This window comes from Pelophylax lessonae (assembly GCF_965119305.1).
Source record: "Pelophylax lessonae genome assembly, chromosome: 3".
Lineage (NCBI taxonomy): Eukaryota > Metazoa > Chordata > Amphibia > Anura > Ranidae > Pelophylax > Pelophylax lessonae.
Window position 1 is genome coordinate 670739486 of NC_138770.1, and position 144179 is coordinate 670883664.

Genomic DNA, 144179 nt, shown 5'->3' on the forward strand with positions numbered 1-144179 from the left:
AAGTGAGGTAATTCGAAAAAACTGTAGCCCATGGGCTGACTTGGCACGAGGATAATGGCCAGTCCAAGTTAGAGACCAAGACCGTGAAAAGACTGCCTTTATCATACCACTGAGACAGTTTGGGTCTAATTGCATGCCCTTTGGGCTGAGTAATGCCCCCAGTACATTCCAGTGCCTAATGGGGAGATGTCTGGGAGATTTCAACTTTGAGACTATGTTAGTCTACTTGGACGATATCATAATTTTCTCCAAGACCTTCAAGGACCATGCCCAACATCTGAACCAGGTGTTGGTAAAGAATATCAAGAGTGAAAGAGGCAGTCAATTGGATCCCAAGTTTGAATGCACCCCCTATAGGTAGAGGGGCGACCCTTTGCTCCAACTTCAGTTGCTGAACTTCAACTGTTTTATACATCTGGACTGTGTTCTCTGCCTCTGCACCCACCCACAAGCTTGTGATCTACTCGGACCTTCAGATTTTCCATCCTGTATTTCCCCAGAGGTTCTCTCCCTAGCGCCTATTTTGCGCTCATATTTTTATCTCCCGCATTCTTCTTACGGGTTTTGTGTTCTATTTTGCTTCTCTTGGTCTTCACACATTGTGGTTCTGGTTTGACTTTTCTTGTACTTTGTATCTCGTCATCGTCCTTTTCTCCTGGTGCCGCATTGCTGCATGGTACAGAACGGCTCCGGTGCTGTTAGCAGACAGGACTCTGGAGGGGAGGTGGGCGGCCAATGTGCCAGGTATAGAAATGTGAAGTGAGTCACCAGCTGTTCCTCCTGTCATCTGGTGTGACGTGAGAAAGGCGGTTGATGAATAACATGTGGGACTTGCTGGTCCCACAGCAGCTGGCCACCACGTGCCTTCCCCTTCCTGCAGCATTTAGACTCCGTCGGCCAAACTTCTCCTCCTTGCTTTCCAAGGTTGGCAGAATCTCACAATTATTTTTGGACGCAGCGCAAAGCCTCAGGCTAAAACCTTCTCATGTAAGAGCGCGGAGACTCTCCATCAAAGCGGAGGAAGGAGAGGATGGCCAACACTCCGTGTACAGTATGGCAGCTTACATATGGCAACGACCCACCTAGACGAGGGAGGACGCCAACCTTTGTGAACGCTCAGGGGATATATAACAGTAAATGTATAAAGTCATAACATAACTTGCCTGTCGTGAGGACCTGACATCAGATTTATTTTTTCAGGCTCAGTAATGTGTTTTCGTAATACTTCTCAGTATTTGTTACCTCTCACGGAGTTCACAATATTACCCCCGACTCTCCAGAGGGATGGCACCACCTTTGTTCATGGCTTCAACCAGGGTCACCATCTACTTCATGGACTAAGATGAGGTGACACAATCATGTAAATCCTGGTGCCCATACAGTTCTGGGCTGTGTTTACAAATGTCCTGGTGTAGATCAGCCCCTGCTGCTGGGATCTCCCTGCCCCACAGATGTGAAACAGGTTCTAACGCACATTATGTGTGGCAATTGTTAGAGGAGGATAGCCAGCCACATGTAACATGAGGGAAAGTAATGCTGGAAGTTAGTATGTCCTCAACGGAGTAGGGGCAGGGTTGGTTTAGCTTAAGACAGTGGAGAGGGAAAGAAAAATGTTAAAAGTGCTTTTTGAAAGTTTCCTTACACTTTAAAGTATAACTAAAAGCAATCTTTTTTTTTAGTTTTGGATAGAGGGGAGAAGGATTACAACATCTCTTAAGTTTTTATTGCTGTCTGTGCGCCCATTAGGGTGATTCGCCCTATTTGTCCTGTTTACCATTATCATTGAAAGTAAAGGAAAATCCAATACTTTGGGTCGTCTCCAAAAAAGTAATAGAGGGGTAATCTTCCAGCGGGGACACTAGGTCTGGTGAGCTGGGGGTCCCCAAGAAATTCCCTTAATTTGCAGGGAAATTAATAATTTTTTTTTTGCTAAAAATGCTCTAGAGCAGGGCTTCCCAAACATTTTTTGGGCCGAGGCACACTTCTGAATACAGTTATTTTTCAGGACCCACTTGCTTGTAATTGAATATTGTAAAGCGCTACAGACTTTGTTGGCGCTATATAAATGCAAATAATAATAATGCATATTTTAAAGGGAAGGTGATGTTAAATTAAAAATACCAATTTACTACTTTTCAATTATTGAATACACTTAATTAATATATAAATAAATATATCAAAAATCAGGTGCACTCTTTAAAAGTATTAAAATGATAATATAATATTAAAATAATAAACTCCTCTAGAGTCCACTAGCGGCGCTTGTCAGTCTATGTTCACCATATACTGTGTATAGGTAAATGCAAAAAAGAGAGTCCAACACCAGATGTGTAAAGGTAATCCAAATATTCACAGTCCAGCCGCCAGCCAGTTGCAATATGACTGAACTCCTGAGGGGGATAAGATGACCAGACCTCCACCTCACCACGGTGCACACCCTGAAGGAAATGCACTTACCAGACGGAACTGAACAGCAGGCTCGTAGTGATAAAACCCTGTCAGGTCCTCCTCAACCCGAGATCTCTCCGACTGATAAGTAGGCTGGTTCAACCACTCACAAGGTGTACATGCAAAAATAAAGCGTCTTAGGCACATAGCGTAACCCCGTTTTCACTTTATTGTAAAGGTATGCATGACATCAAACTCTTAAGACTTGCACTCACATGTTAAAAATTTAATCATACACATAGTCATCATAGATGTGTGTCCGTTACCGTGCAGTCGTTCGTCCAGCACCAATCGTGGAAAAGCCACCGGGTACCGAGGCGTGGAACTTCCGGGTGCGGCGTCTGACGTGAACCGGTAACTATGAAAACCGCGTGCTCACGCCCTAACGCGTTTCGTCATCACGGACTTCAACTGAGGGCGTCTAAATAAAGTGAAAACGGGGTTACGCTATGTGCCTATGACGCTTTATTTTTGCATGTACACCTTGTGAGTGGTTGAACCAGCCTACTTATCAGTCGGAGAGATCTCGGGTTGAGGAGGACCTGACAGGGTTTTATCACTACGAGCCTGCTGTTCAGTTCCGTCTGGTAAGTGCATTTCCTTCAGGGTGTGCACCGTGGTGAGGTGGAGGTCTGGTCATCTTATCCCCCTCAGGAGTTCAGTCATATTGCAACTGGCTGGCGGCTGGACTGTGAATATTTGGATTACCTTTACACATCTGGTGTTGGACTCTCTTTTTTGCATTTACCTATACACAGTATATGGTGAACATAGACTGACAAGCGCCGCTAGTGGACTCTAGAGGAGTTTATTATTTTAATATTATATTATCATTTTAATACTTTTAAAGAGTGCACCTGATTTTTGATGTCTATATATTTATAGTGGCAGCTATTTGACATTTATTGTCTCGGAGTATACTTGAGTGTGTATGTTAGGGTATATAGTATATACCCAGTGACAATTTATTTTATTTTGTTTTATCTTTTGTGCGCTGGGTGAGCAGAAAATTTTTTTTTCTTCTCCTAGTATAATATATAAATAAATATATGTTGTTAAGAAACAACATTCAGACAGGAGCTTACCTGTTTATATCTTGGTAGACGACTTGACTCAAAAAAAAAAAACCCTCACCCAGAGTCTCCATGATGAGGAGCTCTATGCTGGTCTTGGTGTCCTGGCTCTTCTCCTTCAGGTCCTCTAGGGTCACAGAAGCTGCCATGAACTCCTGACACCGCCGGGCCACCTGGTCCTCCTATGACACCGAGGCTGCCGTCTCTGCCCGCTATAGCTGAGAGAATCCCGCCCCCAGTCTAGCCACCACCGCTGCCACCAGCAGGACAGAGGAGCTGGCTCGGCACCCCATGAACATATCCTACATAACAGCCCACATACAAATTTACTGATGCAAGTATCCTCCTCCGGGGAAATGCAGACCAGCCTCCGTAAACTGCGTGGGCGGGGTCCTGAATTCATCACGATTTGACTGCTCTGGCTCTCTGTAATTTGCGAGGGGCTCGCACAGCACAATTTAAGCGGGCATTCTCTCAGTGATTTTCGGCTCAGCGCGACCCACTCAAACGCAACTCGCGACCCACCAGTGGCAGTAGCAGGTTTTCCAGGCCTGTGGCCTGATGTGGGTCTGCCATTATTACCGGTTACCTTTCCAGCCCGTGTGAGCTGCAGCCCCGGGTGTAGAGACTGAGACATGGACAACTCCGGCATCTTTGTTTTGTTGTTTTATTGTAGATAAAGTGGATGGGAGAAGGGAATGAGTGGGATACTCCTTAAGGCTTCAACTATGTACACCTGGGACTTCATTCCTGAAAAATACCTGTTGGCGCTTCCTTGACGCCAGCCTGCGCCAGCCAACGCTCACTAACTCTGAGAACTGTAACTCTGTAAGAAGTGCTGAATCCTCGACTCATAGTCCAGAAGATCCAGGACTGTGAAATTGTAGAACCACCGACACTGTTATACTGCAACAAGTCACTGAATACTTCCCTCCCGCATTGCTCTGGCTTGAGGTAGTATATTGTAGAATTCTGTAAAGTTGTAAATCCCAACTGGCACACTCTCTACAATTCAGGGCCCAATAGCAGGTGCCCTCTTTAACTTTTAACCTTGAACTCTTCGGGGTTCACTGTCTATGCACCCCCCTCTGTAACCTCAACCTAGGTACCCACTTTCAGCTATCTGACACTGGATCCCAGAACCTCTTCTGGAGTGGTCCCCTCTAACTCTTCAGGCAGACCCCCAGGGGCAATCCTCAGTACTCACGACCTGTGTAGGCTTTCCTGGGACTGGACCCCTCTCGCTCTCCTCAGGCTCTCGGCACACAGGATCCCCTCAGCTCAACTCAGCACGACACCCCGAGACATCCACTTTCCTCAGACAGGAGGAGAGACACTTCCCCCCAAACTTATACCCACTCCCAGAATCCTTAGCAGCATAATCTGCCTTCTGGGGTAGTTACAAGCTGGGATGTGTCCCCTGATTGGGCTTCCCACACTGCCCTATGAGAAGCCTCTCACAGGAGCCAGTGGGGATACTTCTCCCCTCAGCAGGCACATCTGGAAGCCCGACACCCTACCTAACAAATCACAGCCCTGCTGTTAGGCAGACAAGGCACAGCATACCTTTACCTAGCACCTACCTGTAGGGTGCTACATATAAAAATATATTTTAAGAAATACCTAAGTATAAAGAGTTTATTTTACAAAATGCTGTAGTATAAAAATGTATATAAAAATAAATGCCCTAGTATAAAGAACTTATTTTAAAAAATTGCCATTGCATAAAGAATGTATTTTTTTAAAAAAGCCCTAGTATAAAGAATTTATAATAAAAATACCCTAGTGTAAAAAAATATATTTTAAAAAATACCCAAGTATAAAGATTTATTTAAAAAATACCCTAGTATAAATATATTTTTTTTAAATGCCCTAGAATAACAGATTTACCAAAAAAAAAAAAAAAATGCCCTAGTACTATGAATTTATAATAAAAAAAATTCCATAGTATAAAAATATATTTTAAGAAATACCCAAGTATAATTCCAGATAGGATATGACAGTTAGTAATGTTATGTTTAATGTAATTGTTAGCCAGTGAATGCCCAAAGGCTATGTTTTGTACCTATACATTTTAATTCTTTAATAAAAAGAAATAAAAAAAAAAAAAGAATTACCTACGTATAAAGAATTTATTTTACAAAATGCTCTAGTATAAAGAACTTATTTAAAAAAAATGCCCTAGTATAAAATAATTTATTTTAAATAATTGCCCTAGTATAAAAAAAAGTATGTTAAAAAAATTGCCATAGCATAAAGAATGTACTTTAAAAAAGCCCTAGTATAAAGAATATATTTAAAGATATACCCAAGTATAGAGAATTATTTAAAAAATAACCTAGTATAAATATATATTTATTTTTTTTTTTTTAAAGAAATGCCCTAGAATAACATTTACAAAAAAATGCCCTAGTACTATGAATTTATAATAAAAAATGCCCTAGTATAAAAATATATTTTAAGAAATACCCAAGTATAATTCCAGATAGGATATGACAGGGACTTAGGCGCTAAGTTGAGGACTAGGACCTCCAAGGTAGTATTTTCCGAAATACTACCTGTACCTCGAGCCACACCAGAGAGGCAGCGGGAGATTAGGGAAGTTAACGAGTGGCTGAGGAGCTGGTGTAGTAAGGAGGGTTTCGGGTTCCTGGAGAACTGGGCCGACTTCTCAGTCGGTCACCGGCTCTTTGGTAGGGACGGATTGCACCTAAATGGGGTGGGTGCAGCCGTACTGGGTGCGAGGATGGCCAAAAAGTTAGAGGGGCTTTTAAACTAGCGAATGGGGGGGAGGGTACAGATGTAGAATTAGCCAGTGGAAAGCAAGTTTCAGAGGGCAGAAATGGGGGCATTAGCGGTAGGGTGTTCGGAGCCCCTATACCCAGGGTGGGTACGGGGAAAAATCAAGAGAGCAGCCTAAAAACATCAAAATTACGAGGCTTATATACCAATGCCAGAAGCCTGGCCAACAAGATGGGAGAGCTGGAGCTGCTGATGTTTGAGGAGGACTTAGATTTTGTGGGGATAACTGAGACTTGGTTTGACAGCTCTCATGACTGCATGGCGACCATTCAGGGGTATTCCCTTTATCGCAGAGATAGAGAGGGTAAAAAAGGGGGAGGGGTATGTTTGTATATTAAGAATAGTATACAGGTAAATATGAGGGATGATATTAATAATGGAGCTATGGACGAGGCAGAATCCCTATGGGTAGAGCTTCAAAGGAAAGGCACGGTGGGGAAGGTAATATTGGGCGTATGCTATAAGCCCCCAAACCAGAGGGAGGAGGGTGAGGTGGACCTCATGTTACAGATAGGATTGGCAGCAAGGATGGGAAATGTCATTATAATGGGGGACTTTAATTATCCTGATATAGACTGGGCAGAAGGAACCGCGCATTCAGCCAAGGCTCGGCAGTTCCTAAATGTTTTGCAGGACAATTTCATGGGTCAGATGGTGAATGCACCGACAAGAAACAATGCGGTACTTGACCTACTGATTACCAACAATACAGACCTGCTCACGGATATAGAAATATGGGACAACTTAGGGAACAGTGACCATAGGTCAATTGGTTTCAGTATTAATTACAGTAATAGGAAACACAAGGGTAATATAAGGACACTGAATTTCAAAAGAGCCAATTTCCCTAAACTGCGCTCGCTGCTAGAAAATATCAAATGGGATAGAACCCTGGGAACAAAGAACACGGAGGAAAAATGGGAGTGCTTCAAGAGCATACTTAACAAGGGGGTGGGCCAGTGCATTCCACAGGGAAATAAATTTAAAAGAGCAAAACTAAACCCTGGGTGGCTAAACTCCAACATAAAAATGTATATTAGAGCTAAAGAAAAGGCCTTCAAAAAATACAAGACTGAGGGGTCATTGGCAGCATTTAAGCACTACAAAGAGTGTAATAAGAAATGTAAAGATGAAATCAGGGCGGCTAAAATAGAACACGAGAGACATATAGCGGAGGAGAGTAAAAAGAACCCCAAGAAATTCTTTAAGTATATAAACAGTAAGAAAGCGAGGCCAGAACACATTGGCCCCATAAAAGATGATAAAGGAAAAATGGCCACAGAGGACAGAGAAAAGGCGGAAGTGTTAAATAATTTCTTTTCTTCAGTCTTCACAAAGGAATCGGGGGGCTACACGAACCCCGCTTGTAAGGCCGAACTAAATAATACACCTCAGGAAGTGCCGCCATGGCTAACAGAGGATAGACTTAGAGCTAAACTAGAGAAACTTAACATAAATAAATCCCCGGGACCGGATGGCTTGCACCCAAGGGTTCTAAATGAGCTCAGTCAGGTGATTGCCAGACCATTATTCTTGATCTTTAAGGATAGTTTACAGACAGGTATGGTGCCAGCTGATTGGAAAAAAGCCAACGTGGTACCAATATTTAAAAAGGGGCCGAGATATATCCCGGGTAACTATAGGCCGGTCAGCCTAACATCAGTAGTCTGCAAAATTTTGGAGGGGATGATAAGGGACCACATACAAGACTTTAGTAATGAAAACGGTATTATAAGTAGTAATCAGCATGGATTCATGAAAAATCGTTCATGCCAAACCAATCTATTAACCTTCTACGATGAAGTGAGCTGCCACTTAGATAAAGGTAAGCCTGTGGATGTGGTGTATCTGGACTTTGCAAAGGCCTTTGACACCGTTCCCCACAAACGCTTACTGTACAAACTAAGGAAGGTAGGTATGGACCATAAGGTGAGTACCTGGATAGAGAACTGGCTCCAGGGGAGAGTACAGAGGGTGGTGATTAATGGGGAGTACTCGGATTGGGCGGGTGTGGAAAGTGGGGTCCCCCAGGGTTCTGTCCTGGGACCAATCCTGTTTATTTATTCATAAATGATCTAGAGGAGGGGATATCTAGTACAATCTCAGTATTTGCAGATGATACTAAATTAGGCATGCCAATATCTTCTATGCAGGATGTGGAAATCTTGCAAGCAGACCTGAACATAATAATGGGGTGGGCAACTACATGGCAGATGAGATTTAATGTAGAAAAATGTAAAGTAATGCACTTGGGGGCCAGAAACCAGAAAGCAAGCTACTCACTAGGGGGGGAACCTCTGGGTGAGTCTAGGATGGAAAAAGACTTGGGGGTACTGGTAGACAACAGGCTTGGCAGTGGCATGCAATGCCAAGCCGCTGCAAGCAAAGCCAACAGAATACTGGGTTGTATAAAAAAAGGGATTCACTCCAGAAATAAAGAGATTATTCTTCCACTCTACAAGACTCTGGTCCGGCCACATCTGGAGTATGCTGTCCAGTTCTGGGCACCGGTCCTCAGGAAGGATGTGCTGGAACTGGAGAAAGTCCAGAGAAGGGCAACAAAAATAATTAGGGGAATGGAGGACATCGGCTATGAGGAAAGACTACAAGCACTGAACCTATTCTCTCTGGAGAAGAGACGCTTGAGGGGGGATATGATATCAATGTACAAATACTGTACTGGCGACCCTAGCATAAGGAACAAACTATTTAGAGTAAGGGAATACAATAAGACACGTGGCCACTCACTAAAACTAGAGGAAAGGCGGTTTAACCTTAAAGTGCGTAAGGGGTTCTTCACTGTAAGAGCGGTAAGGATGTGGAATTCTCTTCCGCAAGCAGTCGTATCAGCGGGGAGCATTGATAGTTTCAAAAAACTATTGGATGGACACCTTAAAGACCACAACATACAGGGGTATACAATGTACGGTTAAAAGCAAACACACACACATAGGTTGAACTGGATGGACTTGTGTCTTTTTTCAGCCTCACTAACTATGTAACTATGTAAACTTTAAAAAAGCCCTAGTATAAAGAATTTATAATAAAAATGCCCTAGTATGAAAAAAATAAAAAATATTTTTAAAAATATACCCATGTATAAAAAATTATTTAAAAAATATCCTAGTATAAATAATTTATTTAAAAAAAAAAATGCCCTAGAATAACAGATTTACAAAAAAAAATGCCCTAGTACTATGAATTTACATATAAAAATATATTTTAAGAAATACCCAAGTATGTTTCCAGAGAGGATATGACACTACAGTTAGTAATGTTGTGCTTAATGTAATTGTTAGCTGGGGAATGCCCAAAGGCTATGTTTTGTACCTATATATTTTATCGGGGAATGCCCATAGGCTATGTTTTGTACTTATACATTTTAATTCTTTATTAAAAAGAAATAAAAAAAAAGAAATACCTAAGTATAAAGAATTTATTTTACAAAATGCTCTAGTATAAAGAACTTATTAAAAAAAAATGCCCTAGTATAAAGAGTTTATTTTAAAAAATTGCCCTAGTATAAATAACTTATTTTAAAACAATGTACTAGTATAAAGTGGTGGCTATAATAAATGAATATTTGCAGCCACTAGAAAAATGAACATGTCTATGTTCCTAAACCCTGTACATGCATAAACTCCCTATTAGACGCGTATTTTATTTTGCTCGATCTTTCTTTTCGCTTCTGGCGGTGGTATCCAGCGTTGACAGCCATAATTTATTTGATGGTCCCTAAAATTGTTGGCGTAACACACATTTTTAGTACATGGTGTCCATTGATGGTGGATGTATGAACGATACGTCATTTGAAGTTACAAACTGTTACAAAGTCCTGTAACATCCTTCGGAGAATTATGATGAAGTTCTACAGGTGTGAATGTGTGCGCAGAGTGGGACAGACGGAGGAAGCGGCGTCGAGCGAACGATCCTGGCTCGGTGACAGCCCGCTATTGGCCCGCTTTTACCAATTAACGTAATACATCTCATAAACATCTGTGCACCGATTTTATGAGCCCGAATATGGCTAAAAATATAATTCCGGAAACAGATGGCGCAGTGAGAAAAAAAGTGTCAGGTGCGGCTCCGCGCTCTAAGATCTTCGTAATGAATTCATTTTACGAGGGAACACGTCAGATGCCTTGTATGCCATTAATATTCCAATTCACTCCTAATGAATAGTCATTACACCTCCTGCACCGCATTAGAGATTTTAAACTGGAACAAGACACATAGAAATAACAAGGAACAGAAGACCAAAAAAAATATCCACTTGGGAACTAAAAACACGAAAGCATCATTTATTCTAGAGTAACTTATCTCAACCTTTTTTTAACATGGGGGGAACCTTGAAATGACTTTCAGGTCTCAGGGAACCTCTGATATTAATTACATGGAAACACTGATGGTCAGCGAGGGGCCCCGTTACAGTCAATCAAATGCTCCTTTCCACTGGTGGTAAGTGGGAAAAGAATCTCCTTAAACTGTTGGTCAGTAGGAAAGATGCTTGTTATATTGGTGGTCAGTGAGAAGAATGTTTCCGACATTTTTGTTCAGTGGGAGGAACGCTCCTCACGTTGGTAGCCAATGGGAAGAATGCTCCTTACACTGGTGGTCATTGGGAAGAATGCTCCTTACTTTGGTAGCCAATGCAAGAAATACTCCTTATATTAGTGGTCAGTTGGAGGAATGCCCCTCACATTGATGGTCAGTGGGAAGAATGCTCTTTACATTGGTGGTCAGTGGGAAAAATGCTTCTTACATTGGTGGTCAGTGGGAGGAATGCTCCTCACATTGGTAGCCAATGGAAATAATGCTCCTTACTTTGGTGATCAATGGGAAGAATGTCCCTTACATTGGTGGTCAGTGGGAAGAATGCTCCTTACATTGGTGATCAGTGGGAAGAATGCTTTGTTCATTGATGATCAATGGGAAGAATTTATCTTACATTGGTGGTCAGTGGGATGAATGTTCCTTACTTTGGGGGTCAGTGGGAAGAATGTCCCTTACAATGGTGGTCAGTGGGAAGAATGTCTCTTAGATTGGTGGTAAGTGGGAAGAATGCTCCTCACATTGGTAGCCAATGGAAATAATGCTCCTTACTTTGGTGATCAATGGGAAGAATGTCCCTTACATTGGTGGTCAGTGGGAAGAATGTCTCTTACATTGGTGGTAAGTGGGAAGAATGTCTCTTACATTGGTGGTCAATGGGAAGAATGTTCCTTACATTGGCGGTCAGTAGAAAGAATGTTCCTTACATTGGCGGTCAGTAGAAAGAATGTCCCTTACATTGGCGGTCAGTGGGAAGAATGCTCCTTACATTGGTGGTCAGTGGGAAGAATGTCCCTTACACATACCTAAAAAGGTATGTAGCACCCTACAAGTTAGGTGCTAGGTAAAATATAGTGGGCCTTGTCTGCTTATCAGCAGGGCCATGATTTTCAGCTGGGCTATCATGTCTCCCAGGTGTAGCTGTTGCGATTGGGGAGTCTCCCCACTGTGCTCCATGAGAGGGTTCTCATTGGGCAGTGGAGGAAACCCAGCCAATGGCACACTCAGGCCTGTATCTACCCCAGAAAGGCAGATTCTGCCACACAGAATTCTGGGAGTGAGTATAAGTTTGAGGGGAGCACATGACACAGCATCTTTGGCAGGAAGCAGAGTCCCAGGAGGGAGAGTAAGGCTGTCTCTCCTCCTGTCAGAGGAATCGGGTGTCCAAGGCGGCTTGCCTAGTGAGAGGGGACAGAAGGCTGAGCTGAGCTGCAGAGAGGATCCGGTGTGCCGAGGACCAGCAGAGCAAAGAGGGGTCCAGTTTCAGGAAAGCATTCCCAGTTCGTGAGTACTCCAAACTGCCCCTGGGGGTCTGCCTAGAGAGAGGGGACCACTCTGGTGAAGGTCATAGGGATCCAGGAGCTAGCTAGCCGGTGCAGGACAAGTGTAAAGGGGGTGCCAGTGTTGACCCTGAAGAGCAAAGAGGGTGCCAGTGTGTGGACCCTGAAGTGTAGAGGGGGTGCATAGTGAGAAGACCTTGAAGTGTAGAGGGGTTGCCTAGTGAGAGGACCCTGAAGTGTAGAGGGGGTTCCTAGTGAGAGGACCCTGAAGTACAAAGGGGGTGCCAGCGGTTGGGCCCTGAAGTGTTAAAGTGTACAGCGTGCATTGTACAGTGTTGAGAGTTGCAGCAGCAGAAGCAGTATGCAGAGGATACCTCAGTCAGCAAGGACTGGAGGGAGCAGTGTTCAGGACCTTTCAGCTAACCAGAGCGTCAAGAGTCAGTTCTCAGTACAGTCCAGGACTTTTGAGCTAACCAGAGTGTCAGAAGTCAAGTTCAAATACAGTTCAAGCGCCAGTACAGTCTTTCAAGCGCCAGCAAGCGTTGGTCGGCATCCAGCCGGCGTCAAGACTGAAAGGCATTTTTTCTTCAAAATATCCCATTTGTACCTAGTTGAGCCAGAGGAGTATCCCACTCATTCCCTTCTCCCATCCCCAATATAAAATAAACAAAACAAACCAAAGATGCCGGACTGGTCTTTGACTCAAATCTCACACTTGGGTATTCAGCTTAAAGGGGCTGCTGGCGTTTCCGGTAACCATGGCAGACCCACATCAGGCCCTGGAAATCCTGCTACAGGTAACTGATCTCAGTTCTTACTTATCTGAGCATCAGAAATTGCTGATTGCTCAAAGAAACTCAACCAACCTCTGGAGGTAAAAAAAAAAATAAAAGATGAACTAAATTGAATTTATTCTCTCTTGAGAAGAGGAGTTTAAAGCGGAGTTCCACCCAAAAGTGGAACTTCCGCTTTAGGTAGTTCTAACCCCCTGACATGCCACATTTCGCATGTCATTTTTTTGGGGGGGGAAGCGGGTACCTAGTTTTGACAGGTACCCGCTCCCACTTCCGCTTGGAGCGCCGCGGCGCCCTGAGCGTAAGTTCTCCTCTCCCCCTCCCTCCCTGCAATCTTCTGGGACATGTCAGACAACTGACATCTTCTGGGACAAGCCGACAACTGTCACAGCCGGGTGCCCACACCAGTGATGCCGGTGCCGCAGAGCAGAGAGGGAGAAGAGTGAGGCTTCGGGTGGCCGCATCGCTGGACCGTTGGACAGGTGAGTGTGTGAGGCTGGAACTCTGCTTTAAGGGAATAAATGATCCCCTCAATGTTCAGTAGGGATGAGGTCAGGGCTCTATGCAGGACACTCGGGTTCCTCCACATCAAACTGGTCACGCCATGTCTTTATGCAGCTGGCTTTGTACACAGAGGCGCAGTCATGGTGGAACAGAAAAGAGTCTTCACCAAACTGGTACCACAAGGTATGAAGAGCACAATTGTCTACAATGTCTTTGTATAATGCAATATTAACAGGACACTTCACTGGAGAAACCTGAACTCCATCATTTGGACGGGGGTCCTCATAATGTTGGCCATGTTTTCCCCAGTGGCACCAGGCTTTGTGTTGAACCCTGTAGCTGGTTCTTCATTTTTTGGTAACATTGAGGATTATTTACATATTCATTTAACTGAATTTATCTGATCTGCCTTTTTTTAATGGCTTTCATCAATCTTTTGATTATTCACCAGCGTGTTAATCACAGCTATGTAAAAAGCTTCGAAATAGTTCGATATTTACCTTCTTTTTAAAAAATAATCAGCCTTTCTGAATGTTATATACATAAAGTTTGGAATTTTAGTGATTTTCAGGATTGTATAATGCCCGAGGAAGGAACCTAACAGTTCCCGGATATCTGCATCTTTAAAAACTTGAGTTAGCCAATAAAAGCTGAAACTTTTCTGCATATTAATAAAGGAAAGGGCTGAAATCAAAATATAACATGTAAAATGAAGCTTCCTATATTTCTGGTGGGGGTTACACTGGGTGGTCGTTTTACATGAGAATTTCCAGCAGAAGAGACATCATTGTCCCCCGTACATTAGGGGTGAAGCCCTGGGAGGGCCACCATTCATTATGATGCAGGGTATGATGTGTGGCGCCGGGAGGTGTTGAGTGGTTCCTTGCTGAGATTGAAATAAATTTGGATCGGAACTGGCAGCGTTAGGATCAGCTCTGAGTCTCACAGGTCATTTTTCATTTCTCACTGACAAGCCAGCAAAAGAGTTTAGGAGTTCTTCTGTTCATTTACTGTGAAGGGAAACATAAAAATGTGTTTTGAGTAAGATGTTCACGTTAAACTTTTTTGATGTGACTTTCCCATTTTTACTTGTTTGCTGTTCCATATTTTCATTTACAGATTTCCATGTTCTTCCTCTAGACTAGAGTCTAGACCAGAGGTCTTCAAACTATGGCCCTCCAGTTATTCAGGAACTACAATTCCCATCATGCCTGATCATGTCTGGGCATGTCAGAGTTTTACAATGCCTCATGGGATGTGTAGTTCTGCAACAGCTGGAGGGCCACAGTTTCAGGATCCCTGGTCTAGAGGCTGTCCCTTTGTCAGGTAGACAGGTAATCACCCATAATAAACAGCTGCTGATATAAAAGGTAATGGCAAAAAAGCACACTAGACAGATTTGTAGATTCTCCCTTAAGTATTATAACGTTGCCTACAGTTCATTCATTAGACAGCTGCTGACTCAGGCTCTGGAAGGGGTTAATGTTGTACACTGCTGTTCCTGGGCTTTTTGGACCCAGCCTATCTACCTGTAATATAAAAAGGAGGAAAGACCAGTTCCGGGGGCTGTTGTGAGTCATCCCCCCCCCCCCCCAAGGAGAAATACCATAATCGCCGCATAGACCAGAGTAAGGCTGTTGCGCCTTGCAGTCCATCAGATGGCACCAGGAGGCCAGAAATCCCCTTTGGGCCAAACATCTCCTGGTTCAGTGCGTGTAAGAACTCTTGAACATCGTGAAAGTTCAGAACGGAATAACAAACCCCACTGAAGTCTATAGGACCCAAACTGTAAAAATCAAAAGTGCCCATTTTGAGGGCTTAGTCCATAGGCGTGCGCAGGGGTTGTGCTGGGTGTCCCTAATCACCCTGTTCGCATTAGCATTATCGCTCTGTGTGCTGGTGGGGAGGTGGTAAATATCCAGTGGTGCCATTAATTGAGTCCTACCATACATCTCTTTCACTGCACTGGCTCTGCCATTAGAGTGTGTAAATATATATATACATACTGTGTGTGTGTGTATGCATATATATATATATATATATACACGCGCGCACATGCACGCGCGCACACATGTGTGTTTGAGCTTTGCGGTGCACACCCTAATGCAGCAGGCTGTGCACACCTATGGCTTAGTCATTTGTAATTGGGCATACAATGGTTATGGGGGTCCACCAGGTACAGCCCTGGGGGACATGTATCAATGAAAAAAAAAAGTTTGTAAAAAACATAATTTTTAAATGAGTAGTGATTTACTGATGCTTACAGCAAAACAATAAAAATGAAAAATTCCTTTAAACAAAGTGCCTGGGGGTCCCCTTAGTCTGCCTGTAAAGTGGCGCATCTGTACCGTGTATAGAAGCTGCTGCAGAAAAAAAAAAAACATTTATAAAGGCAAAAAAATGATATTTTTCCTGCAATCTTTCTTTATTTTATAAACAACAGCTTGGGGAGCCAGTGTGTATGGTGAGGCCACAATGTAGTGCACTGGGAACAAGATTAGAGAATTTTTTGGATAAATTCTGGTGTCTGTTTTGCAAACTTTGGATAGAAGCAACATGTGCAGAAAAATTGGGTTTCGGGGGGTTGATGGTGCCTTCACACCATAATCCTATAGAGCAGGGCAAGTGATTTAAAATTTAAAAAAGAAACAAATACAGAGGTGCCTCTAAATGGAGACTGTAAAATGTACTTTAATAGTGAATGACAAGCTGATTGAAAACTCACATTTCTCATGTGTGTAAAGAGCCTTTAAAAATGGGGGTAATTGGTCCCTCTAGTCTATGTCGTCTTGGACAGTGGTGGCCTGTCGATAGGGGGCGCAGGGGCGCTGCCCCCCCCCCCCCAAAAAAAAGAAGGAAAAAAAGATTAAATTAAAAAAAAAGTATATTTTTCGCCCACTAGGGGCGCCGGACATAGTGCTGGGTATGGGGGTGTGGGGTTTTTGACCTCACCCTCGGCTGGCAGAGGCGCCGATTGGCGCTCTTCTGGGGGTCATCGGGGCGCAGAGCAATGCGCCCCGACACTCCCCACTTTCAGGATGTCCTGGCTGTGATTGGTCCAGTCTCCAGCCTTGACCAATAGTAGCGGACACCCCGGGTGACGTCGCGTGGGAGGCGGTTCGTGCGTTAGTCACGCACCGTCCCCACGTCACCTTCCCGTCCGCCGTCAGAGAAGAGGCAGCGGGCGGCGCGCATCACGGAGGATTCGGAGGAAGAAGAGTCCGGTGTCCGGTCGGAGGACACCAGTCCGACCGAGTCGCGGTGCCATGGAGGAGGAAGAAGTCGACTCAACTCCCGAGCAGCACGGTCGCCAGGGAGACCGAGTCCCGAGCAGCACGCCAGGCACCAGAGGTAAGAGGTAAGTGAAGTCTCGGGGGGGGGGGCACGCATTGAATGGGGACATGCTGGTCAGGTGGTCACTGTGCATTGAATGGGGACATGCTGGTCAGGTCACTGTGCATTGAATGGGGACATGCAGGTCAGGTCACTGTGCATTAATGGGGACATGTGCTGGTCAGGTCACTGTGCATTGATGGGGGACATGCTGGTCGGGTCACTGTGCATTGATGGGGACATGCTGGTCAGGTCACTGTGCATTAATGGGGACATGCTGGTCAGGTCACTGTGCATTGAATGGGGACACGCTGGTCAATCTTGAACCAACCTAATGATTGTTTTTTGCCGCAAAGCAATACCTATTACATTTTTTTTTTGCGCCCCCCCCCCCAAAAAAAAATTTGAGCACCAGCCGCCTCTGGTCTTGGACGATAGGATTTGGAAGCTTCCAGCCGTCTTTCCTCTAACCCTTCTGTAGGTGTCCAGCCGGCATCCGAGGAGGAAAGGTAGAGACTGACGGAAGTGATATTGCTGGAAGTGACGTTGGATACTGTGTTTGTCTTTGTCTTTACCACCCTCTATTAATCTTCGATGTTCACCTAAGCACTGTCTGAGTGGGCGTATAGTTCTGCCCACATACAGAAGTTTGCATGGACACGTAATATAATATATAACGTGATCAGAGGAACAATTGTAAAATTCCTCAAGCTGAATTGTTTTACCTTTAGTGGTGAATTGTTTCTTACCATGTGTAACAAAGGCACATGTTTTACAAAGAACCTTTTTACACTGGTACATTCCCACTAATGGAAAAAGACAGAGTCGGGGGGAACCAATGGTGGATTTAGACTTTAATTTACTGGGAGCTGTTTTACTTTTCAAATTGGGTGCCTTTTTATATGTTCTCCAAATCGTTATTTCCTTGTTTATCCATTGCAATCTATTAGAGAATGTTCATCATATATACATCCATTTCAGCCACTAGGTGCCCCTTAACATAAAATATGCCCATTAGAGTGAACCTTAACATAAAATGTGCCCATTAGAATGCCTCTTCTTTTATGTTAAGGGGTACGCTGATGGGCACATTTTGTTGTGTCCATTAAAGTTAACCTTACATAAAATGTTTCCATCATTGTGCCTCTTAGGAGAAAATCGTGCCCCTGTACACACCCCACTTACCTTGAGGCAGGCAGGGAGCGGGAGCCAGCAGAAGTAACAAGCTGCTGGAGGGGGAGAGCTGCGCTGGGAGTCTTGCTGAAGGGAGGCGCGCATAGCACTTCATATCTTGCGGCCAGTCGAGTGAGAGCCACGAGATAACAAGCAGAAGGGGGCGGCGGGGAGTGCACGCAGCATCATTAGTTGCAGGGACACCCACGGTCCGAGCAACCAATGACTGCAGAGTGGCAGAGTGAGGATGTGGCACTGTACAATTGCCGGCCTGAAGGTCCAGACAGGAGCGTTGCTCTGTCCGTGTTCAGGCCGTTGGCCGCCATTTAATGACAGCTGCTATAGAGGTACTCTTGATGAAAGCAAAAATTGGCCTTGCTGTCAAAAATGTAAATGATTTGCACCTGTCAAACAGGTGTGGAAAAATTGGTTTATTGAGCCCATGAAACCTACACCAAAAAAATTCTTCCAGATAAATCAACACCTACAAAGCTAGGAAGCGTAGACAGTCTAGCAGAAATTCCAGATGCAGAAAACACTTAATCGGCGCCATTGGCAGCAGGGGTTTAATAGCTGCTGCTAATCCAGGACTGATTCATTTTGATAAACGTCAGCCGGTCAATGGAGGCTGTGGACAGACACGCTCTTTTATCTGTCAGAAAACCTCTGGGAGCACTGAATGCCCGTTCAGTGTATGCAATTGAGCCCAGCAGCTCAATTGCATACTGGAAAAGTTCTGACCAGTGGTCTATTCTCATGACCTAGTAACCCAGTGAATTGTCAACTGGAAAACTCCATGACTGTTTTTGCCCCTAATAATAATCTCCCACCATATGATTCAGATGCTGCCGATGGGATGTGGAAGCTGACAGCACATGCATTTCAAATTTCAAAATTTCGAAATTTAAAATGCATCACTGAGGTAATATTTCATCCTCTGCTCCCTCTGTGGGGACAGGATGAGTTCCGAGACTTTCCCCTTGTAACAGTCGTCAAGGAGGGTTGCCTACCTGGGTCATTTCGAAGGCTTTGAAGAATGAAGGAGCCCATGCACCGCAAGTTTGCGGAGGCATAAGAAGCAGACTCCTCGGAGTCACCGAGGATTACAGTATCTGGAACTGCCTCCTCCCAGCCATGTACTACTCTCATTGGTTCTGGGGACAGAAAACCATTGCTTAAGGTTTGACATATGTCTTCTTCTGCTTTATTGCCTCCAAAACTGCCAGAATCCTCCTCCTCCCACTCCTCTTTGTGTGTTCTTTGGCGTTGCAAGAATGGTGTCTGCATTAAGCGGGCCTTGAGAGGAAAGGAAGTCCTCCTCTTCCTCTCGCTGCTCTGTCCATAATGCCACGCAGAGTCTGCTCCAGCAGAAACACAACAGGGATTGTGTTACTGATGCATGCATTGTCACGGCTCATCATCCTTGTCGCCTCCTTAAATGGTGACAGTATAGTGCATGCATCCTTTATCAACAGCCATTGGCGTGGGGAAAAAAAGCCGAGCCGGCCTGTGCCATACTCACACAGGTACTCATTGATCGCCCTGTCACAAATCAATCAGTTTAAGTTGAATTTCAGCCAACCAAGCACTGGCTGTGTATGACCGCCTGAAATAGCTACAGACTCTTCTGGCCTGCTTTAGCAGATCTTCCAACCCTGGGTACCTATTTTAACACTGCACCACAAAACTGAGGACATGTGCCAGGCATGGCACATGTGTCAACTTTTCCTGTCTAAGGGTGGACAGGCGGTAAGTGCCAGTATTCCTGGCTCCAGTTGGAGTGGCGTGAACAAACTCTGAGCCTGCCCCTGCAGAGCTGAAATAATCTCTGCTCCTGTGTGGCTTCTGTCCCCTAGACAGACCAGCTGAAGCACTGCATGGTAACTTTAAGCCTGACTTATTGAATAGCCCCTTGAACGCTTAGTTGGTTTGTAGGACAATTCAGCAGAGGAGGACATGGAGGAGGAGGTGGAGCTGACAAAGCTTGCATCATCACCACCAAGCTGCAGTGCTAAGCCCTGTCCTACATCCTTCCGAGTTACAAGCAGAGTTACCCAGTGTGCTGTGATTGAAATATATGGTCCCAAACCATGCTTGCTGGATCATGTGTCAGCAGTAACGTGGACTTTACCGCTGACTGCCTTGCCCAACGATGCCACAACATTGCCTTCAATGTACAGAGCTGGAATGGCATTATGTGCAAAGAAATAGCGACTGGGAACCTGCCATTGTGGTACAGCCCATTCTGCAAATTCACGGAATGGGGCAGAATCCACCAGATGGAAAGGCAGGAGTTGTAAAGCCAGCACATTTGACAAAGGTTGGATTTAGACACTGGGCATGTGGGTGGCAGTGACTGTATTTTTTTTTTCGCTGCAGCAGCTAGGGCAGAGAAATTTGTCGGCTATAGTCTACAGCTGGTGGTGTGCTGCTGGCAGACATGCTACAAGGACCTGTGACACCCTTCGCTATACTGACATCCCTGTCAGTGGAGGCTACTGAGAGGTCATGAGATATAGTGGGGGTAGACCTGAAAGGTGAGGAGTGAGGAGGAACAGCATTGCATCCCTTTGTGACTTTGAGGTGCTGTTGACAATGGGCTGATTGGTGGGAGGTTAAATGTCTTGTCAACCACGTGGTACCCAAATGGTTGGTGTTTTTGCCACACTTGATCTGCTTGAGGCAAAGTTTGCAAATTGCAACATTGCAATATGCTGCACATGTGCTAAAAAAGGCCCAAACAGCTGAGCTCTGGGAAGCGGGAATGGGATAACAGCTCCACAATATGATGGAATAGGGTGGCTGTTCTCTACTCTTCCATGATGGCTGCCTCGTTGGGGTTGTTCCCCACCAGGGCTGTGGAGTCGGTAGATAAATGTTCCGACTCTGACTCCTCAGTTTTTTGTACTTCCGACTCCCCGACTCTGACTCCTCTGTATTAATATACAAATGTATTTTATACATTCCTTGAAGGAAAGAAAGGCAACATACATGTCATTACCACAGGACTACTGGCTAGGAAGCCATCAGTCTACTGTATCGAACAGTTTAAGCAAAAGACAAACACAATGAAAACAACAAAGTTTTATTAATTTTTTTTTTATTAATTAATCAAGTGGCTGGATAGTAGCAGCAGGCATAAACATCAGGAACAGGAACTTCCATTTTGTCTAAGAAGGAATCAAAGTCTAATTCTTCATTTGAAGAAGATGATCCTGAGTTACCACTATTGCTTAAAAGAACTTCATCCTGTGGAGATATTTCAGGTCGTAATCCCTTCATGCGAACTGCTACATCATAGAGGGCCTTTTTCTCAGTAGCAGTCTGTTCACTGTTCAACAAAAGTCGGCTCATTGGGTCGACATAAATAGCCGCTAACAAGATTTCATTTTCCAGCAAAAGACTCTCTCTTTTCATCATTGAAGATGCAATGCCCTCAGCTTTTAACCCTCCATTTTTGTTCAGGCGATATAACAGGCTCTTCCATTCCAGAATTTACCCAGGGTTAGATTGTCACATTGCAACCTCTTGGTGACAGTGAAGGGGTGAGAAAGAAGGTTTTCCAGCTCTTTTGTTTGTGTCCACTGGCTTTCAGTTAATGCAAGATTTTCATTGTCCATTTCTTCTAAGAAGTCTAAGTACAAGAAAACGCTTCACCATTAAATAAGTGCTTCCCCAGCGGGTTGTTTGATCCAAAATGGCTCCTTTTCCTGCACGTCTTTTCAAAACTGCATCTGTTTTCGGGGCCCTGGCTGCAACAGTTACTTGCCGTAATTTGCCAATTAGTGTAGCTGCATGGCGATCTTTTAATCCATCTCTTATGGCAGGTTGCAGTGTAAGAACAGCACATCGCATATGATGAATAGTAGCAAGCTTCAATGCTTCTTCAACAAAGTTGTCTAAAAAAATGTCAGCATTCTCTTCAGTTTCTAAACTTTCTCCAATACTTGCAGAGCTGTCTTCCTCTAACTCTAATATCTGTTTGTTACCTTCTTCATCTGCGTTCATCTTCTCAATTGTGCTCAACATGTTAGAAGCGTTATCTGTCACAACACATAAAATCGGTTCCTTTGTAATTTCAAAATCTTCTAGAACACCCTCCACTAACTTCTGAAGGTAATCACTGGTGTGATGTGCCTGAGTGTCCTTTAATCCGAGGGTCTGTGTTATTGTTTTGTTATTTTCATCCACAAATCTAACATTAATAGCAAAATAATTGACTCTGTGACGTGTGCATGCATCCATTTTAAGGAAGACAAAACGTCCTTTCAGAACTTTCTGTAGTTCTTCCTTTTTACATTTGGCCTCCTTAATTATGTTTCCTTACACTAAGTCATTAATTATAACTTTTTGTGAATTGGGACATTTAAACTTGCTTTTTTTTAATTCCAATCTAAATTTAGTAGGAGTCGGAGTCGGAGTCGGTGCATTGTTTGCCAACTCCGACTCCAGGTACCCAAAATTTCCTCCGACTCTGACTCCTCGACTCCGACTCCACAGCCCTGTTCCCCACCCTCACTTTCCTCCTCTGCTCTATCCGGCACCCAAGTCACGTCAGTGACCTCATCATCATCATTTCCTCCGTCCTCATCATTAGGGATGGGCTGAACACCCCCCTGTTCGGTTCGCATCAGAACATCTCCAACAGGGAAAAAGTTCAGCGAACATGCAAACTCTATTAAAGTCTATGGGACACGAACATGAAAAAGCAAAAGTCCTAATTTTAAAGGCTTAAATGCAAGTTATTGCCATAAAAAGTGTCATTTAAACTTACTGGCTCCCGGCAACACAGATAAAAAAAAAATTAAAGAAATGGCATAGGGTCCCGCGCCCCTTCGGGTCTGGTATGGATTTTAAAAGGAACCCAACACCAAAATTAAAAAAAAAGCGTGGGGTCCCCCCCAAAACCCATACCGGATCGTTATCCGAGCATGCAGCCTGGCAGGTCAGGAAAGGAGGGGGGGACCAGCGAGTGACCCCCCTCCTGAACCATACAAGGCCACATGTCCCCAACATGGGGGGGTAGATGCCCCCACCACCCCAAAGCACCTTTTTTTCCCCATGTTGATGGGGACAAGGGCCTCTTCCCAACAATCCTGGTCTGTGGTTGTCCAGGTCTGCGGGTGGGAGGCTTTAACATCACTGGAGCCAACTTGGCAATAAGCTGCGGCTGGGGGAACATGACTGCCAACTGGTTGTTTACCAGTGTTCTCCCCTCTCTGTAGGCTCACGTTTCTACCTTCCTCAACCTCAGAACATCTGAATCAAGTAATGGCTGTGCATGGACAAGGAGGCAGAATAAGGCACTCTGGCAGCTGTGGTGGACTGCACACTAGTCTCTGCTTGGGTGACAGAGGATGAGGATGGTTTAGTAAGCCATTCCACCACCTCTTCAAAATGCTGTGCCTGGATAGCATGGGCAACATCACTAAACAGCTGGAGGACTGACCACGTCCACCTTTCCCTGTGGACACATATGCTGCTGGCCCTCTCACAGTGCCATGGGAACGTCTGCCTCTCCTTGTTGGCCTCCTGGACATGATGGGGGGCTTATTACCAAAATGTAATAGAGACGGGGAAATGTGTACTTGGATGCACTTTAACCACTTCAATACAGGGCACTTTCACCCCCTTCCTGCCCAGGCCAATTTTCCCCTTTTAGCGCTGTTGCATTTTGAATGACAATTGCGCGGTCATGCAACACTGTACCCTAAACCAAATTTATGTCATTTTCCCCCCAAAAATAGAGCTTTCTTTTGGTGGTATTTGATCACCTCTGGGTTTTTTCCTTTTTGCTAAACAAATAAAAAAAGACCGAAAAGTTTGAAGAAAAAAAAAAGTTTTTTTGTTTATGTTATAAAATTTTGTAAATAAAATATGTTTTTTCCTGCACTGATGAGCACTGATGAGACTGCACTGACAGGTACTGATGAGGAGGCACTGATGGGGTAGCACTGATAGGCGGCACTGATAGGCACTGATATGTGGCACTGATAGGTAGCACTGATATGCAGAATTGGTGGGCACTGATAGGCGGCACTGCTGGGCACTGATAGGCGGCATTGATGGGCACTGATAGGTGGCACTGATGGGCACTGATAGGTGGTACTAATAGGCACTAATGGGCACTGATAGGCGGCACTGATGGGCACTGATCGGCACTGACGGGAGGCACTGATGGGCACTGATAGGCGGCACTGGTGGGCAATAATGGGCACTGGTGGGCGACACTGATAGATGGCAATGATGGGCACTGGCGGGCAGCACTGATGGGGAGGGCAATGAGGGGCTCCCTGAGCCCTGATTGCCATACCTGGTGGCCATAGTGGGCATCCCTGGGGTCATGGGTGGGCATCCCTGGTGGTTCTATTGCCCCCCCCGAGGGTCTGCACTGGTAATCAATAATCTGATTACCAGTGCCGACCTCCCCCCCCCCGTCAGGGGAGCCGCCGATGGGCACTAATGGGCACTGATAGGCAGCACTGGTGGGCACTGATAGGCGGCACTGGTGGGCAATAATGGGCACTGGTGGGCGACACTGATAGATGGCAATGATGGGCACTGGCGGGCAGCACTGATGGGGAGGGCAATGAGGGGCTCCCTGAGCCCTGATTGCCATACCTGGTGGCCATAGTGGGCATCCCTGGGGTCATGGGTGGGCATCCCTGGTGGTTCTATTGCCCCCCCCCCGAGGGTCTGCACTGGTAATCAATAATCTGATTACCAGTGCCGACCTCCCCCCCCGTCAGGGGAGCCGCCGATGGGCACTAATGGGCACTGATAGGCAGCACTGGTGGGCACTGATAGGCGGCACTGGTGGGCAATAATGGGCACCGGTGGGCGGCACTGATAGATGGCAATGATGGGCACTGATGGGGAGGGCATTGGCGGGCAGCACTGATGGGGAGGGTACTGGGGGGCTCCCTGAGCCCTGATTGCCATCCCTGGTGGCCATAGTGGGCATCCCTGAGGTCATGGGTGGGCATCCCTGGGGTCATGGGTGGGCATCCCTGGTGGTCTAGTGGCACCCCCCCCCCCCCCCCCGAGGGTCTGCACTGGTAATCAATGCTCTGATTACCAGTGCAGACCCCCCCTGTCAGGGGAGCCGCAGATCGGCTTTCCTTTACTCGTGCTTGTCAGGCACGTACTGAGGAAGGCCAATCAATGGCTCTTCCTGTGTACTATGTGACCAGCCGTGATTGGACACAGCTGGTCACATGGTAAAGAGCCTACATCAGTAGGCTCTTTACCGAGATCAGAGATGCGGTGTGTCAGTGTGAAATGCCACATCACCGATCATCGCTCTGCGCGCCCATTATCCTGCCGCCGTCATATGACGTCCGGTCAGGATAATGCAAACACATTCCCGCCATCAATCGCCTATAGGGCGGGCGGGAAGTGGTTAATTTGAGTACTCACTACCCAGACACACTCCACCGACATACTACAATATACTGCAGTAAAACTGCACTAACGCACTTCAATATACTGCCGTAAAACTGCACTAACAAACTTCAATATACTGCCGTAAAAGTGCACTAACACACTTCAATATGCTGCCTTAAAAGTACCCTGATGCACTTCAATATACTGCAGTAAACGTGCACTAACATACTTTAATATACTGCAGTAAAGGTTAACTAACCCACTTCAATATACTGCACTTATCGTGCACTAAGGCACTTCAATAAACTGCAGTAAAAGTGCACTGTTGCTTTTCAATATACTACAGTAAACATGCACTAACACACTTTAGTATACTGCAGTAAAAGTGCACTAATGCACTTCAATATACTGCAGTAAAAGTGCACTAACACAATTCAATATACTGCAGTAAAAGTGCACTAACGCACTTCAGTATACTGCAGTAAAAGAGAACTAACACAATGCAATTTACTGCAGTAAAAGTGCACTAACTCACTTCAAAATAATGCAGTAAAAGTGCACTAATGCACTTCAATATACTGCAGTTAAAGGACCCTGATGCACTACTATACAGCAGTAAAACTGCCCTCACACTCTACACTGACACACTTCAATATACTGCAGTAAACCTGGCCTGACACACTAAACTGACACTACAGTAAAAATGAACGCACTACACTAACGCTGCACTATCACTATACACTAAACTGATACTTTACACTCACAATAGATTCACAATAGCACACTAACTCGCTAGTATCACTGAACAGAGCACTGTTCTATCTCTCTCCACTCCAATATCACACTGTAAATGGCTGCTCTGGGAAGGAACCTTTTAAAGTGTTGGGTGAGTCTTTGAGCAATGAGCCCTTATTGGGCACCATCATTATTTTCTCCAATCATGGCTCTGACAGTGTTCTGTGCCCTGATTGGGCAAATCCTTCACTGCTTCAGCCAATCAGGGCTTTCAATGTACTGTGCGGCGCACAGTGCATTGTGGGGCATTTGAAAGGCCACACAAACGGCCAAACGCCCTGACAATTCGGGTTTCGCCGAACCAGCAAACAGCCAATGTTCGGCCCGCAGAACCATTCGCCCAAAAAAATGTACCAGCCCCTGGAGAACACCAATCATGGACTATCACCCTGTGGAGGTATGCCTGGGCAGCCTAATAGAGATAGTTAGGCATGTTCTATTGCAAATCTTCATGTTGAACTGTATTGCCAAATGTTCGAGTAAAGTTGCATCAACTGTCTGGAGCCTGGTCTGAAGTAATTTAAAGGGGTGTATGATGGTTCATGGTGTAGGAAAGAACCAGGATCGGTAAAGCACATATGGGGTATGAAACAAAGCCACTACAAAAGGTCTACTCAGCAGGCAGGGAGAGCGAGTTTCTGTGGTTAACCAAAAATTAGTGCAGGGTACATTGCAGCCAGTCGTTAGGCGTGGTACCTGGTGACGGTGACAGGTCCTCCGGTAGTGAAAGGGGGTGAGGATCTGGCTCCCTCCCCAGCGGTCAGTTTCCCAAAGCAATCAGGGCTGAACCCACATCACAGAGGCCCATAGCCTGGCCAAATGGTATGGAGGAGCAGGAGTTGAGTGCACGCATGAGGTCCTCGCTATGTGCAGAGCGGGACCCCATTTTGTCACTTGAATTGAGGTGACAGAGGTACGCTGGACTGGAGTAGACGGGCACGGGCTCAGCGGTGTCCCTCCAAAACATAATCTCTACCAAGCTAAATCACGTAGTGACACAGGACAGCATTTTTACAGAGGGACTCTGTGTAACACAATGACTGTACAAGGCTCAACTCTAAGCCAGTGAGCTGCCATGTTTGCTGTTCACATGACTGGTCCTGGGTATTAATGAGTATGCTGCGCTCCATGGGTACACCAATGTGTAGGGCAAGTGAATGGGGCTGCTCCGCTGCCACCCTGCAACCGCATGCAGCAAAGCGGGGTGGCATTTTAAAGATTAAAACAGGAAGTCAAGAGGTGACATATCGCCTCCTTACTGCCTGTCAAACGCCCTCTGAAAAGATCTGTGTTTAAACTCCCCTAACTCAAAAAAGCATAACGCTGTGATCCCGAGACAGAGGTTTGAGGTGCGGGACTGTCTTATAACATCTCGGACAGTTGGCAATGATGTTGTAAAAAATGGTGAAAAGGCAAAATATATAGTCAAAACAAAAACAGAAGAAATGATAACTTCCACTTAACTGAAACTCAGTTTCCAACTCCTAAAGCCAAGGTGGCAAACCATTTAAAGCGGAGTTCCGGCCACGAAAATGTTTTTTCAATAAAAATCCCCCCGGGACAGTCAGGGCTAGTACATTCCACAATGGATAGCCTCTGAACTGTCCCAGGTTGCACTTACCTTTTAGAAGAAATACTTACCTTGAAATTTCTTCTCCAGCGTTGCCATCTCGGATGTGGGCAGCTGAAGCCAGCGCGTCCTCTTCTGCGACCTCTTCCGTGCCCTCTTCTCCGAGAATGCGCCTGCACCGGCCCCGCTCGTCACTTCCTGTGCGGGCGCGTCATCCCTCCACAGCTTCTGGGCATGCCCAGAAGATGTTTAGCAGGGAATGAGGCACCGCACCGGAACTGACGTCGGGGCCGGTGCAGGCGCATTGATTCCTGGGAGCAATGACGTTCAGCTCCCAGGAATCAATGCAAGGAGGAAGTGACAGCGCGGGCCGCGGCCGCAGAGGGAGGAAGTGGAAGAAAGGTGAGTATATTTTCTTCAATAACAAGGTAAGTAAACAAAAAAAAACCTAACTATCCATTTATTTTTCAGGTGACCAAAAGCAAGCGGATGGCCCAAAATCGACTATGTCGATTTTGTGGCCGGAACTCCGCTTTAAATTTAAAAAAAGTAGAACGTTTTTACAAGATGGCAAAATCATTTCAGTTTTAACTTTTTTATTTATTTTTCCAGTTTAAGCAGGGAATAGTTAGAACCCATGTCAGGATACACAAAAGGAAGTGATAGGAAATCTCTCCAAAGGGAGGGAAAATACCAGTTTGGTGCGGAGGAACTCGAGTGTCCTGCACAGATCCCTGATCTCAACTCTACTGAACAGGTTTGGAATGAATAGAAACATTGATAACGAGCCAGATCTTCTCATCCAACATCAGTATCTGACCTCGCAAATGCAGCCAAATTCCCGGACACCCTCCAAAATCTGGGGGAAGGGATAATGCTCTGAGTCACTGTGTGGGTTCCTACATCTCTTAGGGTAACCTTTTTCCTGCAGTAGATTCTATTGATTTTGGAGTGTTTCCATATATACTGCATTCTCCAAAATATAAAAGAAAAAAAATCCAACAGGGATGGTGGGATCCCCTCATAATGGGCACAGCAGGTGTACAGACCCAAGAACTCAGCACATGGTGGGAACCCCATATAATGGGCACAGCAGGTGTACAGACCCGAAAACTCAGCACATGGATGGTGAGAACCCCTCATAATGGGCACAGCAGGTGTACAGACCTAGGAACTCAGTACATGGTGGGAAGTTTTATAATGGGCACAGCAGGTGTACAGACTCGGGAACCCAGCACATGGTGGGAACCCCTTATAATGGGCACAGCAGGTGTACAGACCCAAAAACTCGGCACATGGCGGGAGCCCCTTATAATGGGCACAGCAGGTGTACAAACCCAGGAACTCAGCACAGGGATGGTGGGAACCCCTCATAATGGGCACAGCAGGTGTACAGACCCAGGAACTCAGCACAGGGATGGTGGGAACCCCTCATAATGGGCACAGCAGGTGTACAGACCCAGGAACTCAGCACAGGGATGGTGGGAACCCCTCATAATGGGCACAGCAGGTGTACAGACCCAGGAACTCAGCACAGGGATGGTGGGAACCCCTCATAATGGGCACAGTAGGTGTACAGACCTATGAACTCAGCACAGGGATGGTGGGAACCCCTCATAATGGGCACAGCAAGTGTAGAGACCCAGGAACTCAGCACCGGGATGGTGGGAACCTCTGTTAATGGGCACAGTAGGTGTACAGACTCTGGAACTCACCAGAGATCTCACAGTAGAGTCCCAGAGAATAAAAAAGATTGCCAGGTGGTTTCTCCAACATTCACTAAACACCTAAATATCAGTTCTAGGTGGAATGACTCTTTAAAAATAATTTTTTCAAAAGTTTTGAAATGGTGAACGCCTCAGGTACGAGAGAGACACATCCAACACAATGACCGGCTCACCACTCCTAATATTAGTGCGGTCTGACTCCGTGTATTGGACAACGCCTGGCATGATGTTACGCAATCTCTGACCTCTTCTCTGTACATTGCGTATCACCAATGACCCCACACACATTGTATCTTGGGATCCATTAATGGCCATTGTCAGGACAGGACGTCCTCGGGAAAGGCAGAGATGGGAGGCAGTCAGCTCCATGTCCCCGGTTTTATAGCTGGTGAGGGCCCAGAGGTCAGGGCGGAGCAGACTGGTGTAATCTCAGATTTAGTACATTTAGTAATGAAGCCAGATGCTGAATGTCAGTGTTACCACAACATAGAGAGCGACCCCACCCAGACCTAGTGATATGTGAAGTAGTTTTGTTATTCTAAAAAGATCAGACAAAAAGCACAAACAGTACTCCAGCGTCAATCATTTCCTTCCACCAGCCTTGTTACTGAATATGCTGAAAATATTCAGCCTTTCCTTTGTTATTTAGGTCACTGTAGCCACTTTTTCAGGGTCACCAGAACGTTAAAAACCATTAGATGTGCCTTGTGTCTCTCTCTATTACCTGCAGCGCCAGTATCTGTTTTATGTAGTGCCTCATCCCTATTACACATAGTGCACCTTACCCTTGTGCTATACTCAGTGCCCCATACCCCCCTACCATACTCAGTGTCCCACACCCCCCTACCATACTCAGTGTCTCATTCCCCTCTACCATACTCAGTGTCCCACACCCCTCTACCATACTCGGTGCCACAAACCCCTCTACTATACTCAGTGTCTCCTACCCCTCTACCGTACTCAGTGCCCCATACCCCTCTACTATACTCAGTGCCCCATACCCCTCTACCATACTCAGTGTCCTATACCCCTCTACTATACTCAGTGTCCCATACCCCTCTACTATACTCAGTGCCCCATACCTCTCTACAATACTCAGTGTCTCCTACCCCTCTACTATACTCAGTGTCTCCTACTCCTCTACCGTACTCAGTGCCCCATACCCGTCTACCATACTCAGTGTCCCATACCTCTCTACTATACTCAGTACCACATACCCCTCTACCATACTCAGTGTCCCATACCTCTCTACTATACTCAGTGTCTCCTACCCCTCTACTATACTCGGTGTCCCATACCCCTCTACTATACTCAGTGCCACATACTCCTCTACCATACTCAGTGCCCCATACCCCTCTACTATACTCAGTGTCCCATAACCCTCTAACATACTCAGTGCCACATACCCCTCTACTATACTCGGTGTCTCATTCCCCTCTACTATACTCAGTGCCGCAAACCCCTCTACTATACTCAGTGCCCCATACCCCTCTACTTTACTCAGTGTCCCATACCCCTCTACTATACTCAGTGCCGCATACTCCTCTACTATACTTAGCCTCCCATACCCCTCTACTATACTCAGTGTTCCATACCCCTCTACTATACTCAGTGTCCCATACCCCTCTACTATACTCAGTGTCCCATACCCCTCTTCTATACTCAGTGCCGCATACTTCTCTACTATACTTAGCCTCCCATACCCCTCTACTATACTCAGTGTCCCATAACCCTCTAACATACTCAGTGCCGCATACCCCTCTACTATACTCTGTGTCTCATTCCCCTCTACTATACTCAGTGCAACAAACCCCTCTACTATACTCAGTGCCCCATACCCCTCTACTATACTCAGTGCCCCATACCCCTCTACTTTACTCAGTGTCCCATACCCCTCTACTATACTCAGTGCCGCATACTCCTCTACTATACTTAGCCTCCCATACCCCTATACTATACTCAGTGTCCCATACCCCTCTACTATACTCAGTGTCCCATGCCCCTCTTCTATACTCAGTGCCGCATACTGCTCTACTATACTAAGCCTCCCATACCCCTCTACTATACTCAGTGTCCCATACCCCTTTACTATACTCAGTGCCCCATACCCCTCTACTATACTCAGTGCCGCATACTCCTCTACTATACTTAGTCTCCTATACCCCTCTACTATACTCAGTGCCACATAACCCTCTACTATACTCAGTGCCACATAACCCTCTACTATACTCAGTGCCACATACCCCTCTACTATACTCAGTGCCGCAAACCCCTCTACTATACTCAGTGCCCCATACCCCTCTACTATACTCATTGCCACATACCTCTCTATTATACTCAGTGCCGCATACCCCTCTACTATACTCAGTGCCACAAACCCCTCTACTATACTCATTGCCACATACCTCTCTACTATACTCAGTGTCCCATACCCCTCTACTATACTCAGTGCCCCATACCCCTCTACTATACTCAGTGCCCCATACCCCTCTACTATACTCATTGTCCCATACCCCTCTACTATACTCAGTGCCACATACCCCTCTACTATACTCAGTGCCACATAACCCTCTACTATACTCAGTGCCACATACCCCTCTACTATACTCAGTGCCGCATACCCCTCTACTATACTCAGTGCCACAAACCCCTCTACTATACTCAGTGTACTATACCCCTCTACTATACTCAGTGTCCCATACCCCTCTACTATACTCAGTGCCCCATACCCCTCTACTATACTCAGTGTCCCACACCCCTCTACTATACTCAGTGCCGCATACACCTCTACCATACTTAGTGCCGCATACTCCTCTCCTATACTCAGTGTCCCATACCCCTATACTAGACTCATTACTTCATACTTATTTTAAATCAGGATGGGAGAGTGGGATACTCCAGATTGAACTTTTCACAATAGATAAAGACTCCTGTCTGAAGATGTAGCCTGGCTGCAGATTCACCTTGCCACTAGATGAATTTAGGTTAAGTCTCTATACAGACGACTTAGTTGGGTATTTTATCTTCGGGATACCTGCCTAGAATCCCCTTTCACTCCACAGACTGACAACCGTCCTCTGACAATACTACACCGGGTTGGCCCCCTCAGGTCAGGCCCTTAGACACAATCCCCTTTACTCACGAAACTGTTTTTCGTGGGTCTCCAGTGTCTCTAACCCTCCAGTCAGTTCTCCTGGACCTCTGGGTTCAGTTTCTTTCCTCTGGTCCCCAGGCCGACTGCCTGTGACCGTGTGCCACTGCTACAGAGAAGGAGGCAGCTGCCACCCTCCCTCTGGGACTCTGCTCACCAGCCAAAGACCCCGCAGCACATGTGCTCCCGGCTTTTATACAGTATCCCATAATGCACTGAGACAGCCAGTCTCTACCAATCACTGGGACTGTATCAAGGCCTGTGTACTCATTGGTCAGCTTTCCTCCCACTGTCCAACATGCCTCCCTATTGGACCAGTGTGAAAACTCTATCTAAACCCAATGAATCACACACTGAGCAGACCTAACTCACAGATCCTGCTCTCTGGTAGGCAGAAAGCAATATAGATTTCCCTGCTGCTCCTCTGATGGGCAGACAGAGCCAAAAACTATACTCTCTCTCTAGCACCTACCTAGGAGGGTGCTACAATAATAATAATAATAATAATAATAATAATAATGTATTTCGCATATTTTTTTAAAGTAATTAAGTATTATTATTATTTTTTTGTTAGGGTAAGGGGTTAGAGTTAAGGTTAGGATGGGGGGTTGGGGTTAGAGTTAGGATTAGGGGTTAGGGTTATTTTTTTTTTCTTAGGGTAGGGTTCGGGTGTTAATAATACTATTTCTAATAATAATAATAATAATAAGAGTTGAATAAATGTAAAATAAATACATGAAAAATAAATCACAAATAAATAAGAAATAAATATAAAAAAATGAATACTATGTAAAAATAAATAAATAAATATATACTGCTCAAAAAAATTAAAGGAACACTTAGAAAACCCTATGCTGGATATCTATACTTGTATGGACTGGGTAATGTGTTAGGATCTATACTGGTATGGACTGGGTAATGTGTTAGGATCTATACTGGTATGGACTGGGTAATGTGTTAGGAAGGAAAGGACACCACATCGTTTGATGGAAATGAAAAGTATCACCCTACAGAGGGCTGAACTCAAAAATCAAAGTGAAAAAATGATGCAGCAGGCCAGTCCATTTTGCTGAAATTGTATTGCAGCAACTCAGAATGGTCCTCAGTAGTTTGTTTGGCCCCCACGTGCTTGTATGCATGCCTGACAATGTCGGGGGGGCATGCTCCTAATAAGACGACGGATGGTTTCCTGGGGTATTTCCTCCCAGATCTGGACCAGGGCATCACTGAGCTCCTGAAAAGACTGAGGAGCAACCTGGTGGCGTCGGATGGACTGAAACATAATGTCCCAGAGGTGTTCTATTGGATTTAGGTCAGGCGAGCGTGGGGGACATTCAATGGTATCAATTCCTCCATCCTCCAGGAACTGGCTGCATACTCTTGCCACATGAGGCCGGGCATTGTCTTGCACCAGGAGGAACCCAGGACTCACTGCACCAGTGTAAGGTCTGACAATGGGTCCAAGGATTTCATCCTGATACCTAATAGCAGTCAGGGTGCCATTGTCTACCCTGTAGAGGTCTGTGCGTCCCTCCATGGAGATGCCTCCCCAGACCATCACTGACCCACCACCAAACCGGTCATGCTGAACGATGTTACAGGCAGCATAACGTTCTCCACGGCTTCTCCAGACCCTTTCACGTCTGTCACATGTGCTCAGGGTGAACCTCCTCTCATCTGTGAAAAGCACAGGGTGCCAGTGGCGGACCTGCCAAGTCTGGTGTTCAATGGTAAATGCCAATCAAGCTCCACGGTGCCGGGTAGTGAGCACAGGGCCCACTAAAGGACGTTGGGCCCTCAGGGCACCCTCATGAAGTCTGTTTCTGATTGTTTGGTCAGAGACATTCACACCAGTGGCCTGCTGGAGGTCATTTTGTAGGGCTCTGGCAGTGCTCATCCTGTTCCTCCTTGCACAAAGGAGCAGATACCAGTCCTGCTGATGGGTTAAGGACCTTCTACGGCCCTGTCCAGCTCTCCTAGAGTAACTGCCTGTCTCCTGGACTCTCCTCCATGCTCCTGAGACTGTGCTGGGAGACACATTAAACCTTCTGCCAATGGCACACATTGATGGGCCACCCTGGAGGAGTTGGACTGCCTGTGCAACCTCTATAGGGTCCAGGTATGGCCTCATGCTACCAGTAGTGACACTGACCCTAGCCAAATGCAAAACTAGTGAAAAACAGTCAGAAAAGATGAGTAGGGAAAAAAATGTCAGTGGCTTCCACCTGTAAAACCATTCCTGCTTTGGAGGTCATCTCATTGTTGCCCATCTAGTGCAGCTGTTGTTCATTTCCTTACCACCAAAGCTGCTGAAACTGATTAACAACCCCCTCTGCTACCTAACTGACCAGATCAATATCCCAGGAGTTTAACTGACTTGATGCTATACTCTGATTAAAAAGTGTTCCTTACATTTTTTTGAGCAGTGTATATACCCCTAAAAATAATATTAGTAATAATAGAATAATGATAAATAACTAAACACCCTAACCCAAATTAAAATAATTGTTCCTATTATTATTATTAATAATAATCAATTATTACTTTTTTCAGGTTTTGGTGTTTATTAATAAAATAATAATAATAATAATAATAATAATAATAATGTATTTTGTATATTTTTTTAAGATAAGGAATGAATTATAATTTATTATTACATATTATTAACTTATTTTATTTCTAATGATTTATAGTTATTTGTGTATTTATTTAACATTTCTTTATTCACATACTGTTACTATTTTTAATTGACTTGATGCTATACTCTGATTAAAAATTGTTCCTTACATTTTTTTGAGCAGTGTATATACCCCTAAAAATAATATTAGTAATAATAGAATAATAATAAATAACTAAACACCCTAACCCAAATTAAATTAATTGTTCCTATTATTATTATTATTATTAATATTAATAATAATCAAGTATTACTTTTTTCAGGTTTGGGTGTTTATTATTATTAATAATAATAATAATAATAATAATAATAATAATGTATTTTGTATATTTTTTTAAGATAAGGAATGAATTATAATTTATTATTACATATTATTAATTTATTTTATTTCTAATGATTTATAGTTATTTCTGTATTTATTATACATTTCTTTATTCACATACTGTTACTATTTTTAATTGACTTGATGCTATACTCTGATTAAAAATTGTTCCTTACATTTTTTTGAGCAGTGTATATACCCCTAAAAATAATATTAGTAATAATAGAATAATAATAAATAACTAAACACCCTAACCCAAATTAAATTAATTGTTCCTATTATTATTATTATTATTATTATTAATAATATTAATCAATTATTACTTTTTTCAGGTTTGGGTGTTTATTATTATTAATAATAATAATAATAATAATAATAATAATAATAATGTATTTTGTATATTTTTCTAAGATAAGGAATGAATTATAATTTATTATTACATATTATTAATTTATTTTATTTCTAATGATTTATAGTTATTTGTGTATTTATTTTACATTTCTTTATTCACATACTGTTACTATTTTTTTTTTTATATATATTTTTTTATTTGAGCAGAAAATTGCACAAACAAAACACTGAGGCGGGAGGGGCATTGTAGTAACTCCAGCCAACCACAAATGTAAAATCTGTAAAATCTAATAGTAACAAATAATTGTAAATGTTACTGTTTAAATTGTTAATTTAAAATTCCAATAAAAATTAAAAAAAAAAAATAAAATCTAATTCGGCGTTCAGGAGTCTTCTCTGCTACAAACACACCTCACACAAACCAATGACAAGCAGGCAGAGTCCCGCCCCTTCTCCTCTCCACCCACCCAATTACTCACATCGACACGCTGCTGAAAGGTATAGAAGGCGGGGTCGGCTTGGAACATGGGAGGGGCAATAGCGGGAGTGTCATTGGCATAGGCGGTCCTAACGCACAGGGCACGCCTCCTTGGTGTTGCTAGGCCAGTGACGCCACTTCCTGGAGACGGGACGCGGTGCGGTGACGCCACTTCCTGGAGACCGGACGCGTCGCTATAGAGACAGAGCGGAGACGGGATTCGGGAGAGATGGAGGCGGACGGGTTGCTGCTGGGGATGGAGATGGTGTCGGGCTCCGGTGTGGGACTGAGCCCGGAACAGAGCGCCGCCCTGCGGACATCACTGCTTCTCCTCCGCAGGAACATGAAGTTGTCCGGGGTCCTGTTCTGGGGGAAGATCCTCGGGGTCCGGGGGGACTATTATATCTGCCGGGGGACCGAGGAGGAGGGCGAGGAGCTCCGGGGGAGGAAGACCTTCTACAGGTGAGGGGCCCCTAAACCTCCTTATGCACCACCTATATAATATATATATACTGGGGGAGAGTGCTTATAGATCCCTCTATATATTTTACTGGGAGAGGGTGCATATAGATGTCTATATATATATATATATATATATACCGTACTGGGGGAGGGTGCTCATGAATACCTATATATATATATATATATATATTATACTGGGGGAGGGGACCTTTACATTATATACATTTGGGGGAGGGGGTCTTGTAAAGATGAAGGGTCCCTATAGCTCCCTATACACCATATATTGCCCCCTGTATATGACATACTGGGTGGAGGGACCTAGAGATCCCTATATATGACATACTGGCAGTGTTACCAACCTCCCGGAGTAAAATTTACTGGCAGAATGCCAAAAATTTACGGACGGCACCAATTTTTTACTGACATTGCAAAAATGTACATAAAATAGCCGTTTTCAGTGCTAAACTGTGCAAATATGAATAATTAAACTATAAACATGTAGATACTGCTATTAGCAATGTGTTTAAGTTAAACAAAAGTTTAATGAAATTGTCTTGGTTTAGTCAGCAATAGAAGAGACTGGTGGGGGGCCCAAAAGGTGAATCTCCTCAGCCAGTCTGCTCTGCTGAGATGAGCTCTCTCCTCACAGGAGCTTTTAGGCTTCGTTTCCACTATTGCAACTTGCTGTGCGACTTGACACATGTCAAGTCGCACAGCAAGTCAAAAGCCATTGATTTCAAAATCGACCCGTTTTCACTGCCGCGACGACTTCAAAAGTAGTTTGTGCACTACTTTTGGGCCGACTTCAGTGCGACTTCCCTCTATAATGAGGGACAAGTGGCACTGAAAGCAGCAAACAACTTACACTACGAAGTCGCGCTAGAAGTAGCACGACTTCGTAGCCGCAGTAGTGGAAACGGAGGCTTAAGCTACAATGTAAAACAATTTTTCAGCAAGCATTAGGCTTTTAAATTAAAGTTCTTCTCTGGACACTCTTAAACCACTCTCCCAATTTAAAAGCCTAATGATTGCTGAAAAATGGTTTTACATTGTAGCTTAAAAGCTCCTTTCTAATACAATAAATTGTCTTCTTCAGCTCTGACATTTTGTCTTTGCCAGAGGCAGAGCAAACATTCTTTTTAGTAAAATGACTGAAATATAGATTAACCCAGGTCCATCTACACAAAATAAATCTATCTGCTGCATTAACTTAACAGGAAGCTCTGAACAGCAAAGACTGTCTTTATGCCTTTATCTGACCGACCTGTGCCTTCCTGAGCTGGTGTCTGTGACTCCCTCTGTGACTGTGGATGGATGCTGGCCGTGTCCGACTCCGTCCTGCAGCACAGTCACACAGTCTCCTCTCCAGACTCCACCACGGCTCCATATTCCGCCGCCGCGGCCGCCTGCTCAACTTTAAGCTCAGCTTTGCTCCACATTTTCAAATTCTGGCGCCTGGCGGTGGTGTGGCGGGAAATGCGCCATGACATCCAATCAGCAGCACTCAGCGGCGCCTTGTCACAAGTAGGCGTGCCGCACTCACATCTTCTGAGTCCTGACAGCAGCCAGACCCACCCCCCCTGGCCAGGGCTCCGCCCGCCTGCCCGAAAACAGGAAATGATCGGGTCATCTCGGGCATTTCCGGAACTGCACATGCGCAGTTCCGAACCGAGCCGATCGTTGCCGTTTTTCACGGGCACTTTTCTCCTGCTACGGGCATTTACGGGCAGGAGAAAAGTGCCCTGATTTTACGGACTGTCCGTAAATATACGGACGGTTGGCAACACTGCATACTGGTGGGCCTGTACTTTACCTTCACCCCTATATATATATACCATAGTGGGAGAGGGACCTATACATTGGGGGGAGAGGGGACTTTTACAAGTGAGGGGCCCTTATAGATCCCTATACACCATATACTGCACCTTGTATACAACATACTGGGGGAGGGGCCTATAGATCCCTATATATAACATATATTCCTATATATACCATAATAAGGGAGGGGCATATAGATCCCTATATTTATTATATTGGGGATAGGGCATATAGATCCTTTTATATAACATACTGGGGGAGGGGGACATATAGATCCCTATATATACCATATTTGAGGAGGGGGCATATCGATCCCTATGTATCATATTAGGAGAGGGGGCATATAGATCCCTATGTATAACATATTGGGAGAGGGGGCATATAGATCCCTATATATAACATACTGGGGGAGGGGGCATATCGATCCCTATATATCATATTGAGAGAGGGGGCATATAGATCCCTATATATAATATTGGGGGAGGGGGCATATAGATCCCTATATATAACATATTGGGGTAGAGGGCACATAGATAACTCTATATAACATACTTAGGGAAGGGGGGCCTATAGATTACTATATATGACATGCTGGGAGGGCTATAGATCCCATCATACTGTACATTACTGGAAAGAGGGAAACCTACTACAGATGAGGGGCCCCCATAGACCATATACTGTATACGCCATAAAGGGAGAGTGGATCTTCTACAAGGTGGGGGTCTTCTATACATCATATACGACCCCCTACACATACAATACTAGGAGGAAGGGGACCTTCTACAGCTGAGGGATTCCTATAGATTCCTGTAAACCATACACTACCCTATATATGCACACCACATTATACATTACTAGTGGGAGGGAGACCTTGTACTGTTGAGTCTCCTACAGAGCATATACTACCCCCTTTACATACCTTACTGTACCTTACCAGGGGGACCTTCGACAGGTGGGGGCCCCTATAAATCCCCTTTGGACTATATACAACCCCTATACACATGATGATGTACATTATGGGGGGGGGGGGGCTTCTATAAGTGAGGGGCCTCTATACACCATATACTAATATATATATATATATTTATTCTGTACATTGCTGAAGGGGTCTTCTACAGATGAGAGACGTGTGTGTGTGTGTGTATATATATATATATATATATATATATACACACACACCATACTGTACATTACTAGAGAAGAGAGTTGTATAAATCATATTACACCCTATATATATATATATATATATATATATATATATATATATATATATGCACACACACACCATACTGTACGTTACTAGAGAAGAGACCTCTGTAAATCATATTACACCCCTATATATATATATATATATATATATATATATATATATATATACACATACCATACTTTCCATTACTGGGAGGAGGACCTCCTACAGGCCAGGTTTTTTTTGGTTGAAAATGTAATCTTTATTTGCATAAAAGATATACAAAAAACAATACTTTGTCGGGGTACATTCTCCCCTGTACTGCGACGCAGCGCATAAATACACTACATTACAATACATTTCCGGTCATACAAATAAATACATTCAATCAAATACATTCATTCTGCGGTATGATGCCTGATGTGTTGTGCGGAGTAAGGATACCCCGTGCCATCACATCATGCATGACGCCGCAATACCCCTAAAGCATGAAACTGAAAAATACGTTATCTATACGTTGCATTCCTTAAACAATATCAAATAATAAACATTTCAAAAAAGCAACAGGTGTGATGGGGGGGGGGTGGGAGAGAGGGGGTAGGGGGAGGGGGAATGAAATCACAGGCCCGAAGCTTTATTGAATGGACAAAGACACACAAGGGAGAGTGGGGGAAGGGGAAATCTTCAGACCTCCTCTTCCTCCATGAGATCCATCAGGTTATAGTCTCTGAGCAGACTGTGAACCAGTCTGCAACAGTCCTCGATGGACATCCTCTCCCTCTGGTGAATAAGGCGCTTTCTGGCGCACCATAAAGCGTCCTTAAAGCAACACAACACCCGCCAGGCGTTGTCAATGTCCTCCTGTGTAAAAGTACCATGAAAAAGTCCATTCAGCACAGAAAAATGTGTGATGGCAGTCTGGGGAACAAAGTCTCTCAGTTCAGGTTCCAAGGCCCTCAACAGGCTCTGTGCAAATGAGCACTCCCAGAAAACGTGAAATTACGTTTCCTCATGGATGATACAAAAGGGGCAGTGCCTGTATCTGCACAAGTTTCTGGCATGCATAAATGTCCTGAGTGGCAAACCCCTCTGGACAGCCATCCACGCCAGATCTTTATGCCTGTTGGTGAGTCCCTTTGAAGAAACATTCCTCCAGACCACTTTGCAAGTGGCTGAAGGGAGGCCTGGAACAGTCTCAGCAATGTCCGATGCTCTGATCAACTTGTAGATAGTTTTTGGCTTCCACAAGTCGGGCTTAACTCCATGCAGCCCCAGCTCCTTGATGAACTTGAAAGTGTCCAAGTAGTACCAAGGAGTGTCCCAGTTGTAGGGGATGGAACTGTCCCATTTGTCCCATCCAAGGGACCTCCAGAGAGGCAGGAGGAAAAAACGGGACATGGAGTTGCCTCCAGAGTCCGAAGTTTTGTCAATCAAAGTTCTGCGGATGCAGTTGCAGGCAAAGAACACCCCCAGTAACGTTGCGATGTCGGGCACGCCCTTACCGCCCTTGAGGGGTTCCTTGAACATGACTGCTCGCTTCACTCTGTCCATCTTGGAGCCCCAGATGAAGTGGAACACCGCCCTGGTGATGGCCTTGCAGGTGTTGACCCGGGGGGGCCAGGCCTGGGCGAGGTACTGCAACACAGGGAGGATCTCGATGCGGAGTACCAGTGTTTTCCCTTCGATGGTGAGTTCTCTGAGGCTCCATAGTCCAAACTTTTGTCTCATCTTGGACAGTCTCTCCTCCCAAGACTTCAGGGCTGCGCCCGCAGCTCCAAACCAAACTCAGGTTGCCGTAGTCTCACTATGAGGACTGTATACCACCTATATATACATCACACTGTTTACAGAGGGTGGAGGACCTTGTATCATACTTTATAGAACTTGGGGAGAGAGGACTTTCTACAGGCGTGATCCCTATAGGTTCTGTATAGACTGTAATTTACATTATTTGGGGGAGGAGTTCTACAGAAGCCCCTATAGACCATATAACCCCTACATGTATCATACAGTATATTACCTCCTATAGGTATTACTATACACTGTCCAGTGCAAATAGAAGTCCCAGCAGAGCTCTTGTTTTGGGGAACTCAATGACTCTGCTGGAAAATAGATTTACAGACCCTTGATCTGGGTCGGTGGTTTTATTGTTGGATATTTGGGGGTCTCCTAATCTAGGTGGTAGTTGAGCTCACCAACATCAGTTTTCTGATCTTAGTAATAATATCCTCTGTAGACAATGTTGCTGGTGGAGTTGCCTCGTCGACTTCCTCCAAGGTCCATCTCCACTCCCCGTGTTCACCTTCTGTCCTCGTTTTTCTTCTTTTCCTGGCAGCCTGAACTGTATGGACTGGTGTCTCCTGCCACCACCCACTGAGGCCATCATTGCTGAAGGGAAGGTGATTAAAGGTCGATTCATAGGGGACCCATCTCATGAATATGAGCACACGGTGCGCAAGAAGGTGGGCGAAGGAAACGCGGCCTATGAGGAGGAAGTGACGGTAAGTTGGTGTCATCTCTGTGAGCTCAGATGCTACATAAGGGCGCATTCATACCCAATATGAGTAAAACTGTGAGCAGGATGACCTACAATTCAACATTCTGAGCTATATGTTTTCTGATACATTGAGGTTTTTCATTTCTTCATTCATTTAACTTGCATGGGAAACTCCAGGCAGATGTGACAAACCTTCTGTTGTGTTTCCCTCAATCAGAGTCACATCAAAGAGGAAACACGTCTGGTGGCCACCATCGCCATGATTGACAGAGAGGCAACTGTGGTACCACGAGGAGCCTTCATCAAGGATCCACTTGGAGTGGTCAAAAAGAATCCATGTTTCCGAGGTAAATACAGTGCGATTAGAGGAGAAGCATTTTAACTTCAGGCAACGAGGAGGGTTCTTTACTGTTAGGGCTACAAGATTGTGGAATTCTCTACCACAAGAGGTGGTTTCTGCGGGAAGTATGGTGGCTTTCAAAAGACTCTTAGACGTACATCTCAAGGATCAGAAAATTCAGGGCTATGTGAGATGATTACGGCCATACACACCTACACAGGTTGAACTGGATGGACTATTGTCTTTATTCAACCTCAACTACTATGTAACTATGAGAGAGAAGAGGAGGCCCAACAAATCCTCCACCATCCAAGCCACTAACTAAACTCAGGTCAGTTCCTGACTAACAGTGTGCTGCTAATGGGTTCCCCAAAACAAACAGGCAGCTCTTGTCCCTTCTAGTGTTCTGTGAGCACTCAGCCACTTCACCCAGCAGCAGGATCCCACAGCAGAGAGAAAAAGCATCAGTCACCTCACATATATGAAGGCTTGGCACAACTGAGACCTATAACAAGGTTTTACCAAGGCCCCTTTCACATGAGAGGTCCTATCGGGTCCAGCTGTTCGTTTTTCAGTTGGACCGATCAGACCCTTCATTCTCCTTAATGGAGCACTGGATGTAAATGGACTTGTGTCCGTTTACACCTAGCTACATCCGGGTCCAATACGATCTGGCAAATAAAACGGAAGGGGATTCGTTCCCCTCCATCTGGCTGGATCAGATTGGAGGGTAGTCGGGTGTAAACGGACAGGCAGTCCATTTACATTTGGCTGCCCATAGAGCAGAGTAGGCTTTGTCCATGTTCTGTCATCCGGCCGCTCCACTCAGGTCAGCGGATCCCCCTGCTGAGAAAACCAGATCCAGCCAATGTGAAAGGGGCCAAACAGGTATGATGTGGACTTAGGAGTGGAGACTTTATCCAACCCAGAGCTCTACAGGTCTCTGGGCTCCAGGACCCAGAACATGACCTTTTCACATACCTTGAAAGCAAAAAGTCTGTTTTCTCCTTTTACATCATAAACCCATGAGCCCCTCACCAGGTGTAGGTGGAAAACCAAGGTGATCCACACTCCTGCCAGCCAGTGCCTTAAAGTGCATAGATCTTTATACCCCAAAGTATGCGGATAATCCTCCTATTTACTGAGTGGACATCTGACCCTCACACTTACATTACATGGCCAAAAGTATATGAACCCCTCAGAATGAGTTCAAGTGTTTCCAGTGAAGGGTCCTGTTAATACTTCACAGGGCTTTTTTTCTCAGAGAATAGGTACAGGAGCCCCCCCCCCCCCTTCTGAGTCACTTCTGGTCTCTGTCCCCTACCCACCTCCAAGCACCGTCCATTGGTTCTACCCACCTCCGAGCACCGCCCTTGGTTCTACCCCCCTCGGGGCACCGTCCCTTGGTTCTACCCCCCTACCCACCTCGGAGCACCGTCCCTTGGTTCTACCCCCCTACCCACCCCCGAGCACCGCCCTTGGTTCTACCCCCCCCTACCCACCTCGGAGCACTGTCCCTTGGTTCTACCCCCCTACCCACCTCCGAACACTGTCCCTTGGTTCTAGCCCCCCTACCCACCTCCGAGCACTGTCCCTTGGTTCTACCCCCCCCTACCCACCTCGGAGCACCGTCCCTTGGTTCTACCCCCCCTACCCACCTCGGAGCACCGTCCTTGGTTCTACCCCCCTACCCACCTCCGAACACTGTCCCTTGGTTCTAGCCCCCCTACCCACCTCCAAGCACTGTCCCTTGGTTCTACCCCCCCTACCCACCTCCGAGCACTGTCCCTTGGTTCTACCCCCTACTCTTCTCCCAGTACCGCCCCTTTTAAAGAAGACAGAACCAAGTATAATTTTGTGGTGCAAAGTCATTTGTATGGAATTTGTTAATAACAATAAGAAAAGCAGTAAAGTAGTTCCCCCTGCAGCCAGCAGCAATAGACCCTTCCCAGCAACCCATAGTTTCCCCCAGCAACAATAGACCCCAACAGCATTAGACTCAGGCAGCAACAACAGATTTTTTAAGCAGCCAGCCCAGCATAAATAGACTCTCCAGCAGCCAACAACAAAAGACGGCTCCATCAACAGAAGATCCCTTACAGCAACAATTGACCCCCAGCAACATAGGCCCAACCAGCAACAATAGATCCATCCACAACAACAATAGACCTCCTCAGCAACAATAGACTGCCACGCAAAAATAGAAGCCCCCCAGCAACAATAGAACCCCCAGCATCCAGAATCAATAGACCCCGCCCTCAACAGTAGCTCTCTTCCAGCAATAATAGACCACAACAATAATAGACCCTGGGAGCGACAACAGATTTTCCAGCAGCCAGCCCAGCATCAAAAGGCTTTAAAGCATCCAGCAACAATAGACGGCTCTCTCAATAGTAGATCCCTTCCAGCAATAATTGACCCCCCAGCAACATAAACCCAACCAGCAACAATTAGATCCATCCACAACAACAATAGACCTCCTCAGCAACAATGGACTGTCACGCAAAAATAGATGACCCCCCAGCAACAATATATCCCCCAGCATTAATAGACTCCCTCAACAGTCGATCTCTTCCAGCAATAATTGATCCACCAGCCACATAAACACCCTCCCCTCAGCAATAATAGATCCCCCACCAGCAACAATAATAGACCTCCCCAGCCACAATAGAATGCCATGCAAAAATAGATCTCCTTCAGGAACAATGGATCCCCCAAGAGCCATGAACCCTCCACCACACCCCAGCACCCCTTGCCATTACATATATTCAGAGCTTTAGGTGCTGGAACTACGTTCCCACTGACAAAGAGCCCTGATACTACATCATAAAAAAACATTGTAGACAATTGTATTCTTCCAACCTTGCTGTAACAGTTTGGTGAAGACCCTTTTCTGTACCACCATGGCTGTCCCTGTGTATGAAGACAGCTCCATAAAGACATGACCAGTTTGGTGTGGAGGAACTCGAAAAGCCTGCACAGAGCCCTGACCTCAACCCTACTAAACACCTTTGGGATAAATTGGATTGTGAGCCAGGTCTTCTCATCCAACATCAGTGCCTGACCTCACAAATACCCACAGACACCCTCCAAAACCTTGTGAATCTCTTCCTAGGAGAGTGGATCCTGGTATATTCACAAACGGGGCAACTCCATATTAATGGTCATGGTTTTTGAATGGGTTGTCCAACAAGCTCGTATAGGTGTGATGGTCTGGTGTCCACAGATTTTTGGCCATGTAGTGTATATATACAAAACTTTCAGTTATATTTTTTTAGGTCTTACAGTAAGTGAAGCCAAGAAGCTGAGTTCATTCTTCCACTTTACCCCAACTGTAAACCCCAAGAAACGGTCACTGTTGGAAATGGCTGATCTGGATCCTTCAATAGACTTCCTGGACTCCTTGGAACATGATATCCCCAGAGGTGAGTGATATACTGTACATCGATATAATTGCACCCTCAGGTGGGGGAAGTGGGGTTCTGAATTCAGTAAAGTCCCCAAATTTCCTGTGCTTCAGGGAATAGACTCCCCAAAAAGGATTAAATACAGTTCACAGAGCAATGTGTCAGTAACGCTGGCTGGATGGCAGTAGCGCCCCCCCCCCCCCCCCCCCCCCCCTGATGCAGAGGTCCCATCTGGTGACTATCCACTCAAAACTGAAAAGTGGTTCTAAAGGCCCAAGTTTTTTTACCTTCATGCATTCTATGCCTGTGTGTAGCTCCCGCCCCAAAGTCCCTCCCCATACTCCGGAAGTTAGGTAACCAGTGAAGCGCTCAAAAAAAGATTGTTATGCAAATATAACAATGTACCATCAAATAAACAAAATAATAAAATACACAATGATGGTAAGTCCCAAGTGTTGAAAAGTAAAAACTTTCAAGGTGAGTGAAGGTAATCCAATTGAGTGAACAAATACAGGTGACCAGATCAGATGTACAATTAGCACCACCACCATAGATACAGGGATATGCTCACCAGACAGTATGGACCCAGATACCATATGGGTGTAAAAACGCTTGATATCATCCTTGGATCCCCAGCTGGGCTGTAGTCCCAGAAGATGAAGCTCATGGGATGAAGGTGAGCCCTAAATGTGGATGTCCAGAACTCCCCAGAGATGTTTATCTAGGATGGTCCCTAGAGGGCAGAGGCCCACTGGCTCAGTTAGAGGACTATGTTCACCATGTAGCTGGGGGCTGCTTAAATTAAACTTTCCCGCCCACACACCCCATACTTACCTAAGCCCAAATGCAATCCAGTGATGTGCACACGAGCACTCTCCTCTTTCTACCTCTCCACGGGGCAGATTGATAGCAGCAGGAGCCATTTGCTCCTGCTGCTGTCAATCAAATCTGACAAGGGGGCGGGGCTGAGTCCTGCTGTCTGTGTCTACGCATACAGACAGTGGGGCTCAGGAGTGAGTACCCTCGAGTGCCTCTATAGGAAGCAGCTTCTTACGGGGGCACTGAAGAGGAGGAGCCAGGAGCTCCAGTGGGGGACCCGAGAGGAGGAGGATCGGGCACAGACCAGGTAAGTAAAACACGTTTGTTTTTTTTGGTTTTTTATGTTTTTACCTTTTAGAATAATTTGAAGCTCTGTTGATATTGAGGGGGGTGGAATATACAATCACGGCCTGCAGTGTGTGTCTGCTGTCTCTGAGTGTTCCAGAACTTCAGCTCTGGTAGTTGTAGGGTTTCCATGCATCACATTCCAATGTAATTCTCCATTCTGCTGATTCACATGTTGAGCCACAAAACCAGCTACCCAGCTCCGTCATGTCTGGCTGCTTGTGTGCATACAGGTTTGGGTTGAGTTTGGCGCTTTGTACGGACAATCCAGGAGAAATGTGGTTACTGGAGGCTGCATGGAAAGCTCAGGTCTCCTAGGTGTTCAGATCACTCTGGAGATGACAAAGGATGCTCAGAGTACTCTGATGTGCCAGGGTGATGCAGGATAAACTGGAGTCATGGAATTTACTGGGGGGCACTGCAGCAGGGTGACTGAGCTTAGGGTTAGCAACTTCTAGATACTCCAAAGCAAAGAAGGGAGAGACAGTCACTCTAAAAGCCAACTTCCAATTTACTAAATCCAAACAATGCACGGACAGTTCACCTGGTGCCAAGACAGACTGACGTGTTTCCCTTCTCACAGGAGCTTAGTCACATGACTTAGCTCCTGTGAGGCTATGAAATGCATTAGGCTGACTTGGCACCAGGTGAACTGTCTGTGCATAATTTGGATTTAAGTCTTGAGCCACTGCACATATAGCGAACGAATGCATGCCTCAGCGTTCCGGCAAAGTGTTGCTAACCCTAAACCTGCTATAAACAAAGCATGCTCCACTGCAGGCTGTACTTGTCTTTTAGACCAAAACAAAAAATTGGTTTAAAACACCTATCTCCTGCACTCTGAGAGGTTATCTTCTAACCACATCCAGCCACACTCATGCGGCTACCGAAGACTTTCAACTTGGCTTTGCTTGGATACTTTGGCCTTGCAGCCCCTTTACAAGACCAGGGTAGTCTGAGACCACTAAAATCAAAGAACAAACACAAGGGCGCACCGGCCTAGTGCATTATTCTCTTTAAAGGTTTTATTGGATAAAAGGTATAAAATACTCGCAAACAGAGTCTTGGTAAAAGCATAACAGTGCCATCCGAATCAGAACCACAAGGTATAGCATCATCTGAAGCTGAGCTTACGAGTTTTCGATTGTTCGCCTCTTCCTCAGAGCCTCCTGAGCCGCACAAATAAATGTACATACTCAAAAGCAAGAAAGGGAGAGCGGCTCATTATAAAAGCCAACTTCGAATTTATACGATACACAGACAGTTCACCTGGTGCCAAGACAGCTCCAATGGGTTTCTGTAACGTATCTGGTTGAGGCCAAGCTGACGGTAGGGCTTTCCCTTACACCTCCTGTCCTGTTTCTCCTGAAGGTAGTGACAGGATATAACATGGCACGGAGTGGCACAGGTGCTGAGGTGGAGATCCTGGACGGAAGGCACTCGCAGCAGGTGCCAAGCAGTCGTGAACTGGTAGATGCAGATACAGGTCAAAAGGTGCAGAACAGCAGGCAAACTGGTGGACTGGCAGGTGCAGGTATACAGCAACAGATGCAGAACAGCAGGCAGACTGGTGGACGTGCAGGTGCAGGTATAGAGCAACAGGTGCAGAACACAAGGCACACTGGTGGACTGGCAGGTGCAGGTATACAGCAACAGGTGCAGAACAGCAGGCACACTGGTGGACTGGCAGGTGCAGGTATACAGTAACAGGTGCAGAACAGCAGGCAGACTGGTGGACTGGCAAGTGCAGGTATACAGCAACAGGTGCAGAACAGCAGGCAGACTGGTGGACGTGCAGGTATACAGCAACGGGTGCAGAACAGCAGGCACACTGGTGGACTGGCAGGTGCAGGTATACAGCAACAGGTGCAGAACAGCAGGCACACTGGTGGACTGGCAGGTGCAGGCATACAGCAACAGGTGCAGAACAGCAGGCAAACTGGTGGACTGGCAGGTGCAGGTATACAGCAACAGGTGCAGAACAGCAGGCACACTGGTGGACTGGCAGGTGCAGGTATACAGCAACAGGTGCAGAACAGCAGGCACACTGGTGGACTGGCAGGTGCAGGTATACAGCAACAGATGCAGAACAGCAGGCAGACTGGTGGACTGGCAGGTGCAGGTATACAGCAACAGGTGCAGAACAGCAGGTGGACTGGCAGGTGCAGGTATACAGCAACAGGTGCAGAACAGCAGGCACACAGGTGGGCTGGCAGGTGCAGGTATACAGCAACAGGTGCACAACAGCAGGTGGACTGGCAGGTGCAGGTATACAGCAACAGGTGCAGAACAGCAGGCAGACTGGTGGACTTGCAGGTGCAGGTATACAGCAACAGTTGCAGGACAGCAGGCAGCAACCAAGCTGGTGAGCAGGAGGATGCAGGATCTCGGGTGGTCAGGCAGGCAGAAGTCGGTAACATCCAAGCATGAGAGCTACAGAATCGGATCCAGAGAAGAGTCAGAGCTAAGCCAGGGTCGGTATCAAGCGAGCAAAGAAGGCACAAGAATGGTAAGCACCAGAACGGTCAGGTCATAAGCCAGGTCAGCAATAAAGTATCAGGAATGAGCAGAGTCAAACAGGCTGGGTATACACATGAACTAGCACAGAATCAGGTCACAGGTGATAGAAGCGGACAACCATTTAGCAATCGTCTGGTCTATGGAGCCAGTTTAAATAGACAAGAGGGCGCCAAATGCGCAGATATGTTAGCGAGTTAAGGCACATCTAGTTGTCCCTCGAGTATTCTTATGCGCATGCATGAGAGTTAGAAAACTTCTAATTGTCACTCGAGAATTCCTATTAGCAAGTGCACATCTTCGTGCAGGACTGTGCATAAAATTTCCCTGACTGTTTCACTACTCACAGGAGCTTAGTCGTATGACTAAGCTCCTGTGAGGAGAGAAACGCGTTAGTGCTGTCTTGTCAACAGGTTATTTGTCTGTTTGTCATTTGGCTTTAATACATTAGAAGTTGACTTTAATAGTAAGCATCTCTTGCTTCCTTGCTATATCTAAGTTATATGTGCAGTGTGGCTCATGACTTAAAGCCAAATTATGCACAGACAATTCACATGGTGCCAAGACAGCCTGACGCGTTTCACGCCTCACAGGAGTTAAGTTATTTGACAAAGCTCCTGTGAGAAGTGAAATGCGTCAGCCTGTCTTGGCACCAGGTGAATTGTCTGGGTATCGTTTGGCTTTAATACATTAGAAGTTGGCTTTTATGGTGAGCCTCTCTCACTTCCTTGCCTTTTGAGTATGTAAATTTTTTTGTGCAGTAGCTCACGACTGTGATGAGCTACCTTTTGCAACCAAGAGACAAGCACAGCCTGTAGGAGAGCATGCTTTGTTTAGAGCATGTTTGGGGTTGGCAACGCATTGCTGGAACGCTGAGGCATGCATTGTTTCGCTATTTAAAGCCAGCACCAATCAGGACCTGAAACCAGGGGCCGCACATTGCCCAACGTTGAAACGGAATGTGACCAGCTTTATATTGAGCTGCAATGGATTCCTGTCCTTTAACCTCCCTGGCGGTATGATTCTTTTGGATTTTAGGTGCTGAAAGCGGTACCATTATTTTGCATGTAATTCTTGTGAATGAGCAGCCCAAACCAACTGTATACATTATATATATATATATATATATATATATATATATATATATATATATATATATAATGTATACAGTTGGTTTGGGCTGCTCATTCACAAGAATTACGTATTATATATATATACGTGTGTGTGTGTGTGTGTGTGTGTGTGTGTGTGTGTGTGTGTATGTATGTATGTGTATATATATATATATATATATATATATATATATATATATATATATATATATATATATATATACACATATATTTACATAAAAAGTACAGTAAAATTGCAGGAAAGGGCACTGGGGGGCAATGTAATGTGATTTTTTTTTTATTTTGAATGGTATCAGTGTGTTTGGTGTGTTTTACATTTGAATTTGCCGCCGGTTCCACCCCCCGGCGGACGTCACGTCGCCGGAGACGGAAACCGGGGCTCGCAGACGATCGGGAGGAAGCTCCGCCGCCGCATACCGCCCGCATTCTTTGCTGGATCCCGGAGAAAAGGTAAGTAAAACCTCTACCAGGATCCAGCGATCTTCCTAGCGCTACCCCGAGTGTGGCTCGGGGTTACCGCTTTTGGCTCTAGAATCTAACCCCGAGTCACGCTCGGGAATACCGTTAGGAAGGTTAATGAGAGGAATTTACCAACATATCAGGAGACAGAATCTTTCATAGCTGTGCATAGTAACCAACTTACCAACTGTATATGTGTGTTGGGGGTCATTCACAGTTAATGGCATCACAACGCAATGCATATCTTTCTATGTCCTAACATGCAGTAAAATACAGCAGTCTTTTTCAACCAGGGTGCCTTGAGGATTCTTCAGGAGGGCCTTGGCAAATCCCAAAAAAATGCCCAAAAGCTGTATACAAACCGGTGTGGATGAAGCCTGCCTTTTAGTTACACCAAACCACGGGGTTTCATTGTGCACCATTAAAACCTTCTAGCTGCCAGCATCCTAACAACCATTGGCATAATCAGTTAATAAGAAGGATGCAAGTTGCCTTCAAAGCATTTTTTGTTTGACCCTCCCCTGCCCCTCTCCATCAGCCTTGGGTTCACATTAGATGGAGAAAAACTGAGGGAGAAGAGAAACATTGGAATATTAGTCAGTACTAATTTGCAAAAGTGTATTTGCTCTATGAGAATAAATCCTTTCTAAGGTTGGGTGTCTTACATGTAGATGTTGCTGCATTCTATAAAACTATTAGAATAGCTTTTACGTTTTAGAATGGGGTGCCTCGAGATTGTCCATAATTGTGAAGGGTGCCTTGACTGAAAAAAGGTTGAGAAACCCTGAAATGCAGTGCTGTGAAAAAGTATTTGCTAACTTTCTTTTTTTTTATGTGTCACACATAAATGATTCAGATAATCAAACAAATTTTAACCACTTTACGTCTGCCTGCAGTAATATTACTGCGGCAGAGTGGCTCGTTATCGTCTGACGACGTAGACCTACGTCGTCAGACACTCCCCTTTCTCGGCGGCGCGCGCGCGCCGCTGGAGGCTCGCTCCCGCTGTATTCAGTCACAGCAGGAGTCGGGCCAGGGGAGGAGCAGCGCTGATTGCCGCTGCTCCTCCCCGATCGTCGGGGATCTAGTGTGGAGATCCGCCTGCTTGTGTAAACACAAGCGGGCGGATCTCCTAAGTTACAGGCAGGGTCAGATTGCAGGGTTCAGCATAGCTGAACCCTGGATCTGTCCCTGTGTCACTCAATCCCCTCCTCCCACACGTCAGTAAGCACCAGGCATACATTAACCCCTCCCTCTCCATTAAAATTAACCCCTTCCCTGCCAGTGTCATTTTTACAGTAACAGTGCATATATATAGCACTGATTACTGCAGTAATGTCACTGGTACCCCCAAAAGTGTCAAAAATGTCAGTCAAGGGTCCGATCTGTCCGCCGCAATGTCGCAGTCCCGCAAAAAAAAAAATCGCAGATCGCCGCAATTACGCGGTAAAAAAAAAACACCAAAAATGACAGAAATCTTTCCCTTTGTTAGTAAACGCAATAACTTTTGCGCAAACCAATCAAAATACGCTTACTGTGAATTTTTTTACCAAACATAGGTAGCAGAAAACAAATTGGCCAAAAATTAAAAAAAATTTTGATTTTTACATTTTTTGGGGGGAATTTCATATAAAAAAATGTGAAAAATATTGTTGTTTTTTCAAAATTTACGCTCTTTTTTTGTTTATAGCGCAAAAAGTAAAAATCGCACAGGTGATCAAATACCACCAAAAGAAAGCTCTGTTTGTGGGAAAAAAAGGACATAAATTTTGTTTGGGTATGGTGTCGCACGACCGCGCAATTGTCAGTTAAAGTCGCACAGTGCCGAATTGCAAAAAGTGTCCCAGACGTAAGACAGCAAAATCCTCTAGTGGTAAAGTGGTTAATATTACACAAAGATAACCGACTAAATACAAAATGTACTTTGTAAATGATGATTTCATTTATTAGGGGAAAAAAGCTGTCCAAACCTAAAACCAAAAAGTAATTGCCCCCCTCCCCTTGCAAAATCATGAATGAACTGTGATTAATCAAATTTTTTGGAAAGCGAATTAAAATTTTACTTGCCACACCCCGGCCTGATTACTGCCAGACCTGCTGAATCAAGAAATCACTAAAGGGCCATACACACTATGATTTTCTGAGGACTTTTTCCTTTAGATTTACCAAAACCATATAATATGAGGTCAAACCTAAACACTTTCAATTTGTATGCAATCTGGCAGGCCCTTGTACTACATAGAAAAGGTAAATCTGAAGGAAATCTAACCACAAAAGTTGGATAGTGTGTATCCAGCTTTAGGCTACCATAACATGTGGGCGTAGCGGATCACGGGCAGAATCACTGCCATTCTGCCCGCAATCCAGAAATCATTGCAAATCGTGGGACGCCTGTGCGTTGCCCGTAAATTGCAATGGCACCCCAAACGCTGTGCGATGTTGCCGCGATTTCCGCCTGCCGAATTGCGGTAACATCACGCAAACAAAATCGACGGACACATGGCGCCCAAAAAAGGTACAAGAGCTTCTTTGGGGCGTCATGCGTCCCACGATTTTGTTTGTGCGATGTTACTGCGATTCGGCAGGCACTCCCTGGCTGTACCCCGAGTGTGGCTCGGGGTTACCGCTAATGGCACTGAAATTCCACTTCGAGCCACACTGGGGAATACCGCCAGGGAGGTTAAATAGAAGCTGTCTGACAAAGTGTAGCACACTAAAAGATCTCAAAAAGCAAAACATTATTCTGCAATCTAAAGAAATGTAAGAACAGATGAGAAATAAGGTAATTGACGTATCAGTCTGGAAAGGGTTACAAAGCCATTTCTAAGGCTTAGGGACTCTAGCCAACCATGATAAGAGCAAATTACCCACAAATGGAGAAAAATTGGAACAGTGGCGAACCTTCCCAGGAGTGGCCAGCCGACCAAAATTACACCAAGAGCACAATGACGACTCATCCAGGAGGTCATAAAAGAACATCTAAAGAACTGCAGACCTCACTTGCCTCAGGTAGGATGATCAGTGTTCATGATTCAACAATAAGAAAGACTGGGCAAAAATGGCACCCATGGGAGAGCACCAAGGCCAAAGCCACTGCTGACCAAAAAGAACACAAAGGCTCGTCATACATTTTCCAAAAAAAACATCTTGATTATCCTCAAGACTTTTGGGCAAATATTCTGTGGACAGATAAGACAAAAGTTGAACTTTTTGGAAGGTGTGTGTCCTGTTAAATCTGGTGTAAAACTAACACAGCATTTCATAAAAAGAACATCATACCAACAGTCAGACATGTTGGTGGTAGTGTGATAGTCTGGGCTGGACGATTTACCATCATTGAGGGAACCATGAATTCTGCACTCTACCACAAAATCCTGAAGGAGAATGTCCAGCCATTAGTTGCTGACTTCAAGCTCAAGTGCACTTGGGTTATGCAGCAGGACAATGATCCAAAACACACCAGCAAGTCCACCTCTGATTGGCTCAAAAAAAAAAAATTGGAATTTTGTCTTATTATAAAATCCTTTTCTCTGATGTTCATTGATGGACACAGCGCCACAATCTCCTTGACCATTGGGATATGCTGCCCCCTACAGGAGTAGGACACTAGGCAGGAAAAAGCTTAACCACGCCTATGGGGCAGTCCCAGGGGGTATACACCCACTTCCTGCTCTAGTCACTCAGTTTAGTTGAAAGCAGTGCCAGAAGAAAAATAACCCAACTCAATAGAGGGGTGGGTGCTGTCAGGGGAGGACTGGGCCAGGGGGGAAATTGCCCCCTGGGCCGCTCTGATGCTCCGTAAAAAGGCTGCACTGCTTCTGCCACAGACATGCCTAAAGGATTCCTGGTGACGAGAAGTAAAAAGTCCCCACTGCTGACCTACTGAGTGAGGGATGAAAACAAGGGCAAAGCGCAGACCTCCCCCCAGCATGGATTTGTAAACTGTGTCTGAGCAGAGGCCAGTTCCATGTCCCACTGGAGACTCTCCTCCCCCGACCCGAGCTGTCCCAGCTCCCCCCAACTGTCCCCTGCTGACCAGGTTGGGAACCTGCATTCGGCCAGTGAGTAGAGAGTACCTGGAGCAGAGCTTCAGCCTGGAATGGGGGTCAGGAGGAGGCTGGGAAGGGGGCTGAGTCGCTGCACCATGGGCCTCTGGTTTGTACTTTCCCCCTGGGCCGAAAGTTGCCAGTCAGCCCCTGGGTGCTGTGTCCGTCAATGAACATCAGAGAAAAGGATTTTACGGTTAGACTAAAATCCAATTTTCTCTTTCGTTCATTGATGGACACAGCTCCAGAATCTTCTTGACCATTGGGACGCCCCCAAGCAGTGTCAAACATGAGGGGTGGGAAAAAAACAGAAGAAAAAAATTCCCAAAAGTCTAAACGTAGCCAACCGGTAATATGGAGCTCAACCAGGAACTGGAGCTCACCTGAAAAAAGAAAAAAAAAAAAAAGAAAAGCGGAAAAAAATAAGTTTAAAAAGGAAAAAATGCTAGGACCAGAGATCCCAGCAAGGAACTAGGTCCTTACTCCTGACTAGGCAGAAAAAAAACTGAGTGCCTATAGCAGGAAGTGGGAGTATACCCCCTGGGACTGTCCATAGGCGTAGTCAAGCTTTTTCCTGCCTAGTGTCCTTCTTCTGTAGAGGGCAGCATAACCCAATGGTCAAGAAGATTCTGGAGCTGTATCCGTCAATGAACGAAAGAGAAATAAAGGTTTTGGAGTGACCTAGCCAAAGTCCAGACCTAAATCCGATTGAGATGCTGTGGCATGCCCTTAAACAGGCCTTTCATGCTGGAAAACCCTCATATGTGGCTGAATTGAAATGTCTGGAAAGAAGAGTGGGCCAAAACTCCTCCACAGCGATGTAAAAGACTCATTGCCAGGTATTGCAAACGCTGGATTGCAGTTGTTGCTGCCAAGGGTGGCACAACCAGTTATTAGGTTTAGGGGGGCAATTACTTTTTCACACAGGGCCAGGCAGGTTTGGACAGCTTTTTCCCCTTAATAAATGAAATCCTCATTTTAAAATTGATTCTTGTATTTACTCGCGTTATCTTTGTGTAAAATTAAAATTTGTTTGATGACCTGAATCATTTAAGAGTGACAAATATGCAAAAAAACCAGGAAGGGGGCAAATACTTTTTCACGGCACTGCGTTATTTTAACGGACAATTGCGACGCTGTACCCACATAAAATCGATGTCCTTTTTTTCCCACAAACAGCTTTCTTTTGGTGGTATTTGATCACCTCTGCGATTTTTATTGTTTGCGCTATAAACAAAAAAAGAGCGACAATTCTGAAAAAAAATGTATATATATTTTTCACTTTTTGCTATAAAACATTTCCAATAAAAAAAAAAAAAATGTAAAAATTAAAAATCAAATGTTTTCATCATTTTAGGCCAATTTGTATTCTGCTACATATTTTTGGTAAAAAAAAGCCTAATAAGCGTATTTTGATTTGATTGGTTTGTGCAAAAGTTATCGCGTCTACAAAACTAGGGGAATGATTTGTCATTTTAATTCTTTTTACTAGTAATGGCGGCAATCAGCGATTTTTAGCGGGACTGCGACATTGCGGCGGACAGATCGGACCCCTAACTGACATTTTGGATGCTTTTGGGGGGACATTACTACATTAATCAGTGCTAAAAATATGCACTGTTACTGTAATAATGACACTGGCAAGGAAGGGGTTAACCTAGGGGGCGATCAAAGGGTGTGAGTCAAGGGGGTGTTTTCTAACTGTGGGCGGGGATGGGCTTGTGAAATCAATACAGAGACCTGTGTTCCTAAATAGGAGGAGCTCTGTGTTGATAGCAGAGAGAACAACGGTCTGCTGTGTTTACAACAGCAGCCATTCTCTCTTCACGGGGATTGATTGTGGGTGATGGCGGCAATCGCGGGCCGCCGGCCCCATGGATCGGCTTCCCCGCTGCCAAGTTGGTGCGCGCCCCCAGGAGCACTCCTGCGGACCGCCGTACAGGTATGGAGATTCGCGGGAACCTGCCGCTGTATAACTGTGGCGGCTGGTCAGCAAGTGGTTAAAGTAAAAGGAAAAAAAAAACAATACAGAACTGAGAGATGAAGAGCGTGCAGCAGATTCTCTCATCGGTATAAAATGTTCTCGATGTGAAATGAATGTCCTATTAATGTAATGCACTGAATTCTCGCAATACCGCTAAACGTGACCACCAGTACATGGCATTTCCATCGTGTCTCTCTGCTGCCTGCCGCTTGGTGGATTCCCTTGTATGGTGTGCAGTTTCTGTTGGGATCATATAAAGCCAGAAGTGCTTTACGGGGTGATAATCCGCGTCTGAGTCGGCAGGTGGTAGGAAATCCAAGCGATACATTCCTGAGGATGATGGGAGTGACAGCGAGCGGATCTGTTCTTACTGTACAGCAGACACTGTGGAAGTACGGCCATAGACGCCAGGGCAGGGAGGTCGCAGGCACAGGGGGGCGGTACAGCCGGTGGCACCAGGGCAGGGTGGTCGCAGGCACAGGGGGGGTACAGCCATAGACGCCAGGGCAGGGTGGTCGCAGGCACAGGGGGCAGTACAGCCGCTGGCACCAGGGCAGGGAGGTCGCAGGCACAGAGGAGGTACAGCCGCTGGCACCAGGGCAGGGTGGTCGCAGGCACAGGGGAGGTACAGCCGCTGGCACCAGGGCAGGGTGGTCGCAGGCACAGGGGAGGTACAGCCGCTGGCACCAGAGCAGGGTGGTCGCAGGCACAGGGGGGGTACAGCCGCTGGCACCAGGGCAGGGAGGTCGCAGGCACAGAGGAGGTACAGCCGCTGGCACCAGGGCAGGGTGGTCGCAGGCACAGGGGAGGTACAGCCGCTGGCACCAGGGCAGGGTGGTCGCAGGCACAGGGGGGGGGGGGTACAGCCATTGGCACCAGGGCAGGGTGGTCGCAGGCACAGGGGGGGTACAGCCATTGGCACCAGGGCAGGAGGAGCGGCCACAGGCCCCCCAGGACAGGACAGCTGCAGACATCAGGGTTAGCTGGTATATGTGGCCTCATCCTTGGAGGTTTAGAATATAAGTGGCAATTTTGCAGTCATCAGTCAGATGCCAATTTGTATTCTTTAGCTTGTATTACTTGTATTCTCGCCCAACACAACTTAGTTGCTATTGGTAAACCCGCCTGAGCTATTACCATCATGGGAAGGGCAGAGACACAAACTACTGCAAAGAAATCTTACCTTTGTGGGAGGGGCAGAGACACAAACTACTGCAGGAAATCTTTCCATTGTGGGAGGGGCAGAGACACAAACTACTGCAGGAAATCTTTCCATTGTGGGAGGGGCAGAGACACAAACTACTGCAGGAAATCTCACCATTGTGGGAGGGGCAGAGACGCAAACTACTGCAGGAAATCTTTCCATTGTGGGAGGGGCAGAGACACAAACTACTGCAGGAAATCTCACCATTGTGGGAGGGGCAGAGACACAAACTACTGCAGGAAATCTTTCCATTGTGGGAGGGGCAGAGACACAAACTACTGCAGGGAAGTCTCACCATTGTAAGAGGGGTTGAGACACAAACTACTGCAGAAAGTTTCATCATTGTGGGAGGGGCACAGACACAAACTAAGGAGACATTTTGCAGGACAGATTTCTTTCCTCAGACACTCTGCTATGTGTCCATTTTCCAGCAGAAATGGGAGCACTGAGTCTCCTGGGTCACTTTCAGACATTTTGCTGCCTCTTCTAGTGCAGTCTGGATTCAGGCCTCAGCCTGGTAACACTCTAAGAGCGTCTAATAACATCTCTGTTAGTAATTACAGGCCCAGAAATAAGAGTGGAGATTAGTTCCACTCCATCAGCCCCCGTTAGGCCGGATCAGCTGAGCACATTGAACCGCGCCTGTCTGAAGCTTTCCCACGTGTCATATGCCTACACCGCACCCTTTCCTCTGCCCCGGGGCCCCGGCCTCACACAGCTGGCCCTTGGCAGGTGCCACAAAGAAAATACAATCTGGTTTTCATTGCAAGGAAAACAAATTGCTGGGAAAAGTTTTCCACTCCGACGCTCAGTGGTTGGATAACCGGCTCTTCCCGAGATGCAGATATCACAGCCGTGCGGGGGCGTAACTAATGGCAACCAGCTAGGTGCCGGGATTTTGTAGAGGTCCAGCATTGAGACGTGCATTTGCTGAAATATTTAGTTTGCATTTTCTTAGTATTCCCCCAGAAATGGATTGTATGGTTTACTAAAATGGGAGAAAGTTTTCACCACGTAAAAAAGGAAAGTACCGCACTCCAGGATAAAAGCCGCCATTAAGATTTAGGAATCCATACCGATGAATATTCTGGTTTGCTTTCTGATATTAGGATTTATCTCTTTTGGTTGATGTGATGTAGTTATATCACATCATACACATGTATGTTTAATGGTTTATTATGGATTTTTAAAATCTCAAGAAATTTTAACGATTTTAATGTACAAAGGGTGGTTGGGAGGTTCTAAAATTGATATACATGTTTATGTGTGTATATGTTATTTATACTTACACATAGGGCTGGATTTACTAAAGGTAAATAGACTGTGCACTTTGCAAGTGCAATTGCTCCAGAGCAGGAGTCTCCAAATTTTCTAAACAAAGGGCCGGTTTACTGTCTTTGAGAATTTATGGGGGCTGGACTGTGGCCAGTGGATGTAGAAAATGCCCCAGCGTTAGTGGGAGTAAAAAAAAAATTAAAATCAGTAGGAGGAGGAATAGTGCCCCATCATTGGTGACTGTGAGGGGGAACAGTGCCCCATCATTGGTGTCAGTGGGAGGAATAGTGCCCCATCATTGGTGTCAGTGGAAGGAATAGTGCCCCAGCATTGGTATCAGTGGGAGGAACAGTGCACCATCATTGGTGTCAGTGGAAGGAATAGTGCCCCAGCATTGGTATCAGTGGGAGGACTAGTGCCCCATCATTGGTGTCAGTGGGAGGAATAGTGTCCCATCATTGGTGTCAGTGGGAGGAATAATGCCCCATCATTGGTGTCAGTGGATTAGTGCCCCATCATTGGTGTCAGTAGGGGGAATAGTGCCCCATCATTGGTGTCAGTGGGAGGAATAATGCCCCATCATTGGTGTCAGTGGAAGGAAAAATGCCCCCATTGTTGGTGTCAGTGGGAGGAATAGTACCCTGAGGGCCACATAAAAGCAAGCAAAGGGCCGCAGTTTGGAGACCATTGCTCCAGAGATCAGTAAATGAGCAAAAGCTCTACTGCCTTCCTTTATCTTATCATGCGCAAGCAAAAATGTTTTTTTTTTTTCCTTTTATGTGATTGGGTATTCCTTGCAAAGTGAAGCTTCACCTCACTTACTTAGCTCTGGAGCAACAGCAAAGTACGCAATCTATTTGCCTTCAGTAAATCAACCTCACCCTGTATGTGTACAATCAGATTGATTCCCCCTCTGTCCAATCAGCACGCGATAGCGTCTTCGCTGCTGCGTGCGTCGCCTAGTGGCTATTGCACGAAATGATGCACAGGTACGTGATTTTGCACAATAGAGCCGACCTGCCGCAGTACAAGTACGTTAGGTGGTCGGGAAGTGGATAGCTGGTTGCTAAGGAGTGTGCCAGGAAGACGGCCACCACATCCTTAACAACCGATGAGTCATCAGCTGACAGCTGAATGTAAAAAAAAAACCGACGGCAAAAAAAAGAAAAAAAATCTACCTGGGGTCTCCTCCCCCCAAATCCATACCAGGCCCCTCAGCCCCCCCTCCCTCTCAAAGACCTGAAGGGCCTGGAATGGATTTGGAGGGGTACCCCACATTGTTTTTTTTTTTCTTCATGATTATTTTATTTTTTTGCCGACAAGTCTTTTTTTACATTTCGCTGTGAGAGGGGAATCCTGCTGACAGCAGTTGACTCATTGGTTAAGAACACGGTGGCTGGCTTTCAAGTCCACTCCTTAACAACCAGCTACAGTATCTCACAAAAGTGAGTACACCCCTCACATTTTTGTAAATATTTTATTCTATCTTTTCATGTGACAACACTGAAGAAATGACACTTTGCTACAATGTAAAGTAGTGAGTGTACAGCTTGTATAACAGTGTAAATTTGCTGTCCCCTCAAAATAACTCAACACACAGCCATTAATGTCTAAACTGCTGGCAACAAAAGTGAGTACACCCCTAAGTGGAAATGTCCAAACTGGGCCCAAAGTGTTAATATTTTGTGTGGCCACCATTATTTTCCAGAACTGCCTTAACCCTCTTGGACATGGAGTTCACCAGAGCTTCACAGGTTGCCACTGGAGTCCTCTTCCACTCCTCCATGATGACATCACAGAGCTGGTGGATGTTAGAGACCTTGCACTCCTCCACCTTCCGTTTGAGGATGCCCCACAGATACTCAATAGAGTTTAGGTCTGGAGACATGCTTGGCCACCTTTACCCTCAGCTTCTCTAGCAAGGCAGTGGTCGTCATGTTGGAATATTGCCCTGTGCCCAGTCTCTGAAGGGAGGGGATCATGCTCTGCTTCAGTATGTCACAGTATATGTTGGCATTCATGATTCCCTCAATGAACTGTAGCTCCCCAGTGCCGGCAGCCCCAGACCATGACACTCCCACAACCATGCTTGACTGTAGGCAAGACACACTTGTCTTTGTACTTCTCACCTGGTTGTCGTCACACACGCTTAACACCATCTGAACCAAATAAGTTTATCTTGGTCTCATCAGACAACAAGACATGACTCCAGTAATCCAACCAAGTGTTTTTAACCCTTGTGTGTCACAATAAACTGTTAATGCTGCACTTAGAGGCGCCTTGTGTATTTCTCACATTTCTACAGAGCTGCTTCTCCTCCTAAGTGCCGCCCGAGTGTGTGCTGACAAGAACCACCTAATTGGACCAAGTTTTCTGTCCCACAGAAGCACCCACATGCTCCTGGCTTTATATAATGATGTTAAATTAGCTGAAAATGTTTTAATGGACCTGTGTATAAAATCCCCCACCTACCTGGTAATGCTCCACTATTAGGAACTCCGCCCTCTGACACGTTTTTCTAATAGTGGGTTTCATCCTGAAGTGAGGCTACTTTCCTTCTTTTCGTGATTGTGAAAGGAACAAACCGCTGGCGGAACTGGCACCTGGGGTGGGATTGTGGGGCAGCAGTATCTGCAGCAGAGCGATGGAACTTTTAGGATAGCAGAGAAAGTTTTGATGTTCACAAGTGCCATTATCTAACGAGCAGGGGCCCTCTAATTCCTCCTGTATTGAATTGTATTGTAACTGTATTGTCTTCCCTTATATTGTAAAGCGCTGCGCAAACTGTTGGCGCTATATAAATCCTGTATAATAATAATAATGTGTCTCTTTTCACAGGGTGCTGGAGTCTGCAGTTTGAGCAGGGGAACAGTGTGGTCATCCTTCGCAGCATCCTTTGGATCGGACTGACCTTCTATCACGTTCCACTTACCGCACAATACGGTTATGTCTACATTGGGACTGGGGAGAGGAACGACGACTTACCCTTCATGATCTGAGTACGCGGGACATGTCAGCACATTATCCAAGGCCCCTCTCTCTGGTGGACTCAATGGAACCACAGTGGTGCTCAAAAAGTTTGCATCCCCTTGCAGAATTGGTAATATACAGACTGTAGTATTAACAAAGAAAAAGGGTGCCTCTACCTTCTTTGTGCTGGATGACCCTATGTAGAGCTGCATTCAAATTGTGTTAAACTTAAATATTAAATGAGAGTTATCAGTGAGGCGCTACTACTAATTAGCAGTCAAAATATAAATTATAAATATTGTGCTTGATTAATTTAGATGAACAGTGCAACTCATGTGCAAATGATTTCAAGAAAATAGTGCTTGAATAAGAATATAAAATGCATCAATTATCTTCTAAAAAAAAATAAAAATAAAGTGCACATTTTAAACATTCACAAGAATATTAGTGCTATATTAATATAAAGTGCAAATGAATATAAGCATTCTCAAAAATAAAGTGCAACAATAGCTTCATGCACAACCCAGTGCACTGGGTTGTGCATGAAGCTATTGCTGCACTTTATTTTTGAGAACACATATTAATTTGCACTTTATATTTATATAGCACTAATATTCTTGTGAATGTTTAGAATTTGAACTTTAAAAAATAAATAAAATAAAAATAAAGTGCAAATTTTAATCATTCACAAGAATATCAGTGCTATATAAATATAAAGTGCAAATGAGTATGTGTTCTCAAAAATAAAGTGCAACAATAGCTTCATACTTCATAGCATGAAACTATTGTTGCACTTTATTTTTGAGAACACATTCATTTGCACTTTATATTTATTTAGCACTAATATTCTTGTGAATGTTTAAAATCTGCACTTCATTTTTTTTTTTTTTTTTTAGAAGATAATTGAAGCATTTTACATTTTTATATTCTTATTTAAGCACTATTTTCTTGAAATCATTTTCACATGAGTTGCACTGTTCATCCAAATTAATCAAGCGCAATATTTATTATTTATAATTAATATTTTTTGACTGTGTGACAATTAGTAGTAGTGCCTCACTGATCACCCTCAAATATACAGACTGTACCATTTTTTTTAAAGAAATCATGAGAGAGGCGGCAAAACTAGTGATCCACCAAAGATTATCGGCCGAAAATAGGGTTTTCAGCACTGTGCCGAAAGAAGAAAAAAAAAAAAAGTGCCGATAATGGTTACTGAAAGCACCAGCAATTTTACAGTGCTTATAGTGTGTTTTTCATAGGTCATGCGACTCAAAAAATGCATCAGAAATGCATTCCTGCTGTGTTTTCAATGGGGAGGTTTTTTTTTTTTAACCAGCAAGCAAGCAGGATTTTTAACACCCCTTCAAAAAGTGTCGATAATGGCCGAAATAAATTCATATTCCTTTAAATTCATTATATTAATTTAAAAGTTGAAAAAATATTATATATATATATATATATATATATATATATATATATATACACACATATATATATATATATATATATATATACACATATATATACACACACACATACATACACGCATACACACTTAAAAAAAAATATATTTTTAAAAATCTGTCAATTTCGGTTTTGGCCAAGTGCAGCCTGAATTTTCGATTTCGGTGCACCACTAGAAACACGTTTCTTTTATTTCTTATGTGATTTATTTTCAACTGTAGGTCATACCAGAATGGCAGAATCGTAAAACAAATGTAAGCACATTCTGTGTGAAAACGCATTAACTGTCTTCAGATTTGGAAATGTGATGTTTGTACATTTTATGCATTGAAGACTTCAATAAACTTCATTTACCCTTCACCTCGGAGTGCGATCAGTCTGTTTGCTTCTGTCTTCACAATCATAAAACAAAACACGCCAACAAGTAAACCAATGAAGTGCCCCCCTGTTCAAAAGTCTGCATTCCCCTTCGTTCTAATTACTGTGTATTGCCCCCTTTAGCATCAATGACAGCACGCAGTCTTTTTTAACAGTTCTCTACAAGGCCCCGAATTCCTGCAGGTGGTAGAGCTGCCAATTCATCATGGCAAAATGCCTCCAGGTCATGCAAAGTCTTTAGTAATTTTAAATGAATCGCACGTTTGAGATCCCCCTAGAGCAGTGATGGTGAACATTGGCACCCCAGATGTTTTGGAACTACATTTCCCATAATGGTCATGCTTTCTGCAGTGTAGTGGAGCATCATGGGAAATGTTGTTCCAAAACATCTGGGGGGCCAAGGTTCCCCATCATTGCCCTAGAGTGACTCGATATCACCTTCACCTTTTTCTGCTGTAACCACTAGGGGGTCTCCTTGGCCTTGTGCTTAGGGTCATTGCTGTGTTGGAAAGTCCAAGACGGTCCCATGCATAGATGCCTCCCCATCTATGGGCCCGCGCCACTGTCCGCTCTTCCCCCCCCCCCCCATCTACGGGTCCGCGCCACTGTTTGCCCCCCCCCATCTACGGGTCCGCGCCACTGTTTACCCCCCCATCTACAGGGCCATGCCACTGTCCGCCCCCCCTATCTACAGGCCTGCGCCACTGTCCGCCCCCCCCCCCCCCCATCTACGGGTCCGCGCCACTGTTTGCCCCCCCCCCATCTACGGGTCCGCGCCACTGTCCGCGCCCCCCCCCCCATCTGCAGGCCCGCGCCACTGTCCGCCCCCCCCCCCCCCCATCTACGGGCCCGCGCCATGTTTGTGTTTTCCATAGATCTGTGCCATGTTCATCCAATTTATAGTATAGATCTGCATGAAGCATTGTGGGAAAAGAAATACGTTTATTCAATATGACAGTTCATTGTCTGTAAAAGAGAGGTTTTTTACTGTAGCGCACATTATCCTTCATGATGGGGTCCCCAACTGGCATTTTCACTTTGCACCACTTAAGTCCTTTCCTGAGAATTGGCCGAGTGCTGGACACAGACCAGCGAGTCAGATACCTGCAAAGAGAAGCAGCCACATAGACAACATTATATCAGGGTGATGGCTGAGGAATGGTAAGAGACCAATAGAAAAGACAAAGCACCAGGCAAATAAACTGAGCGCATGATGAAAGAGCTACTTATGCAAGATAACCTTTAGTAAAGAAACAAAATGATCTAGTCACAAATAAACCTGGACTTGACAGAAAGGGAGATGAAGAAGAGAAGGATAGAGAGGAGGGGGTAGGGAAGAAAATAACTGACCTAATCCAATTTTAAAGCGGATCTTCACTGCATTTGAGCACCACAAACCAAATTCATTTTAATATTCAAAGCAAACTCCCCCATCCATTCATGTCTATTGGGGGTGAACCAATGCCCTATTTTTTTTAATCGATGAGTACTGATACCTTGAGGTTCGATTTGCATCCATATAAAATTAATGGGCTCAAATTGCACTGCAAATAATCGCATAGGATTTGAACAGGAATGCGCTGTGATTCCTGTCCAAATCCCATGCGATTCTTTTCAGTGTAATTTGAGCCCATTCATTTTGTATGGGAGCAAATCACACTGCAAACTATCAGTTTTGGGTATCAGAGCATTTTCACGAGTAGGAGTACACGTGAAAATACTCCGTATCGGCTCGGATACCATTATCGGTGCATCCCTAGTCTCCAGGCATTGTTTTGTTGAGAAATCGCTTTAAAAAAAACCCCTAGCATTACTGCCCGTGGCCATCTTGAGTAAGGGCAAATGATTCATGTAGCATTTACTTCCTTGAGTCCATCAGCCCCTAAGCTCAAGCAAGCAGGCGGGAGGGTGTGCTTAGCTGAGAAAACCCCTCCTAAAGACTCCTGGGATGTAGGACATCATTTGCCTAGGCAAGTAACCAGGAAGTACCTAAAGAAATGGAAAAAAATTCCATTACCGTAAAATCCTTTTCTCTGATGTTCATTGAGGGACACAGCGCCAGAATCTTCTTGACCATTGGGTTATGCTGCCCCCTACAGGAGGAGGACACTAGGCAGGAAAAAGCCTTACCACGCCTATGGGGCAGTCCCAGGGAATATACTCCCACTTCCAGCTATAGGCACTCAGTTTTGTTGCAAGCAGTGTCAGAAGAAATATAACCCAACTCAATAGAGAGGTGGGTGCTGTGTCAGTCAATGGACATCAGAGAAAAGGATTTTACAGTAAGACAATTTTCTCTTATGTTCATTGACGGACACAGCTTCAGAATCTTCTTGACCACTGGGATGTCCCAAAGCAGTGTCAAAACATGGGGGGTGGGAAAAAACATGGCAGAATTAAATTCCCTAATGCTAAACCTAGCCAAGCTGGTAACACAGAGCTCAACCAGTAACACAGAGCTCTGTGCAAAACCAACTGCACAGAGGAGGTAAGTATAGCATGTTTTTTTTTTCGTTTTAAATAACAAAGGACTTTACAATCACTTTAAAGGCACTAAATAATCTGAAGTAAAGATAAAAAAAGAATCAAACACTGAATGTTTGTGGCTCCATTAGTCAACTTTTCATTCCTTATGCTGTGTGGGGCGCAGAGAGCCCGGGGCCCGCTGGGAGGGGAAAAGAGAGCTCGGGGCCCGCTGGGAGGGGAAAAGAGAGCTCGGGGCCCGCTGGGAGGGGAAAAGAGAGCTCAGGGCCCGCTGGGAGGGGAAAAGAGAGCTCGGGGCCCGCTGGGAGGGGAGAAGAGAGCTCGGGGCCCGCTGGGAGGGGAGAAGAGAGCTCGGGGCCCGCTGGGTGGGGAGAAGAGAGCTCGGGGCCCGCTGGGTGGGGAGAAGAGAGCTCGGGGCCCGCTGGGTGGGGAGAAGAGAGCTCGGGGCCCGCTGGGTGGGGAGAAGAGAGCTCGGGGCCCGCTGGGCGGGGAGAAGAGAGCTCGGGGCCCGCTGGGTGGGGAGAAGAGAGCTCGGGGCCCGCTGGGTGGGGAGAAGAGAGTCCGGGGCCGCAGGGAGGGGAGAAGAGAGCCCGGGGCCACAGGGAGGGGAGAAGAGAGCCCGGGGCTGCAGGCAGGGGAGAAGAGAGCTCGGGGCCGCAGGGAGGGGAGAAGAGAGCTCGGGGCCCGCTGGGTGGGGAGAAGAGAGCCCGGGGCCGCTGGGAGGGAAGAAGAGAGACCGGGGGGCCGCTGGGCGGGGAGAAGAGGGCTCACCTGTTTAGCTGGAATTTTGGCCTGGGCACAACTCCTTCCGGAAGTTTGGGCCTGTGATTTGGAAAAAGGCCTGGAGATAGAAAACAAATATTACTGTAATCACTAGACAGATATCAAATATTCAAAAAGACATCTAAAACTTTATATCACATCACCTTCTTTCTCCATGTATGAGTTAAATAAAGGGAGAGAGCTTGTCACCTGCAAAGGGGAAAGGAAAGGCCACTTCTGACCATCACATCATGAGGTTGGTTGTTTTTCTTCAAAATTAATGGGCATTTGTATGGCGTAGGCTCCACTTTGTGGCTATAATAGCCTCCACTTTTTGTGGAAGGGTTCCCACAAGATCTTCCTGCAGTCGGTTTTTGTCTCTTCCCTTCCCACATGGCCATGATATAAGTGATGATGGTGGTGGTGGTATTGGTGGGGAGGGGAGGGGGAGGCGTTTGCTTCAGTTTGACAGAAATAGAGGTTCCAGCATTGAAATCTCATCAATTAAGATATAAAAATCCAGCATAATTCAATGTTTTCACATTCTAGATGAAGCAAGCTTGTAGAGGAAATTTAGATTCTTCTGATTCTTTTGCACCACACCCGACTGTCAACCGTTTATTGTTTATAAAGCAGGCAATCAATTTATACAGGACATAAAAAGTAGAACGCTGACAATTTAAATATTTCTGTTCTCTAACCCCACAGGGGGCAGTTGTTGGCTCGGTTCTTACCCGCTCGATGGGCCATCTTAACACACGCTTCAACTTTCTTGTGTTCCTCTGCACACAGGCCCGTCACTTTGCGCGATATCATTCCACCATCCGACCGGATGAACTGACTGAGGACAAGAACGTCCTGCAGAGAAGACAATCATAAAAAAGGAAGATGGGATTTTATTTCCATCACATTTCGTATCCTACACACTGCACTGGTCATAGAAACATAGAAGAGAGACGGCAGAAAAAGACCAACTAGTCTGATCAAGTACAGATCTACAGTATGTTTGCCCCAAGAATGTTTAACCACTTAAGCCCCGGAAGATTTTACCCCCTTCCTGACCAGGGGGTATTTTGCGATTCGGCACTGCGTGACTTTAACGGACAATTGCGCGGTCGTGCGACGCTGTATCTAAACGAATTTGGCGTCCTTTTTTTCCCACAAACAGAGCTTTCTTTTGGTGGTATTTGATCACCTGTGCGATTTTTTGATCATGCGCTATAAACAAAAAAAGAACGTAAATTTTGCAAAAATAGCAATATTTTTCACATTTTTTTTATATGAAATTCCCCCCCAAAAAAAATGTAAAAATCAAAATTTTTTAACATTTTCGGCCAATTTGTTTTATGCCTATGTTTGGTAAAAAAAAAAAAAAAAAAAAAAAAAAAAAAAAAAAAAAATCGCAAAAAGCGTATTTTGATTGGTTTGCGCAAAAGTTATCGCGTTTACTAACAAAGGGAAAGATTTTTGTTGTTTTTTTTTTTAACGCGTAATGGCGGCAATCTGCGATTTTTTTTTCGCGGTACTGCGACATTGCGGCGGACAGATCAGACCCTTGACTGACATTTTTGACACTTTTGGGGTTACCAGTGACATTTCTACAGTAATCAGTGCTATATATATATGCACTGTTACTGTAAAAATACACTGGCAGTGAAGGGGTTAACTTTTTTTTGAAAGGGCGGGGCTGTGTGTGTCCCTAGGGGCGTGCTTTCTACTGTGATTGGCTGTGGCTTCAGATGTATGAAGAGTGATCAACGGTTCTACATAGTAGAACCGTATGATCATCCTTCATACACAGGGGAGAATGACAGGCATCGGGTCCGCCGGTCACACGCGTGAGGGGGGGTCCGTGACCGCGCGGGGGCGCGCGCTCGCTCCCTAGACCCTCACAAGCTAGTGACGTAGATCTACGTCACTTTGCCTGTGAGGGGCTGACTGCCGACGTAGATCGGCGTTAGGCAGTCGGCAAGTGGTTAACCACGCAAGGACCAGGCCTAATTTCTGACACATGTTGTTTACAAGTTAAAATCAGTATTTTTTTGCTAGAAAATTACTTAGAACCCCCAAGTAATATAGTATATATATATATATATATATATATATATATATATATATATATATATATATATAAGCAAAGGCTCTGGAGAAGAAAATGGCGGCCGTTGCAATATTTTTTGTCATGCGGTATTTCAAAACGCTATTTTTTTGGAAAAAATATATTATACTGAATATAAAAAAATAAAAAAAAAACAGTAAAGTTAGCCCAATTTTTTCTATACTGTGAAATATGATGTTACGCAGAGTAAATAAATACCCAACATGTTACGGTTTAAAATTGCGCACACTCGTGGAATGGTGACAAACTACGGTACAGTAGTTAAAAATAGGCTCCATCGGTGACGCTTTAAAAATTTTAACAGTTACCAGTTTGGAGTTACACAAGTAGTACTATTGCTCTCGCTCTGGCGATCGCAGCGATGCCTCACATGTGTGGTTGGAACACCGTTTTCATTTGCGGGCGCAACTTACGTATAAGTTTTCTTTTGTGCGCGAGCTTACAGCGAGGAGGGCGCTTTAAAATTATTTTTTTTAATATTTATTTTAATTTTTTTATTTTTAGTTCTTAAAAAAAAAAATCTGATCACTTTTATTGCTGTCACATGTAATGTAAACATCCTTGTGACAGTAATAGGCAGTGACAGGCACTCTTTATGGAGGGATCGGGAGTCTAAAAAGACCCCAAACCCCTCCACTGCACTTCAATGTATTCAAAATGCCGAAATCAGCATTTTTGAATACGGACAGTTTTTTTTAAAATCTGCGCCATTAGCCGCCGAGTAAACCGGAAGTGACGTTGTGACGTCACTTCCTGGTTACTACATCCGAGACCCGATGAAAGCTGAATCCAGCTTTGTTTGGGACTCCAACCAGCCAGTGGACATGCCGGCTGCTGGTTCCTTGAGTCTCCCGATGGGACGGGAGACCTGGGCAGAGCCACAAAAGGCAGCCGGAGGGGGGGGGGGGGGGGGGGGGTTACATCCCCTCCAGCTCGCTGGGATAACAGCCGAGCAGGTGCATCGGTTGTTATCTCCTGAAAGCCGACTGCCGGCTCTACGAAACAGTACTGGGAAGATTGATGCCTGCACAGGCATCATATTGGTACAACCACTTCTGAAAGACGACGTACAGGTACGTTGGTTTGCGGGAAGTGGTTAAATTCCCTTACTGTTGACTGACTCCCTATTTGTGGAAGAAGTCTGCTCCAAGCAACTCTTTCTGTAAAATAATACTTTAACACTACTCTTAAGCTTTCCTCCTGCTAGTTTGGGATCATGTAAATGGGATCATATCCTCTAGCCTCTCCTCAGACCTTTTACAATGTTTGTTGGCTGTCTCTGGACTTGTTCTGTCTTATCAATATCTCTTTGTAAGTGAGATCTCTAGAACTGGATATAGTATTCTAATTAAGGCCTAACTAAAGATCTATATAGAGGAAATCAGGACCTTCTTCCTCCTGCTGGTGACCCCTCTAGTGATATAAAGATTTACTGTATATAGAGGAATCAGGACCTCCTTCCTCCTGCTGGTGATCCCTCTAGTGATATAAAGATCTATATAGAGGAATCGGGATCTCCTTCCTCCTGCTGGTGGCCACTCTAGCGATATAAAGATCCATATAGAGAAATCAGGACCTCCTTCTCCCTGCTGGGGATCCCTCTAGTGATATCCAAAGATCTATATCAGGAGTTCCCAAACTATGGGTCGCAACCCACTGGTGGGTAGCGAGCTGCATTTGAGTTGGTTGCTGGTGGATTTTACTGAGAGCGGTCAGGGCTGCCGAGGCATCGGCAGCACAATGCGTTACAAGGAAGGAGTAGGCGGGACCTTGAGCTCCACTGCGCTCCGACCCCGCCCCTTGCCGTGCGTGCTGTGTTCTGTACGGGAGGCGGCGCCTCGGGGTAGGAGTCGGACTGAGTGGAGCCGTTATCAGAGTGCAGTGCCAGTTCCAGTCACCAGGTAGGCCAGACACTGCTTGATGGCTTATTTTAAGGCCTGGTTCACATGTATGCGGGTTGGCGACCCAAATTTGCACAGGCATAGCAGCCCATTGATTCGAATGGGCTGCTATGCCTGCGTTTTCTGCTGAAAAAAGGTGCATGCTGAATTTAATTTGGTCCGCCAACCCGCATACATGTGAACCAGGCCTAAAGCAGAAATATAATATATAGCGCCAACAAATTCTGTAGCGCTTTACAATATTCAAATACAAGCAAGTGGGTCCCGAAAAATAACTGTACAGTATTCAGAAGTGGGTCTCGGCCCAAAAAAGTTTGGGAAGCCCTGATCTATATAGAGAAATCGGGGTCTAATTTCCCCTGCTAGTGATATAAAGATCTACATAGAGGAATCAGGACCTCCTTCCTCCTGCTGGGGATCCCTCTTGGGATATAAAGATCTAAATAGAGGAAATCATAACCTCCTTCATCCTGCTGGTGACCACATTAGTAATATAAAGATTTACTGTATATAGAGGAATCAGGACCTCCTTCCTCCTGCTGGTTACCCCTCTAATGATAATTAAAGATCTATATAGAGGAATCAGGACCTCCTTCCTCCTGCTGGTGACCCCTCTAGTGATATAAAGATCTATATGGAGGAATCAGGACCTCCTTTTTCCTGCTGATTACCCCTCTAATGATAATTAAAGATCTATATAGAGGAATCAGGACCTCCTTTTTCCTGCTGATTACCCCTCTAATGATAACTAAAGATCTATATAGAGGAATCAGGACCTCCTTCCTCCTGATGGTGACCCCTCTAGTGATATAAAGATCTACATAGAGGAATCAGGACCCCCCTCCTCCTGCTGGGGATCCTTCTAGTGATAACTAAAGATCTATATACAGCAATCGGGGGATCTACTTCCTCCTGCTGGGGATCTCTCTATTGATGCAACCCCAAAATTCTATTCACTCTCACCACTGCCAAACCACACTGTTTGTTCATGTTAAAATCTAAAATAATTACCCCCAAACCTTTTTCCTCTGTAGTTCTGGCCAATACTGTACCCCAGTATTGAACACTATATCAGGATTAATTTTGCTAAGTGGATTATTTTGAAATTAGAAACAATGAATTGCACTTTACACAATCTTTTAGCAATGCCAAATCATGATTCAGGTTATAGATACCTACAAGTTCTCAGCAGCCTGATGAATACTGGCTGAGCTAAGAAGGCCCCCCCTTGTAAAATGGGCCTGCCATTCCCAAATTATTTTCATTCATTTTATGTACAGTAAGTTATATGTTATACACAATTTCCTTTTACCAAAGCAGCTATTTTGAAAACTCTTCTATTGATCGGACTCTCAGCGGTCGGTCTGGCTTACATGGTACATTTTAGGACATTTTGCTTGCAAACTACCATTCTACCTCATTCTTCTGGAGAACCTCCCTCATCCGTATTACTATAGGGATACCTATAACAATAGCGTTCAGTATGTGAATTTGATTTTTAGTTTATGGGCTTTTATAAAGAGGTTTCTCCCCATGTTACATGCATGGCAAACTGGGTGTCTATCAGACTGCAGCAAGCATTGCATACCAGTAATGAAGCAGTGGTATGAAGGGGGAAGCCCTATAGCAGGGATCCTCAAACTACGGCCCTCCAGCTGTTGTGGAACTACACATCCCATGAGGCATTGTAAAACTCTGACATTCACAGACAGGACAAGGCATGATGGGAATTGTAGTTCCTGAACAACTGGAGGGCCATAGTTTGAAGACCCTTGCCCTATATAAACAGTCTCTAAGCACTAGCTTTCAGAAAATAGTTGATTTTTGGAAAATGTAGAAATCATTTACTCAAAACCATTGATAAGTGGAGTACATAAAGTGAAAGGTCCTCTTTAAAAGTCTCTCCTGACATAGAGCAGTCTTGTGAAGATCTTACCGTGTAGTCGTATTTATGTTTGAGGTTCCAGCGGCAGATCGGACATTGACCGGAGGGATTCGGAGGATCCAATGTTGGTTTCTCTTCTAAGATACGTCCTTCAAACTACAAAACAGAAGAGAGTTTCTATACATTGTAAAGATGTGAACAGCATTTGTATATACACTATATTACCAAAAGTATTGGGACACCTGCCTTTACACGCACATGAAATTTAATGACATCCCAGTCTTAGTCCGTAGGGTTCAATATTGAGTTGGCCCACCCTTTGCAGCTATAACAGCTTCAAGTCTTCTGGGAAGGCTGTCCACAAGGTTTAGGAGTGTGTCTATGGGAATGTTTGACCATTCTTCCAGAAGCGCATTTCTGAGGTCAGGCGCTGATGTTGGAGAGAAGGCCTGGCTCCCAATCTCCACTCTAATTCATCCCAAAGGTGTTCTATCGGGTTGAGGTCAGGACTCTGTGCAGGTCAGTCAAGTTCCTCCACCCCAAACTCGCTCATCCATGTCTTTATGGACCTTGCTTTGTGCACTGGTGTGCAGTCTTGTTGGAACAGGAAGGGGCCATCCCCAAACTGTTCTCACAAAGTTGGGAGCATGAAATTGTCCAAAATACCTTGGTATGCTGACGCCTTAAAGCGGAGTTCCGGGCACAAAATCGATCTTTTTTTTTTGTGCCCGTCCGCTTGTTCTCCTTCACCTGAAAAGGAATTGGATAGTTTTTTTTTTTTTTTTTACTCACCTTGTAATTGAAGATCGAAAATACTCACCTCAGTGTACTTCCTCCCTCTGAGCCGCGGCTCCGCCGTCACTTCCTGTCTTGCGATGATTCCTGGGAGCTGAACGTCATAGCTCCCAGGAATCAATGCGACGGCACCAGCCCCGCTCGTCACTTCCGGTGCAACGCCGCATTCCCTGCTAAACAGCTTCTGGGCATGCCCAGAAGCTGTGGAGGAATGCGTCGCCGCACCGGAAGTGACGAGAGGGGCCGGTGCAGGCGCATTCTGGGAGAAGAGGACGCGGAAGAAGACGCAGAAGAGGATCGCGCCGGCTTCAGCTGCCCACAAGAGAGATGGCAACGCTGTGGAAGAAATTTTATAAGTGAGTATTTCTTCTAAAAGGTAAGTGTGAACCGGGACAGATCAGAGGCTAGCCATTGTGGAATGTACTAGCCCTGACTGTCCCGGGGGTATGTTCACTGAAAAATGTTTTCTGTGCCCGGAACTCCGCTTTAAGAGCTCCCTTCACTGGAACTAAGGGGCCAATGAATTAGAGCGGAGACTGCAAGCCAGGCCTTCTCGTCCTACATCAGTGACTGACCTCACAAATGAGCTTCTGGAAGAATGGTCAAACATTCCCATAGACACACTCCTTAACCTTGTGGACGCCCTTCCCAGAAGAGTTGAAGCTGTTATAGCTGCACAGGGTGGGCCAACTCAATATTGAACCCTACAGACTAAGACTGGGATGCCATTAAAGTTCATGTGTGTGTGATATGTTGTGGCTGTAATTCCTTCACACCTGCTGTGCCTATTGTGAGATGCAGGAACACAAAGAGCTGCTGCCGCTCAGGTGTAAGCAACAGGATCTTCAAGCATAGGGTGCATGTCCGATCTGCGACCCGAGCAACATCCAACAATCAGGAAATGTAAACCGCACTCCGAGATGAAGATCAAATGGACTTTATTAATGAAATAATGTTCAATCGTGACAAGCATCAAGGACATACGAATAGGAACAGTTAACGTATTTCACAAATTAAATTTGCTTAATCAACACTCTTAAACATAACTCCGGACCGCCCGCTGCAGATATACTGCGGCAGGCAGCCCCTCCTGTGCGAACCAATGTAGGGGTTCATCGGTCACGTGCTCGCGCCCCCAGCACCAGGCGCGTGACCAACGTACCTCTACATTGGTTCGCACAGGAGGGGCTGCCTGCCGCAGTATATCTGCAGCGGGCGGTCCGGAGTTATGTTTAAGAGTGTTGATTAAGCAAATTTAATTTGTGAAGCACGTTAACTGTTCCTATTCGTATGTCCTTGATGCTTGTCACGATTGAACATTATTTCATATATATCTGCGGCGGGCGGCCCAGAACTGGTTAATTATCTTTGTGAGTTTATTAACTTATCTACCGTATATGCTTGAGTATAAGCCGACTTTTTCGGCATCTTTTTTTATGCTGAAAAAGCCCCCCTCGGCTTATACTCGGGTCACGGTCTCACTTACCTTTTAAAAATGGCGCCGCCCGGCGTCAACACTTCACCGCGCATGCGCTGCCTGCCTGGGAATAGCCGAACGTGTACGGGCTTTCCCGAGCATCGGTGGCACATGTGCGGTGATGTGTTGGCGATGGGTGGCGCCATTTTTAAATGTAAGGCGCCACACTGACAGGTAAGCGAGACTCCTCCGCAGCCCCTGCATTTCCTCATGCAATGTTCCGGGCATGGTACAGGAGCCCGCAGCACTGCATCTCCTGTACCATCTGTGCCATGCCTGTACCATCTCTTGTGCCATGCCTGTACCATCTCCTGCGCCATGTCTCTACCATCGCCTGTACCAACTCCTGTGTCATGCCTGTACCATCAACTGTGCCATGCCTGTACCATCAACTGTGCCATGCCTGTACCATCAACTGTGCCATCAACTGTGCCATGCCCGTACCATCTCCTGTGCCATGCCCGTACCATCTCCTGCGCCATGCCTGTACCATCTCCTGTGCCATGCCCACAGCCCTGCATCTCCTGCACCATGCCCGCAGCCCCCTGTTTTGTGTCTTGTAGTGGTCCAGTTGGGTCCAGTAGCTGCTGCATTTCCCACCCTAGGCTTATACTCGAGTCAATACGTTTTCCCACTTTTTTGTGGTAAAATTAGGTGCCTCGGCTTATATTCAGGTCGGCTTATACTCGAGTATATACGGTAATTCTCTTGGATTGCACCCGCAGGTTTCATTTAAAGTCCCAATCTCCCCTTGTTTTTATTCAACTTGCCCTAGGAATGGAGGTATATGACCTTATCTTGTCATTTCTTCATTTAAAGTCCCGATCAATTTCCCTCCTCTTTTCTCCAAAACATACTTTATTGATAAAGGGTACAGTGTGCAAGTTGCAGCAGCTTACGGGTTTCGGTAAAAAAAAAAACGTTATTCATAGCCTAGGCCAGTGATGGCGAAACTTGGCACCCCAGATGTTTTGGAACTACATTTCCCCATAATACTCAACTACACTGCAGAGTGCATGAGCATCATGGGAAATGTAGTTCCAAAACATCTGGGGTGCCAAGGTTAACCATCACTGGCCTAGGCGTATATGTTTGTTTGTAAACCACAGGTCTACTTTAAAACTCCAAAACTTTTCAGGCCGGGAGCAGTAAAACGTTATATTTGCGTTTTAAGCAAAACATCCACAAACACCACCACGTAGGTGAGCGAGGGAATACAATCACAGTCCTTGAAATCTAGTGCAAAACATGATCTAGAGGTCCAACGTTTCACCTAGCAACCACAAAAATAACTATGCAGGCATGGAAGCCTCTTCTGAAAATGCACATCCGGATCTAACATCCAATGGGGGGGGGGGGGGGGGGATGGAATCAGAATTGGGCCACACTCCGGTCACAGGTCCGGCAGAGGCCCGTGATGGCAAACCTTGGCACCACAGATGTTTTGGAACTACATTTCCCATGATGCTCATGCACTCTGCAGTGTAGTTGAGCATCATGGGAAATGTAGTTCCAAAACATCTGGGGTGCCAAGGTTTGCCATCACTGGTCTATGCAATCAGCTCAGATGGATGCAGGAAAGTAATGAAGAGACGAGTGGCTGCTCTCCATCGCTCTCATGAGCCTCATCCTGGGACACAGCCAGAACCTCACATGTGAGCAGTTTATTCATACACAGATAACACGTCTTGCATCTTGTAATGTGTATACACTATTGAAATCTGATTTACTGCACCGCTAAATGTGAGGAATTCAATGTCTGGCCAAATAAAGAGAAATTCAGACATTCACAAGTTAAGCAAGAGCGGGCATATCGAGACAAATAAAAGATGAAATAGATTTTATTGGCGCAAACACAGCATTCTAATAAACCTCATTCACTGCGTCTCCGTCCAATTCTTCATCTGATGCATTCTAAAAAAGAGCGATGGTTATGCAACTCTGCACAGCCGTCCATAAAGAGGTCCTTCAGGGCATGTTGTGGCTTCGGCTTCCATAAATAGGCACAACCGTATGATATTTTTTATATCGACCGAAAAAAAAAATGTCACCCTCTGTTACCACAATAACTCCTCCATGGAAAAAAAATAAAATCTAGCTTATGCCCATCATAAGAACCTAAAAGACACAAATATCGGACCCCTGGACTTTAGAGGTGTCATTAACCACTTGACTTCCAAAAGATTTACCCCCCCCCCCCCCCCCGGGCCATTTTTCGGTGTTTGACATAGTTACTTTAAAGCTATAGTATACTCCGCTTTTTAGCTTTTACCTACAGGTAAGTCTATAATAAGGCTTTCCTGTAGGGAAAATTAATATCTCCTAAAGCTGCACAGTTTAGGAGATATTCACCCTGCATGCAGCCGCCGACACCAGCGGCACATGCGCTCTGAAGGTCCAGCTCCTTGACGGAAAGTGAACTTTAATTTTTTTTTTTCCAGGAATGTTATATAGCAGAATGTGAAAAATGTTTTTTTTTTTTTTTTCAGAATTGTTGCTTTTTTTGTGTATCGTGCAAAACATAAAAAAAAAAAAAAAAAAGAAAAAAAAAAGAAAAAAAAAATTGCACAGGTGATCCAATACCACCAAAAGAAAAACTGAATTTTTGTAAAATCTTACCTGTAAAATTCCTTTCTCTGAGTCCTCCGACAGTCGCCGCCGCCTCCAAGTCATCACTGTTGGGTATTGACTTCCGCTCCGCAGGAGTAGCTAGGCATAAAGACCTTAGTCAAAAGAACAAAGGCATTTGCATATACACACCCATGGGGGCTGTCCCATCTTGTCAATACCCCCCTGCAGTGACCACTCCCAACTCAGTTTGGTAGCATAGCAGTAGGTAATAAGAACACAACCCCAAAAGAGGGGCGGGGGCGGCGACTGTCGGAGGACTCAGAGAAAGTAATTTTACAGGTAAGATTTTACAAAAATTCAGTTCTCTTACGTCCTCCGAAAGTCGCCGCCGCCTCTAAGTCATCACTGTTGGGATGTCCCAAAGCAGTATAGACATGAGGGGTGGGAGGCGCAACCGTAGAAAAGGCAACGCAGTACCCACATCAAAGAAAGGAACCTTACATGCACAGTAAGAGAACCTGCTGGGCAACAGAAAACAATGCTCAACAGGAGCAACAGCCCAGGAAAGCAAATACCAACAGCCAGGGACCCATAAAAAAACAAGGGTCCTTCATGGCACAGCCGCACTGAGAACTTTGCGGCCAAAAGGGGGCATCAGCTGATGCCAGAACATCTACTTTGTAGAATTTGGAAAAAGTGTGCACCGACGACCAAGTCGCAGCCTTGCACACCTGGGCCACCGAGGCCCGATGCCAATAGGCCCAGGACGCACTCACAGATCTGGTAGAGTGTGCCTTAACAGGGTAGGGTGGAACCCGTTCCTTCAAAGCATAGGCCTGTTCTATGGTCTGTCTGATCCATTTGGCAATAGTCGCTGCGGACGCAGCCATGTCCTTCCGAGGTCCCTCAGGAAGGACAAAGAGGGAATCCATCTTCCGAACACATTCCGTAGACAACAGGTAAACCCTGATTGCCCTGACAACATCCAAGGAATGCAGAGCAACCTCCTTAGGATTCTTAGGCTTCGTACAAAGCGAAGGCAGGACAATGTCCTCATTAATGTGGAACTCAGAGATCACCTTAGGAAGAAAGGAGGGATGCGGACGCAAAACCACCTTATCCTTGTGAATCACCAAGTACGGAGAGCGGCAAGATAACGCTGCCAGTTCCGATACCCTGAGAGCCGAAGTGATCGCCACCAAAAAGGCAACCTTCTTAGACAGCAGAGGCAATGATATCTCCCTTATGTTTTCAAAGGGAGCACGCAGTAACACAGACAGAACCAAGTTCAAGTCCCATGGAGGTAAGGGCTCCTTCCTGGGAGGAGCCAAATGTCGTACACCTTGAATGAAGGTGCGAACCAGGGAATGAGACGCCACAGGGCGTTGGAAAAGAATAGCCAGTGCGGACACCTGGTCCACCCCGACTGGAAGAAGGCCAACACTCTCGACACCGAGTACGAGCGAGGGGAGAACCCCCTGGACTCACACCAGACGAAATAGGCCTTCCAAGTACGGTAATAAGATTTTACCAGAGAAAGTTTTACTAGCCTTGACAAGGGTAGGGATGACCTCAGGGGAGAGACCCCTGTCCTTCAGGACCTGGGTCTCAACAGCCAGGCCGTTAAAGCCAGCGACTGTAAAGCAGGATGGAAGATCGGACCCTGAGATAGGAGATCTTCCCGCATTGGCAGCCGCCACGGAGGCGCCACTGCCAGGTGAACAATGTCGGCGTACCAGGACCAGCGTGGCCAGTCTGGCGCCACCAGAATCACCAGGTGCGGTTCCAAGGCTAACCTGCGGAGGAACCTGGATAGCAACTGAATCGGAGGAAAGGCATACATCGGACGATACTGATGCCAAGGGGCCACCAACGCATCCGAGGCGTCCGCTAGAGGATCGCGCGTTCTTGCCACGAACCTTTCCACCTTGTGGTTTAGCTGAGATGCGAACAGATCCACGTCCGGGGATCCCCACTTCGCACACAGCATTTGGAAGACCTCCGGGTGTAGGGACCATTCCCCCTGGTCCAGGGTCTGGCGGCTCAGATAGTCGGCCTGCCAGTTCTCCACACCCGGAATGTGAACTGCTGAGATTGCCGGGACATAAGTCTCGGCCCAAGACAGAATGTCGGTCACCTCCCGGGCCGCCCCGGCACTCCTGGTGCCCCCTTGGTGGTTGATGTAAGCCACTGCGGTAGCATTGTCCGTCTGTACCCGAACAGGACGGCCCCGAAGTCGGTCCGACCAATGCAATTGCAGCACATTTATCGGGAGGGAGGACTCCTCCTCCGACCAAGTGCCCTGGGCAGACCGGTTGCCCAGGACTCCACCCCAGCCCGACAGGCTGGCATCCGTGGTAATCACTGTCCACAACAACGGACGGAAGGACTTGCCTTCCGCCACCGTCAGGGACTGGAGCCACCACAGAAGAGCCAATCTGGTCTGACGACTCAAGGAGACACTCAGATCCAGGGACTGAGGCAGTCTGTCCCACCTGGCCAGGATCTCCGCCTGGAGAGCCCGCGTGTGAAACTGAGCAAAGGGTATCGCCTCGAAGGTACATACAGGTCCTGAGCGACGAGGACGGGTTGTCCCTGAGGGACCTGAGCTCGTCCTGCAAGGTCCGGAGCTTGTCCTCCGGCAAGAACACCTTTGCCTGAGCAGAGTCCAGAATCATTCCCAGATGGGGAAGACGAACCTATGGAGACAACGTCGATTTCTGAACGTTGATGGTCCATCCGAACTCCTGTAGCGTCTGCCCCATGGTGGACAGATCGCGCACTAGGTCCTGGCTGACACTCGATCTCAGAAGTCAGACCGCAATGCCCTCGGCCCTTAGCAGGCCCAGAACCGGCGCCAGCACTTTGGTAAAAACCCTTGGAGCCGAAGCGAGACCGAAAGGTAACACCACAAACTGATAGTGGTCCTCTGCGATAGCAAACCGAAGGTACCGCTGATGACTCTCGAAAATGGGGATATGCAGGTACGCATCTTTCAGATCTATCGAGGCCAGGAATTCCCCTGGGCTCAGGGAGGCCACCACCGAGCGGAGAGACTCCATACGGAACTTCCGAACGCGCACGAAACGGTTCAGCGCTTTCAGGTTCAGAATAGGACGCACTTTGCCTTCCTTTCTGGGCACAGTGAACAGATTGGAATAAAAACCCCGAAACCTGTCCTGATGAGGCACCGGTACAATCACCCCCTGAGCAAGAAGGTCCTGCACCGCTTGATGCAGGTCCTGCAGACGCCCAGGAGGCAAATGAAGATTCAAGGGAAAAAATCTGTCCGCCGGCCGGGAAAGGGATTCGATCTTGTACCTCGATCGAACGATTTCCAGATCCCACCTGTCCGAAATCCGGAGCAGCCAAGGTTGGAGGAAACCGCACAAACTTCCCCCCACCCCTGAAACGGGTGAGGGCGCCCCTTCAGGCAGAGGCGGACTGACCCGCCGAGCCGGCATTGCCTGACTTCTGCTTGCCCGCCCAGGGCTTCTTCTGGCTGCCCTGGGCCTTGAAGGGCTTGCCCTTGGATTGGTTCCGAAAGGCACGAAAGGACCCTTGAGTGGATCGAGACGCAGAACCCCGCTTGCCACGAAAGGACTTGTTCTTCGGGTTCTGGGGCAGCAAAGTGCTCTTGCCCCCTGTGACGCCTTTCACCAGGGTATCCAACGCCTCGCCAAAAAGGCGAGAACCAGCATAGGGAAAATCAGCAACTGTTTTCCGTGAGGACTGGTCAGCCGACCAGCTCTTCAGCCATATCAGTCGCCGGTTAAATACCGAGACACTAGAGAGGCGTGCTACTAAAGGGGCCTCATTTAAGGCCGCATCACACAGATACATGATTTCTTGGTGGATTTGATCCACCATATCCAGCCGGGCAGGCGGAACAGCATCAGACACGAGGTTGCTCCTAAGCACCTTAGTCCAATCAGCCACCGCCTGAGCCACCAAAACGGATGCAAAAATGGGCCTGAGCAATGAGCCTGCCACCGTATAGGAATGGCGGGCTAGAGACTCCAACCGCCGGTCCATGGGATCCCGAAAAACCGGGGTATCCTCAGAAGGAACCAAGGTAGCCTTGTTTAACACGGCCACAGTGTGATCTACCTGTGGAGGCCCACACCATCGTGATTCCGTAGCCGGTGCAAAGAGATAAAGCAATTTGAACCGACTAGGCACCAGGAATGGACGTTTTAATGTGCGCCACATTTCATTAACAGTGTAATGAAACTCAGCGGGGCAGGGAAAAACCTGCGCCGACTTGCGGGTCCTGTGTGTCCAAAAGGAGGACACAATGCCCGGAGGACTGGGCTCATCCAAATGTAGTGTTTCCTTTACAGAAACTATCAATTCATCCATGGTCGCTCGCTCTTCAGGCGACCCCGGGGAGGAGGTATCAACCCCCTCCACCTCTGCCTCCCCCTCAGACCCCAGTGGGTCCAAGGATGAGCGAGACCCTGAAAAGGGCACGCTCGCTGCAGCAGCCATATCCCCATCTGAATCAGAAGAGAGAGACAATCTGGGCCTCTTTCTAGCAGCACGCTCAGCCATCAGAATTTCCATATTGGACACCAAGGTCGCCACTACAGCGGCCAAATCAGGTCTCAGAGGGGCCACAGGAGAACTGGGGTCCCCCACTAGAGCTGGGGGGAATTTGCTGTCCTGAGAATCCATTGCTCAAGATGAAAAAAACAGTGCAATAAATTTGGTACTGCCCCTTTAAGATCGCTGCGGAGTGCGCAGCCCACCGCTACAGCTACAGTGACAAAGACCCCCAAACAGGAGAAGAAAAACTGAGCCAGAAATGACAATACAGAAGGGAATTGAGAGAGATAATCTGCAGAGCCCCGCAGAGTGTTACCACCGATGTCCTGCTTCAGAGGAAAAGGAAGTGCTGTCAGAGTAGGCTGAACTATAAGCTGCATGACTCAGGGAAAATGGCTGCCCCAGAGGACTGAATGGAAGGCTCCGGCAAAATGGCCGCCGAACATGCGGTCGGAACGATCGTTCTGCTACCGCAAAATGGCGGCGGATGGCGCCAAAACAGCATGTAGTATTGCCCATAGTGAAGCCAAACATGCCTGCCCATACTTAAAATGGCGGACCGCGCGGTTTTAACCCGCTGCAGCCACCACACACACAGTCTGCACCCCCAACAAGCACCGAAGTGACACAGGGAAGGGGACCCCCAAAAACATACAGCACCGCAGCGCATGCACAAGCGATCCCCGCAGGGACCGCATCAGGGAGTCACACAGCAACACAGGACTGCCACCCCAGACAGAGGCCCCACACAGAAGTACTTACCTGTACCAGATGGCGTGGGGAGCCTCTCAGAACGGAAAGCCGCTGTCCTCATCTGACAGGGAGTGCCGTTAGCCAGGGACATGACACTGCAGCATCGCAGATGTGTCCAGTGAGGTAGCCACCTCACGGCTGCATCCCTGCTGCGAACAGGGATGGGTCGTTCATAGTGCCAGGACGAACCACGGCTGAACGCTCGATGGCGGGCTGGGGGTCCATCTGACCTTCTGCCCTGGAGAACCAGGGCGGTCAGTCCGAATCCAAGCACCGCATGAATCCATCTTCGTCCGAAGAGTCGACTAAAAACTAAAAGCTGACAAAATAAACAGCTAGTAAAGTAAGAAAAAAACTGACATTTTCAAAGAAAATCAAAAAAAAGATTAGTTAGGCTGAGACTGTAGCCCCAGCACAGGGAATCCTAACTACTCCTGACGCTAGGCAGAAAGAAACTGAGTTGGGAGTGGTCACTGCAGGGGGGTATTGACCAGATGGGACAGCCCCCATGGGTGTGTATATGCAAATGCCTTTGTTCTTTTGACTAAGTCTTTGTGCCTAGCTACTCCTGCGGAGCGGAAGTCAATACCCAACAGTGATGACTTAGAGGCGGCGGCGACTGTCGGAGGACGTAAGAGAAAGCTCTATTTCTGGGGGAAAAAAGGACGTAAATTTTGTTTTGGTACAGCGTCGCACGACCCGCGCAATTGTCAGTTAAAGTCACGCAGTGCCAAGTTGAAAAAAGTGGCCCGGTCATTAAGGGGGCAAATCCTTCCGGTCTTAAAGTGGTTAAATAAAAACTAGAGATTAACTAGTGTAGAGTAGGAAGAAAACACGCTCCATTTTTTGAATTTGAAAAAAAAAAAAAGAAAAGCATGGCCAAAGCTTTTTATTTTTTTTTCGGCTACAGCGCGGTCGGCAAGTAAATAAAGTGCTCCACAAGGGAGTAAAGGGACCGGAGATCAGTTGAAAAAGCCCCAGGACCAATGGAAAGAGGGGCCCCGATGGTCAGGGGACCCTTCAAGGCTTCTTGACCCAGGGCCCTGAAGGTTCTAGTTACGCCTTCGGCATCAAGACCCATCGTCCGTGAATGGGGTGTGTGTTAATGCAGCTCGAGCTGCCAAGTATTCTATGTAGGCTGCCTATGAGGACTAAGTGGCACAGGACAGCAGGTGTGAACCTTCGTGACACCAACAGGATGCCAACCAGTGGAGAACCACAAACCCCAGAGCGCCCCGCAGTCTGCTAGCACTTGTAGATTCTCCTCAACAGGAAAGTTGCAGGTTGGTGCAAAATGGCATGCAGAGATTTGTCCTCTCACCACCCACAATGCTGGGCATCATTGGCCACATAACATGGGCCGCATTATGTGGATTTACAGGGCAGCTGTTCCATGTGACTGCTGTGCCCGGCCTGTATCCTCCGTTATTTAATATGTTCCTGTTAGTAGCAGACTGTGCCAGGAAGACACTTTCCCCCGGCCGTGGCGATGAGGAGCACATGTGAGGTCTGAACGTGATTCTGATGGCGAGAGCGCAGCTTTGATGTTCTGTAATAGGAAACATTCGTCTCCGCTGCCGAGCCGCTGTGTGAGAGCCAAGGAGATGGCGAGGGAGCGCCAATTCCCACATTAAAACACATTTCATACAATGCTTGGTCTGATCAATTTATACAAATTCTTCCGCAATACAAAATTACATTATAACAATCTCCTAATGGCCATTTTTATCAATTTCTTTGCCGTATCGAAGGAAAACGTTACCAGAAGATTGAGAATGTTCAATATCAGCTACAAGTAGAATTGCAGACTAGACCTAACTAGTCTTAAAAATGTCCCCTCCCCCTACCTAACAGCTATGCTGACCAATTTGTGTAAAAAAAAAAAAAAAAAAAGAAGAAGATGTATATTGAACAAAATTATAACACACATTTGTTTTTGCCCCCATTTTTCATGAGCTGAACTCAAAAGTTCGAAGAAAACCGAGATTCATCCGTGAAGAGAACAACCTCTGTAAAGTGCCAGACACCATCCAATGTCAGCATTTGCCCACTCAAGTCGGTTACAATGATGAACTGCAGTCACGTGGAGACCCCGATGAGGACGATGAGCATGCAGATGAGCGTCCCTGAGTTTCTGACAGTTTGTGCAGAAATTCTTTGGTTATGCAAACCGATTGTTGCAGCAGCTGTCCGGGTGGCCGGTCTCAGACCATCTTGGAGGTGAAGATGCCGGGTGTGGAGGTCCTGGGCTGGTGTGGTTACACGCGGTCTGTGGTTGTGAGGCCGGTTGGATGTACTGCCAGATTCTCTGAAACGCCTTTGGAGACGGCTTATGGTAGAGAAATGAACATTCAATTCACGGACAACAGCTCTGGTGGACATTCCTGCAGTCAGCATGCCAATTGCACGCTCCCTCAAAACTTGGAACATCTGTGGCATTGTGCTGTGTGATAAAACTGCACATTTTAGAGTGGCCTTTTATTGTGGGCAGCCTAAGGCACACCTGTGCAATAATCATGCTGTCTAATCAGCATCTTGATATGCCACACCTGTGAGGTGGATGGATTATCTCAGCAGTGCTCACTAAGGGCTCTTTCACACGGTCCGCCTCCGTAGGCGGATCCGTGTTGCTCAGCGGGGATCGATCCGCGATCAACGCTGAGCCGGCGGATGACAGCTCCGTCTCCACTTGCAGTGCGGAGAGGGAGGTGTCTCAGCCCCCGCTGCTCTCTATGGGGGATCAGATGAGAGCGGCCGCCTGTCCGCTCTCACCCGATCCGATTACTGAACGGATGGAAAAATAGGGTTTCCATCCGTCCAGATTTCACGGACAGGATCAGATACGGATGGCAGCGGGTGTCAGCGGAGGTGTCTCCGCTGACACCCGCTGCCCCATAGAGCTGCATGTAGGATCCGATCAGATCCGCCTAAAAAACTGACAGGTGGATCTGATCGGATCGCCCGTGTGAAAGAGTCCTAACACAGATTTAGACAGATTTGTGAACAATATTTGAGAGAAATCGGCCTTTTGTGTACATAGAAAAAGTCTTAGGCTCCGTTCACATGTCAGCGTATGGATCGCGGGCAGAACCGCCGCGGTTCCGCCCGCGATCCGGAGATTATTGCAAATCGCGGGACGCCTGTGCGTTGCCCGTTGATTTGCAATAGCCCCCCAAACGCTGAGCGATGTTGCCGCGATTTCCGCCTGCCGAATCGCGGTAACATTGCGCAAAAAAAATCGCGGGACGCAATACGCTCCAAAGAAGCTCTTGTACTTTTTTGGGCGTAATGCGTCCCGCGATTTTTTTTGCGCGATGTTACCGCAATTCGGCAGGCGGAAATCGCAGCAACATCGCTCAGCGTTTGGGGGGGCTATTGCAAATCAACGGGCAACGCACAGGCGTCCTGCGATTTGCAATAATCTCCGGATCGCGAGCGGAACCGCGGCGGTTCTGCCCGCGATCCATACGCTGACATGTGAACGGAGCCTTAGATCTTTGAGTTCAGCTCATGAAAAACCAAAACTCACCACTGCCCGAGTCCTCATTCATCTGTATTCTCCCTTTTAATGATTGGTTCTGAGCCCTTTCCACCACCATGGCTACAAGATGTCGGTTATGTATTCTACGTAAACATTATATGTCCAGAAGTAGCTTTGTGTTCCCAATAAATCCTGAAGTTTAGCACATGCTAATTACTTGATAGGACATGCCGCCCACCAGCTCTGTTCTAAGTGACGAATGGATTTAACTGTCAAAGTCCCCAAAGCTGGATTTCATTATCACCGAACACGTCAGCTCATTTCCAGCTGCAAGACGATCAACCGACGGGACAGTCTGACACATATTGGGCATCTCCAAGCAATGAAGTGACTTGTGTACAGGAGAGCTGGGAAAAAAAAATGTCTGTGGAGGTGCTCATGTATCCCGGTCACGGTACAGAGAGCAGTAGTTGGGTCACATTCGTCTGGATTTGTTTTGTAATGTTGAAGAGGTTTTACATGGACACAGTTCTAATGAATGTCAGGAACATATCCCGTCATTTATATCAAAGACCCCTAAGTTAAATCACCATGGAATGTGTAAATGTTGATTTTCAGAGAACCGAGTGGGAGATGTGAAAGTGGTGGAACCACCCTGTTCTGGTGACATAATCCCATCCTTTGTTGCCAAGTCACATGGCTGAAGGTGTGAATTGTCCTCAAATCACTGGGGAAGAGACGTTAAAACGGCATTTAAAAACCATTCACACCTTCAGCTGTGGATTGACATCTATAAAGCCCTCATAACCACCACGGCTGGAATCATGTTACTAGAACATGGTGGTTCCACAACTTTCACATCTTCCAACCCTGTTCTTTGAAAGATCAACATGTACACATTCTATAGGAGGGAAGCAGAGAGTGGCTACGCTTTTCAGGGCATGAGCACTCCTCAGTGCGTCCGGTTTCCCTCCCGTCGTGAAGTCACCGCCGCCTGGCGAGCTCGATGAGTTCCAGCGTAGTTCTGGATGTGACAGGGCCATATGTCAGCGCCAGAGCCCGAGCACATTGAGGGGATTCCGCTGAGAGAGAGACCCAGAGGCCAGCGTCTTCTTATTTGTGTAGTACTGCCCCCTAGAGGACTGCTGGATTGTACACTTTAGGATCCCCCTGGGTTACCGATAGCAACTGCAGCATGCACAATTTAACTCTTTACTCTCTGGCTCAGTCAATAAACAGTCTAGGGCAGGGATATGCAAACTGTGGCCCTCCAGCTGTTTCAAAAGTCCCATCATGCCTCTGCGTGTCATGCTTGTGGTTGTCAGAGTCTTTCTATGCATAGGAAAATCCAAAATGTGAGACCGCACTCAGGATGTTGTTTTGTTGAAATCAAAAATTCTCTTTATTCCTCAAATAAAATAGACAGACAGTGTACAGGCAGACGTGTCAGGTTGACGCGTTTCACGACATTGCTAGTCGCTTACTCATAACCACACGTGTGGTTATGAGTAAGCGACTAGCAATGTCGTGAAACGCGTCAACCTGACACGTCTGCCTGTACACTGTCTGTCTATTTTATTTGAGGAATAAAGAGAATTTTTGATTTCAACAAAACAACATCCTGAGTGCGGTCTCACATTTTGGATTTTCCTATGCTTCTGGATGACGGATCCGACCTGCACCAGGTCTGAAACACACACCTGAGCGGCTTTACCCTTCTATCTCCCAGAGTCTTTCTATGCCTCATGGGACTTGGAGGGCCACCGTTTGCATATCCCTGGTCTAGGGGATGATGTCGTTTTTTGTAGTTTCATTCAAATTAGGGATGGGAGAAGGGAAGAATGGGATACTCCAACTTGAACTATTTACAATAGAGGAGGACTCCTGTCTGAAGATGCAGCCAGGCTGCTGATTCACCTTGCCACTTAAGAGACTTAATTCTAAATTCATCTATGTAGACAACTTGTTAGGATAAATTATCTTTCGGATACACACCTAGTACCCCCTTTCACTCCACCTGCTGACACCCATCCTCTGACTATCCTACACCGAGGTGGCCCCCCTCAGGTCAGGCCCCTAGACACAATCCCCTGTACTCACTATACTGTTTTTCAAGGCTCTCCAGTGCTTCTACCCCTTCAGTCAGCTCTCATGGACCTCTGGGTTCAGCTCCTTCCTTCTTGTCCCCAGGTCAACCGCCTGTAACCACGTGCCACTGCTACAGAGGAGGAGGCAGCCGCCACCCTCCCTCCGGGACTCTCCAGCCAAATACCCTGCCACACATGTGCTCCTGGCTTTTTATACCACACCCCACAATGCACCGAGACAATCAGTCGGTGCCAATCACCGGGCTGTATCAAAGCCTGTGTACCCACTGGACTGATTTCCTCCACTGTCCAATAGGCCTCCCTATTGGACTAGTGTGAAACTTCCTAGACCAGATGAATCCCACACTGAGCACCATGAGCAGACCTAACTCACAGATCCTGCTCTCTGGTAGGCAGAAAGCAATATAGATTTGCCTGTTGCTCCTCCTCCTCCGATAGGCAGACAGAGCCAGAGCCAAAAACTATACTCTCACTAGCACCTACCTAGGAAGGTGCTACATTTGGGAAAAGTGGGTTTGTTACTTTGTAAATGTGAGTTGCCAATTGTGACTTTTGCCAATAAGCTTGTCCTTAATACTACACTTAGTAGGCGCTCTCCCCTCTTCTCCTGTACAAAAGTCCGTTCTATGTGCTGGACACCAAGGATGGGATTCCTAACTAGAATGGGGGGGGGGTTCCTCAACTTGCACACCACCCATCCTGTTCTTGGGCAATCAACATCTGCCTCGACACATTCCATGGTGACTGGATTAAGGTGTCGTTACTGCTACTGTGGATATAAATGTTGGCCTATCTTCTTGACACTCATCAGAACTGTTACACAACAACGTTACAGAACAAGTCCAGTTGAATGTGACCAGCAGAGATCAGCTGAGAATATCAACCAGCCAGGAGACATACGGCAAAGGTCACAGGAATGCCATGTTTGTAAGAACAGCTAAGATGCAGTGGCAGCTATGACCCCTGGGAAGCGAATAGTACCTTATTCCCATTCTCATGTATCCAGGTCACAGTAGAGCTTAGTAGTAGTTGGTCAAATTCAACTAGACTTGTTCAATAATGTTGAAGAGGTTTCATAGCTTCACCTTGAATTCCAATAAGTTTCAGGAAGATGCCCCAACATTTTATCCACACAGGTAGCACCAGCACCTTGATCCAATCACCATGGAATGTGTCAAGGAAGATGTTGATTTTAAAAGAGTAGGATGGGAAAGATCTATGTTAAACAGGAACAACCATCCCTGAACAGGTTCAGTGGCCTTCAACACTGTGACTTCTACATATGATGCAGGGGGGGGGGGGGGGGGGGGCATGGCACAACTTTCACACATCCCACTCTCTTCCTAGACAATCAACATCTGCCTTGACACATTCCTTGGCAATTGGATTAGGGTGTTGGTGCTACCTACGTAGACAGAAATGTTGGGGGCACCTTCCTTAAAGCGGAGTTCCGGCCTCAAATACCTTTTTTAACTAAAAATACCCCTATAATACTAATCCATCGCCCTTTACAGAACCGCTATTCTCATACTTACAAGGTGTATAGTATTGTATTTTAGTCACAATCTTACTTTTAAAAACGCTGTCTGAGCGCGGCCATCTTGGATGTGGGCATCTGAAGCCACAGTGTCCTTCTTCCTGATTCCAGGGAGTGTTCTGGGAGTTTTTCCTGATTCCAGCCTCCTGGGAGTGATGACAAACAGCTCCCAGGATGCAATGCAAAGGCGGAAGTGATGTCAGTGGCCGTGGTCACAGAGGGGGGAGAAGGAGAAAGTACAATCAAAAATGCCCTGAAAATAAGGTAAGGGACCCCCGAAACAAATTGAAAATGCCCAATTGTTGATCAGCATAGCGAGCACTCCAGGAATCACTAAAGTTGAAAAATAGGCAGGAACTCCACTTTAAACTCACTGGAACTAATGGAGAACCTACAAAATGTCTTCAACATTACAGAACAAGTCCAGTTATCTGTGACAACTACTTGCTAGCTCTACCATGACCCGAATAAATCAGAAGCATCCCTAACATATCTTCCTTGTGGTTTTTTTGGCTCAGAGGGTTCCAGTGCAAAAACAAGAAAACAGAAACCTACAAACAGCAGCAGTATTCAAAGTGTCTGCACTCCCCGGAGCGACCAGATATCAGCAGCCATTTTCCCACGTCTGAAAGGAGATAAAAGCATACACTTGGCATAACACTTTGGACAATGCCACAGCATTTTCCACTGCTTCAGTTCAATAGTGAGTGAGAGGGAGATGGGAGGGGTCCCGATACAAAATGATTAAAGTTTATTATCTTATTTTGTGCTCCCTGGATTTGTACAGAACCATCCAGGGGAAGTCCAACACACAAGCGTAACCAGAGGTCTACACAACCCTTCTGTTTATATATGTGCTTCTCCTCTGCAACCGGGTGCTGCCACTCGCGGCACAGTGAAGAAACTTTGACTATATCATCAAATTTAAACGTATGCACCGTCAACCAAACTAGTGGAAACAAAATAAAATGAGAGTAGCAAGGATGCTATCAAATTCTTCACAGCAAATTGTGTGCTGCGCTAAATATACTGTACATGTGTTTATATTAAAAATAATTAGACTGAAGTGGCCTTATGAGAAAAGTGTTGCAAAAAGAAAGAATCCAATCTTCGTATAAACACCAGGAGACATAATTTGTGATGAAACGCGTAGGGTAGAGCATGTTGTGACGTCATCACATTTACTGGAATTAGAGAGCTTTGTATGGAACTTGTAATTTTATGCAGCAGCGATGTTTACTTTTCTTTGCCTGCAAGTGAAATGTTTTTAGTTTTAATAAAGACCAAACCGTTTTCATGTGGAGAGCCTTGGATTCTCTCTTATTGGTGCACTCCTGTACGCATGCATTAATGATCGGGAAGTGAGCCCTGTGACGGTATTCCCTGAAATAAATTAGAATAAAGTGGCCTGAAGAGAAAAATGTTGCAATAAGAAAGAATCTAATCTTCGTGTAAACACCGCTTCGTAAAGCCTCTAGGAGACAATTTGTGATGAAATGCGTAGGGTAGAGCATGTTGTGACGTCATCACATTTACTGGAATTAGAGAGCTTTGTATGGAACTTGTAATTTTATGCAGCAGCGATGTTTACTTTTCTTTGCCTGCAAGTGAAATGTTTTTAGTTTTAATAAAGACCAAACCGTTTTCATGTGGAGAGCCTTGGGTTCTCTCTTTTTGGTTCACTCCTGTATGCATGCATTAATGACCCGGAAGTGAGCCCTGTGACGGTAGTCCCTGGAATAAATTAGAATAATGTGGCCTTATCAGAAAAGTGTTGCAAAAAGAAAGAATCCAATCTTTGTGTAAACACCGCTTCGTAAAGCCTCCAAGAGACATAATTTTGACGAAACACGTAGGATAGAGCATGTTGTGATGTCATCACATTTACTGGAATTAAGAGAGCTTTGTATGTAACTTGTAATTTTATGCAGCAGTGACGTTTACTTTTCTTTGCCTGTAAGTGAAATGTTTTTAGTTTTAATAAAGACCAAACAGTTTTCATGGGGAGAGCCTTGGGTTCTCTCTTATTGGTACATTCCTGTACGCATGCATTAATGATCGGGAAGTGAGCCCTGTGACGGTATTCCCTGAAATAAATTAGAATAAAGTGGCCTGAAGAGAAAAATGTTGCAATAAGAAAGAATCTAATCTTCGTGTAAACACCGCTTCGTAAAGCCTCTAGGAGACAATTTGTGATGAAACGCGTAGGGTAGAGCATGTTGTGACGTCATCACATTTACTGGAATTAGAGAGCTTTGTATGTAACTTGTAATTTTTTGCAGCGATGTTTACTTTTCTTTTTCTTGCTGTGATTGGAAGCAGCTGGTCACATGGTAAAAAGCCTATGTCATTAGGCTCTTTACCTGGATCGGAGATGCGGTGAGTCAGAGTGACACACCGCAGCACCGATTGCCGATGTGCGCCCCCCCCTCCCGGGGCCACGCACAGTGGTCTATCCTGCTGGACGTCATATGACGGCCAGTCAGGATAGTGCAACCACTTTGCCACCGTCAATCTGCTATAGGGCGGGCGGCAAGTGGTTAAACCACATCTTCAATCTCTCCCTCTTTTCTTCCCCAACTCTATAAAACAAGCAGTCACCCTACACTTAAAAAGCCCTCACTGGACTCCACCAATCTTAACAACCTACACCCCCATCTCCTTGCACATCTAGCCTACAACTGACTGAGCGACCACCTCGCCTTCTTCATCCCCTTCAATCTGGATTTCACCCTCAACACTCCACCGAACCAGCCCTCCTAAAACTAACAAATGATCTACTAACGGGCAAAACCAATGGACACTATTCTGTACTCCTACTCCTGGACCTTTCTGCTGCCTTTGATACAGTTGACCACCCCCTCCTCCTCAAAAAACTCCATGGCTTTGGTTTCTGTGACTGTACTCTTCACTGGTTCTCATCCTACTTATCCCACTGCACCTTTAGAGTTACTTACAATTCTACTTCCTTTCTTTGTTGGGGTCCCTCAAGGTTCTGTTCTTGGACCTCTCCTATTCACAATCTACAGCCCATAGCAGGGCTCGACAAACCCCGGGCACCAGGTCGCATCAGCGACTAGAATTAGCAACCTGGCGCCTGGGGTGCACTGCAGGAGGTGTCCTGTCCCTTTTGCTCCACCACCCACTCCCCGAGTGCACGCACTATCGCGCCATCCGATAATTGAGGCCGCGGCTTTTCGGGCTTCTTCAGTGAGAGAACGGGGAACTGGCGCCCTCTTGTGGTGGCCGGGAGTTTGACAAGCAGTCACTAATGGCTCTGTTTCCCCTGCCTGTCCTCAATGCCTGTCCATCTCCTTCCCAAGAGGAGATGAGACGGAAGTTTTTGCAGGCTTCATCTCCCTGTCCACTTACCTTTGCTTAAAAGGTAAGTGGACAGGGAGTGTGGTTATTATTTATTTATTTTTTAAATTATTAAAAAAAATAATAATACATTTTTCTTTTTTTGCAATTATTAAAAAAAAAATATATATATATATATATATATATATTTTTTTTTTCCTTATCGCCATGCCACAGCCACACAGCCTTTCCCACGGGCTGCCTGATCAGGTCCGCCTGTCAGTTTTTCAGGCAGACCTGATGGGACCCTTCAGTCTCCTCTATGGAGCTGTAAGCTGCCGCCATCATATCCTGTCCGCCAAACACAGACAGATGGTGGTTCTATTTTCTATCCATCCCGTGGATCGGATAAGATGGCATCGGATGGAAACAGAAAGACAGTCTGTTTCTATCCGATTGCCCTATAGAGGAGAGTGGGGTTCTAGTCGTCTTAAAGCGGAGTTCCACCCAAAAGTGGAGCTTCCGCTTTAGGGAGTCCTGACCCCCTGACATGCCACATTTGGCATGTCATTTTTTGGGGGGGGGAGCGGGTACCTAGTTTTGACAGGTACCCGCTCCCACTTCCGCTCGGATCGCCGCGGCGCCCTGAGCGGAAGTTCTCCTCTCCCCCTCTCTCCCTGCAATCTTCTGGGACATGTCAAAGGTCCCAGAAGATTGCCGGCCAATCACGGCGCGCAGCGCAACTCGCGCATGCGCAGTGGGTACCCGGCTGTGAAGCCGCAAACTATCACAGCCGGGTGCCCACAGCAGTGATGCCGGCGCCGAGGGAGAGGATCGAGGCTTCGGGCGGCCGCATCGCTGGACCGTTGGGACAGGTGAGTGAATGGCTGGAACTCCGCTTTAATGTGTAAATTTCGTTTGTTATTTTTTTTGTAAATAAAGCTTGGTTGTTTTTTTGTTTTTTTTTTAACAAACTGGCTCCTAACTTTTTTAGCTGGCTCCTAGATTTCAGGCAAATTTGTCAAGCCCTGGCCCATAGCCTCCCACGGCTTCCAATACAATCTCTATGCTGAGGACACCCAAATTTCTCTCTCTACCCCTAAAGCCCAATCTCTCAGTCTCCTCACGTATCACTAATCTACTAACAGACCTATCAGCCTGGATGTCACAAACCATACTCAAACTCAATCTATCCAAAACCAAGCTCATTATTTTCTCCCCCACATGCCTCTTCTCCTGATTTCTCTGTCAAGATTAATGGCACAACTATCAGCCCATCCTCACATGCCAGGGTTCTAGGTGTAATCCTGGACTCTGATCTATTCTTAAGACCCCAAGTTCAATCGCTGTCCAAATCTTGCAGCCTCAACCTCCGCAACATCTCCAAAATACGCCCCTTTCTAACCAATGACAGCACAAAGCTCCTAATTTACTCCCTGGTCATCTCTCGCCTCGACTACTCTTCTCATGGGATTACCTTTACATAGGCTATCCCCCCTTCATTTCTTCATGAATGCTGCTGCCAGGCTCATCCACCTTACCAACCGTTGAGTGTCTGCTACTCCTCTCCGCCAATCCCTCCACTGGCTTCCGCTCACCCAACAAATAAAACTCAAAATACTAACCATAACCTACAAAAGCCATCCACAACTTGGCCCCTAAATACATCAAAAACCTAGTCTCAAAATACCAACCTGCTTGTTCTCTTCATTCCTCCTGTTCTCCAGTTCCCTTGTCAACTCCTCCCATGCTCGCCTCTAGGACTTCTCCAGAGCCTCTCCCATCCCTTAGAACTCCCTACCCCAATCTGTCCAATTATCCCCTACCCTGTTTGCTTTTAGACAATCCCTGAAACCCTCCTATTGCATCACTTGACCCCCCCCCCTCTTAGATTGTAAGCTCTAATGAGCAGGGCCCTCTGATTCCTCTTGTATTGAAACTGTACTTTCTGCCCTGATGCTGTAAAGCGCTGCGCAAACTGAGTTTTCTTTTGATATTTCAGAGTGGCATCCCCTAAGGAAGATATTAAGTAAATGATGCTTGAAACGCGTTAGCGCAAGTAATCTGCAGAATGTTACTTCAATTAATTTTTATTTGGTTTTCGCAACAAAAAACAATCACATAAGAAACACAATAAGTTGATGCAAAATAATAATAATAGAAAGAAGGAAAGAAAGGGGAAAAAGAGAACAAATAAAAAAAAAAAAAAAAAAAAAAGAAGAATGCCAAAACAGGTCCGGAGGAGGCACCATCATGCTCTGAATCCCATCATCCACCCGCCTCCACTGCTCTGCTAGACACTGAAAATAGGGGCTCTGTTGCCAGAGAAGCCAAGCTGTATAAAATTTCTTGCCACGACACACTGAATATGCATATGCCTTTTCCAAAGAGTAATTCTGGTTGACTAATCCTATTACCTCTATGTGGGAAGGGGCTATGGGTTGTTTCCAACATCTAGCAATTACCGTTTTGGCTGCTATCAGTATATGTATAAATACTGTTCTGATATCAAATGGTATCTTTTCAATACCCAAAAATAATAGAGCTATTGCGGGTTCAGGTTTAATCAATATGCCCGAAACTACAGAAAGTACTTCAAAAATTTTCCTCCAAAAACTAACAAGACCTTTACAGGACCAGAATATATGAAAAATTGTGGTCACACTCACGCCAGCACAATGGGTCATAATTAGGGTATATTAAGGACAGACGGTAGGGGGATAAATACCATCTTGTGACTATTTTTTGAAATTGTTCCCAATGTGTTACACATTGTGTTGCTTGGTAAGATGCTCGTATCGCCCATCTCCATTGCTCATTGGAGAAGGGCTTACCGAGGTCTCTTTCCCACTTCTTCATGTACGATGATTTAAAAAAGGTGAGTTTCTGCTGTAATTGATTATAGAACACCGATATCCCTTTAAGCTTAGAGTTTGGATCTGTAAGATATTTTCAAAGTAATTGAGGAATTTCAAGTTTAGGGAGTGGGTGTTTAGATATAAAACTCACTATACTAATGTAGGCAAAAACCGCTTGAGGGGTGAGTGAAAATTCTCGTTGAAGGGCTGCGAAAGACTTAATAATATTATTTTGGTATAATTGTGTCACTGTTTCAATACCTGCTACCACCAATTTATTAATGTGGACGTTAGGGAGTAAGATACACATTGTCGATAGGGGTATGGGAACTAATATATTGTTAGGCTGTGGTTGTAAATGTGATTGAGCAATTAGGTAACGCCAAGACTGAAGAGAGGCTCTTATTGTTAACGGAAGGGTCTCAATCGGTATAGGTTTCCACATATCTGCCAAAAGTAATGTATATAGTTCCTGTGAATTAGATAGTGCAGCTTCAATCGGAAGCCACGGAAGAGAAATTTTATGAGTTTTATGGGTAAACCAATACTGTAAAGGAGCCAAGCGAGATGCATGATAATAGTCCTCAAGGCATGGTAGTCCCAATCCACCAACTGATTTGTGTCGTATCATATGTAGATATACACACCTTGCCCGTTTTCCCTGCCAAACAAAGTTGCGCAGGAGTTTATTGAGCGAGTTAATGTAGTGTTTAGGAATATAAATCGGAAGGGCGCGAAAAATATATACTATCTTGGGAAGGCACATCATTTTAAATGCAGCTATTCTTCCTGCCCATGATAGTTCCGTCTTTTTTAACTTATTAGTATCATTGGAGATGGAAGTTGTCAGTGATCGCAAATTAAGTGTCTGTAGCCCTGAAGTTGGAAATGTCAAGGTTATACCCAAGTATTGCAAAGCTTGAGGGGTCCATGTATAAGGTAAATTTTGCTTAAGATGGTTAAGTGCGTGGCCCTGTATGCCCATATTTAGGATGACTGATTTATCGAAATTGACCTTATAATAAGAGATATTACTAAATGTCTGCAGAGTGTCATGGACAGCAGGTAAGGACACGATGGGGTTCGTCAAGCTCAGAATTATGTCATCCGCAAAAAGCGTGATGGTATGTTGTAGATGCTGAATTTTAAAGCCAGAGATCCTAGGATTTTGTCTTAACGTTTCCGCCAAGGGCTCGATCAATAAGTTAAATATTAAAGGGGAAAGTGGGCACCCCTGGCGCGTGCCATTTAATATTGGAAAGGTTTTGGATAGAGTGCCCGCAGAGAATACTCGAGCGGTTGGAGATGTATATAAGCTCATAATAGCCAAAAAAATCGGTCCAACAAAACCAAACTTCCCCAGTACTGCCCTCATGTATCCCCAGTGGACACGATCAAACGCCTTCTCTGAGTCTATTGATAAGAGCAGAGAAGGCGTTTTAGTGCGTTCTTCCTGATGGAGCAAATCGATAACTCGCCTTGTAGCATCGGGGGCCTGTCTCCCCTTGACGAACCCCATCTGGTCCTCCTTTATCAAAGTAGGTAGAATTAATGCGATCCTATTGGCTATAAGTTTAGCATATAGCTTGACATCACTATTCAAAAGAGATATCGGCCTATAGCCGGCAGGATCAGAGGGAGATTTACCAACTTTAGGAATTGTGATTATATTGGCTTGTAACATTTCAGTGGGTAATGTACCCACCTTAACCGTTTTTATGAAAAGGTTCAACAAGTGGGGTGCTAATTGATCTTGCAAAGACCTGAGATATTCGTTTGTGAATCCATCAGGACCTGGAGACTTATTTGAGGGCATAGTTGCGAGTGTATCAGTCACTTCTTTGATAGTAAATGGTCTGTTTAGTTGTGTTAATTTATCGGTCGACAAAGTCGGAAAATGGAGGTTGTCTAAAAAGTTACAGATAGATGCGTCCGTCGGTTGAGGGGTATCTTTGTCTATCTTGAGACTATATAGGGCGCTGTAGTAATCAGCGAACGCGTCCGCTATCTCTTGTGGGTGCAAGTGTTTATTACCCGTGTGTGGATGCACAATACCTTCGATTCTGGTTTTAACTCTCTTCGTCTTAATCCTAGATGACAGAAATTTGCCTGCTTTATTGTTTGCAGAGTAATACTGCATGTGAAGATGTGCTAACATGTTTCCATGACGTTCCAACAAAAGTCTTCTAAGATCAGCACGGAGAGACCTCAATCTTGAAACGTTGGATAATGAAGGGGTCTTTTTATTCGCAGTGTCCAGAGTTTGGACATCGCGAATAAGCTCTTCCATTTTGCGATTGAACCTCTTCCTCAACTTAGCCCCCAGCTAAATGAGGAGTCCTCTCGCAAAAGCCTTATGTGTAATCCACAACAATGTCGGGTCTATATCCGGTGTATTGTTGATAGAGAAAAATTCCTCCACCTGTGCTTTCAAAGATTTGAAAGATTCAGGATCTGATAGAATGGAATTATTACATCGCCATATAAATGTAGTTGGGGAAACAGGACGGTGGGACAATGACATGTGAATTGGTGCGTGGTCTGACCATGTTATCTGAGAAATAGATGTGTGAGTGACATGTGGTAATGTTTGTAAGTCAACTAGAAACATGTCGATTCTACTGTAGGAATTATGGCTCACAGAAAAATATGAATAATCCCTCTCCTCTGCGTGCTGGTAGCGCCACACATCGTGGAGCCCCTCAGCATGGATGAATGTAGCCAAGGAAGGAGCCGAGGGTCTTCCCTTGGATGAAGCATCCATACCGTGGTTTGCCACCATGTTAAAGTCTCCACAAACAATTAATCTTCCGGATTTGAGTTTATTAATTTTAACCCACAGTTTACGAAAAAACCTTAATTGGTGCGTGTTAGGGGCATACACATTTACTATGGTGTATAGACAATTATCGATAGTGCAGTTAAGTATGATATAACGACCTTCTGTGTCCAATACCACCTTATTGGAGGTGAAGGACACTGAGTCTCTAATTGCCACCAATACTCCTCTTTTTTTTTCCCCTGCTGAGGATTGAAAAATATGCGGGTAATCCCTGTGGGAGCATTTCGGGCTGTGATCAAGCCGAAAATGTGTCTCTTGGATAGCAAGAATATCTGCCCTATGAGAGCATGCTTCCTTCCACATGGAGTACCTCTTCACAGGGTGATTCAACCCTCTAACATTCAAAGATAATAGTTGTAAGGACATAGTAGTGTATTCTATTTTGAAACCTGGATTGTAGATATATATTGGAAGAATAGTACCTTAAGTGTCTATTAAATTTAGTAGCCTCTAGACAGTGCCAATTTACAATCAAAGTTGTTTGATCCGCATGGGATAAAAGGTGAGAAAAGAGATACCGTTCGTCCGGCCATAAATGCCGGTCTGAAGGGTAGACCAGAGCATGACGGTGCCTCCCATCGATCGTGGCATACATCTCCGCATACTCCTCGTGAACCTGTTCTACAAAAAAAAAATAGAAGGAAAAAAGGATAATAAGAAAGGGACAAAGAAAAAAAAAGAGAACACCAACATATAAGCATACAGACTGTCATACAAGCAAAAACTACATATAAAAAAATAAAAAACAACAAGGCCCAAACAGACCAAGTGCGCAGCTGTAGCTGCATCTTCAACGAGAGAGAAAAAAAAAAAATAAGCACGATGTAGAGTGCTATTCAAAAGGAAGAAGAGAAAAAAAAAAAAACACGATGTAGGGTGTTTATTCAGAGACAGGGAGTCTCTCTCCGTCTAGCTCAAAAGAAAAAAAAATAGGAAGAGAAAAACGAAAAAACAGAGAATGGTAGTCCTCATTTGTGACGTTGGGTAGATCTAGAGGAGCGATTGGCTACTTGCCAATCTGGTTGCAAGTGTTGTGGTTTCTGATCGTCGCTATCTTCCGGCAGGTCTATATTGTCCGGGAGGATGTTCCATTGGCGAAGGCTTCTTAGCCCTTGTTCCTTAATGGTGATCTGAAAGGTTGATCCTAAGTGGGTCACACATAGCTTAGCCGGGTATTTCCACTTGTACAATATTTTATTGTCACGTAGAGCTTTAGTTATTATGTTGAGGTTGCGCCTCAGTTGAAGGGTGTGCTGGGAGTAATCCGGAAAGATCTGTAGTGACGCGGCCTGATCGGGAAGATGTTCCTTTTTTCTAAAAGTCTCCATGATTTTTTCTTTCACTAAGAAAAAGTGAATTCTCACCAGTACATCCCTAGGGACCTCTTGTGATATAAAAGAGGGTTTCGGGATACGATGTACCCTGTCTATGGTGAGATCAGAATCCGTGAGGTCGGGCATGACTTTGGAGAAGAGATCATGTACAAATCCTGTTAGTTGAGACGTTTGTATAGATTCAGGGATGCCCCTTATCTTGAGGTTGTTACGCCTCGATCTATCCTCCAAGTCCGCTATTTTGGTTTGCAGGCGCAGTATGTCTTCTTGTTGTGAGAGGTGGGAGTCGATTAAGGCGTTGTGAGATTCGACAAACTCTCCCATTTTTGTCTCAACCACATCCACTCTGTCTCCCATCTGGTGCAATTCCTTATGGTAATACTGAATTGATGTTAAGATGTTGTTTTGCATGGATGTATGAAATATTGATAACATTTCCTTCAGAGTCGTATCTGATACTGGTTGACCTGTAGTTGGGAGATGTATGAAGGGATCTGGTTGTGGTATAAAAGCCAAATCACCCTGTGGTTTTATGGCATTGCTGCGCCTCTCCATGGATGGATTGGTGTGCTGCTGGGTACCTTTAGTAAGAAGCTGAGTTTCTTCTTGTTGCGCTTCCTCCTCCCTCCGTGGTTTAGATTTAGCTGGGCTCTGCATTGAGGGTGATGCTGGGGAAGAGTCTGTTGAGCGTGCTACTCTCATAGGTAAACTGTCTGCCGGCTGCTGGGCTGTTGTATGTCCTGCCTCTGGTGTCATCTCTAGAGGGCGAGATGGTTGTGAGCCGTAGGCGCTCCTACCGCCATTTTGGCGGTGCCCTGCTGCTGTTTGTGATGCCTGTGAGTAAAACTCAGATAGTTTACACAATTTCACAGCGGTTATTTTCCGTCTAGGCATGGCAAGCAAGCCCAAGATGCCTCCTCCAATATGTGATCTCTGTATAGTAGACGTCTGGCTACACAGGAGTTGGTAGATAAGTAGGTAGGTACGTGGATAAGTTTATGGGTCAATAGGTATGGCAAACAAGCCCAAGATACCTCCTCCAATATGTGATCTCTGTATGGTAGACGTCTGGCTACACAGGAATTGGTAGGTAAGTAGGTAGGTAAGTGGATAGATTTATGGGTCAATAGGCATGGCAAACAAGCCCGAGATGCCTCCTCCAATATGTGATCTCTGTATGGTAGACGTCTGACTACACAGGAATTGGTAGATAAGTAGGTAGGTAAGTGGATAAGTTTATTGGTCAATAGGCATGGCAAACAAGCCCGAAATGCCTCCTCCAATATGTGATCTCTGTATAGTAGACGTCTGGTTACACAGGAATTGGTAGATAAGTAGGTAGGTAAGTGGATAAGTTTATGGGTCAATTTCCTCAGTGACCAGCCACTCCATACAAACCAATATGCAACAGGGTAAGTATATAGCTGAAACAAGTTTCTCACGACAGGGTAGTATATAGAGAGAGCTAGGCTCCCTGTATGTCTTCCAATGGCTCCCTGATATCCGTGGATAGTATGCTGCCTTCAATAGTCCATAGCCTAATTATGTTTGTTGTCTGTTGCTGTGGAGCAGACTCGGTATGTACCCTTTGTGCAAGGCTGCCGTTCTCTAAGGAGAAATAGAATAGATCACAGCTAATTCTGCCTGACTGTCTCCAACTCTAGGATATCCCTTGTGGCGTCTCTCACTGCTGACCGCCCTGCACTCTGCGCTCCCCACCTCTCTTCCACCCCTCTCGATAGGCTCGGCCGGCCAGCTGATGCGCCTATGGAGTGAGGCTGCAGCAAGCTGGAGCGTGGCTGGGACGAGACCGCCGCGCTGGGGCTCCTGCAGCGGGCTCGTATGGGACAAAACGGCTGCGGGGATATTGCCAAGGCACTCAGCTTACCCGTTTTCCAGTCCGCCCTCCGATATCCGAGGTGCCCACGAGCAGGGAAAGCAGCGCGAGGCGGCCGGCAATAGTGCGGTTGTCCGAGTTGTCTTTGGCAGGCAGCGGGTAAACGGCAAGCAACAAGCAGGTGAGTCTAAGCGCTTTCAACTGGATTTAGCATTGAGGCTGAGTTAGGCCATCTTGCCATGTCGCCATGTCGGGCTGTACATTTAGGCAGCCTGGGCTTATCTCGCTGGATCGGGCTGGCTGGTCTCTGTTTCGCCTGTAGCTACGGAAGAGCCGACGGAGTGAGGAGCTCCCTGTTCACGCGGCCATCTTGGACCGCCCCCTTCCGCTCTCATCTGCAGAATGTTAACATATGCAATGCTGGAGAAGTACCACTACAGTCTGTATATGCCCTTTAACCGCTTGCCGACTGCGCACAGTATATTTACTGCGGCAGTCAGCCCCGGCCAGGCAGAGTGACGTAGGTCTACGTCGCTAGCCTGTCACCGGATTTTGAGCCAATAGCGGGCGGGCGCCCGCCTCGGCTCGTTCACAGAGGAGTCCGGGCGTGTGACCGGCGGACCCGATGTCCGCCGGTCACACTACGATCGTCGGTAGAGCGGGAGAAAGGTGGGCGGCTAATGTAAACAAGCCGCCTGTCATTCTCCCCTGTGTAAAAATGGAGATCAGACGGTTCTACTATGTAGGACCGTTGATCTCTGTTTTTACACTAGTAGCCATGTCCCATCACAGTTAGAAGCACGCCCCTAGGACACACTTAACCCCTCCCTCTCCAATACAGTTAACCCCTTCCCTGCCAGTGTAATTTTTACAGCAACAGTGCATATGTATAGCACTGATTACTGCAGTAATGTCACTGGTAACCCCAAAATTGTCAAAAATGTCAGTCAAGGGTCCGATCTGTCCGCCGCAATGTCGCAGTACCGCAAAAAAAAAAAAAAAAAAAAAAAAAAAAAAAAAAAAATCGCAGATCGCCGCCATTACGCGTAAAAAAAAAAAACACCAAAAATGACAAAAATCTTTACCTTTGTTAGTAAACGCAATAACTTTTGCGCAAACTAATCAAAATACGCTTTTTGCGATTTTTTTTACCAAACATATGTAGCATAAAACAAATTGGCCGAAAATGTTAAAAAATTTTGATTTTTACATTTTTTGGGGGGGGGAATTTCATATAAAAAAATGTGAAAAATATTGTTATTTTTTGCAAAATTGACGCTCTTTTTTTGTTTATAGAGCATGATCAAAAAAAAAAATCGCACAGGTGATCAAATACCACCAAAAGAAAGCTCTGTTTGTGGGGAAAAAAAAGGACGTCAAATTAGTTTAGGTACAGCGTCGCACGACCGCGCAATTGTCCGTTAAAGTCACGCAGTGCCGAATCGCAAAATACCCCCTGGTCAGGAAGGGGGTAAAATCTTCCGGGCCTTAAGTGGTTAAAGCGGAGTTCCACCCAAAAGTGGAACTTCCGCTTTAGGTAGTCCTGACCCCCTGACATGCCACATTTGGCATGTCATTTTTTTGGGGGGGGAGCGGGTACCTAGTTTTGACAGGTACCCTCTCCCACTTCCGCTCGGAGAGCCGCGGCACCCTGAACGGAAGTTCTCCTCTCCCCCTCCCTCCCAGCAATCTTCTGGGACATGTCAGAGGTCCCAGAAGATTGCCGGCCAATCAAGACGCGCAGCGCGACTCGCGCATGCGCAGTGGGTACCCGGCTGTGAAGCCGCAAACTGTCACAGCCGGGTGCCCACAGCAGTGATGCCGGCGCCGCCGAGACCAGAGGGAAGAGGATCGAGGCTTCGGGCGGCCGCATCGCTGGACCGTTGGACAGGTGAGTGAAAAGGCTGGAACTCCGCTTTAAGCCAATTATGGCTATGTGTGATTGTATTTTAACAATTTTGTAATAAAGGGAAGATTTTTTTTATGAATTTATCTTTCGTTGGTTTGTTTGCCAGAAAAATCCCATAGAAGGAAAAAAAAAAAAAAAAAAACACCAAACTATGTAAACAGGGATGGTGGCGACTTTTTTCCAGAACGGATTAGAACGGAGATACAGAACAACACAAACAAACCAGATTTACTTTAGGATGCTCATAGATTTTGTCCACTGGCGCCTGAAATACACATTATGTGGTCGTACCGACCCAATGAGTAAAACACTCAGCTCGTAAAAGTCTAAATCAAGCTTGCTGGCCATCTGGCCTCAATATTTTGTCCCTTGGTGACTAACATAAGCCACGGCTGTGGCATTGTCCGATTGAATGCACACTGCTCAACCCTGAAGACGATCCGTCCAATGATCCAGACACAGTGCTCATATTGAAGAAGTATGCCGATCAGGACCATCAACAAAGTCACACCTACATACTTCTCCTGGTTAGGTGACATAAAGGGGGGATTAAAGGCAGAAGGTTTGTTTTTTTTTTTTATCTTAACCACTTTAGCCTGAGGGGATTTGGCTGCTCAATGACCAGGCCCTATTTTGCGATTCGGCACTGCGTGATTTTAACGGACAATTGCACGGTCGTGCGACGCTGTACCCAAACGAAATTGACGTCCTTTTCTTCCCACAAACAGAGCTTTCTTTTGGTGGTATTTGATCACCTGTACGATCTTTATTTTTTTGTGCTATAAACAAAAAAAAAAAAAAAGAGCGACAATTTTGAAAAAATTATATTTTTCACATTTTTTTTATATGAAATTCTCAAAAAACAAAAAAAATGTAAAAATCGGATTTTTGTAAGATCTTACCGTAAAATCCTTTTCTCTTAGCTCATTGACAGACGTAGTCTTCTTGATTCACAAGAAATGGGTTATGTTGTCTCCGCAGGAGTAGGACTAGGCAGAAAAGAAAAAACGTTCTGGCTCCACCCTAGGGGCAGTCCCAGAGGGTATATCCTCCCTCTCTCTGCTACAAGGAATCAGTTCTGTTATAAAGCAGCAACAGAGAATTTAACCCAACCCAACTCAATGATAGAGGGGCGGGTACTACGTCTGTCAATGAGCTAAGAGAAAAGGATTTTACGGTAAGATCTTACAAAAATCCGATTTTCTCTGTCGCTCATTGACAGATGTAGTCTTCTTGATTCACAAGAAATGGGACATTCAGAAGCAGTGCCACAAATGAGGGGTGGGATTGACAGAAATCAAAATCCAATCTAGAAGGCCCAACCGGAGCCAACCAGAAGTATCAAAGGACTCATCGAGTAAACAGATGAGACCTACCCCACAAATCCTCGAGGTAGACCAACAGTCTCCTCAAACAGCGGCCTGCAGGAACCTTGCGGCCAGAAGAGGCATCCGACGATGCCATCACATAAACCTTATACAATCTTGTAAAGGTATGAACCGACGACTAAACAGTCGCCTTGAAAACCTGAACCACTGACGCCTGATGGCGGAAGGTCCAGGAAACTCTAAGCGCCCGAGTAGAATGCGCCTTAACAGGGAACGGGGGATCCCGACCCTTAGATAAAATAAGCCTATACCACCGTCTGTCTGATCCATCTAAAGATGGTCGCAGCAGAACAGGCAACCCCTTCTTAGGGCCATCCGTGATCACAAACAGTGAATCCGTCTTACAAATTGAATCCGTAGTATTCAAATATATCCTGATCGCCCGAACTACATCCAAGGAATGCCATGCAAATTCTCGAGGATGATTGGGCTAAGGACATAGGAAGGACAATACACTGTCCTAATTCAATGAAACTTTGAAACCACCTTAGGAAGGAAGGATGGATTCGGATGAAGAACAACCTTATCCCTATGAACCACCAGATCTGGGGAACAACAGGATAATGCAGCCAGTTCTGACACCCTGCGTGCAGAAGTGATAGCCACCAAGAAGGCCACCTTCTGGGATAAAGTAAGCAAGGGAATCTCCCTGATATCTTCAAAGGGAGGTGTCTGAAGAACCGACAGCACCAAATTAAGATCCCAGGATGGTAACGGCGCGTGCACTGGCGGAGCCAGGTGTCGCACCCCCTGGATGAAATTCCGCACCAAGGAATGAGTAGCCAAAGGCTTCTGAAAGAAGATAGCAAATGCTGAAACCAGACCCTTGATAACACTCAAGGCCAGCTTCTGCTCAACTCCCTGTTGCAGAAAAGCCAATATTCGGGCTACCGAATAAAGATGTAGATGGAACCCAAGGGATTCACACCACACAATATAAGACTTCCATGTACGATGATAATCTTTATGGAAGTCGCTTTCCTTGTTTTAACTAGAGTAGGAATAACTGAAGCTGACAATCCCTTGTCCTTCAGCACCTGGGTCTCAATAACCAGGCCGTTTAAAACCAGCGATCGTAAAGCAGGATGGAAGATCGGTCCCTGAGACAGTAGATCCTCCCTGAGAGGAAGTCTCCACGGGACGTCCGCCACCAGTCTGACCAAGTCGGCGTATCAAGCTCGACGAGGCCAGTCCGGAGCTACCAGGATTACTGGAATTCCTTCCTCCTCCATCCTGCGAAGAAGTCTTGGCAGTAACCCAAAAGGAGGGAAGGCATACATTAGCTGGTATTGCCCCCACAGGGTGACCAGTGCGTCTGCGGTCTCTGCTAGAGGATCGCGGGAGCGAGCCACGAATCTCTGTACTATCCTGTTGAATCGTGATGCCAACAGATCCACATCCGGGGTGCCCCAACGTAGGCACAACTGGTAGAAAACTTCTGGATGGAGGGACCATTCCCCCTGATCCGGAGTCTGACGGCTGAGATAATCTGCCTGCCAATTTTCCACCCCCGGAATGAACACCGCAGAGATAGCTGGAACAAATCGTTCCGCCCAGCGAAGAATGCAAGCCACTTCTTTGGCCGCTCGGACACACTTGGTGCCCCCCTGGTGATTGACATAAGCCACGGCCGTGGTGTTGTCCAACTGGATCCGAACCAGGCTGCCCTGGAGCTGCTCGGTCCAGTGAATCAGACAAAGTCTGATCGCTCTCAGTTCCAACACATTTATCGGTAACCTGGATTCTTCCGGGGACCAAAGTACCTGAACGGATAACAGACCGAGAATTCCTCCCCATCCGGATAGGCTGGCATCCGTGGTCACTATCGTCCAATATATTGGCAGAAATTACTTTCCCTGGCTGAGCATCGGAGACCGAAGCCACCAGACCAGAGACTCTCTGGTCTGTTTGCTCAATCGGATCCGATAGTCCAGAGATTCCGGATTCCGATTCCATCTGAGAAGAATCTCTTGCTGAAGAATTCGGGTATGGGACTGGGCAAATGGGACTGCTTCGAAGGAAGCCACCATCAACCCCAGAACCCTCATGCAAGTCCGAAGGGAAGACCAGCTGTTGGATAGTAACAACTGGACTGCTGATTGAATCTTCCGGAGTTTCCTTACCGGAAGGAAAACTCTTGTCCTGACTGTGTCTAGAATTAGACCCAGATATTCGAGCCTCTGGGTGGGAACCAGAAATGACTTTTGCTGGTTCACCAGCCACCCGAATTCCTGTAAAGAAATCATAGTAATTTCTATGTTTTGTAGCAAGGTCTGAGGAGACTCTGCATGAAGCAGGAGATCGTCTAGGTAACCTAGAATCGATATGCCTCTTTGGCGCAGTAGTGCCAACATTGGGGCCAACACTTTCGTGAAGACCCGCGGAGCCGTGGCGAGACCGAAAGGTAACGCCACAAACTGATAGTGGTTCTCTCCTACGGAAAAACTTAGAAAATCGCTGATGTCCTGCGAAAATGGGAATGTGAAGATAGGCGTCCTTGATGTCTATGGACGCTAGGACATCCCATGAATACAGGAAGGCTGCTACTGTGCGAATGGATTCCATCTTGAATTTTCTTATGTTGAGAAAAGGAATTGAGTGCCCTTAAGTCGAGAATTGGACGCACTTTGCCCTCTTTCCTGGGTATTGTAAATAGGTTTGAATAAAACCCCTGAAAACGTTCTGTCCAAGGAACGTGGACTACCACTCCTTGTTGTAGTAAATCCGTGACTGCTCTCCGCAGATCTTCTAAACGATCCGGGGATAGTCGGATATTGGAAGGGAAGAATCGCGCGGTGGGAGAGATCGAAACTCGATCTTGTACCCTGACCTTATGACTTCGCAAACCCACTTGTCCGGGATTCTGGAAAGCCATGGATCCGGGAACCGGCGAAGACGTCCCCCCACCCCAGTTATGGGTGGGGGCGCACCTTTAGGCTTTGGACGATTTATCTTCAGGTCTGGAGGGGGCGGGCTTTTGCTTGCCCGACCAACGTCCCCTGAAGCCTCCTGAAGGAGCTTTGGAGGACTTAATTTTTTCACCCGCGGGACGAAAAAACTTTTTGTGAGCAGAGAAAGAAGGCCCTCGTCTTTGACGAGTTCCTTTACCTTTAACATTTTGCGGTAAAAAGGTGCTCTTTCCTCCCGTGAGATCCTTAATGATCTCATCTAAGTTGGCTCCAAATAGACGCCCCTAAAAAGGGGATATTAGCCAATGCTTTTTTGGAACCTTGGTCGGCTAACCAACCTTTTAGTCACAGTGTACGCCTGAGAACCACTGCTGAAACTGATGCTCGCGCCAATAATGGAGTGGCGTCTAACGCCGCATCACACACAAACTGTAACCCCTGTATCATTTGTTCCAACAAATCTGATACCGCCTGAGGGACTTCTTCTAAGTCCCGGCGCAACCACTTGGTCCATTCAGTTACAGTCTTCGAAACCAGACCAATAGCAATTATTGGTCTGAAAGCTGATCCAATCAAGGAAAACATGGTGCGAGACATAGCTTCTATCTTGCGATCCACTGGATCTTTAAAAGACGGAGCGTCTTCTAAAGGAATAATCTAGCAATTGGTGAATCCACCACAGGTGGTTCTGTCCATTTCTTAATGAGGGTTTCCTCAAACGGATAACGCCTGTTAATGCGTTTAGAAATAGCAGAAGTGCGTTTTGGCAGACTCCATTCTTCTTTGATTGGATTGCCAAAACATTTGGGCAATGGAAAAACCTTCGCTACTTTGATGCGTTTTTTAGTCCCAAAGGGGATTTCAGTTTCAGCTATTTCTGACGGAATACCCTGTAATCTTAAGGTTTCTTGAACAGATACAATGAGTGCGTTTACCAACGCTTCTTCTCGGGCTATGGCTGATGCCGAAACATCCTCCTCACTGTCTGAAGAGACAGTACCCGAGACACCAATCCCAGATGAAGTACCTGCAACTGCAGAAATAGGCTCAGATTCTGAATCCGAAGTTTCAGATAATAAGGGGTTAGGCGGGGGTCGCTTTCTTGCGCCCTGTCCCTGACAAGCCACTTCCACCCGGGACACAAAAGTTTCCATAATAGCTGACAATGATTCAACCGTCAGTGGGGTGCTGGAGGATCCTGCAGACACCTCGAGGGGATCCGGTGGAGATACATGAGTGGCAGGGTCCATGTTAATTCAGGACACCTCTGCCAGAAAAAACAAAAAACTTTTTTTTTTTTTTTTTTTTTAAATAAAAAATACCTCTTTTTTTTTTTTATGTGTATCCCCCTAGCGCAATAGCGCCCCTCAGAGTACCTGCTTCTCGATCCCCACAGAGAGAGAGAGGGACCCTCAAGGCTCACCACCCGATGCAGAGAAGTTTCCAACCAACTGCAGTCAGCGTCTGTCTTTTACAGACTGGAAAGAGCTGTGTTCGTTTTCCCGGGTAGAAGGACGTGGCTCCGCCCCCTGTGTACGCCTTCCGGCGTTCCCAGCTCTCCACGAGGTAGCTGGGCTCATCAAACATGGCCGCCCCCATACAGGAGACAATAGACTCCAAAAACATGGCGGCCGGCGTGACCTGAGGACATTCATGCACCCGGTCTACGGCAAAATGGCGGTGGACTGCCGAAATCGTTTTTCCCAGCACATCCACCTGCATATCTGCTAAATGGCGGTTTATCGATCTGCAGGAGGTACACTACAATTAAGGTAGGATTATACCTCCTATGTCTGCTGTAATACTACAGTCTGCTGGGTAGAGTGTTAGCTCTCAAACCAAGTCCACTTCCCACCAAACACATGCTGTATTTACAAGGGGGACTTTTAGTGTCAGACAGATACTGACCATGTATGGAGGGGCCCATAATTCATACTGCCTCATAACGAGGAAAAAAGGGAACGTTTACTCACCATACCGAACCGACAGGCACCCTCTCTTCACAATACCCTCTCCACCGGGGTGGGGGGTTGTGGACCACTCCGGACGCCTCGACTCTCAGGTTCCTGGCGTCCAAGCGAGACTTTTAACTCGCAAGGTCAGTCCCTCCAATGGGACTCCGTCGCGGCCGACCCAGCGCGGAGCTCTGGTCTGCACGCGCTCGTAGGCAGAAAACGGGGTGACCACTGGATCTCAACATCCAGCCCGTCGCCCGGCCCCGCATACTTACTTGAATGTGTCACGGCCGACCAAGCGCAATGCAATGGTCTGCGCGCGCTCGTAGGCCGGCTGGGGTGACCACTAGTGTCGCCCAGTCCGGCGTATTTGCTTGAAGATCTCACAGGAAAAAAACACTGGAGAAAAACTACCTAAAAAATATTTTTTCTAAAAAAAAAATCTTGCCAGGACCAGAGATCCCAGCAAGGAACTTAGGTCCTTACTCCTGACTAGACAGAAAAAAACTGATGCCTTGTAGCAGAGAGAGGGAGGATATACCCTCAGGGACTGCCCCTAGGGTGGAGCCAGAACGTTTTTTCTTTTCTGCCTAGTCCTACTCCTGCGGAGACAACATAACCCAGTTCTTGTGAATCAAGAAGACTACGTCTGTCAATGAGCGACAGAGAAAATCAAATTTTTTTAACATTTTAAGCCAATTTGTTTTCTGCTACATATTTTTGATAAAAAAATAAATAAAAAAAAAAAAAAAATCGCAATAAGCGTATTTTGATTGGTTTGCTCAAACGTTATTGCGTTTACTAACAAAGGGAAAGATTTGTCATTTTTATTGTTTTTTTTTTTTTTTTTACTAGTAATGGCGGCGATCTGCGATTTTTTTTGCGGGACAGCGACATTGCGGCGGACAGATCGGACAATATGCACTGTTACTGTAATAATGACACTGTCTGGGAAGGGGCTAACTGTACTGGTGATCAAGGGGTTAAATGTGCCCGTAGGGGCGTGATTCTAACTGTGGGGGGGCGTGGTTTGTGAAGTAATCACAGAGACATACGATCCTACATAGCAGGATCACATAACCTCTGTGATTACTTCAGGGAGAATGACAGACGGTTGTGTTTATATCATCCGTCTGTCCTTCTCTCTCTGCTGCGGGAGATCGCGAGTGGCCGGCGGCCATCGGAGCCGCCAGTCAAACGAGCTGGCTCCCCAGCTAACGAGCGGGGGCAGGAGCGCGCCGGCTGGAGTCTCATGAAAAGCCACGGGTCCCATACTAACGATTGGGACCCAGAACTCCAGATTTTGGATCACCTGATGGTGGAAGGTTATGGTAGTAGCAAGAAATATACAGCTAAATTAAAAAAAAAAAAAAAAAAAATTTTTTTTTCAACTACTTTGGGCCAGGTTTTCCTTTGATAATGAATAAAAAAAAAAAAAATCAGGATCTATTACAATTTACTACCAAATGAAAGCCCAAATTGGCCTAAAAAAGAAACCAAAGTATAATTCACCTGGATACACAAAGTGGTTGCGATGATATCTACAGTTTTACTAACACATGTCAAAGTTTCAAAATTGTGCTTAGGCATTTAAATTGGTTTTACCCCTAGGCACAAAGGGGTTAAGTGGCATTTACAAAGACGATGGAGAAGACATAGAATTCAGTACTCACCACCGTCATCTTCCCTTCCTTCTTCTCCACCACTAGAGACAAACAAATACTGTCTGAGTGATACAAACATACAAAATCCCATAGAATTATACAGGGAGGGGGGGGGGGGGGGACACTGACAGAAGAGCAAACGGTCTCAAGGCACACCTCAACCAATAAAAAAAATAAATACATCAAACAATCCTACACACGTCCTCCATGGCCGACCAATCACTGCACATCTCTGGGGTGGTACAAAGCCTCTGTGGCAGAATTTAATGTTATCTCTTAAAATAATCATTGTATCCAGAGATCACCCTGAGGTTCCATGAGCTGCAGATGCGATTATTTCAGGAGCCCAATCCCCCCCCCCCCCCCCCGAGATCTCAGATTTATTTTCCCCAAAGGTTCCCCCAAAGTAAAACAAGGTTGAGAAACCCTGGGTTGAATCCTCCAGTGGAGGAAGATGGGATTGAGTGGGGGGGGGGGGGGTTAAGTTATGAGGCTGGCCACCAATGTTTTTGGGGGGTTAAATGGTCAGTGACTACCAATGATGATGGGGGGGGGGGGTGTTGACATGTCAAAAACAACCAATGTTTTTAAGTCTTTTAAGTTTATCCTTCACAACTAGTCACTGCAATGACAGCAACCCAAATCTCCCCCCCCCCCCCCAACCAATGACAGCAACTCACCTAACCCCCCCCCCCCAACCAATGACAGCAACTCACCTAACCCCCCCCCCCCCAACCAATGACAGCAACTCACCTAACCCCCCAACCAATGACAGCAACTCACCTAACCCCCCCCCCCAACCAATGACAGCAACTCACCTAACCCCCCCCCCCCCCCCCAACCAATGACAGCAACTCACCTAACCCCCCCCCCCAACCAATGACAGCAACCCACCTAACCGCCCCAACCAATGACACCAACCCACCTACACCCCCCCCCCCCCAACCAATGACAGCAACTCACCTAACCCCCCAACCAATGACAGCAACTCACCTAACCCCCCCCCCCAACCAATGACAGCAACTCACCTAACCCCCCAACCAATGACAGCAACTCACCTAACCCCCCCCCCCCAACCAATGACAGCAACTCACCTAACCCCCCCCCCCCCAACCAATGACAGCAACTCACCTAACCCCCCCCCCCCCCAACCAATGACAGCAACTCACCTAACCCCCCCCCCCCCCAACCAATGACAGCAACCCACCTAACCGCCCCAACCAATGACACCAACCCACCTACACCCCCCCCCCCCAACCAATGACAGCAACCCACCTAACCGCCCCAACCAATGACAGCAACCCACCTAACCGCCCCAACCAATGACAGCAACCCACCTAACCGCCCCAACCAATGACACCAACCCACCTACACCCCCTCCCCCCAACCAATGACAGCAACCCACCTAACCCCGTAACCAATGACAATGACCCACCTAACCTCCCCCCCCCAATGACTCCAACCCACCTACACCCCCTCCCCCCAACCAATGACACTACCCCTCTAAACCAATGACACCAACCCACCTAGCAAAGAGCACCGACCCAACTACCCTCCACAACCAATGAGAACAACTACCCACCTAACCCCCCAGGACAATCAACCCACCCCAACCAACGGAACCGGCCCACCTACCCCCGGACCAATGGAACCGCCCCCCCTACCCCCCGACCAACTAAACTGACCAAGGGAACCGGCCCACCTACCCCCAACCAACGGAACCGGCCCACCTACCCCCGGACCAACAGAACCGGCCCCCCTACCCCCGGACCAACGGAACCGGCCCCCCTACCCCCCGACCAACAGAACCGGCCCCCCGACCAACGGAACTGAACAAGGGAACTGGCCCGCCTACCCCCAACCAACGGAACCGGCCCACCTACCCCCGGACCAACTAAACTGACCAAGGGAACCGGCCCACCTACCCTCCCCCCCCCCCTTCTATGGAAACCCCAGACTGACACCCCCCACCCCTATGGACACCCTCTCACGTCCTGGTGATCAGCCCGGGCTCCCCTCACTCACATTCCCGCAGGCCTCGGCTCGGTACCGCCGCTGGTCTCCATCCCTCCCGGCTCAGCAGCCCCAGCCCGACCCGGAGGAGCCGACTGACAGGAGACAGCAGCAAGCAGGGGGCCGCCATCTTCTCCGGAGAACGTCACTTCCGCTTCCGGCGTCCTTCTCCAAGGAGACCAACCACCCTGCGTGGTGTTCCGCTTCCGCCTGTTTCCGCCGGCGCCATGTTGGTTGTGGGCAGTGGAGCTGAGAGGGAAGAGTGGGGTGATTGGAGTGGAGGAAGGAGTGTCTTTTCATATCAGTGACATGTCAGGGTTTATTCTGCCCCTTTGTTGTAGCTTTCCTACAACAAGGGGGCAGAATAAATCCTGACATGTCACTGAAGGCTGCCAGTCCTATGTAATGGCCACTACTGACTTCACTGGCTGCATGCTTGCTGACATTTAGTGAAGTTTAAAAGTATTGAATCGTGGGCTCTTGGCAGTATGAGGGCAGCGAAAAGACCACCCTCCCCTCCCCCCTTCCCTCTACCCACCAACACCCGAAATGCAGGTGGGATAATAGAGGGGGGAAAACATTAGAGGGGGGGGGGGTCCATGTCAAGTTTCTGTACAGACACTGATTGCTTCCATATAAAAGACATCAGATTTACCCCAATGTGATCTGGTATCACTTCCTATATAGCAGAGCTCAGGCTTGGAGAGGGAGAAGCAGCACAAGGAGCCTAACAGGTGTGCTCTATTGCTCATCATGTGTGCAGATGCTGATGAGCTCCATCTAGTGGCCATAATGAGGTACTCTCCTGCAATAAATCAATGGCGAAAACACTGCATTATGGCCACTAGATGGAGCTGCCGGTCATAGGAAATAAGCCTTGTAGATGTGGATTATTTGGGATGGCCGTGTGAGGGCCGAGACATTCACACCGCAACAGATTAAAGATTACACTCCGAGGCGTCATATGCTTGAAGTAGAACTCCGATGAAAAATAAAAAGATAAAAGAGCCCATTAACCACTTAACGACCGCCTCGTCGGCTCTGTCCCACGAAACAACGTAACTGTATGTCGCTTTGCGGGACCGTGCCCATTCGCCACACAGGGGGAGCTGCTCAGCGGGTTCCGGCACCCGCCATCGCTCCCCATGGAGACATAAAGGCGGTCTGCTGTTGTAAACCTATGATGTAATGCATACTATGTATATACTATGTATATACCTCTGTCAATGAACAACATATACCAGGGGTCTTCAAACTACGGCCCTCCAGTTGTTCAAGAACTACAATTCCCATCATGCCTAGTCATGTCTGTGAATGTCAGAGTTTTACAATGCATCATGGGATGTGTAGTTCTGCAACAGATGGAGGGCCGACGTTTGAGAATCCCTGACATATATACTATGTATTTACCTCTGTCAATGAACAACATATACTATGTATATACCTCTGTCAATGAACAGCATATACTATGTATATACCTCTGTCAATGAACAGCATATACTATGTATATACCTCTGTCAATAAACAACATGCCATGTATACAAGCTCGTAACTTATTTTTATTATTATTTTCTACCGCAACCATATTCATTATCATGGCATTTTCATGTGTTTATGATGTTACATTTTTTTACTACAATAGGCCCCGTTCACATACAAGCGACGCTACTTCGCACCGCGACCTCCGAGGTCGCGGTGCGAGCAGCGCGCCGCTACCTCGGAGCGGCCGCCACGGACTTCATAACATTGAAGTCTATGGCGGTCGCCTCCTGGTCGCCCCAAAGAAGCTCCGGACCCTTTTTCTAAGTCGGAGCGACTTGTGTCGCTCCTATTAGAACGGGTCCACAGCTTCCCTATGGGAGGAGACCTGTGAGGCGACCTGTGAGGCGACCAGGTCGCCTCACAGGTCGCCTTAGTGTGAACGGGGGCTTTACTGGTATTTATTTTACCTTTGTTTTATTCATCCTTTATCACCGACCTCACCTGCTCATCTCATTATAGTCAATATATAAATACCACCAAAAGAAAGCTCTATTTGTGGGGGAAAAAGGACATCAATTTTATTTAGGTACAGCGTCGCACGACCGCACAATTGTCCGTTAACCACTTAAGCCCCGGAAGATTTTACCCCCTTCCAGACCAGGGGGTATTTTGCGATTCGACACTGCGTGAATTTAACGGACAATTGCGCGGTCGTGCGACGCTGTACCCAAACGAATTTGACGTCCTTTTTTTCCCACAAACAGAGCTTTCTTTTGGTGGTATTTGATCACCTGTGCGATTTTTACTTTTTGCGCTATAAACAAAAAAAGAGCGACAATTTTGCAAAAATAACAATATTTTTCACATTTTTTTATATGAAATTCCCCAAAAAAAAAAATGTAAAAATCTAAATTTTTTTACATTTTTGGCCAATTTGTTTTCTGCTACCTATGTTTGGTAAAAAAAAAAATCACAATAAGCGTATTTTGATTGGTTTGCGCAAAAGTTATTGCGTCTACAAACAAAGGGAAAGATTTTTGTCATTTTTGTCAGTTTTTATTTTTTAACGAGTAATGGCGGCGATCTGCGTTTTTTTTTGCGGTACTGCGACATTGCGGCGGACAGATCGGACCCTTGACTGACATTTTTGACACTTTTGGGGGTACCAGTGACATTACTGCAGTAATCAGTGCTATACATATGCACTGTTACTGTAAAAATGACACTGGCAGGGAAGGGGTTAACTTAAGCCACGCCCCCCCCCACAGTTAGAATCACTCCCCTAGGGTCACATTTAACCCCTTGATCACTCATACTGTTAATTCCTTCCCTACCAGTATCATTATTACTGTAACATTGCATATTTTTAGCACTGATTACTGTAGTAATGTCACTGGTTCCCCCAAAAGTGTCAGAAATGTCAGTTAGGGGTCCGATCTGCCCGCCGCAATGTCGCAGTCCCGCTAAAAATCGCTGATCGTCGCCATTACTAGTAAAAAAAAACCAATAAAAATGACATAAATCTTTCCCGAAGTTTGTAGACGTGATAACTTTTGCGCAAACCAATCAAAATACGCTTATTGCAATTTTTTTCTACCAAAAATCTGTAGCAGAATAAAAATTGGCCGAAAATGTTAAAAATTTGATTTTTACGTTTTTTTGAGAATTTCATATAAAAAATGTGAAAAATATCGTTTTTTTTTCAGAATTGACGCTAGTTTTTTTGTTTATAGTGCAAAAAATAATGATTTCACAGGTGATCAAATACCACCAAAAGAAAGCTCTGTTTGTGGGAAAAAAAGGACATCAATTTCGTTTGGGTACAGCGTCGCACGACCGCGCAATTGTCAGTTAAAGTCAGGCAGTGCCGAATCGCAAAATATGGCCTGGTCATTGAGCAGCCAAATCCTCCGGTCTTTAAGTGGTTAATTTAGGCCAATTTGTATTCTGCTACATATTTTTGGTAAAAAAAAAATCCCAATAAGCGTATTTTGATTGGTTTACGCAAAAGTTATCGCGTCTACAAACTAGGGGAAAGATTTATTTATTTTTATACTAGTAATGGCGGCAATCAGCGACTTATAGCGGGACTGCAATATAGTGGCGGACAGTGTGACACTAACTGATACTTTTGAAACTTTGTGGGAACCAGTGACACCAATACAGTGATCAGATCAATGCTAAAAATATGCAGGGAATTTTTTCTTTTGTCCTTAGTCTGATGGCCTGCATAATTCAGCTCACTTCCTCTGAGCCCAGGTTGTCCTGGACCTGTCCCTGGCCGGTGAATGAAAGGGGAAGTAGCGCACTGATGAGGTCATCTCTCTGCTCTCTCCTTCTCAGCATGGTTCTTGCCAGCACATGTACTGACTGGCTCTCTGTGCTGCTTCTTCCTCTCACACTCCAGCCTTGCTGTACAGGCACTTGCTGTCTGGTAAACCACTGTCACTGAGGACATGCTGGATAACAAATCCCATTCCAAAGGGTGTTGAAAATATTTTCTCTCCATCCAAAAATTAAAAACTCAAAAAAAAAAAAAAGGATTTGCGCTGGGCAAACACTTTCAACATCGAGATCTTACAGCAAACTAGACATGAGCAGAACGAAAAAATCTGTTTCGTTTCGTTAATGAAATAATTTTGTTTAGTTAACACTGTATGCACTGTAAATATCTCCTAAACTGTGCAAGTTTAGGAGATATTTATAGCACCTATAGGTAAGCCTTAATATAGACTTACCTATAGGTAAAAGTATTTAAAGTGGGTTTACAACCACTTTAAGGGAACAGGATCATTTTTTTTATAGGTTAACAAATGCTTTAAAAATAAATGCTGCCGTTTGCCCTTTAAAAATAAATACTCAAAATAAGTATAATGACTAAGCCCCTCCCCTTCATGACATTGTTGAAAAGGGGCGGAGCATATGTGACCTTAAAATAATGCCCCACCCCTGAAAAAAGGTCTGTGGACGCCCATGCTGTATTGTCAAACACACCTTCCCACAGACAGCGGCTGCCGACAGGGCCAGAGGTCTCTTTCACTCCCCCTCCCCTCCCCCTCAGTACCTAGCGCACTCCTCAACCCTGCACTCTGTACCTGGTGCACCCCTCAACCCTACACTCAGTACCTAGCACACTCCTCAACCCTGCACGCAGTACCTAGCGCACCTCTCAACCCTACACTCAGTACCTAGCGCACTCCTCAACCCTGCACGCAGTATGTAGGGCACCGCTCAACCCTGCACTCAGTAACTAGCACACCCCTCAACCCTGCACGCAGTACCTAACGCACCCCTCAACCCTACACTCAGTACCTAGCGCACTCCTCAACCCTGCACGCAGTATGTAGGGCACTGCTCAACCCTGCACTCTGTACCTAGCGCACCCCTCAACCCTGCACGCAGTACCTAGCACGCCCCTCAACCCTGCACTCACTACCTAGCACACCCCTCAACCCTGCACTCACTACCTAGCGCACCTGTCAACCCTGCACTCAGTACCTAGCGCACCCCTCAACCCTGCACGCAGTATTTAACGCACCTCTCAACCCCGCATGCAGTATGTAGCGCACCCCTCAACCCTGGTCTCAGTACGTAGCGTGCCCCTCAACCCTGCATGCAGTATGTAACGCTCCCCTCAACCCTGCACTCCGTATATAGCGCATCCCTCAACCCTGCACTCTTTATGTAGTTTAAAAAAAATAAAAAATGCATTCTGTGCATTATTCTATCAGGGATACCACATGCAGGCATCCAGCAAGGGTGATTAGATTAGTTGGCTGCACTTAAGGAATCAGGACCCAGACTGAATAGGGTTGAAATAAGTTTAATAAGCCAAAAAACAAACACACTCCCATACCAACACCAGTAAACCATAAACAAAGTAAGTGAAAATAAATGTGAGAGTGCGAAACCCAAAATATAACCTAACTTACTATATACAAAATGGTGGGGGCACACATAAGCAGGACAGGGCAGGGACAGGAAGACAGCAAGACTTAGGATCAGGGTACAGGTTTCAGGCTCAGGCTGGGACACAGCTTGCAGGTAAAATACTGAAGTCCTGAACCTCTGTGAAGCGTGGGCTTATAGTCCCCCAGTAGTCCACATCAGGTGCAGCCTAATTAAGTGTACAGTCCAGCTGCTGGGAGACACCCACTCGTGGCCACCGTAATTACACCTTTTGATTCCAGGAACAACAGTGCCGCCAGCAGACGACCTAAGTAACACTGATCCTGACAGTCACCCCCCCCCCCCCTTGAGGAGAGGCCTCTGGACGTTCCATTCTGCCTTTAGTCCAAAAAGGCGTGCTACCAGGGTCCGGTAATTGGTCACGTGTCCTACCGCTAGGGTCTGGAAGCTGTCTTGGTACTCAACAGGTCAGATTCCCGAGAAGGCGTATCTGAAATGTACATGCCCTTTATGCAGCACATGTCCCAACACTGGGACCGAAGACTAGCTGGGCATCAGGCAGTGAAGCATCAGCAGCAAACCGGGCATCAGGCAGGGAACCATTAGGCAGAGGACTGTCAGAATGGGAAGCAGGCACTGGACCAGCAGGCTGGGCAGCAGGCACCGGACCAGCAGGCTGGGCAGCAGGCACCAGACCAGCAGGCTGGGCAGCAGGCACCAGACCAGCAGGCTGGGCAGCAGGCACCAGACCAGCAGGCTGAGCAGCAGGCACTGGACCAGCAGACTGACAGCAGGCACCGGATCATCCAGCTGGGCAGCAGGCACCAAATCAGCAGGCTGGGCAGCGGGCAGAGGCATATCCGGCTGGCCAGTGGGCAGAGGCACATTAGGCTGGGCAGCAGACATAATTGTATGCGTTGGGAAGAATCTCTTTTTCTTTTTGGGTTTAGACATTGGAATCTTGTGAGTGATTGCAGGGCTATGAATAGATTGTAAAGTAGATGGAGGCGTATCGGCAGTACTGAGAGATGGCGGAAAAGGAGAGACAGTTACAGAGGAGGATTTCTTAGGGTTGTTAGGGGCAACAGAAAAGTAGTGGGGGTTTTCACTGGATTAAATGCAGGAAAAGTGCAGCTAGTGGAGACAGGATACTGACATACAGTTGGAAGCAAAGTATACTAAACTGCAGTTGTGGATGCTATCGGTAACTGAGAGAGGGGTCTTGTAAAATCCTGACGGAACCGTGACGTCACCCGCTGTCTCACGGAGGAGCATGAAGTTTTACCTGTCCGCTGCATTACGACGGTGATCCGTCAGGATTTTACAAACGTGATGACTACTTTTAACATGTAAGAGGCTTTCTAATTTTATGTTAATAAATGTGCATACTTACTTCACCATATGCAACTTTCTGCTGTTTCTTTGAGCCACATCTAAAGAGGACAGTAGTTTGCTTGATTGCCCTGAGTGATTAGGATCAGCTATACCATCCATCCATCCCGTCAAGGCTTTCTTTGGTTGCAGTATTAAGTGAAAAAGTCCACGTGCTGTTTGACCAATTGTGGGTCAGTCATTGAGGTGAGAGGCTACTCTGTGTGGTGGTGGATCACTTCAAGTTCAAGATCACAGATTTATTTTGAGGGCACTTCCATCTGTACAGGCCCCTCCTGCATGGACTTTCATATCATTATATCTATATTATTATTGTTATAGGTTTGTTCATCTAGCGCTGCACTAAGTCTTATTATAATTAAGTGTACAGTCCAGCTGCTGGGAGACACCCGCTGGAATTACGCCCTTTGATTCGAGGCGCAGTGCAAAATAATGACACTGATCCTGACATACACACTCCTGACCCCTGCATTCTGTGCATTACACACTCCTGACCCCTGCATTCTGTGCATTACAAACTCCTGACCCCTGCATTCTGTGCATTACAAACTCCTGACCCCTGCCACCTCCGCCGTATACATGGGTAGGGGGAAAGGGAGTGGAGTCAGGGGCAGAGCCAAGGGGGCAACAAAATTAGGTTTCGTCTAGGGTGTCAAAAATCCTTGCACCAGCCCTGTCTGGATAACATGAGCAGATACAGCAAAGTCTGCTAAACTCTTTATGGAAATAAACTGGAAGAAATCGTTTTCTTTGCAGCAACACTTTCTCATTAGACCACACAGGATTTCAGTGACCTCAGACAATTCCTTTCCAAGAAGCTTTCAAGTGATTGCAAACATTGCCTCAAGTTTGTGTTATACTTGTTTTCAAAGCTGAAGTTTAATCTGCTTATAATTTGCCTTCTTTGTTTTACTCTCTCCCCCTCATCCACATTATAATAAAAAAAATTGTATAAGACCTGTTTTCTCTACATTCATTATTTTAATCCCAGTGATATCATCACTGGGTCTCTCTCCTTCTCTATGCAATGTAGGCAGATCACGGCTGGTGGGAGGGGCCGGCAGGACGCTGTACAAAGCTTCCTGAAAACCTCACAGCGCCCTCCCTCAGTACCTCTCTTAGGACCCATCAGCCCTGAAGCAAGCAGTAGGTTGGCTCTTGGGAAAGGGTCCCATATGCATGCGCTAAATACAATCAAATCAGAAATACAAAAAACTCTTTGCCCCAGAACTGCTCTTTATGCATATGACCCATTGTGTATAAGCACACTGCTCCCCTCTAAGTTCTATATGTATTAATCCTATCATCTAATCACAAATAGATCTTCAGCTTTTAGCTTTAATTGGTCCCATAAAAATGACATGTGCTTGGAATATTAAAGGAACACTCCAGGCACCAAAGCAACCTAATCTAAATGAAGTTGTTATGGTGCAATGGCTAACCATTCTCGAACAATTTAACTAGGGATTGACCAATTATCTGCAAAGCCGATATATTGAGGGCTGATCTGCACTTTCCCCGATATATTGGAATCGGCACCTGAGGTTACCGATATTGCCGATATTTCAGGAAAGGTGTACTGGAGTGATGCCTGCAGGTAGAGGCATCACCCCGGTACCGGCGTCCATAGACAACGGTCGGCTGTCTTGTAATGACAACTGATGCGGCTGAGAAGCCGATCGGCTGTCATTACAAGGAGCGGGAGGGGACGCCCCCCCCCCCCTACCGCCGCCTTCCACGGCTCGCCCGGGTCTCTTGTCCCACCAGGAGACCCAGGCAACCAGCCTGCGCGGCCGCCAAAGACCCAATCAAAGCCATATTCGGCTCTGATCGGGTCTCCATGCAAAAACCCGGAAGTGATGTCATGACTTCACTTCCGGGTACTCGGCGACAGATTCAAAAAAATTACAGCATTCAAAACAGCCAAACTTGGCGTTTTGAATGCTTTTAAGTGCAGAGGAGAGGTTTGGGGTCTTTTAGACCCCCCCAGATCCCTCCACAAGAGTACCTGTCAAGTAAAAAAAATTAAAAAAACATTTTTTTTAAATGTACGAAAATATCGGCCCATATCGGCCGATACCGATACGTGATGAACAAAATATCGGTATCGGCAATGAAAAAACGATATCGGTCGATCCCTAAGTCTAACCCCAAAGTCTGTGTCCCAGCACCAATCTGCCAGCATCCTGGCTCTTCCAGTTTAGAAATCTCTCTATAATTGGAAAACTCTTGCAGGGCCAGCCAGTGGCGCCTCTGATTGGCTGAGTGCGTTAGCTGACTCTCTAAGCCAGGGTTTCTCAACCAGGGTTCCGTGGAACCCTAGGGTTTCTCCTGAGGTTGCTAGGGGTTCCTTGAGCAATGGGCAATTTCTGCCTCTCAGATAAGTTTCCAATGACACCATTGTTCCTTTTAGCGATCTGTAAGGGGGTAATTCTTCCCAATGATGAGAAGAGTAAGGAGCATTCTTCCCACTGACTGTCACACTAATGTGTCATTAGTTGTAGGTTTTTAATTTTTAGCAGGGGTTCCCCGAGACCAGAAATTTATTTCAAGGGTTCCTCTGTGTTGAAAAGGTTGAGAAAGGCTGGTCTAAGCCATTCAGTGACTCCCATTTATAAAACTGTCTTGAAAATGAAACATACCTTCGAGAACTGTTAATTCCAACAAGGTAAGACAACGCTCAGGGACCTCCTGACACCATAAAAACTTCATTTAGATGAAGTCGTTATGGTGCCTAACTGTTCATTTACCATTTGTAGTCTTATAAGAGTTAACTACTGTATTTATTGGCGTATAACACGCAATTTTTCCTCCTAAAAAAAGGAGGAAAAAGCAGCAGTGCGTGTTATACGCCGATATGGAAAAAAAAAAGTCCAGGAAGCAGCGCCGAGATGTAGAAGGGGGCGGGCGGGGCAGAGGAGAAGTAAGGACGCGCTGTCCTTGGAAGTCCCGCCTCCTATGTCGACGTCTATCATAGGCGCCGGGACTTCCGAGGACAGCGTGTGCGTCCTTCCTTCTCCTCGGCCCCGCCCGCCCCCTTCTCGGCGCTGCTTCCTGGACTTTTTAAAAAGTGATCCAGATAGAATCAATGGCGCTGGCGAGGCTGCAATTACTGGCACTGCGCTGGCGAGGCTGCAATTACTGGCACTGCGCTGGCGAGGCTGCAATTACTGGCACTGCGCTGGCGAGGCTGTAATTACTGGCACTGCGCTGGCGAGGCTGTAATTACTGGCACTGCGCTGGCGAGGCTGTAATTACTGGCACTGCGCTGGCGAGGCTGCAATTACTGGCACTGCGCTGGCGAGGCTGCAATTACTGGCACTGCGCTGGCGAGGCTGTAATTACTGGCACTGCGCTGGCGAGGCTGCAATTACTGGCACTGCGCTGGCGAGGCTGTAATTACTGGCACTGCGCTGGCGAGGCTGCAACTATGGGCACTGCACTGGTGAGGCTGCAACTATGGGCACTGCGCTGGCGAGGCTGCTTGTATGGGCACCGCGCTGGCGAGGCTGCTTGTATGGGCACCGCGCTGGCGAGGCTGCTTGTATGGGCACTGCGCTGGCGAGGCTGCAATGATGGACACTAAGCTGGCGAGGCTGCAATGATGGACACTGCGCTGGCGAGGCTGCATTCGTGTGCACTGGTGAGACTGCATTTGATTAAAAAAAAAAATGTTCTGAGTTCAAAGCTGTTTATTTTAAATTTCAGCTTTCTTCCTGAAATTTCTCTCCTAAAATTTAGGTGCGTGTTATACGCCGATAAATACGGTAATAATATTTAATTAGCAGCACTGTGCTACATGACGGTGGTGACCAATCACAGCATCCCAGAATGCAAGCAAAGGCCGACATTACCTGGCCAGGGAGATCAGGAAACCTGCTCTTTCAGATTGGGGCAAAAAATTTGATCACCATGGGGTGTCTTCTTTCCAAAAAAGGGGACCTTTTTTACTTTTAACAGAATCTTTTGGTCTTTTTTCCTTTATACAGTACAAAAAAACAAAAAACAAAAAAAACTAGGGGTTACTAAGTACAACACAAAAGGTTTATCCATCTAAATACCGTATATAATTAATCAGTGTAGTGTTGCATGAGTAATTGTCAGTCAAACTATCACAGCACTGAAGACTTTAAAAAGTCCTGGTAATGAAGGGGTGAAACATGTTGGTACTGAGGTGGCTTAACAAATGTATGTTACATTTTAGGCAGCTGTATCAAACTAATACTGGATAATTGTGCTTCAATGGATATCTAATTGGCATTAGCTCTAGATGGACACCAGCTGGCAATTGTCTCTAAACCTCCATCATTTGGGGTCTGTGCCCCTATCATTTTTTTTCCCATATCTCTATCAATCGTGTCCTGTACCCCGATCATTTGGTTCCCATACCCCCATCATTTTGTTCCATCCTCAAACATTTGATTCCAATCCCCCACCATTTTGTTACTATTCCCCCACCATTGTTTCCCATTCCCAATAATTTTGTTCCCATGCCCCCATCATTTTGTTTCTATACCCCCATCATTTAGGTTCTGTGCGCCTATCGTGTTTTTCTCTCTACTCCCATCATTTGGATTCTGTACCCCTATTATTTTTTGCCCTTTGCGCATTATTGGTGCCCTGTACCCCCATCATTTTGTTCTCATCCACAATCATTTGGTTCCAGCCCCCCCAATTCTATTTCCATTCTTTTCCCATTTCTCCATCATTTTGTTCCCATGCCCCCATCATTTTGCCCCTGTATCCCCCTCTCATTTTGTTCCTATCTCCCCATCATTTGACACACATACCCCCCATTATTTTGTTTCTAAACCCCCATCATTTCAGGTTCTGTGCCCCTATCATTTTGTTCCTCATATGCCCATCATTCATGCCCTGTACCCCGATCATTTGGTTCCCACACCCTCATCATTTTGTTCCCATTCTCAATTATTTGGTTTCAATCCCCCAATATTGTATTACCGTTCCCCCGCCATTTTGTGCCATTCCCAGGTAATTTTGTTCCCATGCCCCCATCATTTTATTTCTGTGCCCCTATCGTTTTTTCTCTCTAATCCTATCATTTGGGTTCTGTACCCGTATCATTTTTTTCACCATATCCCCATTATTTGGTTCCTGAACCCCGCCAAATTTGGTTTCCATACCCCTATCATTTAGTTCCCATCCCAGATCATTTGTTTCCATTCCTCCATCACTTTGTTCCCATAACCCCATCATTTTGTTCCTGTTTCCCCCTCGTTTTGTTCCTATACCCCATCATTTGGCTCCCATACCCCCATTATGTTGTTCCCATATCCCTATCATTTCAAACTTGTACCCCCCTCATTTTGTTCCCATACCCTGATAGTTTTGTTCCCATGTCCCCATCATTATGTTCCCATGTCCCCATAATTTGGTTCTTATACTCCCAAGAAGTATAGGCACTCCCAGATCAGACTCCCCGCTATAGATAATTGCCTCTGTTTCTTTAATTTGACGATATAATATAAGTATTAAAGTGATAGTAAAAGCAAGTTGTTGGATTTTTTTTTTTAAATAAACAACAAACATATACTTATCACCTCTGTGCAGTGGTTTTGTACAGAGCAGCCCCGATCCACTCTTCATCTCGGGTCCCCATCGCTCCTAGCTCCTCCCTCCTGCCACGTGCCCCCAGAGCAAACTGTGGAGGCACCTAAGCAGGTTCGCTCCAGAGCCACTTCTCTGTGTGTCCATTCAGATACAGACCTGTGGCTTAGCCCCACCCCTCTTTCTTTTCATTGGCCCAGTGGCTGTGATTGACAGCCAATGGCACCCGCTGCTGTCTCAGCCAATGAGGAGGGGGAGTCCTCAGAGAGCCGAGGCTCACATGCACATCGCTAGATCACGATGGGGCTCAAGTAAGTATTAGGGGGGAACTGCTGCACACAGAAGGTAAAAAACCTTGAGCCTTTAGAACCACTTTATTAGCAGAGAGTAGGAGTGAAGGTAAAGGCCTGGTTTCCATGCTTCCAAATCTCGCTCTGTGGTGGCGGAAGGCCGAGGCGGCAGGCGTGTGATTCAGCAATACACGTGGAAACGTTTTGTTATACAACATGACCGTTTCATTAGTTGGTCCTAAGCAAAAACACATTCCTCAAATTTATTTTAACAGCGAAACAGCCTTGAAATGATCACATACAGTATATTATTTTTCACTCCTTCCATGTGACCTATCCCAGAGATTAACCCCAAATAGACCACTAAACCCATACTGACTATGGACGCTTCATATTCTTCATGTGCTATGACTGGAAGTACAAGGCTGGTGGGAATTTAAAACAAATTGGCCAACATCTATGGATGTCAACATACATGGCCAATGATGTCCCAGCTGTAATTATTATATACTGGTGTATATTGGCTCTGTGAAGTCACAATGTTGAGGTACACAGTGAGGGAAAAAAGTATTTGATCCCCTGCTGATTTTGTACGTTTGCCCACTGATAAAGAAATAATCAGTCTATAATTTTAATGGTAGGGCTATTTTACCAGTGAGAGACAGAATAACAACAAAAATATCCAGAAAAATGCATTTCAAAAAAGTTCTAAATTGATTTTCATTTTAATAAGTGAAATAATTATTTGACCCCTTCGCAAAACAGGACTTAGTACTTGGTGGCAAGACCCTTGTTGGCAATCACAGAGGTCAGATGTTTCCTGTAGTTGGCCACCAGGTTTGCACACATCTCAGGAGGGATTTTGTCCACTCCTCTTTGCAGATCCTCTCCAAGTCATTAAGGTTTGGAAGCTGACATTTGGTAACTCCAACCTTCAGCTCCCTCCACATATTTTCTATGGAATTAAGGTCTGGAGACTGGCTAGGCCACTAAAGGACCTTAATGTGCCTCTTCTTGAGCCACTTCTTTGTTGCCTTGGCCGTGTGTTTTGGATCATTGTCATGCTGGAATACCCATCCACAACCCATTTTCAATACCCTGGCTGAGTGAAAGAGGTTCTCACCCAAGATTTGATGGTACATGGTCCCGTCCATCGCATAGTTGCCAACATTTGAAAAAAAATTTCCAGGGACACTTTGCAGCGCAGCTATCAATTACTTACCACACCCACTTCCATGAAGCTCCGCCCACTCCGCATAATTAATCTCCGCCTACTTATCAGATTATAGGGTCTACTTCATAAAGAGAGAATTACAGGAAATTGAAAAGGGAATTGAAAACTTGAGGCCAAAGTATAATTTTCATTTACATAAAACAATGTGGCATCCTTTCCTTCCTAACACATTACCCAGTCCATGCCAGTATAGATCCTAACACATTACCCAGTCCATACCAGTATAGATCCTAACCCATTACCCAGTCCATACCAGTATAGATCCTAACACATTACCCAGTCCATACCAGTATAGATCCTAACACATTACCCAGTCCATACCAGTATAGATCCTAACACATTACCCAGTCCATACCATCCTACACATTACCCAGTCCATACCAGTATAGATTCTAACACATTACCCAGTCCATACCAGTATAGATTCTAACACATTACCCAGTCCATACCATCCTACACATTACCCAGTCCATACCAGTATAGATCCTAACACATTACCCAGTCCATACCAGTATAGATCCTAACACATTACCCAGTCCATACCAGTATAGATCCTAACACAGTACCCAGTCCATACCAGTAGAGATCCTAACACATTACCCAGTCCATACCAGTATAGATCCTAACACATTACCCAGTCCATACCAGTATAGATCCTAACACATTACCCAGTCCATACCAGTATAGATTCTAACACATTACCCAGTCCATACCATCCTACCCATTACGCAGTCCATACCAGTATAGATCCTAACACATTACCCAGTCCATACCAGTATAGATCCTAACACATTACCCAGTCCATACCAGTATAGATCCTAACACAGTACCCAGTCCATACCATCCTTACACATTACCCAGTCCATACCATCCTAACACATTACAGAGTCCATACCAGTATAGTCCATACCAGTATAGATCCTAACACATTACCCAGTCCATATTGTCCTAACACATACCAAGTCCATACCAGTATAGATAGCTGCGGGCATGGTGCAGGAGAATGCGGGGCTGTGGGTATGGTACAGGAGAATTCAGGGTGCGGGCATGGTGCATGAGAATTCAGGGCTGTGGGCATGGTGCAGGAGAATGCGGGGCTGCGGGCATGGTGCAAGAGAATGCAGTGCTGCGGGCATGGTAGAGGAGAATGCGGGTCTGCGGGCATGGTACAGGAGAATGCAGGGCTTCGGGCATGGTGCAGGAGAATGCGGGGCTGCGGGCATGGTATAGGAGAATGCAGGGTGCGGGCATGGTGCATGAGAATGCAGGGCTGTGGGCATGGTGCAAGAGAATGCAGTGCTGCGGGCATGGCAGAGGAGAATGTGGGTCTGCGGGCATACTACAGGAGATGCAGTGCTGTGGGCATGTACCATGCCCGCAGCACTGCATCTTCTGTAGTATGCCTGCAGCCCCGCATAATGGCAGGTAGTGTGGCTGTGTGTGGAGCAGTCTCACTTACCTGTTCCTAAAGGGCGCCTTAGGATTTAAAAATGGCTGGGGAGGCAGACCTGGAGTGCAGAAGGCTGGAGGAAGCTGGAGGGGCGGAATCCATGTGTGCTGGGGAGGCGGAGCTCAGAGCTGGAGTGCAGAAGGCTGGAGGAAGCTGGAGGGGCGGAATCCATGTGTGCTGGGGAGGCAAGAGGCGGAGTTCAGATCAGAGCCGAGTGTCGGGAGAAACTGGAAATCTTGGGGAAACCAACGTCGGCACAACACCGGCGGCAAAAAAAAAAGTCAGCGGCCGGCCTGACATGCACACTGCGCATGCGCCGCCGCCGCTCGGTAAAATCCGTACATGTTCGGCTATTCCCAGAAATAGCCAAACATTTATGGGCTTTTCCGAGCGGCGGCGGCGGCGGACCTTTTTTTTTTTTGTTTTTAGCAATAGCCGAAGAGAAGAGGCGGCCGGGGGCCGCCCCTCTCTAAGTGCCGCCTGGGTCCCATGGTCCCACCGGGACCCATGGTAGGGCAGGCCCTGCTGGGGTCATAGGCAGCATTCCTCCTCCTCCAAACATATTTAGTTGAGTTGATGCCAAAGAGCTCGATTTTGGTCTCATCTGACCACTGCACTTTCACCCAGTTCTCCTCTGAATCATTCAGATGTTCATTAGCAAACTTCAGGCGGGCTGTACATGTGATTTCTTGAGCAGGGGGACCTTGCGGGTGCTGCAGGATTTCCTTCACGGCGTAGTGCGTTACCAATTGTTTTCTTGGGTCGATGGTCCCAGCTGCCTTGAGATCATTGACAAGATTCTCCCGTGTAGTTCCAAGCTGATTCCTCACCGTTCTCATGATCATTAAACTCCACAAGGTGAGATCTTCCATTGAGCCCCAGACCGAGGGAGATTGACAGTTATTTTGTGTTTCTTCCATTTGCGAATAATCGCACCAACTGTTGTCACTCTCTCACCAAGCTGCTTGGCGATGTTCTTCTAGCCCATTCCAGCCTTGTGTAGGTCTACAATCTTGTCCCTGACATCCTTGGACAGCTCTTTGGTCTTGGCTATGGTGGAGAGATTGGAATCTGATTGATTGATTGCTTCTGTAAAGTCAGAAAGTGCATTCTATGCATTAAGATAAAAAGGGTGTAGCAGCCCCCCAGCACCCCTAATACATACCTGTGCCCCCTCTCTGTCTGGCGATGTCCACGAGTCCCTTGGCCATCCTGGGACTCTCCTTCCTGATTGGCTGGGATACAGCCAATTGGCTCCCGTGGCTGTCAATCAAAGTCAGTGAGCCAATCAGGAGAGAAAGGGGGCGGGGTGGAACGGCAGCCCTGTGTCTGAGTGGACACACGGAGCTGCAGCTCGGCTCGGGTGCCCCCATAGCAAGCTTCTTGCTGTGGGGGCACTCAATAGGAGGGAGGGGCCAGGAGCAGCAACAAGGGACCCGAGAAGAGGAGGACCTGGGCTGCTCTGTGCAAAACCAACTGCACAGAGGAGGAAGTATAACATGCTTGTTATTTTATTTTTTTTAACAAATGAGACTTTACAATCACTTTACCCACTTCAGCCCTGGAAGGTTTACCCCCCTTCATGAACAGGCCATTTTTTTTCGATACGGCACTGCATTAATTTAACTGACAATTGCGTGGTCATGCGACGCTGTACCCAAATAAAATTGATGTCCTTTTTTCCCCCACAAGTAGAACTTTCTTTTGGTGGTATTTGATCATCTCTGCGGTTTTTATTTTTTGTTCAAGAAGCATAAAAATTATTTGAAAAATTTTGTATAAAAAAACAATATTTTTTATTTTCTGCTATAAAACATTTTCAATAAAAATTTAAAAAATCGAATTTCTTTATCAATTTAGGCCAATTTCTATTTTGCTACATATTTTTGGTAAAAAAAATCCCAATAAGTGTGTATTGATTGATTGGTCACAAAAGTTATACAAACTGTGGGATATATTTTTTTAATTTTTATTTATTTATTTTTTCTTACTAGTAATGGCGGCGGTCAGCGGCTTATAGCGGGACTGCGATATTGCAGTGGACAAATCAGACACTCACTGACACTTTTAACACCAGTGACACTAATACAGTGCTAATCAGTGCTAAAAAAAAAAAAAAAAAAAAAAAGACACTGTCACTGTACTAATGACACTGGCAGGTAAGGGGTTAACATCAAGGGCAATCAAAGGGTTAAATGTGCTCCTATGGAGTGCTTTCTAACTAGGGATCGACCGATTATCGGCACCACCGATATATCGAGGGCCGATCTGCACTTTCCCCGGTATATCGGAATCGGCCCCCCAGAGGTTACCAATATTGCCGATATTTCGGGAAAGTGCTGTACCGGAGTGATGCCTGCAGCTAGAGGCATCACCCCGGTACTGGCGTCCATAGCCGACGGTCGGCTGTCTTGTAATGACTACCGATGCAGCTGAAAAGCTGCTCGGCTGTCATTACAAGGAGAGGGAGGGGCCCCCCCGCCGCCTTCTGCGGCTCACCGGGTCTCCCGTCCCACCGGGAGACCCGGGCATCCTACCTGCACGGCCGCCCAAGAGAAGACCCGATCAAAGCCGCAATCGCCTCTGATAGGGTCTCCATGTAAACATGGCGCTGATCGGCGCCAAATTAAAAAAAACTGACAGCATTCAAAACAGCCAAACTTGGCGTTTTGAGTGCTTTTCAGTGCAGAGGAGGGGTTTGGGGTCTTTTAGACCCCCAGATCCCTCCCCAACAGGACCTGTAAAAAAAAAAAATGCTTTTTACATGTCCGAAAATATCGGCCGATATCGATATCCTATGACCAAAAAATCGGTATCGGCATTAAAAAAACAATATTGGTCGATCACTGTTTCTAACTGTGTGGGGGAGGCGCTGTTACTGGGGGAAGACAGAGATCCGTGTTTCTGCTTAGCAGGAACACAGGATCTCCATCTTCCTCTCTGAGAGAACGGCGGTCTGCCTTGTTTACGTAGGCAGACTGCCATTCTGCCTCTCCTGAGAATGACTGGCGTGTCCCGGTGGACATCGCGTCCGCCGGACCCACTGATTGGCTACCGCTGTGTCCAATCACAGCGGGAGCGGGCCGTAGGCCCGTGCCCCAGTGCACGAAATCACGTACAGGTACGTGATTTTGCACAGGAGGGTCGCCCTGCCGCAGTATATCTGTGCGGGGCGGTCCATAACTGGTTAAATAAGATATAAATGGAAATATGACAAAGACTGGTTTCTGGTTGGGAGGCTGTGGAAGGCCCTCTTCGCCGACAGAGATGTTGTGTCTGTCTGATCACCGGGCCAAGAAGCCTAATAATGAGAAGCAGAGGGCACATGTTCTGTTTCTTGTAATAATAATCCCTCCTGGGTCCAGTTATGTTATTCTGTCAGCGGCCAAGAGAGACCGGCCTTCCTGCCCGAGGCTCCTTCTCAGTCACATGTCACCCATCTGAAATCCGTGTATAGCGGCGATGTGTATGGCTGCATAAATAAGAGCGACAATTCTGAAGAAAAAAAAAAACAAAATTTTTTTACTTTCTGCTATATAACATTCCCAAATAAAAAAATAAAATAGTTAATTAATTAATTAAAAATCAAAATTTTTCATCATTTTAGGCCAATTTGTATTCTGCTACATATTTTTGGTAAAAAAAAATCCCAATAAGCGTATATTGATTGGTTTGTACAAAAGTTATCGCATCTACAAACAAGGGAAAAGATTTTCATTGATGTCATTTTTATGTCATTTTTATTTATTTTCTTATTTTTTACTAGTAATGGCGGCGATCTGAGATTTTTTGCGGGACTGCGACATTGCGGCGGACAGATCGGACCCCTAACTGACATTTTTGACACTTTTGGGGGGGACCAGTGACATTACTACAATAATCGGTGCTAAATAATATGCACTGTTACTGTAATAATGACACTGGCAGGGAAGGGGTTAACACCTGGTCCTATCTGCAAAAGTTTAGTCTTACAGTTTGTTTGGATCTCTTCAGGGTGCCAGGAAACCAGACCACACGAAGATGCAAGTAAAATAAAGCAGTTTATTAGAGCAGCAACAATAAACGCACAGCAAGAGAGAGGAGCAAAATCAGGAATAGCCGGGGTAAAGTCCAGAAGCAGGTGGTCCTCCAAGCTGGGATCAAGTCTGGAAGTGGGTAGTCATCCAAGCTGGGGTCGAGTCCAGACTCAGGTAGTCAGCCGATGCCAAGTCGTCAGCCAATGCCGGGTCGTCTGCCGTTGCCAAGTCGTCAGCCGATGCCGGGTAGTCAGCTGATGCCAAGTCGTCAGCCAATGCCGGGTCGTCTGCCGTTGCCAAGTCGTCAGCCGATGCCGGGTAGTCAGCTGATGCCAAGTCGTCAGCCAATGCCGGGTCGTCAGCCGATGCCGGGTCGTCTGCCGATGCCAAGTCGTCAGCCGATGCCGGGTAGTCAGCCGATGCCAAGTCGTCAGCCAATGCCGGGTCGTCTGCCAATGCGGGGACGTAAGCTGATGCGAGATCGAGAGCCAGGAAAGTCGTCAGCCAAGCCAGGTCATGCACAGAGGAACACGGAGAACTAGCAGTGATGCACCTGGAGCACAAACACAAGGGCAAGGACTGTAACCCATCAGGTGATCTAAATAGTCAGGTATGCGACATCATCTCTGAGTGACGCCCAAGCAGCAGACAAGTGATAAAAAGTATATACACTGTGGCGCAAGCAGATAGCATACTAAATGGTAGTCCGTGGGGAAGCCATGTAGGCTGCCCTAATAGTCTTTGATGTGGGAAAAGAAGCAGTCCATGGACTCAGGGCCAGCCTAGTGGGGAGCGGAAGCAATCTCCAGACATGCTAGATACAAAGAGAGAAAACAGGCGCCTCTGAGTACAGACTGTAACATTTAATGAGCAAGGTACATTAAAAACTTACATCAAAAAAGTAAATGTAGGTGAATAGGTCCTCCGGCATCCATGATTGGCATGGGGCCACCGCTGATGGTCAGTAATCCTCAGCGTCCTTCCGGTTCCTGTCCTGCAGGAAGTGGGGTGGTGTGTCTGAAGTCAGACTGAGGCTAGGACCGCAGGGTGAGGCGCAGGGTGAGCCGCACTCGCCGTCTATGGATCTTCCGGCGTGCTGACGACGCGTTTCGGAGCATGCGCACTGCGGTGGAATACCAGCGAGCGCTCCTTTTTTAACCTAATCTAGGTTGGGGAAAGGTGGGGGAAAGGTGTCCAGCTGACTTATGGTGGTCCAAGTTCATATCTCCCTCACTGGGGACTGCCCGGTGGATATCTGAAGGAGGCAACCGATGGTCCTGAGGCCGTGTGAGTAAAGACCCTGGAGCTGAAAGTTAGTGACTGCGTGCAGTTTTTTTGGTCCTTTGGGGGAAAGTCCAAAAACCTGAGGAAGATTTTGTTTTGCACTTTGAAACGCGTCGGATATCCCCACTACAAGGAAACATCAATGCTGTTTTTACTCTCTATGGAACTGGACAGCAAGTAGTTGGGGGAATTCACCTTTTTTGCATTTTTTTTTTTATATGGACCTATTAGGGACATTTTGTCACTTGTTTCTCATGTACTAAATTTTTTTGTAAGATTTTTTAAATGTAAAAAATAAAAAGATTGTCATGGACTTGCAATAGTGTTTGGCAGCTTACCTGCTCCTTCATGTCTGCATTAGAGGCCAGACTCCCCTTATGGCTCTTTTTTTGGCTCGTCTCTGACTACTCCTGTTTGCCTGTAACCCTGACCTTTGGCCTGTTCCTTGGTTACCCTCGTCTGCCTGTTGTCCCGACCTCGGCTTACCCATCACTATCCCTTGTGTCCTGAGTGACTGCTTCCCCTCTCTCCCTATGGAGAGTGACCCAGGGGACCCCAGGGGCCGCGACCTGGGCCCAGCTGCAGCCAAGTCCATCCTCACCACTAGAGGCTCTGGTGAACACCTGCTGGGTCTTAGACTCCACACCCTGGGGAATCTTGGGCTCACGTTCCTGTCCATCCGCAGCAGTCAGCTACTGGGTTCACTACCTTGCGCTGCACCCCTGCCTCCAACAGGGTGCAGTCGTCACCTGGCCACAGGTGACCTGACACAAGCAAAGTCCTTTCTTGTATTAGGAGAGCCATGGACTCCAGAGAGAGAGATATAATTTTCCCCCTGTACAGATCATTAGTAAGACCTCATCTGGAATATGCAGTTCAGTTTTGGGCACCAGTTCTTCAAAAGGATATCGGGGAACTGGAGAAAGTGCAGAGAAGGGCAACCAAACTGATAAGAGGCATGGAGGAGCTCAGCTATGAGGAAAGATTAGAGGAACTGAATTTATTCTCTCTTGAGAAGAGGAGATTAAGGGGGGATATGATCAACGTGTATAAATACATAAGGGGGGATATGATCTCCATGTATAAATACATAAAGGGGGATATGATCTCCATGTATAAATACATAAGGGGAGATATGATCACCATGTATAAATACATAAGGGGGGATATGATCACCATGTATAAATACATAAGGGGGGATATGATCACCATGTATAAATACATAAGGGGGGATATGATCACCATGTATAAATACATAAGGGGAGATATGATCTCCACATATAAATACATAAGGGGGATATGATCACCACGTATAAATACATAAGGGGGGGATATGATCTCCATGTATAAATACATAAGGGGGGGATATGATCTCCATGTATAAATACATAAGGGGGGATATGATCACCATCTATAAATACATAAGGGGGGATATGATCTCCATGTATAAATACATAAGGGGGGGATATGATCACCATCTATAAATACATAAGGGGGGATATGATCTCCATGTATAAATACATAAGGGGGGATATGATCTCCATGTATAAATACATAAGGGGGGATATGATCACCACGTATAAACACATAAGGGGGGGGATATGATCTCCATGTATAAATACATAAGGGGGGGATATGATCTCCACATATAAATACATAAGGGGGATATGATCACCACGCATAAATACATAAGGAGGGGATATGATCACCATCTATAAATACATAAGGGGGGATATGATTTCCATGTATAAATACATAAGGGGGGATATGATCTCCATGTATAAATACATAAGGGGGATATGATCACCATGTATAAATACATAAGGGGGGGGATATGATCTCCATGTATAAATACATAAGGGGGGATATGATCTCTGTGTATAAATACATAAGGAGGGGATATGATCACCATCTATAAATACATAAGGGGGGATATGATTTCCATGTATAAATACATAAGGGGGGATATGATCTCCATGTATAAATACATAAGGGGGATATGATCACCACGTATAAATACATAAGGGGGGGGATATGATCTCCATGTATAAATACATAAGGGGGGATATGATCTCTGTGTATAAATACATAAGGGGGGATATGATCTCTGTGTATAAATACATAAGGGGGGATATGATCACCATCTATAAATACATAAGGGGGGATATGATCTCCATCTATAAATACATAAGGGGGGATATGATCTCCATGTATAAATACATAAGGGGGGATATGATCTCCATGTATAAATACATAAGGGGGGATATGATCTCTATGTATAAATACATAAGGGGTCCATATAATGAACTTGGTGTTGAGTTGTTCACTTTAAGGTCATCACAGAGGACAAGGGGGCACTCTTTACGTCTAGAGGAAAACAGATTTCGTCTCCAAATACAGAAAGGTTTCTTCACAGTAAGAGCTGTGAAAATGTGGAATAGACTCCCTCCATAGGTGATTCTGGCCAGCTCAGTAGATCGCTTTAAAAAAGTCCAGGATTCTTTCCTGGTGTACATAATATAACTGGGTACTAACTTTTTTTTTTAGGTAAAGTTGATCCAGGGAAAATCCGATTGCCTCTCGGGGGATCAGGAAGGAATTTTTTTCCCCTGCTGTAGTAAATTGGATCATGCTTTGCTGTGGTTTATTTTCACCTTCCTCTGGATCAACAGCGGGTAAAGGATTGTGTATATGGGATTGTACGGTTGGGTTTTCAATACTGTTTTTTTTTTTTTTTTGGTTGAACCGGATGGACTTGTGTCTTTTTTCAACCTGACTAACTATGTAACTATGTAATATATGTAGCACTACTCTCTTGGGAGCTGCTGAAGACGGGTTCCCCTGGGTTACCATTAGCAACAGTAGAACAATTTGACATGTTTCCAAGTGTTTTTACCTGAGACAAGGACCAGTCCAGTTTCTTTGGTTTTTAGGTTTTATTTGGAACTTGGATGGGAGAAGGGATGAGTGGGATACTCCAACTGACTAGAACAAAGCACAATCTGCCTTGAAAAACGCTGGTTAAAGCTGAGTAATGCTGGGTTGAGCTTGTCACGGCTAGGCCGCTGTTTCACTTTGCCCTTGGCTGTGAAAGAGTTAATAAGCTTCCCGAGGTAATCCTTTCCTAAGGCAAGCTGTACTTTGAAGTAGACTGCACTGCTGAACAACTTCAGGGCCCTTCCTGGCACCCCCTTTATCCCTAATCTTCAGGGCTTTACTATTTTGCACCCCCTTTACTGTAACACTCTGGGTGAGCTGGCTCCTTGATCCCCTTTGACCTCTCTGGAGTGGCCCCCTCTCTTAGGCGGACCCCTGGGCAGATCCTGGAGTACTCACGATACTGTTTTTCCTGAAGTCTTCTGCCCAGCAGCTCCACTTGGTCAGCACACTATGGATCCTCTGCAGCTCATCTCAACCCCTGGTCCCTAGGCCGACCGCCTGGACCACCTTCCTCACTTCAGCAGGAGTCCAACTCCTCCTGGGACTTTGCTTCTGCCAAAAGACACTCTGTCATATGCCCCCTCAGGATTTATTCTCAATCCCGGGATGCATTGCAGCAATGCCCGACCCACTGGGACAGTCATAAACCCTGTGCTATTGGCTAGGTTTCCTCCACTGTCCAACAAGATCCCTCATTGGATACAGTGGGGAGACTCCCCAGACTTAATATGTCACACCTGGAAGCATGTGACAGGCTAACTAACAAATCAGGCTCTCCTGATAAGCAGAACAGGGCCCACATATATTTTACCTAGCACCTATCTGGGAGGGTGCTACATAGGTATATATTACACTGAACAAAATTATAAATGCAACACCTTTAGTTTTTGCCCCCATTTTTCATGAGCTGAACTCAAATATCTAAGACTTTTTCTATGTACAGAAAAGGCCGAATTCTCTCCAATATTGTTCACAAATCTGTCTAAATCTGTGTTAGTGAGCGCTTCTCCTTTGTCGAGATAATCCATCCACCTCACAGGTGTGGCATATCAAGATGCTGATTGGACAGCATGATTATTGCACAGGTGTGCCTTAGGCTGCCCACAATAAAAGGCCACTCTAAAATGTGAAGGAGCGTCCAATTGGCACGCTGACTGCAGGAATGTCCACCAGAGCTGTTGTCCGTGAATTGAATGTTCATTTCTCTACCATAAGCCGTCTCCAAAGGGGTTTCAGAGAATTTGGCAGTACATCCAACCGGCCTCACAACCGCAGACCACGTGTAATCACACCAGCCCAGGATCTCCACATCCAGCATCTTCACCTCCAAGATGGTCTGAGACCGGCCACACCAGCATCAATCTCAGTGTAAAAATTCAAGATTCCATTACTTACCTATGATACTGCTCGAATGATGTTATGCTAAGGACATTGTTTTATCATAAAGGTTTTTTCTGTACGCATATATAATTGGATCCTGAAGAAGCTCAGCGATTGTGAGCGAAACGCGTAGGTCCACAACTAGATCATATGGTCCACTTACTGGGTCATGTGACACATCATATGCATGTACTGTCATTTATACTTTGTGACAGTGTTCTCACTTATCCTTTTGTACTTTGAATAAATATGGATTAATTCCTTTTAACCTATTTTGCTTGTTATGCTTGGGCACATATAAATCCCCATTTCCAGGACTGGTTGCCACAATTTTCCTTCCCCCCTCACTTCCTCGTACCCTTTCCTCTCCCCTTCCCCTCTCCCCCCTCCCGTCCCTGTTCCTCTTCCCGCCAGATATTTACATAGCTTTTATATTTTCAGGGGACGGTGCCAGAATCTTATAGACAGAATTTTACTCTCCATTTAATTTTCATGTGGCTGCTGTAGTAAATAGCAATTGCTAAAGCAGGGTGGCCCCAGAGAAGAGCTGTATTTTTGCTGGATTGCGCTGTCTCTTTGCTGAATGTATAAGGCTGCCTCTTTGTTGGATTGGGATGTCTCTTTGCTGAATATATGAGGCTGTAACTTTATTGGATTGGAATGTCTCTTTGCTGAATATATGAGGCCATCTATTTATTAGATTGCGCTGTCTCTTTGCTGAATGTATAAGGCTGCCTCTTTGTTGGATTGGGATGTCTCTTAGCTAAACTGGAATGTCTCTTTGCTGAATATATGAGGCCATAACTTTGTTGGATTGGGATGTCTCTTAGCTGAATATATGAGGCCAATTATTTATTAGATTACGCTGTCTCTTTGTGGAATCTATGAGGTTGTGACTTTGTTGGATTGGGATGTCTCTTTGCTAAATATATGAGGCCGTAACTTTATTGGATTGGAATGTCTCTTTGCTGAAAATATGAAGCCATCTATTTACTAGATTGCACTGTCTCTTTGCTGAATATATAAGGCTGTAACTTTGTTGGATTGGGGTGTCTCTTTGCTGAATATATGAGGCCACCTATTTATTAGATTGCGCTGTCTCTTTGCTGAATATATGAGGCCATAACTTTTTTGGATTGGGATGTCTCTTAGCTGAATATATGAGGCCATCTATTTACTAGATTGCGCTGTCTCTTTGCTGAATATATGAGGCCGTAACTTTGCTGGATTGGGATGTCTCTTACCTGAACTGGGATGTCTCTTTGCTAAATATATGAGGCCATAACTTTGTTGGATCGGGATGTCTCTTAGCTGAATATATGAGGCCAATTATTTATTAGATTACGCTGTCTCTTTGCGGAATCTATGAGGTTGTGACTTTGTTGGATTGGGATGTCTCTTTGCTAAATATATGAGGCCATCTATTTATTAGATTGCACTGTCTCTTTGCTGAATATATGAGGCCATCTATTTTACTAGATTGCGCTGTCTCTTTGCTGAATATATGAGACTGTAACTTTGTTGGATTGGGATGTCTCTTAGCTGAATTGGGATGTCTCTTTGCTGAATATATGAGGCCGTAACTTTGCTGGATTGGGATGTCTCTTACCTGAACTGGGATGACTCTTTGCTGAATATATGAGGCCATAACTTTGTTGGATTGGGATGTCTCTTTGCTGAATATATGAAGCCATCTATTTACTAGATTGCGCTGTCTCTTTGCTGAATATATGAGGCCTTACCTTGGTTGGATTGGGATGTCTCTTTGCTGAATATATATGAGGCCATCTATTTTACTAGATTGCGCTGTCTCTTTGCTGAATATATGAGGCCGTAACTTTGTTGGATTGGGATGTCTCTTAGCTGAATATATGAGGCCATCTGTTTACTAGATTGCGCTGTCTCTTTGCTGAATGTATAAGGCTGCCTCTTTGTTGGATTGGGATGTCTCTTTGCTGAATATATGAGGCTGTAACTTTATTGGATTGGAATGTCTCTTTGCTGAATATATGAGGCCATCTATTTATTAGATTGCGCTGTCTCTTTGCTGAATGTATAAGGCTGCCTCTTTGTTGGATTGGGATGTCTCTTAGCTAAACTGGAATGTCTCTTTGCTGAATATATGAGGCCATAACTTTGTTGGATTGGGATGTCTCTTAGCTGAATATATGAGGCCAATTATTTATTAGATTACGCTGTCTCTTTGTGGAATCTATGAGGTTGTGACTTTGTTGGATTGGGATGTCTCTTTGCTAAATATATGAGGCCGTAACTTTATTGGATTGGAATGTCTCTTTGCTGAAAATATGAAGCCATCTATTTACTAGATTGCACTGTCTCTTTGCTGAATATATAAGGCTGTAACTTTGTTGGATTAGGGTGTCTCTTTGCTGAGTATATGAGGCCATAACTTTTTTGGATTGGGATGTCTCTTAGTTGAATATATGAGGCCATCTATTTACTAGATTGCGCTGTCTCTTTGCTGAATATATGAGGCCGTAACTTTGCTGGATTGGGATGTCTCTTACCTGAACTGGGATGTCTCTTTGCTAAATATATGAGGCCATAACTTTGTTGGATCGGGAATGTCTCTTAGCTGAATATATGAGGCCAATTATTTATTAGATTACGCTGTCTCTTTGCGGAATCTATGAGGTTGTGACTTTGTTGGATTGGGATGTCTCTTTGCTAAATATATGAGGCCATCTATTTATTAGATTGCACTGTCTCTTTGCTGAATATATGAGACTGTAACTTTGTTGGATTGGGATGTCTCTTAGCTGAATTGGGATGTCTCTTTGCTGAATATATGAGGCCGTAACTTTGCTGGATTGGGATTTCTCTTACCTGAACTGGGATGACTCTTTGCTGAATATATGAGGCCATAACTTTGTTGGATTGGGATGTCTCTTTGCTGAATATATGAAGCCATCTATTTACTAGATTGCGCTGTCTCTTTGCTGAATATATGAGGCCTTACCTTGGTTGGATTGGGATGTCTCTTTGCTGAATATATGAGGCCGTAACTTTGCTGGATTGGGATGTCTCTTACCTGAACTGGGATGACTCTTTGCTGAATATATGAGGCCATAACTTTGTTGGATTGGGATGTCTCTTTGCTGAATATATGAAGCCATCTATTTACTAGATTGCGCTGTCTCTTTGCTGAATATATGAGGCCTTACCTTGGTTGGATTGGGATGTCTCTTTGCTGAATATATGAGACCGTAACTTTGTTGGATTGGGATGTCTCTTTGCTGAATATATATGAGGCCATCTATTTTACTAGATTGCGCTGTCTCTTTGCTGAATATATGAGGCCGTAACTTTGTTGGATTGGGATGTCTCTTAGCTGAATATATGAGGCCATCTGTTTACTAGATTGCGCTGTCTCTTTGCTGAATGTATAAGGCTGCCTCTTTGTTGGATTGGGATGTCTCTTAGCTGAATATATGAGGCCATCTATTTACTAGATTGCGCTGTCTCTTTGCTGAATATATGAGGCCGTTCCTTTGCTGGATTGGGATGTCTCTTTGCTGAATATATATGAGGCTATCTATTTACTAGATTGAATGAATGAGATTGAATGTATAAGGCTGCCTCTTTGTTGGATTGGGATGTCTCTTTGCTGAATATATGAGGCCGTAACTTTGCTGGATTGGGATGTCTTTTAGCTGAACTGGGATGTCTCTTTGCTGAATATATGGGGATGTCTCTTTGCTGGATTTGATTAATTTTTATACATTAATTTGTAAGAGTGTTAAAATAAAAGTGGGTGCACTGAAGGACTCGGTGGGATGGGCAGTGGGCAGGTTTGGTGGGACGACCAAAGAGTGGGCCTTGCCTAATGTTGGGGGTCAGACCTTTAGGGGCCCATACCTTAAGCTGTGTGAGGGGCCCCAAAATTTCTGATGGCTGCCCTGGTCCCAGGAGACTGCGGGACCATTCACAAAGTGCAGCACGGCTTGCGCATGCGCAGTGGGAAGCCCCAAGGCATCACTGCTGGTTTCTCTTAGTCAAAATGCCGGCGCCAGCCCCCGAAGCCGATTAAAGAATCGGCTCAGGTAAGGACAACACTG

The 144179-nt window shown here is 46.0% G+C and overlaps 2 protein-coding genes across 2 annotated transcripts; one reads left to right on the top strand and one right to left on the bottom strand.

Moving 5' to 3' along the window:
- The first annotated feature begins 36586 nt into the window (after positions 1-36586).
- RSPH9 (radial spoke head component 9) lies at positions 36587-62959 on the top strand. Its single transcript, XM_082251731.1, has 5 exons — positions 36587-36877; positions 42220-42385; positions 42599-42728; positions 46000-46146; positions 62749-62959. Exons 1-5 carry the CDS (start codon positions 36645-36647, stop codon positions 62907-62909), a joined length of 837 nt encoding a protein of 278 aa, XP_082107857.1. The 5' UTR covers positions 36587-36644; the 3' UTR covers positions 62910-62959.
- A 2706-nt stretch (positions 62960-65665) lies between these two features.
- On the bottom strand, positions 65666-115311 carry MRPS18A (mitochondrial ribosomal protein S18A). The gene is made up of 6 exons (XM_082251810.1): positions 115168-115311; positions 113152-113183; positions 73928-74032; positions 68706-68829; positions 67981-68050; positions 65666-65829 (listed from the first exon to the last, which is right to left on the bottom strand). Exons 1-6 carry the CDS (start codon positions 115283-115285, stop codon positions 65685-65687), a joined length of 594 nt encoding a protein of 197 aa, XP_082107936.1. The 5' UTR covers positions 115286-115311; the 3' UTR covers positions 65666-65684.
- Between the last annotated feature and the right edge of the window lie 28868 nt (positions 115312-144179).

What these genes read in the sequence shown, in the direction of transcription:
- RSPH9 (XM_082251731.1), top strand. Translation starts at nt 36,645, where the DNA reads ATGGAGGCGGACGGGTTGCTGCTGGGGATGGAGATGGTGTCGGGCTCC. An exon ending in GGGAGGAAGACCTTCTACAG is followed by an intron (nt 36,878 to 42,219) that starts GTGAGGGGCCCC and finishes TTTTCCTGGCAG; the next exon opens with CCTGAACTGTATGGACTGGT. An exon ending in GGAACATGATATCCCCAGAG is followed by an intron (nt 46,147 to 62,748) that starts GTGAGTGATATA and finishes CTCTTTTCACAG; the next exon opens with GGTGCTGGAGTCTGCAGTTT.
- MRPS18A (XM_082251810.1), bottom strand. Translation starts at nt 115,285, where the DNA reads ATGGCGGCCCCCTGCTTGCTGCTGTCTCCTGTCAGTCGGCTCCTCCGG. An exon ending in GAGCCGAGGCCTGCGGGAAT is followed by an intron (nt 113,184 to 115,167) that starts GTGAGTGAGGGG and finishes GTTTGTCTCTAG; the next exon opens with TGGTGGAGAAGAAGGAAGGG. An exon ending in AACATAAATACGACTACACG is followed by an intron (nt 68,830 to 73,927) that starts GTAAGATCTTCA and finishes TCTTCTCTGCAG; the next exon opens with GACGTTCTTGTCCTCAGTCA.